Source organism: Peromyscus maniculatus, chromosome 4, assembly GCF_049852395.1.
Source record: "Peromyscus maniculatus bairdii isolate BWxNUB_F1_BW_parent chromosome 4, HU_Pman_BW_mat_3.1, whole genome shotgun sequence".
NCBI classification, from domain to species: domain Eukaryota; kingdom Metazoa; phylum Chordata; class Mammalia; order Rodentia; family Cricetidae; genus Peromyscus; species Peromyscus maniculatus.
The window spans coordinates 36,102,688-36,246,866 of NC_134855.1; the positions used below are offsets into that span (position 1 = coordinate 36,102,688).

Below are 144,179 nucleotides of genomic sequence, written 5' to 3' on the forward strand. Positions count from 1 at the left end.
TATTTAATAAGATTATAGAAGAAAATTTCCCTAACCTAAAGAAGGACATGCCTATAAAGGTACAGGAAGCTTACTGAACACCAAATAGATTGGATCAGAAAAGAAAGTCCCCACATCACACAATAATCAAAATACTAAACATACAGGCCAAAAAAACAAATATTAAAAACTACAAGGGAAAAAGGGCAAGTGACATATAAAGAAAACTATAAGAATTACACTGAACTTCTCAATGAAGACTCTAAAAGTCAGAAGGGCCTGGACAGATGCCTTTCAGACTCTAAGAGATGATGATGCTAGTCCAGAATAATATACCCAGCAAAACTTTCAATCACCATAGGTAGAGAAAAAAAAGATAATTCATGAAGAAGTTAAATTTTAATATTTATTCACAAATCCAGCCCTACAGAATGTAATAGAAGGAAAACTCCAAATGAAGGAAGTTAACTATAGCCAGGAGAAGACAGGTAATAGATAGACAGTCTTATACAAGCAAAATTCAAAGAAGGGAACCCCCTAAACACACACACACACACACACACACACACACACACACACACACACACACACACTACCACCACTAACATCAACAATATAATAACAGGAATAAACAACCAGTGGTTATTAGTATCTCTCAATATCAATGAACTCAATTTGTCAATAAAAAGATAGTGGCTAACAGAATGGACACAAAAACAGGATCCATTCTTCTGCAGCATACAAGAAACACACCTAAATATCAAAGATAGACATTACCTCAGAGAAAGGGTTCTAAAAAGATTTTTCCATTCAAATGAAACTAACAAGCAAGCTGGTGTAGCTACCCTAATATCTAACAAAATAGACTTCAAATCAAAAGCATTCAAAAGAGATAAAGAATGACATTTTATACTCATTAAAGGAAAAAAAAATTTACCAGAATGACATCTCAATTCTGAACATCTATGCCTCAAATACAAGAATGCCAACATTTGCAAAAGAAACATTAATAAAGATTACATCATATATTGAAGCCCACATATTAATAGCGGGGGGCTTCAGATTGGCCTAACAGATCTCTGCAGAACATTTCACCCAAATACAAAAGAATATACCTTCTTCTCGGCACCTCAGGGAACCTTCTCCAAAATTGACCACATACTTATTCACAAAGCAAGTCTAAAAGGATCCAAGAAAATTCAAATAACCCCCTGTATCCTATCAGACCACCATGTATTAAAGTTGGATTTCAACAGAAATAGAAACACCAGAAAGCCTACAAACCCATGGAAACTGAATTACCACTGGATCAAGGAAGAAATAAAGAAAGAAGTGAAAGACTTCTTAGAATTCAAAGAAAATAAATGCACAGCATACCCAAACCTATGGGACACAATGAAAACAGTGCTAAGAGGAAGTTCATAGCACTAAGGGCCTGCATGGAGAAATTAGATAACTCTCATACCAGTGACTTAATAGCACATCTGAAAGCTCTACAACAAAAGAAGCAGACACATCTAAGAGGAGTGAATGACAGGAATAATCAAACTCAGGGATGAAATAAATAAATTAAAAACAAAGAGAACAATGCAAATAATCAAAGGAACAAAGAGGTGGGTCTTTGAAAAAATCAACAAGACAGACCAACCCTTATTAAACTACCTAAAAGACAAGAGAGAACATCCAAGTTAACAAAATCAGCAAAAAGAGGGGCAAAACAACAGAAACCAAGGAAACCCAAAGAATCATTAGGTCATACTTTAAAAACCTGGACTCAACAAAACTGGAAAAATCTTAAAGAAATGGACAATGTTCTCAAAGTTAAATCAAGACCAGATAAACAATTTTAATAGACCCATAACAACCGAGGAAATAGAAGTAATCATTGAAAGTCCTCCAACCAAAAAAAATCCCAGGGCCAGATGGTTTTAGAACAAAATCCTACCAGACCTTCAAAAAATGACCTAATACCAGTACTCAAATTATTTCACAAAACAGAAACAGAAGGAACATTGCCAAATTTGTTTTATGAGGTGACAGTCACCCTGATACCCAAACCACACAAAGACACAACAAAGAAAGAGAATTATAGACCAATTTCCCTTACGAACATAGATGCAAAAATACTCAATAAAATACTTGAAAGCTAAATCCAAAAACACATGCTTCATCCCAGAGATGCAGAGATGCTCAGCATACTAAAATCTGTCTATGTAATCCACAATATGAACAAACCGAAAGAAAAAAAAAACAAAACAAAACACATGATTATCTCAATAGATAATGAAAACGCCTTTGACAAAATCCAGCACTCTATCATAAAGGTCTTGGAGATATCAGGAATACAAACAACATACCTAAACATAGTAAAAGCAATATACAGTGATAGTCAACAACAAATGGAGAGAAACTCAAAGTAATTCCACTAAAATCAGTAGCCTTCTTCTATACAAATGATAAAAGGGCTAAGAAAGAGCAAGGGTCCTGAGTTCAATTTCCACAAGCACATGGTGGCTCACAACCATCTCTAGTGGTTGCTAATGCCCTACAAGAGTGACCTTTGCAAAGTCTCCTAGTAATGGGGGGAGGGAGGTAAGTAGCCTGAACTGGCCATCTTCTGTAACCAGGCAAGGCCTCCAGTGGTGAGACTGGGACATCAACCCATCCACAATACCTTCAACCTACTATGTGTCCTGCCCACAAAATGAACTGGGGAAATGGTGACTTAGAACTTGTGGGAGTGGCTTACCAATGACTGGGTCAACTCAAGGCCCATGCCACAAGAGGTAGCCCACACATGACACTACCTGGATGATCAGGAACCAGAGGCCACACAGTCCAGAGACCCAGGATAGAACCAAACAAGACTGGCAAAAAAAAAAGAAAAGAAAAGTCAATGAAATGATTATTAATGGTATTCTGCTATACTCAGAGATCAGAGCCTAGCCCAGTCATCATCAGAGAGACTTCACCCAGCAATCCATGGGAACAGATGCAGATACCCATAGCCAAATATTAGGCAGAGCTTGGTAACCCCTCAGAAGACGGGGAGGAAGGATTAAAGGAGCCAGAGGGATTTTGTACACCACAAGAGAACACAGCCCATAGAATCAACTCCTGGTGTTCTAGGGGTTGGCTGGGGGTGTCTCTGACGCTTCTGCCTACCCTTGGGACACTTTCCCTTATACTGGGTTGCCTTGTCCAGTCTTGATATAAGGGTTTGTGCCTAAGCTTATTGGTGCTTGTTACGCTGTCTTCAGTTGATATCCCTGCAAGGCCTGCTCTTTGCTGAAGGGAAACGGAGGAGGATTGGATCTGGGAGAGAGGAAAGGTATGTGGGAGAAACAGAGGAGTAGAGGGATAGGAAACTGTGGTCTGGATGTAATGTATGAAAGAAGAATAATTTTTTTTTAAAAAAAAAAAAAGGAGAGAAAAAAACACTGTGGAAACCCAGTAGTTTGTAAAATAATTTTAAAATATAACCAAAGAATGGAGATATCTTACATGAGTGAACACCAATGTCTTCCCCAAAGGACATGAGTTGCTAAACTGAAATCTCAGTACCAGGCATGGGATACCTCTTTATGAGTTATTAGTCAAGGAAACTCCATGAGCTCCCCACCCCATCCCACCTTCCCTCTCCCGCAAAAAACAAATCATAGGCTACTACTGTTGGTGGTGGTTTTTGTTTGTTTGCTTGCTTGCTTGCTTGCTTGCTTGTTTTATTACTATCTTTCTTTTTTCTTTTTGCTCATGGGTTGCCCACCAGAACTATATGGTAAAATCCTACTGCTGAGAACCCAATACACTGTGGTTACAAGGTGTCGGGAAATCAAGCTAGAACTAACCTGAAGATGTCCTCCCTTTTGGCTAACATTCATAGTGCTAGCCAATGTTTATTTAGGCTTCCAGGAGAGAAGAACCATGAATGGTATTACACAGCAGTGAACTTCCATGCTATTACTCTATCCAGTCAGGCATGCTGCACTCAGTGGTACAATGGTGGCATGAAAGCTATGGAGACAACCAACTGTGTTTGGTTTGGAGCCTGCTCCACAGGACGAAATACATGCCCCGTACTGTAAACCTGGTCAGAAGCCCATAGCTCTGCAGGTTATAAACCTGAGGGAAGGACCTGCTACAACAACAGTTTTGCTAAACTAACATGTTGTTAAACCATCTTCTAGATGTTTATATTTGTATCCAAAGATTAGTGCTGCCCTCAACCTTGGCCAGAAGTTTTCTCTCTGCAGTGGTCAGAAATTAATACTCCTAACTGGTCAAAGCACTAAGAAAGTGATCAGAGATCTGAGTCTTAAATGGTCATCCATGTCAATCACACCTAAGGTTTAGAGAACATTTGAAAGAAGGGTCAAGAGAAGGTGACAAGCACTGTTAAGTGATGTCATGGCCATTGCAGTCACTGTTGCCATGGCCACCTGCACAAGATCAAGCTGACAAGATCAGTAAACATTCTAACAGAAAGTAATAATCGGACATAGTGGGTTGTGGGGGGAGCATGGAAGGAAGATGGGTAAATAAAAACAAAAGTGAAAATCTGATTCTCCAGTGTCTATTGAACCTCAAAGACTGAGCACCGCCCAAAGCAAGATCAAAATAGAATGAAAAACTTGGAAACATTGTGTTGCTTCTTTTAAAGATGTATTATTAAAAGCATAATGAAGATAATGTATGAGTGACATATTTATAGATGTGCAGATATAAGAAACAGACCCCAAACCACATGACAAAGTGAACTTTAATTTTAATAAAGGTGCCAGTATTAAAACATAGGAAGATACTCTTGAAAGATGCTGCTGTGATGGGCCCTTCATACATGTATAGCCTTCCTCTCATCATGAACAGGAACTAGATTATGATGCCTGGAAGACTCCAAACTAAAATCTAAAACTCTGAACCTTCTACCACTTACAGGATAGAATTTGTTATTATTTTGGAGTAGACAGAGCACCACACATGAACAAATTAGCAAATGGGTCTTCATTAATCTTATGAATTCAAATGTCTACCATTTGGTTTTTAATAGTAATTTTGATAGCTTCAAACTAGAAACAATCTATACTCATCAGATGAAGGGGAATACAAAGTGAGGGGTGTTCATAGAGCAGGATTGTACCCAGAAATACACCCACCCCCAGAAAAAAGAGGTGCCAAAACATCCAACAGCCTAGTTGGATCTCAAAAACAATACACTAAAGAGAGAAAGTTGAAAACCAAGTGGCATCCTTTCCTCTGAAGTGATGCTGTAACATTCGAGTGACTGCATCAGGAAGCCATGCGACAGTAAAGTTATGAACTGGATTTCCTTAGTAGGGGTGGGAGTGACAGACACCTGGGTTCAGGATTCTTCAAGACTGATTGATAGGAACTTCATGACTGTGAAGAGTCGGAATGTGCCTGACTCAGAGTCGAATCATCTTTGGCTTTGTTTAGCTCCCTTGATGAATATTCATTGATGGCTTATTGAACATCCTTGTAGCGGTCACATGAAACCACTTTGGATGTGTTTGTAGACTGATAGCTTCCACTAAACTAATTTTTTTAAAAAATGAGAAATACTATCAAAAACCTGTAGCAGAGATTTATGACTTGGCTATAATCCGTCCACCTGATGGTTCTTCCATTGATATATTTTAAGTGCTTTGACATATGCTTTGTCTTGTTCTGTAACTGTGAGAACTTCAGGAAACCATTGTCACATATGAAGCCTACTATTTGGGGTAGCTGAATTGCATGTTTCTGAGCCAAGGTCACTCATTCTTGAATCTACTCTCCTTTACTGACTTTGCAGTGAGTGGTACGTTTTGCATCAACAGTTCTGGAACTTAGCAGGGAAGTCTGGAACAAATACACACGTTCAGTTCCCTGCCTTGATGAAGGCAAAGAGCAAAGGAGGTCACCAAGAAGGGATAACTTGAGAGCAAGTGTGTCAAGCAGAATCCTGGGTAAATGTTAGACATTAGAGACACAGAGTCAGTCCTTAGTGAGCATAGAGAAAGATTTCACATTAGTGAGCAAGGGTTCTATGATTCGAGAGGGTGGGGCATATGGTCGAGAGAAGTGGGAGAGAAAAATGTATCCTGCTCCCATAAAAGACTACTACAGAACAGAAAAGACACTATGTGGACATTTCCGAACATCACCTTCCTACCTAGATATAAACTTCCAGTGCCTCAAGGCAGCAGGCTTCTCAGCAGATGCTTATGATATCACCCATATATTCTGGCAAAAGAAGAGTTGAGCTATGGGCACATGCATTCCATGAACTAGCTCATGGATTTTGTAGAAGCAAAGACCTAGGCTGCCGCATAATGTTGAAATGAGTTTTTGCAAAGCCTTGCTTCCGATGTCTAGAGAACCTAGGCTGTATTTCCCCGTTCCGGTTCACTATCTTATATGATTATGTCACTCTGTGTTTCTCCATTTAAAATAAGGCAAACTCAGCAGTTCCTTTTTCTTAAACTGCTTCGGTAACCAGCACTCGGCTATATTAAAAGCTTTAGCCGAAAGACTATAAAAATCGTCTAATACTCCCTAGCAGGTAACTACATTGGAGCCAATTCTCCTTTCGGGGATGTATTGCAAGGTCACGTGAAATGACCAGGGAAGGACAGACAGGCTGTGAGAGCTAGGAGAAAGGCAGCTGACATTCAAAGGGCAACAGTGCATTGTGCTGGGAACGTTTTGTGTAAATGTTAAATAGGGCCCGTATTTAACCACCTGCTTCTTGTTTAGAAGGGTTCAAATGAACAATTTCAAGCACAATTGAGTTACACTCAAAAGAAAATCAAGTGTAATTTCCTAAGTTGCTGAAGCAAGGGCTCTTCTATGGAACAGCCATTAGTAGTTCTAAATCTGATTTGGTTATATTTGAAATTTAATGCACACAGTTCAGTGGCACCTGGAAATTTCTTCATGCAGAAAGAGAATGACAAGGTAGACCTTTTACAATGGTATGCGTGCTTGCGGGTGCTTTTTAAAAATTGCCTGGGTCATAATTATTATGCTAAGTGATTAAAGAAGAAATATTTCATTTCTTTTTCTCCCTCTTGTGATACTATGTTGCATTGCTTGTGAGACACAGCAGGCTATCTTGAAATCCTTCACCAATGTGACAACCTCAATAAACATTTACCAAGGAGGGAGATAGGATACTGAAGAGTCTTCACATTACTTTGACAAGACTCTTAAGGTAATCCTTCCATCTGCTTTTACTACATGCTAACTCGATGCAACTAGTACTGCCTTAAATGCTAAACTCCATGCAACTAGTGCTGCCTTAAAACCTTCAGAAACTCTCTTAAGGACAGCATCAACATGAAGAGTCAGTCCTTATACATTGCAACCATTCATTCTGCAGGTTACTCAGGGCCATAAGTGGCATCTCTGCCTGTTTGGAGGATTTCCTATATGTTTTTTTTTTTCCCCTCACATTTGACTCATGCAAATATTTCCTGCCCTGGAAGCTTCAGCTTGTCAACTTCCTTGATTTTCTATCTGAGTTGACACATAGGTCCTATGTCTTCATTAACATTTAATGTTTGTACCTATATCAAGCATGTTTTTGATTCTGTTTAGGATAGCTCTATTTCTACCCTCTAAAGGGAGATTGCTTTCTATGTTCCTGCCTTGTCTTCTCAAATGCATCACTGTCTTGTTTTCTTGTTTTCTTGCCATTAAATATTTATTACCACTTCAAGCTTTTAGGAGTTATTTAATTTACTCTGAAAGTTCTTGAAAACCATTCTCTTTAAACAAATGTTTGCTCAGTATTTCTTGTGGGTGTTATATCATTTTCAGATTATATAATACACAGAACAATATATACTTTTCTGGGGTGGCTTTCTAACTGGCATGTACTTAATTCATCAGTCAGAATTGAAATATCACCAACAACGAATCTTACATTGCTGTATATTTAGCAACAATATCTGATAAAGATTTTTTTGACTGGGAGATGAAAGAAAATAATAATAAAATATTTTAATTACAGAAGTGATTATAATTATAATGTTGTTAGATATAGTAGTAACTATCAACCGTGGGGTCTGTGAAAAACCTCTCAGAGGAAACTATTGGAATTAAACAGACTTTAAGAAAACTACCCAATGCAAGCTTTAATAATTTTCAGAACACTTATTGCCCCTAGAAGTCAAGAAGCCCTTTTGGAAAATCTTACTTCCTGTCTAGGTTTAGGGTTCCCCAATGGCTAGAAATATATCCTAATTGGGGGGGGGGAGCATGTATCCAATTTCAAGTTTATACTCGAGATAAACTATTTCATTAGTATGAATCTCCACAAATTTTTGTTTAAAACTTAAGACACTGAAATTGAAAAATGATGGCCTGAGGAAGCAAAAGCCACCACTGGACTTCAGAAAGCAGCTCATTTGTGTTATCTCATATTCATCACAGCTGAAAGTAACTCAAGTAAATAACTTGCCTGTCTCTCCAGCCACAGGACACAGCTGGTGCTGAAACCAGTTCAGAACTGACTTAAGAATTGTTAATCGAAGCAATTTACCTAGCATGATGGACCCTATCTATTATCCCAGCACTTGAAGGGCCAGAGGATTGCTGTTACTTTTGGGACAACACAGTGAGTTCAGGGCCAACCTAAGATATATGGTGAAACCTTGAATCAAAAGTAATGTTTTTTTTCATTTTATTTTTTTTTTATGGAGAGTAAGTATATAAAAATATATTTGATAGTGAAAATGCTGGGGGCCAGGCCTGACTAGGGCTTTCCCTGAGGGCCTGATGTACAGAGGAGAAATGAGCTTCGCGAAGCTAGTCAAGGCCAGGGGCAGCAGGCCCTTGAAGAAGCTACAGTTTGGGAGCCCCAGAACTCATCTTCCCCTCGCCTCATTAAAGGCCTGTGTTTATCAGTCTCAAGGCCATCAGGGAGCTTTCATTCTGGGGAGCACTCGAAACATCCGGTGTTCCCTTCGAGGAGCAACACTGCTTGATCAGCTTCCCACTGACTCTGTCCGGCTGTGTTATCATTTCCGCCGACTCTGCTCTGTGTCCCCCCTGCAAACTGTATATAAGATCCTGCACTTCTTAATATACTTGCTAGACATAAGACACAGCTTGGGCAGGACCTCCTGACCGCAGCATGCCTGTCTCCATCTGTTTCCCTCCTCTCCTAGTCCTCCCTCTCAGGAGCATGCTGCACAAGAGCACCCTGCTGGTCCAGGTCAGTGAAAGTGCGTGTCTTCCAAGAAGCTCCACAGCTTCAGATTGACCACTCGAACAAGACCCAAGTTCATTAAGCTACATAGACTTGGGGTCTTGTTAATTTGGGTGTGCAGTTGTTTTTTGTTTGCTCTTTGTTTTTTAATGAGCAAGTTCTTCTTAATATGTAAATAAATAAAAATAAGAGTTGTTTTAAAATAAAAATTGCTTATGAATCTGTTTAGAACTAATTTAATACAAAATCACTGGGGTGCTTATTAACAAAGCTGTTTCCCCCGAAAGAAAACTAAAACGAAGTAAAAGAATTTCAGGACTTTTACCAAAAGTAAAACCAACATAGTGTTCTGCCTCTTTTACCAAGTCCCCAAAGCATCAAAATTGTGATATTGCTCCCAAATAATCATTAGTTAGGATAACATGTTCTCCAGGTTAATTACAAACAATTGGGGATGGTAGGTCTCATGGAGCAAACAATGCACTGCTCTTACGGTTTTAGAACTGTATCTTTGCCAGGCGTGGTGGCAACCTTCTTTAATCCCGGGGCTCAGGAGGCAGAAGCAGGCAGATCTCTGTGAGTTTGAGGACAGCCCATCTACAAAGTGACTTCTAGGACAAGCAGGGCTTCACAGGGAAATCTTGTCTCGAAAACCACACACACACACACACACACACACACACACACACACACACACACACCACAACTGTATCTTCAAATACCCTAATCCAGTAGTCAGGGAATTAGACCTCGTGAATCTAGATCCATCCATAGGTTGGAAAGTAAAGCCAACTAGTGCTAAATGCAATTTTTAAAAAAATGGGAAGGAAGGCCAAGTTCGGGGTGGATGGTGAGGGAAGCACATGAAAGGTGATACCCTGCCAAACACCTGTAAGTGCATACACATCTAGGGAAAGGACATTGCAGGCAAACACCTAGGACAGGTATATGCTTGAAAGTCCAAGAAACAGCAGGAAGCCAGAGTCTGGAGAAGAAGATGGGGACACCAGCAGTGAAGACAGAGTTTACTCTGTACGTTGGAAAGGCCTGTCAATGGCTTGAGTGGTTACGATTTTGAAGTATGATAGAAGCTTCTTTAGGCTTGAGAGCAGGTCAAGCTGGTAGTCCTTCAATAAATTATGTTTAAAATGCAAAATGGGCTAGGGAGACGGACGGGGGACTCAGCAGTTTAAGAGCACTGGCTGCTTTTCCAGGGGACCTGAGTTCAATTCCCACAACCCATATGGTGACTCACAACCATCTGAAAGTCCAGTCTCAGGGGATGCAATGCCCTTTTCTGGCCTCTGTGAACACTATATGTACTTTGTGCACATGTAGGCAAAATATGCACATAAAATTAAAAACTGGGAAAAATTAATGCAAAATATTGAAAAGATAAAACCCTTAAGAACATATTGTCCTAAATGTCATTCAGAAAAAAAAATGGCTTTAAATAAGTGTGTCTCTGGCTTTGAAATTGTGGAATTCTACATAACTTGGTGGAAAAGAAGGGAGGAAGGGAGGAGGAAATTCCAGGGCAACCAGAACTCAGTACTCAATCACCAGTACCCGGCCTGCACTCAGCATACAAATATAAACACAGTTGTGAAATGAAGTATGAGCACATGGATACCAACATATGACACATTTTCTTTTATTTAAAATAGAGTTCTTTATGCCTTACAGAAACAAGTGCAAGGAGTGCTTAATTTATTGTCTTTGCCACTTTACAAAACAATATGCTTTCTGAAAATGCATACATAAAAATATAACATTTAGGCAGAGAAGTATGTACACCTGGAGGCAGCAGGAAGTTATGCAGTAATATTAAAAAGCTTTAAAATAAATACTTTTATGACTTGCTGTTGGCAAAGTTAAACATTTTGGTATGAAGGCTATCACTGAGCTCTTACTAAATTCTAAAATATCATTATTTCTAAACAATATAAGTATATATTACTATAAAATGCATATGTTCACAGATTCGAAATTCATGAAACATCTGAATGTCATCCATGACTCCGTGGAACTCTGTTCAGCCTTCAACAATGAAAACACAGCTACACACTACAATTCCCATCTGCACATTTTGGATACAATTTATCATCCACTTCTTATTTTAAAGCCCAATTTATTTTTTCACAGTCCTTATATACATTCGTTTGAGCCCGTCTCTAGAAAGCGACAGCTTTTTACATACTTAGGAATATCAGCTACATTACAAAAAAGGTCTCAACAACAGTGGCTCTGTTCACAGTAGTTCAAGAGTTCAAGGCATGTTTTTGCAATGTCAAAATGCAATGGTTTTGACATGTGTGATATGTTCTTAGGTATAAGAGGAGTCACACTACCCAAAGAAAAGTATAATTAGTATTAGTGCTTTGAAAATCAATCCAAAATCCTTTTTTTAAAAAAAAAGATCTGAATCTAATTTTCTCTTTTTAGGCCATTTTAAAACCTGAAACCCCAATCAAGTGCAAATAATTTTATCCAGCCTAGGGTCAGGAGAGTACACGACTTGACATAAGCCATTTTAGAGATGAGCTGGAGTCTAATATTTTACTCAAATTTACCCTCATTTGATAAAGAGAGAAGAAAACTGTCAGATCCTTAAAAATGCTGTTACTATTTTGCCAATGAAAAACTGAGTATATTGATAAGTCTCTGTCTATGCTTGGCTTTCTTAGAGCCTGACATACAAGCCTACCTTTACAGGAAAAGCAAATAAATAGATTCATCCATGGAATGAAAACTCAATGGATAGCTAGAAATCAAGGTCCCCGTGCCTTGCTGCAGATGATTTGGGGTAGGGAAAGAAAAATCTATCAACAGGATAAACCTTCTGCCTCATCTGCTCTTGGGAATACTGAGATGAAGAAGAGTTAAAGTATTTAGTCCTCAAAATCATGTGTTCAGTTTGCGTATGTCAAGAACCATTTTTACATTTCACTCCAATTTCTTAATGATGGATAACCCAGGCATTTTATGTTGATACAGAAATGCATTGTGTCCTTTTCTGTGAGCTATAGAATTATGTCTAGAGGGAAGAGCCCATTGCCATGTTTACCACAGCCAGTCCTCAGCTAGCCTGTGCTGTGCATTCCCTGTGGAGAATTCACATATGAGATGCTGGAAAGGAGGTAAATGTCCTACCACACTCAGGCTCTTAGTGAATGTGTTAATAATCAGATTCCTAAAGCCCAGGATGGAAGTAAGTGTTCCAGTGGAAAGTGCTGAGTCCAGGAAGATACTTCTTGTGGTATAACATAGACCAACAAGGAGAAAATGCATTTCTGGCAGTATTAAAATGAGGATGAGCTGGAACTCATTTTTTTTCCACAAATGTTATGTTCATTTACAGCTAACTGGAGAAGGATTCTGGCAGTTCTCAATAACAAATTTTAAAGTGGAGATTGTTACCTAATTCCAGTATAATCTACATTCAAAAGAGCATAGCACATGGCTTAGTCTAAAAACTTGGCGGAAGCAGGGCTGGAGAGATGGCTTAGCAGCTAAGAACACTGGTTGCTCTTCCGGAAAACCAAGGCTTGGTTTCCAGCACCCATGTGGCAGCTCACAGCTACCTATAATTCTAGTTCCAGGGGCCTGACTCTTCCTTCTGGCCTCTCCAAGCACTGGGCATGCACATGGTGCGCGCGCGCACACACACACACACACACACACACAAACACAAACACAAACACACATCAATCCACCCATAACACATGAAAATAAATAAATAATTCTAAAAGGATGGCAGAAGTAAAACGATCCAGTGGCACCAATTACCACAGAAGTAACTCGAGCCCTCACATCAGAGGGACATGCATTTCACAGTCTGTTCAAGTCACTGCTCAAGTGGAATTCAGCCTTAAAGCAGGAGCAGGCATTCTTTATGCCTTAGCTAAAAGCTAGAAGACAACCAGACAGTCTGACTAAAGTTTAAGAGAAAGTCATGTCTGCCATTAACAAAGCCCTCTTCCCAGTGCCAAGAGAATAATCAGCAGTGAATTGATGAGGCGAAACCTCTTCTACACGGTGGGGAGATTAGAGCCTTGTTAAGAAGTTCAGTGTGTAACCATCTGGACAGTGCTCAAACACACAAAAGGACAGAGCTGTGGAGTGACTTGGGTTTTAGGAAACCTGTCCCTGGAAAAAAACCAATGCCAAAGACAAAGCTAAGGAGAGAAAGAGTGGATAGATGACGGCAAACACAGCCCCCAATTCATGCACCAAATCATCTTCCACCTTTTCCAAGACGAGCGAGATGACCACTGTGCGTAGGAAGGAAGCAGGGGAAGAGTCTGGAAGCTTCTGTAGTCATTACTCACACTGAGAATATTTTTTTCTGTTCCCTCCCTCCCTCCTTCTCTTCCTTCCTGTTCTTTCTTCCTCTTTTCAGCCCTGAGGACTCAACCCAGATCCTTGCGCATGCTAAGTAAGACCTCTGCCACAGACCTGCATCTCCAGCCTGCATTGAGAACCTCCACACACTCGTCACTCTTCAGTTGTATCTTCAGACTCCAGGGCTGGTCTACCAAGCCTGATGACTATTTTAAAATCCTTGTTTCTGCCTATTTTCATTTTTCCTGCTGACTTAGACATGAGCAAATTATTTTCATGGAAATGCTCAAGGAAGTAGGGTTTGACCATCAGCACTGAATGACACGTTATGTTAATATACAATTATATGTGTACACAGCAGGTTTAGATACATGCTGATTAACTTTTTAATTTGTAAAAGTTAGCAGGGCTGCAGAAGTGGATGTCACTACCACGTTTTACAATAATTAGCAACCATCCTATGCCTGATCTTCAGTTTCTTCATCTAAAAAATACTGGAATCAAGTTATGAATCTCAGAGTCACTTTAACTTTTTTAATTCTCATTTTCATTTTGCACTGTGGCACATATGAAATAATTCAGATCACTAAGGGATTTCTTTTCCATCACAAATGTAAAATTCTATGATGGTTAAGTTAAATAATAGCTATGCTTAAAAATAATTAAGAAGTAACTATAATTTTGGAAGATGGTGAAAGAACATTAAATTTAAAAGAAGGTGAAAAATAATGAAACAAAGAAAAGTTTAAGGGCAAAAAGAAAGCCAAGCACCTCAAAGTTTGCATTAGAATTCTTTGAAAAAAAAGTGTATGTTATAAATTCTGATTAATACTCCATTTTTAATGAATGTTTTGCATTCTAGAATTTTTTTTTGGTTCAGTTTTAAAGAATCCTGTAAAAAGGGAAAAAAAACCTAAAAGCCCTTAAAGCTCTCTTCACTGTGACTGTCACTATTTTCTTAGTGACAGTCTTCACTAAGATAGTGACTCAAATCCAAGTGAGTATCAACAGCTGGAACTAGAACACAGCATTGTTAGCTGTGAAGTATTACCTTTCACAAATAAAAAGAGATAATAGCTTCGAAAACTACAGTGACATCGTTTTAGGACACTAAGCGTCAACATTTCTAAGGAGTTGGTAAATGTCAGTTTTTAAAGTCATATAAAGGAAATGACTATTGAAGACCTCAGCTACCAATTTTGATACATTTGTTATTTTCCCCTAACTGCTTGATAGGAAATCAAAATTTCCACATTTTAAATGAATGTATTTAGCTATGGAAAATTTCATGTTTACTTTCAAGAATCAATCAAAAACTATTCCCTGTCATGTAATTTTAAGTTGTCCTCTTGGTCTTTGTATGATGGCAGATGCCCGCTCCTTGCCTTCAGGCAATGCATTAAGTAGTTCCCTGGGACTTTTGCTTAGATGCCAAGATTGCCCTGAGTTGGCTCTGCCCCAGTAAGTCACACGGTGGCAAAATTCCAGGACAGTAGACTTCTCTTTTGTTTAATCATTCTGCAACACTAGAAGCATTCGAAATGATAAGTTATTGTGAAACTTCTGATCTAATGAATGTATTGTAGATTTTTCATTTTAAAATAAAAGCTGATTTTAAATTCTTCAGACATTGCAATCAGGTTACTATTTTCATACAATTATGGAAATTTAAAATGCAAAGTTAATTGAAAGTATAAAGATGAAAAGCAAGTGCTAGGCTTAAAATAGAGCACGACAGTCATGTTTCACTTAACTCTCAAGGCAGAACATAAATTAAGAATTCTAGATGTGACATGCCAAATATTTTAGACACAGAAGAATGCATACAACAGAATTGGTACTGATTACAAACTTAAACGCACGACTTATAAGGCAACGAATTCATGCTCAAATGTCGACAACAAATAATGTGCCTCATATTTCAAGAAGTGATGCTGTGTATAAGTCCCATCATTTCTGCATACAGTACTAAAATTCATAATAGCATTCCTAAGCTCTATGCTATACCCAGAGCCAAAATATCCATAAGGCGCAAAACAATGATGTCACTGTGCACCTAGCCTAAGGAGATATTTTTGCTCACAACAATATTTAAAAGGAACAATTATTACATGACATTCCATTTAAAACATGTAGTATAAAATTGAACTGCATAGGTATGTACAGTAAATCTGCCTTATTCTCTAAATGTTACTCTATTTTTAATAAGTGAGCAGTTTCTATGTCTAACTGTGTTGAGAGTTAAGGAAAAACTATGAGTTCTACTGTTTCCCTTACACATTTGCTGCTCTGTCCTTTAAGATTATTTACTTAGGAATTAGAGTTCAGCAGCAAAAGAACAAACGAAATGTCTCAGAACACACCAATGTGCAGATTTCTCCACAGTGAAATCTGAATCAATAAAATATAAGTTACATTTGCATACTCTCAAATAAATTATAAAACATAATGACAAAAAATAAAGATGCTAAAACACCCTCTCTTAAAAATCTAGTAAGTATATTCACAAAGCAGTGGTAAATAGAACAGGATGTATTAAGTTTTTATTAAAGATTTGAATACAATCATCTAAGTCAATCATTTCATTTCCTTCATGCAGAAACTGTGTGAAATAAGGTAATAAACACAAGCCAGATCACCCCTTCACACAGTTCCTTTTAATATCCATTCACATAGGTGCACCTTTTCGATACTGATAATATAATTAGACTGTAATATCTAAATAAAGATCCTTTCTAAATGTGTTGCAAATTGGAAGTGATTTTTTTTCAGACCTATTCTAGAAAGCATTGTCACACAGAACTCAAGACATCCCACTGCATATTTTATCTGTCAATTTACTTTCTTCCCTCATACTCATATGCTTTTTCCCACTCCCAAATTAGACTTTAAAATCCCTGAGGGCAGGACCTATCTATCTTTTTATTCCCTCTTGTACCCAATATTGTGGCAAGTGAGTTATGGGGTGCTCTGTGCTTATAAATGGATGAATGCATGATTGAGAATGGAAATATAGGCAAACCCCATAGTCATCAAGGCATTTTGTTTCTCTTATCTCAGCCTAGTCAAATGAAATGAATCCCATATCATATTGCCACGGTGAAATGTACACATAAAGTTGTATTCTTGTGGAAAACTTAGGTGCATCCTTCACAACGGGACACCCCATGTTATACTGTGTAGAACACCTAAAAGCCGCAAAGTAAAATTTTGCCCTACCTGTAATGAAAAGACCGCACTATGCTTGATCAAATATTTGCCCTTTAAAATGTCCAGGTAATGTGTCTTTACTGCCAGGACCCTCAAAGGATGGGATGCGCTAGTGTTCAAGATCCTGTCAGAGAACACATCTAGGCAGAAGAATGTTCTGAGTAATGGAGCTTGGGAACACTGAAGGACATGCTAAATCACCTCTACTAAAGCAGTATAGTACATTGGAATGAAATATCAGGTGTCCTGTTAAATATTTCATACCTCAAAAAAGGAGAATAGAGGCAGACCCTCCAAAACTCTCTACTCACAGTTCTCTCAAAAGGCTAAGAATGTCTTCTGATAACCAATGTTGTCCTCTCTGTACCAGTCAGAGGTTAAACTCTTCTGGGAGAGTTCTCTTAGTTTTTCTCAAAATCTTTCCTTGTTTATCTTCTTGTCATTTTATTTCTAAATATGTACCCCCAAAGTAATTACATCTTAAGATATACATCTCTAGACAATATATGTTTATACTTGGTCAGTCTTTGGCAATGTTCAGAAAACATTTTTCTCATTAAAGAATGGGATAATGATGACATTTTTTTTTATGAGGAAATGATAGTAGATTGGTTTTGAGATTCTAGCAAGCCCGTTCTGGTCTTACAAAATACTCGATATAGTGTCTCTATGACTAAATTAAAAGTATCATGACTGAAGATGCTCCCTCCCGCTTAGGGAGAAAAGAACTGTGGGACCTGAAGGGAATGTGGAGGGCCAGCCGACTTCACAGTGTTTGATGTCACAGGCGTTGTCACCATCTCTGGCATGAGCTCCGTGACTCTGAAACAGTTCACAGTGTTCAAGACGTCAGGGACTTCTTTATGATATCACAAGCAGCAGCTCAGGTGGCTTTCTAACTACTTTGGGAATGCTGTCATGGTAATGAAGAAAGTGGCCAGCAGGGAGGAGAGCGCATGCGCGGAGAGAATCACCTTGCTCTCAGAACCCACTGATGATCTCCACCATTTCAGGCTTTCGATATTAACATTCTGAGCAAACGTTACTTTTCAAGGGTCCAGATAGCTTCTAAAGTTCTTTTTTCCTATAATATGCCCTAGTTCACATTTTTCGTATATTTTCATCGCGTTTGTGTGTGCTCCTGGTTCAAGTAAAACAACAATTTGTTTTGTTTTGTTTTACTATCTTATGTAGCTTATTTTATATTCATAACATCTTCCTCCTTAAATAAAAAAAATGAGTTGTGTCACTTTTAAAAATAAAATTAATGACAACATGGAGATTGGAAAAGTCAAGACCTGCCCATGCTTAACTTTAGAGTTATCTTTTCATGCTGCCTTTGAGACACCTAAACACTGTCATGAATCATCATTGAGGTAGAACTAAAACAAAACATGGCAAAAAGAAGCAAAAACATTTACACAAAGCAGGAGACACAAAAGGATGCTGTAGCCAGTTTCCTTTTGTCTTCTGTGGTGCTAGACTTTGCAATCTTCCTTGACACATAGCTGAGAAATGGTCTTCTTCACGCGTAGGGCTGTCAGACGGGCTGCCCCATTGGCATACCAGCACTCACGCATGATTCTTCCCATGACCCGGAGTGCCTTCAGGAGAGAAAGACACCAAAGGGTTAAAGGTGTGCACACAACAGAGTGCAAAAGAAGAAGCAAAATCATGAATTGGGGGTGATTGAGGAAACTGGGCTAAACTTCTGTAAAATCTTTTTAAAAAGCACAAACATCAAGCTTGTAAAGACGAGCTTAAATGAAATCATTGATTCTGAGACATAATGATGGTAACGTCCAAACTCTTCGAAGAAGAGCAATGATCGCTAAGCACTGTGGTGCAAGCTCACAGTACAAGTACTTGGGAGGTAGAGACAGAAGCAGCAGGAATTCAAGGCCAGGCCAGCTAGATGAGGCCCTGTCTCAAACCAAACAGCTAAAAAGTGGCATGAGCCATGGAAGGGTTTGGCAATGGTATGAATTCCCAGTTACATTTCATCAGATGTGCACACACATGAAAAAAGTCATCAATCTGAAAACTAAGACTTCCACTTTTACCATTCATAATTACATGTTGCAACTGATGATCTTAGAATAAATATAAAAAGTCAGTATGAATGAACTGGCAAAGAAAGAAGGCAGATACTGTGGTGGTTTGAATAGGAATGGCCCCATGTACTCATGTGCTTGAATGCTTGGCCTATAGAGAGTGGCACTATTAGGAGGTATGGCATGTTGGAGTAGGAGTGACCTTGTTGGAGGAAGTGTGTCATTGTGGGAATGGGCTTTGAGGTCTCATATTTGCTCAAATTACCCCCAGTGTGGGATATAGTTCATTCACTTCCTGTTGCCTGAAGATCCAAGATGTAGAACTCTAAGCTCCTTCTCCAGTACCATGTCTGCCTGCACGCTGTCATGGACATTGATAATGTCCATAATAATGGACTAAACAGCTGAAACTGTAAGTCAGCCCCAGTTAAATGTTTTCCTTTATAAGAATTGCCCAGGTCGCCGGGCGGTGGTGGCGCACGCCTTTAATCCCAGCACTCGGGAGGCAGAGCCAGGCGGATCTCTGTGAGTTCGAGGCCAGCCTGGGCTACCAAGTGAGTTCCAGGAAAGGCGCAAAGCTACACAGAGAAACCCTGTCTCGAAAAACCAAAAAAAAAAAAAAAAAAAAAAAAAAAAAAAAAAAAAGAATTGCCCAGGTCATGATGTCTTTTCACAGCAATAGAAACCTTAACTAAGACAGTTTTTAGAGGAACAATCAATGTAAAAGCGTGAGACATGAAGAGACCCAGGGAGTCACTGAAGCTGGGGGAGCTCCAAATGGCATGTGCTCATCTTCTGTTCTAGAAAATCAGAGATGAGGACCATGTGTGAAAGACAGAAAAATCAGCCTAAAGTAAAGACAAGATTTAAAGATGCCAAAAAAAGGACCTGAATGTAAATATGAATCTTGAGCTGTTAAGATTGTCCAGCAGGTAAAGTCATTTGCAACTGAGCCTGGCAACCTGAGTTTGATCTTGGGACCCACATGGTGGAAAGAGAAAACTGACTCCTGCAGGTTGTCCTTTGGCCTGCAGCATGTGCCCTGGTACACACATGCATTCCCACTTACATACAAGAAAATAAAGATAATAAAAAATGTATGTTGATGAATCTTCCCCAAAAACTGAGTTTGTAAGACAAACACTTACTTTAATTTTGGGTGAAGAGAAAAATAAAATCTGCCCTAGTTTCTCAGTAAACCTTAACTCATAATAAAATTCTGCACTCAGAGATGGGGAGGGGTACCAATAAGTAGGAACTAATCAAAAGACTAACTAGCAGGATTAGATCCATAAAACATCAGTGATAAGAAACGTGCATTAAAAGAGAAATGGAAAATCTCTTAATAAAAAAAGGAGAAAAAAGAGAAATAAAACTTGAACAACTTGTAGGGGAAAAAACAATACTTTCAGAACTAGTGAAAGTTCTTGGTATGAAAATAAAGAATCCAGTGGCTAAGGTAAATGGCAGATTAGACATAACTGAGGCAGAAGTAAAGAAGTGGAAAGAAACCTAGGGGATCAAGAATACAGGTGCCAACGTAGGGAATATCCATGAAGCAAAGTAGAATCTGGAAGGTTTAAAAGCAGCCAATGAGTTTTCCAAAAATAGAAATGGAGACAAGAGAGAAGAATTATCTGAAGACATATTATTACAGAACTTTCTAGAAGAGAGAAATGTCACAAATCCTTAGAATTAAAACAGTCTTGGTTCCAAACAAGTTTAACCTCAAAGCTGAGTGTAATGGTGGCATGCTGTGTGATGCCAGTACTGAGATGCTGAGGCAGGAGGATTCCTACAAGTTCGGGCTACATAGTGAGAGCTTCCTTCAAAATTCCTATAGTACCTATGGACAAAAAGGCTGGCCATATGAAACAGAGAAACTGCAGAGCACAAAAGACAGAAGTCCTTAAAACCAATTAGAGGGGCTGGAGAGAAGCCACAGCCGTTAAGTGCATTTGTTTCTCTTGCACAGGACCTGGGTTTAATTCCAAGTGCCCATGTGGTGACCATCGATGACTCCAGTTCCAAGAATACAAAGACCTCTTCTGACTTCCCTAGCCACCAGCTATGCACATGATATGCATACATACATGCAGGACAAATATTCACTCACATAAATATAAAATAAATTTAAAGTCAGTAGAAAAAGCATTAAGAGGCAAATATTTATTAAAATCAGAGTCCATTTTTATTTAACCTAAAAAAATTGTATGGAGCAGTTATCACATCCAAGAGTGAGAAAAAAAAAAGAAGTTTTAAGGAGAAAAGGTTGCTCACCACCACTTGCAGGTAACTTAATACCAGAGATCCCAGGACCATAGTAAGAAAGAATAAGCAGATAGCCGTGCCTGTCTAAGTGGACACCACAAAAGAATAAAGAGCTGTATACCTTCCAAACTTTTTTAACATATGTATTTACATACTGTGATGAATAATTCTCTTTTTAGATTTTTTAAGTGTGTGTGTACCAGAAGAAAACATCAAATCCTCTTGAGCTGGCATTACAGACAGTTGTGAGCCACTATATGGTAGCTGAGATCCGAACTCTGGTTCTATGCGATCTGATGGATCAGATGTCAGCTCTCAGCTACTGCTCCAGCCTGTTGCCACATATCCCACCATGATGGTCAGGGACTCTAATCCTCTGGCACCATGAGACCCCAATTAAATGCTTTCTTTTTTATGCTGCCTTGGTCATGATGTCTCTTCATAGCAATAGGAAAGTAACTAAGACACCCTATGACCAGTTGCCCCATGTTCCTGCTGCCATGCCTTTTCCTTCAAACATGAGCTACAACTAACTGTTCCTCTTTAAGTTCTTTTTTCATGGATTCTGTCACAGCAACCATAAAATTCACTAATACATATAGCAACAGCACTTTTAATAATGCTAACTAAAAATCTCATATGATAAAAAATACTAGAATAGACAAAGAAATCCTATTATATCCACAAGGAAAGATGTTACACAGCAATGAAAATGGACAGATTTCTCTTATGTACACACATATGGTAAAAAAATTAAAAAGAATATTTGTAATAAGCTTTACTCATAATTTTCATAAGTACATAAATGCAAATATTTTTCAAGATATACACACATATGGCAAAATAAATAAGATCAGAGAATAATAAGAAATTATTAATATTAATATTAGCCACTCAGCAAGGCAGTAAATTCCTCAAAGATTTTGGAATGTTTTGCTTTCCAAACTGTGTATTCACGAGTTTTCATCTAACTATTATAGTTTAAACTTTAATAGTTTATATCCCCATATACTTAAAACTAATAGTAGCCGGGTGTGGGGGTACACACCCTTAACCCCAGCACTCAGGAGGCAGAGGCAAGTGGATCTTTATGAGTTTGAGGCCAGCCTGGTCTGCAGAGTGAGTTCCAGGAGAGCCAAGCCTACACAGAGAAACCCTATCTTGAAAAAAAAATAATATTAGAAAAATTAATTCTTTCACTTACATTATACAAAGCTCAAAGCCTGCTTCTCAAGTAAGCAGAGTTGAAATAACTACACAAAAGACAAAATACTAAGACTTGCCTTAAACAAAAGAGCTAAAATCATGGAAGGAAACGAATAGGGTAAAAAGGTAACTGCATAAAATGATCCTGTAACAACGAAATAAACAGCAGCAGTGTCACACAAAATGACCTTATTTTTTATATTCAAAGAAAGCAGAAAGTAAACAGCAGTGGTTGGAAGGGGAGGTTGGAGCACATCATAGGGGGAGAACGCTGCCTTTTCTCCCTCTGTCAGAGCTTACGGGAGGCAAAATGAGGACTGAGGACTGTGTGTCCACCATGTTTTGGCCACAGTCCTGCATTGCTTATGATGACAAGACAAATAACAACGGGATCTAAGGTGAGGGGCTTTTCTGATGAGAAGGGTTAAGCTTCAGGCAGCTAGAGATTAGGCATAAGTTACCGATTACAATATTCACTAGCCATTGGTTTGGCCCATGTCCCTCAGTTCCCAGCCCCTTGCAGTGTGGTGGGATGATGTGACTGGTTCTATGAGGCATGAGTGGAAACTGTGTATCCCTTGTGCCAAACACTGAAAAGCCAGTGTGTGCAGCCCTGTTTCCTCTGTTTGCCGGATACAGAGACCAGGAAACTGCATGGGGATGGCAACACCAAGGGGCAGTGAGGATGACTATTGAGCCACCTCGGTGAAGACATATGTCCCAGACTGTATCACTTAAGCTACAGAGGACTTCAGAGAAGCACTAATGCCCTGTTGACAGAAGCCACCAGGGCTTCAGGGGTTCATGCCACGGACACATACTGCTAAAATAAATATGGCTAGAAGAAAATCCCTCTAAAGACATTTAAAAGAAGGCATCCCTCCATATATGGAATAAATTACGCAACTAGGTTAAGAAAGAACAGCATATTCTCTGCAAATCCTCACTGATACTAATCTGAAGAGTAAAATGGAAAAACATACATAAGAACATAGCTTGTGTTGACCTCCGGTGGATGAACAAGAGGAAGGGAGGAAGAGGGAGGTGGAGGGGGAAGAAGAGGAGAGAGGAGGAAGAGGACGCAGGAGGGGGACATAATAGCCTTACTTCACAGCTTTGCCACTGGTTTGGGATATTTGGTCGGAACTTCTGGTCACAAACAACCTTCCTCATGTCTTCTATTGAAGGATCCGAAGGCACCATGTCATAATAAGGCAACTGGTACTCCTCAACAATTCCTACAAGAAATTTACAAAATAAATTTTCCTACATATAGAATCCATAGTGATGTGTATTTCAAATTAGTACACTTAGTTCTTCAAGGCACACGTCATATCCTGGAAAAGTAGAATCTCACTTTTGTTAAAGTAATATATCACTGTAAAGCAGGATTCAGTTCAAATTACTCAATTAAATATTTATGTAAAGTTATGACATTTTATACTATAAAACAAATTTTATAAAATGTAAAATGAATGTAGTTATTATATGTAATACCTAAAATCCTACATTAATGTATATAATTTTATAACAATACACAATAAAGTAAATATGTCTCCAATAAAATGTTGTGACTTTTATTTTCATATATTATCATTTCATGGTTCAAAAATAACCCTAATTGCCATATTTATAGCATAACATCAGTGCACTGTAAATAAAGTATATTTATCTATCAAAACAGCATTTTGGGTTTTTAGGTTGCTGGCTCAGCCCATGAGGTACTGCTTCCAAGCCTGGCAAAGTGATCCAATCTCCAGATCCCACAGGGTGGGAGGAGAAAATCCAATCTCAGAAGCTGTCCTCTAACCTCCACATGAGCTCATTACCATGGCATATGGAGGCACACACACACACACACACACACACATACACACACACAACTGCTAAACCAAGAAAGGCTTCATCCTAAGTGTGTCTCACAAGAGAATACTCGGTAAACTGCTTTATATGAGCATTTAACTTTTTCTGCACTGATGCAACAATTTCATTAGACTGCATTAGCAGGGGTTCCCTTACCAATTTCTAAGCTGCAGGGAGCAGTAGAGGGCAAGAGGTGAGCTATCACTCACTTCCCCACTCCATTTTATCCATCCCTGTGTTGTATTTACGTCACAGGAGAGAAAAGAGGAAAAGCCTGAGCAGCGGAAGGCTGCCAGGCCTGCTGCCTTGGCCTGTCACTTAGCTTCTTCGGGATAAGAGTAGGGAATAGCAGCTGCTTGCAAACTCCAATCAGATCATTTTCGAGGGACTCAAAAGAATCATTACAGGCATCAGAATGATCAGAACTGTCACCCACATCTAAGTAAAATTCAAAAGATACCCCCACACACACTCTCCACAGGACGCTTCACTTCTGTCCTGAAAAAAAAAAATTACTGAAAGGAATTCTCTTAACTATTAAGAAACAATCCAGTGTACTAATGGGAAAATACAGAAAATCACATCTTGTACTCGGTGTCAAGGGAAGGGTAACAAAAGAATATCTCCAAAATCTTACCTCCAATCGAACACCTTCGAGCTATTTCCCAGTAAACCAGCCCCACAGAATAGATGTCAGCTCGCTTGAAGGACTCAAAGATGCTCACATTCATTGTATCATCAAGCATTTCAGGAGCCATATACCTTCAAAAATGTGCACATTGAGATTCGGTCCAGTAAACCACAATTTTAATGCATCGTGATACAAAACATAAATTAAGATTGCTCATATCAATTTCAAAGGTACAGCTCAGATACCATAATAGGGTGAAATTAAAAAACACAGTTACTGACTCAACCATCATTCTTAAACATTTTAAATGAAATTAAAGGTCACACCACACGGTTTTACATTGTAGAAAGACCACCAGTAGCCTAGTACTTGGAAAGAATAAACTGGGAAGGTCAGTGAGCAAAGCATTCAAGAACAGAGATGGAGCTCAGCATCCTAAGAAACTGTCATCACAGAAAGTTCCTGTCTGACAAGCAGTGAGCTTCACTCACCACAGGGAGCTCAGTCTCCAACACAAGGAAGGCTAGATGCTCTTCCACAAATACCTTCTCAGAATGAAGAATTCTACTATACACTGTGCCAAGAATAGTATAGCCTTGTTTGAACAAAGCTTAAGGGTAGAAGTCCTGGAGTCACAGGGCCTGACTGAGCCCAACTGGCCCATACAGAGTTGGGCATTTTCCCAGAATATATACTCTGGAGTTCTTTTTCAAAGTGTTGGACTCCCCGAAAGGAAACCAGCACCCAAGTCCTGCCTGAGGGCCCCTGATGCAGAAACAGTCAGGTGGGTGTCCTTAGTGAGAAAAGATGAGGGGTCCATTAAGACTGCTCATTCTGTACATGCTTCCCTGGAATGTCTCTGTGACCTCAATCATGTCTACCAGCAGACAGCCAATGGCTTGCAGGCACTGTTCTGAAATCTCAGCTGGCTTAGAGGCCAGCTCTACCTCCTTAGAAATTCTCTATTCTCCTTAGAATTTCTCTATTCTCAAGAAACAAGTAACAAGTTCAGGAAAATATATTGATTGTTGTGACTTCAAGCTTAAGAGCCCTGGAATTATGAAAAAGCAGCATGAAGCATGGAACTCAGGTAAAGGAGAGAGAGAAGGCTAGCTAAGGAGCCACCTGCTGGTCAAAACAATGAACACACCAGGAGTTCCTGACTGATGATGAGCCTGTCGTGGCCACAGCTCTGTGGAGTGTGCTCCTTATCACTCCATGCTTTCTCCTAGCTTTATTATCTTCTGTTCCTTGAAAGTGAAAATTGTGTTCAAATGCATATTATCTCAAGTGCATCATTCTGGGAAACCAAGGATAAGTTCAGCTATGGGTAAGATATAAATTGATACACTATATCTTTGTGTGTTAAGGGAATAGACAATCACACACGTGGTTTTATTATATAGTGTCCCTAACCTATCTCCTCAAATACATTGATTTTCCATGTGTTCTTTAAAACCTGAGCCTATACATCAAGACCTGACTTGTAGCTCACTGATGAGCCATAAAAGTGCTGGAGTTCCTAAAAGGCTGAGTATCAGCTCAGGACTCCCAAGGCCAAGTTCTCAGCACAAAGGAGATTGATGTTATGGGAATTTGGCCATTATGGGCAGGGAATAAGAGACAAAGATAGAAAATAGAGGATGAGGGAGAAGTGGAAGGGAACAAGGGAGAGGGCAGGGGTTATTTGTCCTGGAGGACAACGGACTGCCTCTGGATAGAGAGGAGACAGATGTGGGTAATAGGAAAATGATGTCTTATAAAAGTAAAGGGGAAACCGCGTGTTAGGATGAGGTGTTTAATTTTAATTGGGTGTGTTTATTGGGTGAGCCAAAGGAGGCTTTTGATTGCTGGACCTCAATACTTTGATAGCTGGATCATGGTAGTCAGCTTCCGGAGGAGGAAGTAGCCAAATAAGGGGATAGAGCTTGGTGGCTGGCTTTAGGAATGTAATCTAATAGTTTGTAGCAAGGCCAGAGAATGGGGAAGGAATTCAAGGCCTGCCAGAGCCATGTTTGCCATGCTCAAGCTGGCTAGAGTCCCTTCAGTTCCTATATACAACTGAGGTGGTTTCTTTTCTGCAGGAGAGACATCCAGAAACTGTGTCACATAAACATGGCATGCCATCTTCTCTTCCACCACAACCCTGGACTAGACTCTGCACTCAATGGCTACTTCACCAGAACAAAAAAGTCAGCTCCCCCACTTTGTAGTCATTATGGCTTCTCAATGTCTCCACAAAGATTTCTTTTTTTTTTTTTAGGCCTAAAGTTCTTCACATCTGGATACACACCATAGGCACTCATGGTGTTTGATCAATCATATAAACTCTAGGAAGCTACCAGCAAAAGTCATCTTACCTCTTCGTTCCCACTTTGGGATTCTGGGGTATGTCTATAGTGTTCATGATTGAATCATGTTTCACAGCCAGCCCTAAGTCAGCTATGGCACAAGTGTCACATTTTTTCACTAAGATATTCTTTGACTTTATATCTCGATGAGCGATAGCAGGCTTACCTACAAAACATAAGAAAAGTGTATTCATATTGTCCCCTACTGAAGACGGAGTCTTCTGAATCCAGTCACTTAGAAGACTTAGCTCAAATGTCTTCCCCTCAGACACATCTTCCCTGACTGCACCCCAAGTCCAGAAGAGCAGCAGTTTGCTTCAGAGAGACATGTAGTCTTCTGGCTAAACTCCAAGCTAAGTGAGGGTAGTCTCTTGCTTTATACTCAAGCAGTTCCAATGCACAGAGCACCATGTGACAGTTGTGGTCACTAACAAGGAGGTTTTCAATAAATGAGTTCAGGTTACTATTATGTGTGTTCCACAAGAGGGCAAATGTTTTCTAATAAAACACATCTCGAAATTTTACTACTCTAGCAATTCTCAAATAAGAACAAAAGACCCACAAGGGTCCTTAAAATTACTACATATATACCTATCTGGTTCATGTCATCATTTCTCCAATTACTTCAACCAAAACCATATACTGGGACAAATGGGATAAAGAGCATGTGTGAAATAGCTAGATATTAAAACTATTTTTAAAAATGTAAAACTAAACCACTATTTCCACTACATTGCATTAGAAAAAAAAAAGTTGTAAAACATTTGGAAGCTGTTATTTACATTAATATTCAATTGGATAATTACAGTTCTTGAAATAAACAATTTTTTAATTTCTCAATGAAAAGTTTTTAATATGGAATGGATTAATAAATATAACCTACAGTTACCAGAACTTTGGGGAGCTCAATAATTTCTAAGAGTATGAAGGGGTCATGAACTGGGTGACCTGTTTGGACTAATGACTTTTGAGAGTCAGTTTCCTATAGGCTCAGTAAACTGGCAAAGCAGAGGATATTATTTGACTTTCAAGTAGGATATTCAAATATTCTCTTTTTTTTTTAATCTTTTTGAGACAGTTCCAGCCTAGTATGGAATTCACATGTAACCCAGGATGGCATCAAACTCACGGAAATCCTTCCGCCTCAGCTACCCCCACCCACCCTCAAATATTCTTTCATGGTCATGTTATCTTTCCCAGCCATATTTTAATAATCAAAAGCAAGCATTTATATCTTCAGAATGTGAATATATAGCCTTTGCCGGCAAAAGAACACCTTTTGGTGTACGGACTAATGGCATGGATGGAGCCACCAGGGATAAAACTACATCATGAATAACGTGTGGCACTGAGTATGAGAAACTTGTTTGCAGCATGACAAGAATCTCACTTTTATGAAGTACCTCCATTGTTTCTCTGTGTTTGGTGACTGTAAAGAACTAAAACAAAGTCAATCCAAGGGCCAGCTTTCTGGAAGGAAATACGTACCTTGAGTACCAACAATCTCCATATGTAGGTGAGCCAGACCACTGGCTATGGAAAGTGCCAGCTTGATCATCCCAGCCACGGTTACTATGTTTCTATTCAGATAGTCATATAAGGAGCCCTGTTCATGATACTCTGATACAAGCCAAAGTTGAGTCCAAGTTCCATTATCTAATGAGAAAACGTCACTTGTTGTAAATGTTGAGAAAGCCAGCAAGCACTTTTAACAACAACAGTATTTAAAGTTCATCTGTGCCATTTATGAAACAAAGTTAATTCTTTCAACAAGAAAGCTGAAGCTGGAGAAGTAAAAGTTCGCAAAGAGTTATTGAAGGTGTGGATATGGGGGAAGCTTCCATGAAAACACAAAGTCATGGAAGGTGGTTCTAACAAATGAGCAATTCTTTGCCTGCTTGCCCTCATCAATAGTTGTTGGTGGGAGCTATCACAGTATATGGGAAACTTTGGAAAGGTGAACTGTGGGAGCAACTTCTGAGAGGCACATTTGGCCTCAGCCTTGCCCATCACTCTTAAGCTTTTCAGAAAGATTAAACTAATAAAGACAATAAATATAACAAATTTACACAAACTACTATTTCTACCACAGGAGTGCTGATGTGCTAACAATGCCCATGATGTTTGCCTTTAAAAATAGGAAATGAATGCTCCAAACAGTTTTAAAAAGAGCTAGCTTCTATGATATGATGGCTGGATAGTCTCAGATAACACACCCATTTAAACAAAAACCTAGCATTTTATGAAGACTTTTAACAGGTGAGAAATTAGCCTGAAGTTTCTCTATGTAGCAGCACTTCAACAATTAGTTGTAGCTTTCTATACCAAGTGTCTCCGGCAGCATAGGCAGCCCTGGCCAGTTCTGGGACTCAGATGGACTCGGCAGTGAGCGTTTTGCTGAGATGTGTTCCTGGCAGGTCTGTGTGTTCAGCAGCTGTGTGTTCTCCAGCGATTTCATTTCCACAACCAGGCAGGAAGAAAGCTTCATGCCGTACAAAAGGCAGGATAGTATAAAGTTCGCTAATGATCCACCCCACACTAACCTCACCCTCAGACTCTCCCTGCTGACGCCTGCACCTGGCTGTGCTCTCTCACAAGGTCCTTGTTGTGAGACAGTCCACTGCAATGTAAACTGTAAATGTTACATGAATAAAGAATTTGTGAAGATGAATGTGATGTTAGAGACCATTTGGTATTCGTACAAAGTGGCTGACAAGGAAGGACATGACTGAGAAAAGCCAGTTAAGCAGAAGGAAACAGGAGCTGGAGAGATGGCTCAGCCATTAAGAGCTCTGGATGCTCTTCCAGAGGACCCAGGTTCAATTCCCAGCACCCACAGTGCAGCTCATATCTGTAACTCCAGCTCCAGGTAATCCAACACACTCACACAGACATGCATGCAGACAAAACACCAACGCACATAATAAAATAAAATAACATAAAAACAAAAGGAAACAAAGATGAAAGATGACCTCTTTGTGACAGATTGACAGATTTGTATGTAAGCCAGTAAGCACTGTGATTAAAATAGTTCTTCAAGATGAGTTATGTGGCTGGTCACCACTGTGCTGATACCACTGCTGGTTAACCTGACCAGGAAATAACACAGCTCAAGATTAGCAGAGGGAAGTGGCTCTGAACCTTGGAACAGTGTCTGTTTTTTCAAAACTCTGGATATGGTGTTAAAGCATATGTCCTTAAGAACTTGGAAAAAGGGGCTGGAGAGATGGCTTAGCAGTTAAGAGTACTGGCTGCTCTTCCAGAGGAACTGGGTTCAATACCCAGCATCCACATGGTGGCTCCCAATAATCTGTACCTCCAGTTCTAGGGGAGCCAACAACCTCTTGCAGCCTTGCTGGGCACTAGACACAGACATACATGCAGGAAACTACCCAAACACATGAAATAATAATAATAATAATTAGTAGTGGTAGCAGCAGTACTATCATTACTATTATCATTAGCAGCAGTAGTAGTAGTAGTAGTAATATTTGTATTAATATTATCATCTCAAATTTACTCTCTTTCCTTACAAATCATAACTAAGAAGCATAATTGTGGTCAACAAATGCTAAGCCTCTCTTTTGTCATCTAATTAATAATAAATAAAATCATGATAATGTTACTATTAGACAAAACTAATTTTTTTTAAATTTCCCAGGCAATAGTAGATGTGTAAAATTCATAGATATTTAGTTTAACCTTTTTTTGTGTGTGCTTTTTGATGAGATTGTAACTGTGGCTTCATCGAAGTTCTTCATAGATACTGATTAAAGTTCTAATTTCCAACCTGACTGGACTGAGTTTTCTCACTCCTGTCTGCATTTCCCTTTTGTTGTACAACAAATGGGCCAAAGCATTGTAGGAAGAGGAAAGAGAAGAAGATAATCCACTAACTGCATCCCTTCCTCAACACCCAACACATGTGCAGTATTTTAAGAGTACTGACCTTAAATACCAGATAGATGATCTGTTTTGTTCCAGGACACTAAAACAGCCCACAACTACTTATCTGTCAGAGTTAAACTTGAAATTCTGTCAAGTTGACAATGAAAGAAAACTCCGCTACCAATCTCCTGCCCCGTTCTCTCAGTCTGGAGGGGACGTATGCTGAAAACTGTACACACAACGCCTGTGATACAGATTCCATCCCAGCTGGTAAACAGCAGCCTCTCGAAATTCTAATAGCGTCCCACTGCAGCACACCCAAATGCCCTCCACAGTCCAAGATGCCTCTAGGTGTTTGCATGACCCAGGGAGACTGAAGACGGGATAACTAGGCCAGGAGGCTTGAGGACCTGAGGACCGACTCCAGTTGCAGATGGCTGGTCCCTGACCAGTACCAGTTATCTAATATTTTGAAACACAGGTTTCACTGCATTATCACGACTTCTCACTGACCATTTGCTGCTGCACTTCACTGCTTGGTTACGGGCATTTACTTGTTGGAAAAGAGAAGAGAATTTTCTTGATAAAGAAGATAGACTTGTGTGTGCTTTCTGGCGTCAATGTGATGGCTCCCCTCTATCTCACATGCAATCTGACATTTTTCTTGCTGACCGTGGTGAGAGCGACCTTACCTTTGTTGTCAGCTGCAATGAAGCCAAGGATGTTCTCGTGTCTCAACATCACTGTCTGATAAATTTCTGCCTCCCGAAACCAAGATCTTTCATCTCTGGAGGAGAATATTTTCACAGCCACATCTTCCCCACACCATCTTCCATGCCACACTTCCCCAAATCGACCTTTTCCTACTATTTCTTGAAGTACAATAGTTCTTGCAATTGTTCTTTGCACCAAAAGAGGCAGACCTAGTCAGAGGAGAGGCAGACCAGTCATTCCAAACAAAAGTCACAGTGATGGCAGCTATTACATAAAAAGCAAACACCTAAGCACGTTAGTAATTGTATTCAAGTTGATGAAATAAGCATCAATACAACAAACTTTAATGACAAGGCATGACATATAAAATGTCCTAAATTATTAATTTCTCTTCTCTTATTTACAAACAAAGTTTTTTGAACACAGCATGCTGCTGCAGATATCTGCTTTCTAAGAATTGTGGCAAATCCCTTGAATTTCCCATAAAGCCAGTCCAATTACTAAGGACTCAAAGGAAAAACATGCATGGCTAACACTTAAAATAAAATTCATAGCTCCTGTACTACTGTGAAAGGAAAAGAATTTTTTGTGGATTTTTTTTTCAAAACAAAATTAAAATGTGCATGTAAGGAATCAAATTCAGTTACTGAGTGAGATAAGCATGTTACAGTAAGAATATGTTATCTGTGAAATAAATAAATTCAAGGAAAACCTGTTCTGTGGATATATATAATGCTCATAATTTTTTGTTGTAGTTGTTTTGAGACAGGGTCTTACTATGTATCCCTGGCTTCCCTGGACCTCACTATATGGACCAAGCTGGCTTCATATTCATAAAGACCTGTCGGCCTTTGCCTCCCAAGTGCTGGGACTAAAGATGCCTACCGCCATGCCCAGACTGGTTGTCATTTTTAAAATAGTGACGCTACTTCTAAAATTCTATCCTATAGAATTAACTCAAAATGTAGAGAGTCCATGTAAAAATATCGAATACATCATTGTTATCAATATTAAACAAAAAGGAAAGCTTTCAAATAAGAAGACATTTGTGAAATATGGTGCAGATACACAAGCACAGATAAGTAAAGACCTAGGTTCCAATTTCAGCTACGACATCTAGTCACCATGGTCAGGTTACTTAAGTTCCATGAGCTTTAGCACCATTCTCTGGGAAATGGGACAGTCTGAGAGTTAATAAGGAGGTTAAGCAGTTAGCACTGTACCGGGCATAATGCCTGATCAATAATGGTTACCCTCAATCTTACAGAAACATCAGCATGGATCATCTAAGATTAACACTGATGCTGCTGCCAATAAAGTGCATTTCAATGACACTGGAATCTGCTCTGCTACAATGTTAAATGAGAACAGTATAGTAAATTTTATCTTTATGAGTGTGTAGTTTTTCAAACTGCATAGACAGAAGACTGAACCATTTGGTGGAATCAGAGTGAGTTATAATATTCTTCCTTCTCATTTGCTGTATTTTCAACATAAGGTCCATAAGAAGGTTTTATTATTCCTATAATTGTATTGTTAGAAAGCAAATAGTTTAAAAGGCTACAAGATGAGTGTATTCTAGAATGCCAACTGGGTTATTGTCACTGTCCTCAGGTGGCTAGAGAAAGTAATGCCATGTGGCTTCTTGGGGGCATTGTCCCCTAATCCAAGAATGAGCCAGTGTTTACACAGATGTTCTCATCTCCAGGAGAACCACCCACAATGGTAAATAGGCACAGACTATAAATTCACTGGTATGAGCCTCAACAATTAGTCACCAAGCCCCACAGTCCGAAAGTTCTTTTGGAACCATCTGGTTCAACCTCATCATTTATCGATGAGAACATTGGACCTGAAGAGAGTCTGCTGCTGCCGAAGGCTGACCCAGAATGCTTTGTCCCCCATCTGAGGACAGACCTGTATTCCTTTCTGTGGGAAGGAAGGCATCTGACAACAAATAGCCATGGTTATCTTTCTAGGCTCCCGCCAGTTTTTGGCCCAAAGTGATACGAACAATTATTAAGTCAAATCTCAGTGTCGCCCTCCCCACATCATCACTGACAAAAAAAAAAAAAAAAAAGAAAGAAAGAAACCAGTAAGACGGTGTTTTCACACTGCAGTTAATGCAACACCCAATTGGCAGACAAAGGACATCACATCATGTAAGGGGACCAGTGGGGTGAGCCGGGGGAGATACTGCTTCAGCTGACTCAGTACCTTCCAAAGCAAAGAACAAAGTGAATCTGAGTAGTTTTTGTGCTCCACAGCTTCAGGCTGCGTTTGAACAGAAACTTTGACTCTTGCCATGAGTTCATTTTAATCTTTTCTCCAGGGATTATAGAAGCCGATGTCTGGCTTGTGTCCCCATCTGTCAGAACATTCTACCGTAAGACAAAGAAGCAGGCTTTCTACTTCCGTGAAAGCTGCCTGAGACGGAGCCCACTCTCAAGCTCGGTCCAATAAAACATCATTTATTTTCACTTTGCAGGCTCTCCATCTCTTTGAAATTTGTCCCTGACCTGGTCAGGGCTAAGCTTCGTAATCAGGGTTTTTCAGTATCTGACAAAGCTGCCTCAGATTCAAGGTCACCAGCCAATTGAGAAAGGCAGGAAGAAAGCAGGCTGGTCCAACGTCCTCCCCACGGGCGAGCTATTGTGGCAGAAGCGTTGCCGAAGGTAAACCTGTTCTCTGATGATTAAAGGCATGTGCTTTGAGCTAGGGGTTACCGCCAAACAAGCTGGCTTTACAGAGACAGAAATGCCTAAAGCTTGGTCGAATGTGTCCTTAAGAAGATGTATTCAGGAGCAAAACCTGGTGATGCAGGCCTGTGTCCTCAACTATTTGGGATGCTGAGGCAGGGCTAGCCTGGACAAGTTAGTGACTTCCCCTCCCCCGACCACACGCATACAAAGCCTAGGGATGTAGCTCAGGGAAAGAACACTTTCCCAGCTTGTGATGTGTGAGACCTGAGTTTAATCTTCACAGCAAAAATAAAAAGAAATTATCTGGCCTTGGGCATGGTTTTCTTCTTCCTTCGGCAAAATGTCTTAGTACAATCTCAAAAGGAAGAATCCAGAAGCCAACAGATTCGTATTCATGCTCAAAGATACACTTTTAAAAACATTTAACATGAATTTTTCTTTAATTTTTTGTTATATGTATAATATAAATATATGCATATAACATATATAAATACAACCCAATGAGTCCATGTGGTGTTTGTCTAAGTGTGGGGTCCCATGAGATTTGAGGCTCCATGAGATTTCCCCTTCCACGTTAGCATGTTTATTGGTGTTGTCCTTGTTCAGATCTTGTTCAGGCAGCCATGTAGTTAAGTATCATATATGAAATTTCCCTGGCATTTCTAGGAGACACAATCTCATAGAAGACTTCCTGGTCCTCTGGCTCTCACAGTCTTTCCTCCTCATCTTCTGTGATGTTCCCTGAGCCTCAGGTGTAGGAGTTGTGTTAGAGATGTATGCCCTGGAGCTGAGCACCCTGGCATCAGTTATTTATGGGTTTTGAACAGTTGTAGCTCTCTGTAATGGTCTCCATCTGCTGAAAAATCTGCTTCCTTGATGCGGGATAAGAACTATACTATCTAGGTCTGTGCCACATGTCAAAATTTTGGTTTTCATGTTCAGCTCATGGTGCTTATTAAAAAATGTAATAGCATTTCTTTATTTGTGTGTGTGTGGGGGAGACCATAAGGAGTGTGTAGTCAAAGAACAAGCTATAGGGGTTGGCTCTCTCCTTCTATCATGTGGGTCCTTGGAAATGAACTCAGGTCTTCAGTCTTGGTGGCAAGGGCCTTTACCCAGTAAGCCATCTTGCCAGCTCATTACTCCTTTCTTAAATTAAATATCTAGTTTTCTGTGTATTAATTTGTATTCTTTTTACATGGAGGAGAAACCCTTGGTCAGATTCAGTAGACTTAGAGTAGGATAATATATAAACAACCTGACCAAAAGCACCATGGTGGAGGAAAGGATTTATTTGGCTTACACTTGCAGATCAGTTCAGCACTGAAGGAAGTCAGGGCAGGAAATCAAGGCAGGAAGCTGAAGGCAGGAACTGTGGAGAAACATTGCTTGCCGCAAAACTCTCTGTGTTATTCTCGTCTAGCTTTCTTGTACAGCCCAAGACCATCTGCCCATGGCTGGTACCACCTACAGTGGGATGTGCCCTCCTCCATCACTTAGCAATCAAGACAATTCCCCTATAAACATGCCCACAGGCCAACATGACCCAGGTAATCATTCAGCTGAGGCTTGTCCCTTCAGATGACTCTAGGTTGTGTCAAGTTGACAATAAAGACTAACTAGGATAGGACCTAATATCATCAAGTGAATGAAAACATTTCTGTGGGTAATAAGTAGAAGGTTGTTCGGTCCTTTGAGAATGATAAAGAAATGTGTTTCTAGAAATTAAGCATAAATCAGAGTTCTTTGTGCCTAGAATGTTGGCAGTACTCAAAATTTTGGGATATAGTAGATCTCAACATATAATATCCCAAGAAGCTGAGTTTAAATACTGAAGAATATTGCTCTTAAAATAAGCCTTTTACACAGTGACATAATTTGAATTCCAACTTTAAATGCTTGTAATTTCGGGATTTTGCTTTCATGGTTTCTTTTGTAAAAACATCTCACTTGATGTTACAGTGACAGCCTGGACCATTAGACTTTTCTGGTCAGCAAAATTGTGGTCCTTTCTGATGTATCCAGAGTGCTTCCTATTAGATATGGGTGACCATACGAATGTGATGTTGTTTCCCCACCTGCCTCTGTTACTGTGTCTGCCTGGGTGCTACTCACACCCACCAGTGGGAGAGTTCCTCAAAGCCATGTGTTTTGTTTTGTTTCCTTTCTTTTCATGTTTTTCAAGGCAAGGTTTTGCTACATAGCCCAGGGTTAGTCTCTAACGTGGGAGGCTTCTACTGTAGCATCCCTAATACTGAGAATACAGACAGAATACTGAGAATACACCATCCAACCCCGGTTGGAATAATGAATGGCACTAATGATCCCTCTAAAGCAAGAAGGGATGTAGGAGCTTCTGAAGTGGCTTGTCTGGGTGTCCTCTTGGTCATATTTTTGCAAAGCCAAGAGAAAAGAGTCTCTAGAAGTTCAGATGGGAAGAGAAGAGTCCTTGTAACTGCAGGGAAATCCTGCTCTGCCCCTACTCCCCGAAGTGTTTTGTGCTATGAAAAAGGCTCTTTTATTCCATGATGCAGTCTGGCCCTTGGAACTTCTTCATCAGTCGTCTGAATTCATTAAAGAAGAAAAGGTATTGGTTTTTGATACATTATGATAACAGTGACTAGATAACCTTGAGCCACAGGAGCCAGCTAGGAATGCCGTGAGCTTCCTTCAGATTCCCATTGCCTGGCTCCCGGAATATAATGTTGAGTTAATTCCAGGGCAGCTCCTTACTAGCTTTGAAAGCACATCTGGGGATGGGGTTGCCTCCAGATCCAGGAGGCCTCAGTGACCACAAATATCCACAAGGAACACTGTATTGTTAACTAACACATTTCCCTATATCTCATGGACTTAAACCCAACACCCCTAACTCCTCTGTTTCTATTAAACATCTGGAGAAAGCAGCAGTGACAGCTCCAACCATGGGAGGAGGTGGAGGATGACACAAAAGCCAAGAGAAGTAAACAAAGAATCAAATCCCAAGGAATAAAAAAGAAATCAGACCCCAGAAAGCTGCAGTGGACATCGGAGGAGACTCTATCATGACAATGCTTTTTTTTTTAAGTAGGATTTTTAAAGTTATTCATACAATATACCTTAATCATGCTTTCTCCTCCCCAACTCCTCCCCACCCAACTCCATGCTCCCCTGTGTGTGCGTGTGTGTGTGTGTGTGTGTGTGTGTGTGTGTGTGTGTGTGTGTGTACGTGCATGCTCGCACACATGTCTGTCTGTCTCTCTTTAAAAAGAAAAGAGGACAGGGAAATGGAATGTAGTTTTATGAAGAGATAAAGGAGAAGCTAAAACAAGATTAAAGTGGGGGAGGAGCAGGGTAAAGGAGAGAATGTGTGGAAGTACAGCTAATCCTAAAGGCCTTTTGAAAAACTATATGAAAATCTGCTACTGTAGATGATTTGCATGTAATCCTTAAAGAGATTTCTATTCATGAGTTTATTCATTATGTACCTCACTGAGCACTTTAGCTGATGAGTTCATACTGGACACTTTGAGCAAAAAGATAGTTCACTGATTTTTAGACAAGTGTTTGCTTACTAAAAACATAAACATACCAGAGCCTGAACCGGAGGCAGTGGCGTCATAAATCAAATCTTTGAGTGTTTTTCCCGCGTTTACCAGGCTGTACTCTGCCAGAGGTTCCTCCACGTTGTGTCTCTTGGTCTTTCTGTATGTGCACTGGCGGTCCTGGCATGCCCATATTGTCAGCATGGCAGCTATGGAGAGCAGGCAAACAGGCACGGTGATAACCACCGTCAGCTCCGTGGGGCCGAGTCTGGGGGCATTCGGCGATACTACAGTTTCAAAAGAAAGGAAGGGAAGAAAGAAACAGAGGGAGGGAGGGAGAGAGAAAGAAAGGAGAGAAGTCATAAATCAACTCAAGTAAAACTTTTTTTTGTTTTTGTTTTGAGACAGGGTTTCTCTGTGTAGTTTTGGAGCCTTTCCTGGATCTCACGCTGTAGACCAGGCTGGCCTTGAACTCACAGAGATCCTCCTGGCTCTGCCTTCCAAGTACTGGGATTAAAGGTTTGTGCTACCACTATCTGGCAAAACCTTTTTGACATTTTCTTTAAAAAAAAAAGTATTTTTCTGTATTGTTAGAATTTGTTTGTAGTAAATATTTGAGAGTGCTGTAGTAATTCTAAAACCAAAGATTATTTTACTTTTTTTGGAGGAGACAGGGTCTCATATAACCCAGGTTAGCCTGAAACTATGTAGCCACAGATGAGCTTGAACTGTTGATCCTCCAGCTCCCATCTCACCAGTCCTGGAAATACAAGCATGTGCCAAAGGCATAATGACATATCTGTGTGAAAATTTCACAGTCAAGGTCATTCAGTACTTTGTATGTAAGCTGAAGAAAATAGTTTAAAAGTACTAACATTAAAAATATGTATTTTGGAAATTCCAAGTGCAGTCACCAAAATTCCTCACCTACGATATGTGACCATAAAGGTATGGATTTAAGTTCATTGGCAAAGAGCACAGTGCAAGCGAAGATAAGCAAAAGAGTGAGAGGTGACTGCAGCTCTTACTATGGCAATGGGAGGCAGGGGTGGGATTGTAAAAAGCATTGGCTTGGGAGATTTTTAAAAACCCTCAAAATATTTGATACTTTCATTTTTCCTGTTTGTTCTTCTGCAGTCCTGTCCTTACAGCAAATCCATCCATCCATCCATCCATTCATTCCACAAATCATCACCAGGCTCTTGGACTGTGTTGCTATTATTCCCGGTGCTGGAAATATAATGGTGAGTGAAGAGCCCAGTCCCTGCCCTCCAACCACATGCACTCTCACAGATGCAGACAGCTGAGCAGAGGGCTGCGTAGCATGAGTGGAAGAGGGGACACATGCCACGCGGACGAATCAGCAGAGACGACATGGTGATAGCAAGATGTCACTCCTGACTGAGTGGTCCTAGAAGGCCTCTCTGATGGAGACAATGGAACAGAGCAAAACTGAATGGCAGCCAGGGACCCAGAGGTGGGCACCTGTGTGGTCAGCTCAGAAGCATGTCCTGGACAGCAAGGGAGGAGACAAGGACGTGGGATCCAGGACTTGAGGGGAAACCTCATGTGGCTAAGGAGAAGAGTAGGGGTTTCATTTTACAAGGAAGCTGTGGTGAGGTTTTGAGATATGGTCAGACTTTTATTCTGAATGGCCACTGTGTCAATAGACACTAGAGTAAGAAGGATGAAAATGGAGACCTACCAGAGGTCCAGGTCACAAGCCTGGGGTAAGGCAACGATCTCATCTAAGAGCCCTACCAAGAAGCACTTTCATGGAGCTGGGCCCCGAGCAACAAACCTGTTCTCCCAGACACAGTAGGATTGAAAACTCGAGGCCAGTCTCAGCTACATAATTTAATCATCTCAAAATTTAAAAAATTTTAAAAAAAAAGCTTGAAAGATTTTGAGAATTCCTTCCTAGTGTCCACTCACTTCCTGGAACCTTGCTATGCTTCCCTTCTGGGCAAACATCACCACATGGCTGTCAGGTCATCAGCTCATCCATCTCTTGTCTGATTCTCTCTGAGGATGAGGAGGAAGCTGCCTGCGGTACTCCGACCTGAATCCCCAGTGCTTACAACAGTGTCTGACATATAGCAGGTCCTCAGTAAGGAGGACTCAGCCAACCATCAGAGTCACAGAGCATTTGACTAGTTTATCCCTGGTAAGTAAGATCTCTCTCATAGAAACATCAATGTGATCACTGAAACCAAGTATAAGACAGATATAATTAGGACCCGTGGAGGTAACTTCATGGGCCTCACTGCCAAGTGTAAGGAACAGAGCTCAGAACTCATCTAGAAGATAAGAGGGCATGGAGGCCTGCTGGCTGGTAACCCCAGCATTAAGGGACAAAGACAGGATCCTCCTTGAAGTAGGCTGCCTAACTAGACTAGGCAAGTGACCAACGTCTGAGTTCAGTGAGAGACTCTGCCTTAATATATAAAATGGAGACTGACCAAAGAAGACACCAGATACCAACCTCTAGCCTTCACACACACACACACACACACACACACACACACACACACACACACACACACACACACACACGCACACTTCAGATTTTTCTTTTAAATTTACAAAAACAGTGACACATAAAACATTCAGGATGACAGACACTTTCTGTAGTTAAGCAGTTGACTTGCCCCACCCCCTTGAAACTGGTATGCTGTTTGCTTCCTTCTGGCTCGCTGAGGATTGCCTCTTCAATTTTATAGTCATGTCTTCGCTCCAGCAGTGCTGATTTCTGTTGCTTGTTTTGTGTTTCAAAACTTGTATTTATGTATATTTATATGTATGTGTGTGTGCCTGTATGCACCAAACGTGCACCATATGCATGCAGTTGCCTATGGAGGCCAGAAAAGGGTGGAGGAACACCTGAACTGGAGTCACAGACAGTTGTGAACTGTCCAGTGTGGGTGATGCGATCTGAACCCAGGTCCTCTGAAAAAGAGGTACACACTCTTAACCATGGAGCCATCTCTCCAGCCCTTGATTTTTGTTTTTAATAAGCCTTGATATGTACTTGACAGATTGTTGCAACAGAATTGGGGAGATGTGAGTTCTCAAACACCAATAAGATCATCCCAAACCTCTGGAGAAAGAGAAGTCCTACATGGTTGTGGGTTGCCTCCCTCTCATGCTGTACCTTGAGATAATTGCACCCCCCACACACAGAGTTGACTCTGTCCAACTAGGAAAGGTCCAGGGACCATCCACTGAGGGTATAACACCTGGCTGACAGTAGGCTTTGTGAATTATGCTGTCCCTCAGATGTCTTCCTTTTTATTGTCAAAACCAGAGAACTTAGTGCATTAATGATACTTGCATTTCATCCATGATATACCATATATATATATATATATATATATATATATATATATATATATATATGAGAAACCTTTGAAAATCATTAGTTTTGAAAGTAAAAACATCAGACTCCTCCTTAGGGTGTTCCTAGGTGTTTCTTCTTAGTCCCAGCAGCTGCCATCAGCTCTCAGTGAGTAAAAGGCTCACAAGCACAGGCCAGGCTCTTCTGCTTCCACAGTAAACTTTAACTAGCCACCACGTACCTTGTATATTCCCAAACTCCTCTGGAATCATTAGTAGTTACACGGGTAAATGGAGAAAGCTTGGCCTGGAGTGTTCTTCAATGGGTGCTAAAAGTGTTCTCTGACAACTTGGCTTCAGAACTCCTTAACCAAGTCCTTGTGACTTGAAATCTGCTGTTGTAAAAGAACATCCCCATCCATTCTATAAGGATCGCTATTTTTCTGTATACTCACAAAGAATTCTGGGTGTTCAAAAAAAGCTGCCAAGTGTATTCATCTTCTGAATTAAGTCTTTTTTTTAAATACCTGTTTCCACATGTTAACATCTTCTAACTTCAATTCTATTGCTGGAGGCATTCATATAACTACATTTAATTTTGATATCTCCTATTAGGAGCCACCAACATAAGCACTAGCCTTCAAAAACTATTGATCGTCTTTATTTTGGTAAAGCTCTATTAAGCAGAGCTCAGCTCATCACTATGGCAACTAATAGAGGTCAGCAAACCTGAAATCAGAGTCACCTACCATGGCGCCAGCAACTCCTCTCAGGGATGTTTACCGTAGATGGCCAATGTTTCTCCCTTTATGAACAGATCTACTGATACAGGTTGGTAAGGGGCAAAAAAAAAAAAAAAAATTACTCAGCTAGAAATAAGCTAGCAACACCATCCAGAAAGGACTCCTTAAACACTGAGCAATTACAAAAGCAAATGTTTGTAAAACCTTGCCTTGAGCCAAATGTTTCTTGTAATCTTATAGGAAAGAAATAAAGAAAAAAAAATGTGCCTACAGCCAATGAGTAGGGATAGAAGACAACAGTACCTAGGTAGGAAAAGCGTTTTTAATAAAAGATAGTTCTGATGTAAATACTGCTTTTGGAGCAAGTTCTGTGTTCTTGATCACAGGAGAACTTATTATTTGATGATTTCTAATGAGTGATTTTCTTTCAGTGCCTGTGGGGGTGCACTGACCATGAAAAGGGTAGCTGCAGGAGAGGACATGTGATAGCCCACAAGTGAGGTCTGGGAAGCCCTGCATCACCAATTCAAAGCATTTCCTTCCTAAGCCAATCAGATGAAAGAGAATGGGAAAGACACAGGTACTAGGCCAGCTGTGTGAGAATCCAGCTCACTCACATCTCCACAGTGCCCTGGAACCCGATGAACTGGGGAAATAAAGACAACTGTCCTTTGGTATTTATGGGGACTAATTTAAAATTCACACTCAAGTCCCTTATATAAAATGGAATAGCACTTTTACATAACCCACTCACCACTCCTCCACACGCTTTAATTTGTCTCAGATCACTTCCAAAAACTAATACAATGTAAATGCTATGTCATGGTCACATGGTGTGAGGACTCAGGATAAAGAAACAGTCTGGAGCGGTGTGTATAAACACATTTTTTTTTCCTAAATACTTTCAGTGTGCGGTGACTGACTCCGTGGAGGCAGAACTCATAGATATGAAGGGCTAGGTGTATTGACACAGTAGAGAAAAGGAAAGAAGAAGGAAGGGAAACAGAGGGAAAAGGGAGAAAGAAAGGGAGTCAAGAAAGAAGGAAGGGGAGGAGGGAGGGAAGGAGGAAGCTATTTAACTTGTGAATTCTGCAACTTTCCCTCAATGCCTAGCTGGAGCTGGCGGTGACAGTCACCACCAACCTGGACACAGAGGGAGTTCAGGTCTGTCATCCTCTCCTGGGACTGCTCTCCATGTCAGCTACCACCCCACCACTTCCCATTTCTTTCTTTGGGAAACAAATTCAACATGTTGAGAGAGAGAGAGAGAGAGAGAGAGAGAGAGAGAGAGAGAGAGAGAGAGAGAGAGAGAAAGAGAGAGAGAGAGAGAGAACATGGACATGGTCTCATGTTTTCTCAACTCCTGCTGACTCTTTCTCAAAAGGAGAAAAAGTCATTGATGTTCATTAGATCTACATGGCCTCAGGCTTAATAAACTTACACTTCCTTGGTACGTATTGATTGGTTAGTGAGTATTACTATACGAGATTGATTAGGGTTAAGTGGAATTATGGTTAAGTTAGTGTGGTTAAATGTATTTGATCAAGTATTTCAAAAAGTCCATATTGCTGTTACCTTGAAAAACTTAGTCCAATCTACATCCAATTTACTACAAACTCCTTTCTCTCCCACCTTGAAATGGTATTTGCCTAAATAAATGAAGATATACAGTGAGGCAACCTAGAGAAGCTAGAGACTAGACAAAGAGGTATGCACTGGCCAAGTGGTTATTTTCAAACTAACTCAGGCAGACAAGAGCAAACCAGGGCTTCCACAAAGGGCAGTTTTTACAAAACTTCTCAAGGTTTGTGCTCCCTTGCCAAACATCATGGTAAAAAGAGGTTACAGAAAATTAAAAGAGCCCCAAATACCCTTAGAGGAACCCATGTTAATCACCCCTTATTAAAGGCTCCTTTCATTATGTGCAGCTGCATTTGGCCTGGAATGTGGAGTGGAAGGAGCTGAGGGCCTAGTTCACAATACAGAGCTCCTCCAGCTGACCTCACTGGGACCACGTACTCTTCAGCTGCAGGCAGATAGATACCCACATCCCCACACTGCATCTCCTCATCACAACACACTACTTCTTCACAGCAATGACCATGATAAGACTCGGGAGGAATAAGTCAGGAGCAAGCTCATTTAGCCAGATCTCTCCATAATGCTTCACTATACACAGCAGCAAATGTTCTTGCTTCTGCACACACTGCGAATTGTGTTAAACAAGTGCTGTGATCAACAGACACTTCATGTACTGAACCTTGGGAGAATCTAGACATTCTCCCAAGCCTGACCAGGGACAAGATGTTGTGGAATATTAGTTTAAAATGCCTTACGTTCTTTTATGCTATGGAATATTTGTTTAATGATACAAAGATGTGTTGCATTCTGTTACGTTGCATGTGTTTAACTCTTAAAGTTGTGTTACTTTGCCTAATCTAAAACACCTGATGGTCTAACAAAGAACTGAACAGCAATAGCTAGGCAGAAGAGAGACAGACAGGGCTGGCTGGCAGAGAGAATAAATAGGAGAAATCTAGGAAGAAAGTAAGATCTAGAAATGAGAAGAGGCCAACCACCCAGCTACACAGAAAGCCATGGAGTAAGAAAAAAGGAAAGGTATATAGAATACAGAAAGATAAAAGCCCAGAAGCAAAAGGTAGATGGGATAGTTTAAGTTAAGAAAAGCTGGCTAGAAACAAGCCAAGTTAAGATCAGGCATTCATAAGGAAGAATAAGTCTCTGTGTGCTTATTAGGGTTGCGGCCCCAAAGAGCAAAGAGTAAAAAAACTAACTACAACAAGACTAACAGAAAGTATTTCTGCTTTTGAGCTGGAACTGTGAGCTATTTACACAAGTTTCATTGCTCAGTGCTCTTTCTAGAAAAGGCCCTTTGTACACACTATTGTCATCTGGCCAAATTTCATAACTTTTTGACAGGAAGGTGGCATCGCACACAAAAATATTTCCTGGACAGCTCTACCTGGTGCTTCTGGCTTTGGGGGAGTGTATACAGAGCACCAACAGGCTGCAAACTTTTGCCACTAGCATTTGAATTTAAGAATACAAATGATTTTGTGTTTATTTTTTTTAAAAAAAATAGGAGCATTGGGTTGAATAATTTTTGACCTAAGAGCATTAAAAAATAAAAACAAACAATAACAAACCCTTCACTCAGGGAACGGCAAGATTAACAGAAGGTTGGAAGAGGGAAAGAGAGATGGCTCAGTGATTCAAAGTACTTCTTGCTAGTCCAGAGAACCAGCATGCATGAGGAGGTGCAGAGATCAGGGGAGGCACAGCTCACAACACGTCTCCAGCTCCAGAGAGTGTACCCACTAGAGTACACTAGAGTGTACCCACTCACATATGGCATACACTCACACAGATACACACATCCATACACAGGAAGTTTTAATTACTAAAAATATAAAATGTTAGAAAAAAAACCCAAGTGGGCTTCACAATTCATTTTCCTTAATTTCAGACAGCAAAGGGCAATAGTCTCTTATCTCTGTCATCAAGACACATATCTCCATGGTGCATGTGTATCAGGAAATTAGATGCCAGTTATTCAAAATATAGTCTAGGCTTTCTTCCACTAAAAGGAAATCCTCTCTATGGGAAAAGTGAAAGACTCCCTCCCTCACAGCAGAGAGCCTTGCTCAGCAAAAGGTACTTAAAATATTGATGACCAGGGAAAAGCCACACGTCTTTGTCCCAAAGTCTTCACTGGTATAAGGGCTAATGTATCCCACAAAGCAGCTTGCTCACTTGGATAAGCACATTTTGACCTCGTTCAAGGTCCAATCCTAGCCACCAAAACAGATGTGAGTGAGGCATATAGGTATTTACATGCACAGAGCCTTGCATGATATAAAATGCTCGATTTGAAATTGGTTATGAATGTTACGTTCAATCTCCCATTACATCCTTATCAAGGGAATTTTCTAATTTAAATCAGGGCACTTGTTCCTGGAGACTAGAAATGCTTCTTCTAGTAAACTCTCTTTGAATGTTAGAGTTAATTGAACTTACAAAAATGTTTTAAAATATAGCACCTTTCACGTCCTGGGGTGAGGTGGGGGATCCTGTCTGGCACACCTGTCAGGTGTACACTGAGTCCTTCAGGAGAGCTGGGAAGGGAGGGATTTGCTTCTGTGAGTGAGCAGCCATCCCACAAGGGACCAGCAAGGTTTTCCAGCATGCACTTGCCACCTCCTTCCAACTGTAGCAAGGAATTTGTCTCTCAAACAGGAAGTCAAAGACAATGATGGACGTTTTAAAAGGAATGAAGAAAACGACACATCACCTCCACAAAGAATACACTCGCTAGTGGATTCTTCATTTTTCAGAAATTGTAGTATATTTTCAAATTATTGGTATTTGATCAGTTGTTCCTTTGGGCAGTTTCTCCTTCTTCCGATGAAAACTGTCCATTTGATCGGGTCTTATTTAGACATGCCCCTGAGGAGTGAGTGTCTCACACCTCACACAACTGATAAACAAGTAAATGAATCTTCCTTTTCCTCTTCACACAAGTGAGAACAAGACAGAAAAATAAGCATTGTGCAAAAGTTAGCAAAGCACCCACTTTTAATGTTGTACTTAACTTTTCATTTAAAATGACTATTTAAGTTAGTGAAAAATAAAACAGTTGTTTTAAATAATGTGTTGCAATCTAGAAGGGGAAAAAATGAGAAATTACAGTTCCACTTACCCTTATCCTGCACTGTACGTTTTGCTAGCAGAATAGAAACAAAGATTGTATAGCTTGAAGGTTGTTGTTGAATAGTCTATTTCCATATGAAGAGCTGTAATTAGTGTAAGCATGCACCGAACAGCAAGTCCTCTCATGGTTAACCCTATAAATCACCAGCTCCGCTAGCCCAAGCTTCCTTGCTTTGTGCTACATGATTTTCATGGCTTTTGATACTGCTCGATAGCATAACAACTGTTTCTCTAGGGGTGCTCTGATACCATCACTGAGAGTCACCAGAGAATATTTCTGTTAGAAACCAAAATGCAGGCTGACCACAAAAGAACAAAGTACATTTGTTCACATTGGAAAAGACTTTATTTAATATTAAAGGGGGGAAAGCGAGATATAAAATTGCATTAAGCTGAACAATTTTCAACTATATTAAACTAAAATATATTGTACTAACCTGTTGATTTGGGGAACTATGGATGGCTCATAAACAGCACAAATTATTTCTCATAGTTCAGGCAGTTAGCAAGTCCAAAGCCGAAGTGCTATGAGATCCTGTGTTTGGTGATGGCCTGTGTTCTGGCTCATGCAGGCACTGTCTTCTGATTCCATGTGGTCAGAAGAGCTACCTTACATATCTTTTATAAGGACATCAATCTACCCCTGAGCACTCCACAGAAGGCCCCATATCCTGATACCATCACCACTGGATTAGGCTCTTGAAACAAACATAACATGAGTTATGGGATATTTCCTCTGTGTCTGTGCTCTCAAGAGCCTAGGTGGGAAATGCCTGTTCTTGGAAGCGTGGCAGGATTTTCTGGTGGATCCTCTAGGGCTCTGAAGCTTTCTTTAAAGGAATGTTTTCAAATCACTGACTCAAGGTCTTTAATATCACAGGACTATTTTCATTGGTAAACTTGAATTTTATAGAAATTATCTGCTTGTTTCAGGGCATATTAATATTAATTAATAAGTAAAATTATGCTAGTTGATTGATTATTTTGAGGTATATTAATTCAAATCTACCTCTGAGATTGTGGATATATCTTTTCTTCCTTACGCTTGGTAGTGCATTTACGCACACAGATAAGATACATGAGAGGGAGATAGAGGGAGGGAGACAGAGAAAGAGGGTAAAAGAGAGAGGGGGGAGAGAAATTATGTTCTCAGGTGTATTCTTTTTCGTGTGTGTGTGTGTGTGTGTGTGTGTGTGTGTGTGTGTGTATGTGTGTGTGTGTGTGTGTGTGTATGTGTGTGTGTGTGTGTGTGTGTGTAGCATGTGCTCTTCCACAGAGCCACACCCTTTGACCAGACCATTTTTAACTCCAACCACTCTTTCGCATTAAAGTTTATTCTGTCTGCTATTAGCAAAAACAGTAAATGATCACCTTTGTTTAATGGATAGGTTATATGTTTTCCATTAGACTGATTTTAATGTTTCTACAAACATGTAGATAGATGTCTTTTTTAAAAAAATTAGGAGGCAGAAGATGGCCCAGCAGTTAAGTCACTTGGAACACGCGACAAAGTGAGTTCTCTCCCTGGAATCCACATGATGGAGGAAGAGTGTAGCAAGAATCTTAAATGGTCTTAGTAATAAAATCAAACCTGAGGCCAGCTATTGGGGTGAAAGCTGGAAGATCAGAGAAGCAGAACAAGCCACAGCTACCTCACTTTGCCAGTTCCTCAGCTGATCCTGTTTCCTCAGACTGGAAGCCTCTGAGTCCTCATCCAGAATGGGTCTCAGCTCAACTGTAGCTCAAAAGCCTAAAAGCTTAACCAGCCAAATGCTGCTAATTCCTGGTCTTCATGCCTTATGTACCTTTCTGCTATCTGCCAACACTCCCTGGGATTAAAGGCTCACTTCTTGGGATTAAAGGCGTGTGTCACCATGCCTGGCTGTTTCCAATGTGGCCTTGAACTCACAGAGATCCAGAGGGATTTCTACCTCTGGAATGCTAGGATTAAAGGTGTGAGTGCCACCATTTTCTAGCCTTTTTATCTAGTGACTGTTCTGTCTCTGACCCCAGATAAGTTTATTAGGGTGCACAATATTTTGTGGAACACAATACCACCACAGAAGAGACTCCCACAAATTGTCCTCCAACTACCACATACGCACTATAATACATGGCCAACAACTCACATGAGTATGTGCATACACATAAATTAATTAATTAATTAATTAATTAATATAAATGTCAATTTTTATTGACTAAGTTGGGCCAGATAAAATGGCTTACAGGATAAAGGAATCTATTGCCAAGTCTGATGACCTTAGTACAACCCACATGCTGGAAGGAGAGAACTGATTCCCACAAGTTGTCCTCTAGCCTCCAGAGAGTTATGGTACAAGAATGGGCACACACACACACACACACACACACACACACACACATACGTGCACACACACACACACAAACACACACACACGCACACACACACATACACACACCACACATACACAAATAAATTTTGATTAAAATTTTTACTTATTTACTATTGTTTGTATTTTTATTGTTTTTATTATTGTTTGTATGTTGGATGGTGGGGCTGAAGCGTGCACATGCCCCTGTGTCAGAGGCAGTTTTCCTGGAGTCAGCTCTCCTTCTGCCTTTATGTGGCTTCCAGAAATACCAATTCATGTCAGTAGACTCGGGTGGCAAGTGCCCTTTCATACGGGGCCGTCTCACCAGCCCCAGGATGCATATTTTTAAAGATTTAATTGAACTACATTTTCTCTGATTTGGGAATCTTTTATTCTAACTAGCATGCTTAACTTAGTCACCTTTAATTACTTGCTTTCAAAATACTGACCTACCCTTTTGCTTTCATTTGTCTACCTGTTATAGTCTTTCTTACCTTGACATCTGCCATGTTGTTTTCCACATTCCATCTTTCATTTTCACAAACTACAAAGAATATTCTCCTTCTATTTTTTTATATGTATGGGGAGGAGACAACAGTCATAGGAAAACATATTTGAGCAATGCTTACTAGTAGCTTTATGCTCGGTGTAGGTCTAACCAGTTCTTCAGAACACTAACTCTGTGCATGCTTCTCCTGACATTCATAGCATGCTACCTTTAGGTATAATGAGGGGTTTATATTATTCTTAAGGATCCATGGGCATTATTTCTTCTGATGCTCAACAGCATGTCTAGTCAGTTACCTAGCCCTCACCTGTCTTTCCTACATGTGTGTCAGAGCTGTGCTCTTTCTAGACTGGAGTGAGTCCTCTAGAATGTCCTGGGTCAGAGTTCTCTTAAGGCCCAACTCATTCTATGCCCACTGCTGTCAATCTTTCCTGCCCTTGCCCCCTGTGCTTCAAAGGTCACTTTTCTGAATACAGAGTCTGTGTGGCTGGCCATTTTCTCAGAATATTGGTGACCTAATTCAAGTCCCTGTCTCTTTACTCTTCACTATTGAGAGGTCAACAGCCATCTTTACTGTGTCTCCTCTGAGTTTAGTTTATTTTTTTTTCTTTGCCAAATTTAAGGCTTTCCCTTTGAGTTTGGTGTCCAGCAGTTATACACCATATCAGGGCTTTTTTCCCACTTGTCCTGGTGATACTTATTGAGTTTCTGAGATGTGTGGACTCATGTCCTTCATAGGTTCTGAGCGACTATGTAGACAGTATTTTATCCCGAGGTTTTTGTTTTGTTCTCTCTGCTCCTTGGTACCATCATGTAAGACCTCATGCTAATCATTTTGTTACCTCTCTTCACATTTTCCATCATTTATTCTCTGCACAACATACAGGAAACAACTCCTTTTGGCCCAGACTTCAGATTTATAATTTCTCTTGAGTTGTTGAAGCTATTCCTTCAGTTTTTTATTTCTTCTGCTACTGCTCACATCTACTAAGTCACTCTTTTATGGTTCCTTATTGTCTATGAATTTTTTCAAATTTACCTTTATTTCCTTAATCCAAGGAGAGCACGGAATCTATCATTTCTTCCTAGTAATTCCCTACATACGTGTTCCTTTAAACACATTTCTATACTTTTAAGATTTATTTGTTTTTTAATGCATATGAGTATTTTCCTGCAAGCATGTATTGTGGTGCCTGCATTCCTGGTGCTCATGAAGACCAGAAGAGGGCATAAGATCATCTGGAACTGGAGTATAGACAGTGTTGAGCCACTATATGGATGCTGAGAACTGAACCCCAGTTCTCTGCAAGAGCAGAAGGTCTCTTAACTGCTATTCACAGCCCGTGGTTCCTCCTCTTGCTCTCTTATGTGTCCTTGTGTTGGTTATTCTGTACTATATACTGATCGTGTGCTTCTCTGTCTCCTCCAGGCCTGACGTGAAAGCGTCTTCATCCTGAGCACATGTATACTCCCTTCCAGGGTCAGTTGGCCTGACTGACATTTTCTGAAATGTAAGAAAGTTTTTATCTGGAGAGTCCTATGTCACCCCACCATAGTAAGCAGATCCTGAAGTCTGCCAGTAGCCAGCTCCTGCTCATGGGGTGTCAGGAGTGTTAGAATTTCTGTTTTCTGCTCTGTGTAGGACTAAGCTAAAAGTCTTGCCTGGGGTGAGAAGGAGATGAGATTACATGGTTGGTTTAGACTTACAATAAAGAAAGAGACTTGCTGTTTCATTTGAACATACTCACTTCAATTGGATTGCCTAACTTGGCGAACTAAGCGTCTTGACATTTATGTTCTTGAAACTTGAACACGCTCATAACAAAGCACAGCATTTGCTTCATTAATGAGGGCAGATCCACATGAGTCAGAGAGGTACAGCTACAAAGATCAGAATGGTTAGTGCGAACGTCCTCACTGGCAAAGGTGCTCACAGGACAGTGATGTCATTCAGTTCCTTTACTAAGAAACCACGCACCCACATCATATCCCAATTTCTTGACATCTTTATCAATGTGCTCGTTCATCACTTAAGACACTATTATCTAATTTCCTGATGACTCTTAGTTGAAAACATCCTGACTAATCTAATGGGTGGAAAATTGTATATGGCCACAGTAATGTCTATCTCTTCAGTTATTCGTGAGGTTGAACACAATTTTGATACTCGATAACTTTGGAATTTCCCTGCCCCTCTGCTGTGAAAATGCTCGCTTTGTTGCTTGCTCCTGCCTCGGTTTTTCATTTAGAACTGTTCTCTCTTTCTCCTTTCCCCTAGTCAGTCAGTCAGTCAGACACACACACACACACACACACACACACACACACACACACACACACAAAGTATCTTCTAAATATGTCACTTTGTCTCAGTCATATAAGCTACAAATAGTTCTACCCAATATTTAATTTATATTTTAGTTTTATTTATGTTCTTTTCTCATTCATTTTTATTTTAGTTTTCATGTACTCAATTATATTTGTCTTTTCCTTTTATAGATCTGAGTTTCCTGTCTTATTTAGGAACAGTTTCCATACTATAAAGTCATACAATCTTTTTTTTTCTAAATTTGCCTCTGACATTTAAATTGTTCTATATGTCACAATTAGATATTTAATCAAGCTGTAATTTATTTTTGTATATGTTGTGACACTGTGATACAACCCTGTTTTCTTCCAGATGGATAGATATTTATGCCAGTATCATTTCAAAAATAAGACATCCTAGAGTTGCCATTTTTGCCAAGTTCCACTTTAGATGGCCACAGGCACCCTTTCTGGTACAGTACACATGGAAATGCTAAATAAAATAGAAATGATTTTCTTATGTTTTATGATTAAGGTCGGGGGGAAAAAAATAAATGAATTACTCAGCAGCCAAAATGACGGTGGCAATCCAGACCACGCAAAACATGGTTGAGAAAGAATGAGAAGTCAGCTCAGAGATGCTCATGTAAAGCAGGCAACTGTGTATACCACTGCCTTGAAAACAAAACAAACGAACATCTTCAACAGAGGAAGACAGGTGTGCAGACCTCTATCTCAACCACGGTTTTCATTAGGGCAGAAAGAAAAGGAAGGGACAGAGGGGGAAGAGAAGGAAAAGTGGAAGGGAAAGGAAAAGTGGAAGAGGAAGGGGGAGGGAAAGGAGGGAGGGAAGAAAGGAAAATCAGGCTTAGAACTCGTTCTCTATGTTTACCTAAAATATGGAATGGATTTGGGTGGACTGCACTCCCCGACCTTTGGCAAAAATTAATGTCAGTATTCTCTGGGGAATCAGATTGAGCTACGTTTCCACCGTTTCTCCAGATAAGGATCCCCCAAAACAAACTCACATTCAAAAATCACAAACAAGGCATTAAGCCAGGAAGGATGAGTCAGCAGAACTGAAAATAGCAGAAATCAACCCAAAGAAGCTGTAGACATTGAAATGGTTAAAGGTCCAAAATTAGGGGGGGGGGGGAGGAGGGGGGAGGAGTTTACAAAATACAATTTATACCAAGAGTGAAGGAGAATTCCTGGAAAATCGATGACATAGGGAAGTTTGGAATGTTTGCAGCTCTAGAATCTAAAACCAGTTTGTCTCGGACAATCTTCAGAGCCAATCTTTGCTCACCTCTGTGTTGGATCTAATTAGCATCCTGTCAATAGCAGATAAAGCTGAACTGAACACTGAACATCCTGATAAAGAGATTAAATATATATTTGGAAAGTATCCCCCACCAAGCAAAGGACCAGTTCTGCCACCACACTGCGTCTGAGGCCTACGCCCATTCCTCCACTGTGCGGTAACCCCTACTTTATGTTGCCTCCACTGTATTTGAAAAGTTCCTTGATTTATGAACTTTCTTTGTTCAATTACCAAAAAAACCTTCCTGAAACTTGTTTCATGTTGGAAAGTGGAAATGTGGAATAACTTAAAGCTGTGTTCCTGGGCCGCAGTAACTCAACTTTGACTTCAGAGTAAACTTTCTCTTACTCCCTTTGAGGTGAGAGCTGTGTTATCTCAGTAACATTTATTAAAAAAAAAAAAAAAAAAAAAAAGTGAGAAAAACTGAGGGGAATGGACTATGGGACTCACAGAGCCACTGTTGGGACAAATATACTCTAGAGTATAAAAAAATTTTACTTATTATTTGTTTGCTCCATATAGATACACGTGTGCCGCCCGCGCCCCCCCCCTCTCCCCCCCCCCCCCCCCCGCCCCCAGTGCATCCTAATACACGCAAATCAGTATATTCCCTTTGAAACAGAAATATCCTTGAAGGGCTAGGAATATTTGATTGACTTCTGAGAATGAAATATTCCAGCCAAACTATCTTCTCTCCTTATCTCAGAGGAAGCAGAGAATGGACATCAGGCAGATGTCACAACCATAGTGAGGACTGGGTCAAAGGGCACTGGACCAAAATGAGAAAGAGACCTCCCCAAAAAGGCAGCTGCTAAAAAGGCTTTCTCTTTCTGCTCTAAGAATAAGTAGGAAGAAGAGATTAGATGTAAAACATGCCTAATTCTCTTGTTTAATTCACCTGTATACTCTATATTAAATTTCAGACATGAGACCACATTTGTTTTGTGGGACTAGCATGTTTGCTGTTTGGAAAAGTTTGCTTTCCAAATTTTGAAGGAAAAAGCCTGTATGTGTGCTCACATTGAGCTTGGAAAATTATTTATTTCTTCAGTGATGTCTCAGCCATATCTTTTTTGATAATCTTCAGGGAAGAGAGAAAATTTTCTACTATTATATTTCTACCAAAACATAAGCTTACTTCTATCAAATAAAACTACCAACTCCTGAAAAGTATACTCATGTGTAAAATTAAACTAGAAGGTATGTTTTAAGGGAAAATGATTCAATTTAAATATGATCTAAATTAAATTTCAGTCTCAGTGATGTGAATTAATTTGTCTTAAATCTAATCAATTTTAGGCCATTTAAAAGGAAAATGTGTGAAATTAAAATAGTAACTAACATTTTGAATAGTTTTTATACTAGTGAATTGAAATAATAAATGCCCTTGATCCATTTACAAATTCTACCCTTTAAATATCAGTTAAAATGGTGTTTCTTAAACTGTGACTAAGCCTATCAGTGGGATCCAACCAGCACTTTTTTTTTTTTCAGAAAATAGCAACGATTGAAGCACCTTACACATTTTAAAGATATGTTTTGTAAAATTCTTGTTCTCTGTCCACGTGAGGTGAAAAAAGAAATTAGACGAAATGAGTCTCTCTCTCTGTGTCACAGTAGGAACCCATAGGAAAGCTGTTGGAAATTGGCGTCAAACATTTCAAAGCACTTAGAGGAGGGAAGAAGGAGTAAGGGCCAGCAGCTGTCCAGCTGTGCCTTACTAGGGCCACAGCTGTGACCAGATTGGGTGGAGGAGGCACAGGCTTTATTCAAGGTAGAAATTTTTTCCCAAAGAAGCAAACTAAGAGGCCATAATTACAAGATTTAAGAGCAGAAGAGGGCCACCTGAAGCAGGTAGAGACTTGGTCCTTCATCAAATCAGCTATCTACAAATGGCCTGGGGGATGATGGATGCAAGACAGGGAGAGGGGTGAGAGAAGGACTAGAGAGATGGCTCAGCAGTTAAGAGCACTGGCTGCTCTTTCAGAGATCCTGAGTTCAATTCCCAGCAACCACATGCTGACTCACAATCACCTGTAACAAGATCTAGTGCCCTCTTCTGGCCTGCAGGCATATATGCAAGCAGAACACTGTATACATATTAAATAAGTCTTTTTTTTTTTTTTTTTAAAGAAAAGGAAGGAAGGAAGGAAGGAAGGAAGGAAGGAAGGAAGGAAGGAAGGAAGGAAGGAAGGAAGGAAGGAAGGAAGGAAGGAAGGAAGGAAGGAAGAGAAAAGCAGGGAGCATGGGAGGGACAAGGGTCCTCTTAGAATCCTGAAATGAAGTTCCCCATCTACATAAGTGCTCCTGGTTAACTCTTGGCTTTCTTTCCATGGTTTGGGTCATGAACACGAAGCTCACTGTCAAGTATTGTAGAAATATCTCCCCACTCTTTAGAGCACTATTCTATATTCCAATATATGCATGATCACATTTGTAGCTGACAGATCCATACCATGCAGAGCAAGGTCACCGACCACACTCTCTGATGACATGAAAATACTGTCATTGTTGTCATGATCTGTGCTTAGCTAAGAAGTTTCAAATCTTCCTCCATATAGCTACTGTTCCATGCAAAGCTAAGAGCTATTCCTAGCCCCCCTGAAGAACAACTCTACACAAGGAGACCACATGTCCTATATGTAGCCCTATTCAATTGAGTGCCCATTTACATACAATGTCACTAAATGATACAAATTCTTAGTTTAAATAAGTATGTTTGAATTCAATGACATACATAGCATTTCTTTTTTTTTTTTTTTTTTTTTTTTGGTTTTTCGAGACAGGGTTTCTCTGTGTAGCTTTGCGCCTTTCCTGAGACTCACTTGGTAGTCCAGGCTGGCCTTGAACTCACAGAGATCCGCCTGGCTGTGCCTCCCGAGTGCTGGGATTAAAGGCGTGCACCACCAACGCCCGGCCCCAACATAGCATTTCTTATAGACATATTAGTTATTGGCTACAAAAGACATGTTTCCTCTTCTATGGATAATGTTTAGCATCTAATTAATACAACCACTGTCAGAATAATTTTAATAAAAGTCATAAAATGTTTGAAAAATGAATATCCACTTAGGACTAAGAACAAATTTCAACAATTAAAAATAAAAGACATTTCTTCCAATTAATACTGGGCACCCAGAACCTACAGCTAACGAAATAATTAATGGTAAAAAGACTGATGGTCAGGGATGGTAGACACAGTTCTATAAATCTTAGTACTTACTGGAGACAAGAAGACAGCCATGAATTTGAGAGCAGCCTGAGCTACATAGTGAATGCCAAGCAAGCTCTGTCTCAAAACAGAAACAGAAACAAAGAAATAAAAGGCAATAAGGGACCAAGCACTTTCCCTGGGACAGCAAGAGCCTTTGCTTCCACGGCCTCCAATAACCAGCAGCTCAGACATCCCCAGTTGTGCAAAAACACAAGAAAGAGAAACGAAATGAACACACATCAGAACAGAGACTTTTACAATGACTATATTCACAAATAATGGAAAAGTCCAAAGAATCTTTCAGGAAAAAAAAGCAAAGCGAAACAAAAAGAACACTAGAACCAATATATTATCTTCACTATCTTGATGTGAGATCAATTAATAAGTGAGCTTTTCAACATAGGAGAAATTAACATTTAAAAACTGAGATACTAAAAATGTCATTCACAATCACATTGAGAAGTTTAGTAAACTCAATAACTATGCCTAAGATGTGTTCCCTGACAACTACAAACATGACTAAGAGTAATTACAGAATGAAATAAATAGGGAAACATACTATGTTCATGGATCAATATTGTTAACATGACAGTTCTCTCCAGATTATTCTATACATCCAGCTCAGTTCATCAAAATCTCTGAGTGTGTTTTGCAAAAATAATCAAACTGGCTAAATTTAAATGAAAATTACTTATAATATTCAAATAAGCTCTTTTTAAAATGAGCTAGAAGGGTCACACATCCTAATTCAATATTTATTAAACACCTGTTGTTTAATCAAGACAGTTCAGTAGTAGCTTAAGGCACAGAAAAACTATACAGCACAAAGCATCCATAAATGTACCCATTTAAACATATTTACACATACACACATATATCTACCTTATTTTCAACTAAAGTAACAAAATAACTGTACACGGAAAAGCCAGGGCTTTTACCTTTTAAAGAATTATTTATATTTATTTTGTGCATAGAGATGTTTTGCCTTTGTGTATATCTGTGCACCAAGTATGTGCAGTACCCACAGAAGCCAGACGTGGGCAGAAGATCCCTTCAAACTGGAGTTACAGAGGGCTGTAGGCTGCTGTGTGGATGCTGGAAATCAAATCTGCATCTTTGGGAAGAGCAGCCAATGCTCTTAACCAGAGAGCCATACCTCCAGCCCCAAGGTCAGAGCTTTCAACAACTGATGTGGAATGTTAAAACAATTTTCTACCCACAAGGGAAAAAAATAAAATAAAATTATACCTGTGCCTTGTCGTTATGGGCTGTGTCATTTTACACAAATTGAAACTGAACATACCCTAAATATAAAAACTATAAGGACAGTGGTGGTGCACACCTTTAATCCCAGCACTGGAGAGACAGAGGCAGGAGGATCTCTGTGAGTTCGAGGCCAGTCTTGTCTACAGATCAAGTTCCAGAACAGCCAGCCAGGGTTACACAGAGAAGCCCTGTCTAGAACAACAAAACAAAACAAAACAAAACCCTAAATGTTAAAGATATAGTAACATGAAATAAGACATCTTGAAAAAAAGCAAGAGAATTAGGAAATCTAATTACATAATTCATATTATTTAATAACACTTGTTTTAGAAGTATTTAGAATTTTTGATCAAGTAAGTGAGTTACACACACTAACGAAGTTCATTGTGATTTTTCAGTACAGACCTACAACTGTAGGTTGAAGTCCAATATTGTATTTACCACTTCAATAGTCACCGGAAAATTCTCAAAATTCTTTCAAGTACCACTGTGGTACCCATTCCATTCTTCAGGGAGCCCTGTTCTAAGTATTACTTCCCATGGTTCAACCTGACAAGTTACGGTCGGCCCATTTCATGTCCTAAAGCCAACTGCAATGTTGGTTTAGATCACACTTCCTCCCTCTGTCTTCTACACAGCTCTCCTGGACTTGGTAATGATGTGAAATGCCGTGGGAGTTTCCTTCCCTGGTTTACGTGAGAACCAGAGGCATGCTAAAGCAAGGCTTTCTATTGATTGTTGGTTCCATCAGTGACAAGATACAAAAGGTGCATGGGAATGAAGGGGGAGTCCCATTGGCTGCAGCAGTGGCTTTTTTGAAAGCCATGCTCTGCCAGTGAGCGTGAGTACAGGACAGGGCTTGAACCTCTCTTCAGGACAAGATACTTAGGCAGCTGAGCAATCAAAGGATCTTGGTTGATAGAATGCAGATTCCACTCAGATCAATTATGTATTCTGTGGTACCCTCAAACTCAGCCAGGAACCAGATTTCATTTTTTAAAAATCAGTATTAGGGAGGCATGATTTTAACATGATAAAGCATACACCCTTCAGTTTGATGACGTTTGATGCACATATGACCGTTTCCATCATTCTAGAACTTTATCTTGTCCCTTCCCATCTCCTAGGGTAGGTTGATGATCTATTTCTATCACCAAAGATTAAATATCCTTCTCCTTTCTTTTCTTTTATTAAAAGAATTCATAAAAATTGACATTTTACTTGAGGTCCATTAATTAATGTCAAAAAATTGTGATTCATGTGGCCAAATTTCCTCAAGATTATGGCACTATTGTCAATGTTCTGACAGTGATATGCAATTCAAAAATTAAAACATCAACCTCAGCTAGACTCTAGAGAATTCCGCCCACCAAAAATAAGAAGATCCGTAAAACACACATTTTCATCTCAAGAAGCATTAGATGGTTTGGTTTCTGCCATGCTTATTGTCTTCCAAGAGTAAAACATAATTAGAAGTGAGTGTGGCTATGCAGCCCCTTACTTGTTGGAAGGTGCAGTGTGATGTTGTTGCAGAAGTCTGTGAAACAACATTCGGTTTTGGTCACGTTGTTGGAACTGTGGCAGAAGACTTGAGCATTTAATTCCGGGAGGGACACACAGGATTTGATCACCTGCTCTTTCCCATTGGTCAACATGACAGAGGCCCAACATGCTCCTTCAGTTTGGCAGGTAAAGTTGGAAGAGTCACACAAAAGACACACACACTTCAGTCCTGGAAAAAGTAAGGCAAGAAGCTTTAAAATGTAGAAGATGTCATGCAGTTACTTTGTGGTACTTGAGAACAGAAATTCAATCTTAACATAACTCGAAGACAGGTTTTAAAATGTGATGAAGACGCCCTCTCCATCCTGTGCTTCATTAAACAGGCTACTCAATCAGTTATCCTCTGTATGGTTATTATAATTTAAACAGTGGTTCCTATAGTTACTATGTTTTCCTACTCCCCACTCTAAATGCTTCTCAAGCTCCATCGGTTTACTCCCAAATCGATAGTGCCTATGAAATGCTAGGAAACAGTAGCTCAGCAACAAGAAGCTGGCTGGCACAGCTTCCAGAACAATGATTCGAGGCAGGGGCAACTGCAACCCAACAAGCCAGCATGCTATATTCATTTACATTTCTCCAACCCTTTAAATGCATGTGCGGAACACAAAACGAATTATAGAAACACATAGGTCTAAAACTAGTGATGTTTATATTCTTTACACCTAAAGGTTGCTATTGTTGTAGGCACCTTGAAGGCACTGATAAAACATTCTATTCCCCTTCCACTAAGGAATATATCTTAGAATGACAGCCATTTGAATGTAGATTTTAACCTTCAGATGTAGATTTTTAATGGGCACCCCTATTCCACAACATAAAGCAGATTGATAATAGAGTTTATCATAATGATGACAATAAAACTTTTAAAACTTTGATGTTGATAAATTAATGTTTATTAATATATCATCTTAAACATTCCCATTACCACTCACACTCACACCCTCACAAATGTGTCCAAAAGTATAGAGTCCAGAAGTTGTAATTTATTCATACTTATATTTCAACATATCATTTCTAAATATTGCAATTCTAAATATTTCTATTGTGACTTTAAATGTTTCAAAAAATGAATATTTGTTAAATGATAGCTACCCCCAATTATCTTAATATCCAAAACTTTGCTATATTATCAGTTAATAAAATTAGTCTTTAAATTTCTAATTGCTAAAACTAGACCTAATTTTATACTAACAAAATATTCAATTTATAAATGAGTAATCATGGATAAATACTCTTTTTATCAATAGTAATAAGCTGTAGGAAAATCACATATTCTAAGTTGGCTGAGATTCCAGACAGCCAGGTGTACAAAACCTAGTGATTAAGAAATGTGTTAAGGAGGCTGGAGAGACGGCACAGCCATGAAAGGCTAAGGCTTACAACCAAAGAGACTAAAACACGTAAGGTGGAGCACACCTTTAATCCCAGCACTCAGGAGGCAGAGGCAGATGGACCTCTGCAAGTTCCAGGCCAGCCAGGGCTACCTAGTGAGACTCTGTCAAAAACTTCAACACCCACAAAAGCATATTAAGTCAGTTTCCTTACATAAAAGAGAGATCCTACAAAGAGCAGTCATTAACCCGGGTGTCTCTGACTGTGGAATCATAGCATTTCCCAACCTGTCAAGTGTCTTCAACACCTGATTGCACAAGCTTTGTCATCTTGGACATTACTTAGTCCCTCTGGGCCTCATCTGGAAGGTGATAACTACAATGACAACATACTGCCTCATCGTGTTGCTGTGGAGAGTAAATTAATCATATCAATCTTTTGTGCTTCTTTCTGACACATAGGAAGTATGACACAAGTGTTAGTAACCACCGCTCCTAACATTCAAGAGAGTAAAACTAGTTTTCTTACAGAAACCATCAACAGTACTCCATAAGCCCTGCAAGAATTAGCTGCAGGAAGCAGGAGGCAACAGTCATTTAAAGGGCCTGACAAATGTGTCTCTCTGCTCTGCCAGTGGGACTGGGTATCCTCATGCTTTTCAAGGTCCAGGCTAGGCTTTTCTCTCATCCCACTAGTTTTTAAGCAACTGGGAATAGACTACAAATCTAACATAACAGAAAAAAGTTTGTAGTGAAGGAATAACAACTCAGGTTGATCTGTACAGTTTGATAAGCGTTGATGCATTTCTTAATTTTTACCACAGCCAGTAGACACAGGAAAGGAGGACCTCTGGCTTGGCTTTGTCCCTCACTTTCTGGCTGACATTGGGGAGGCACAGTGTCCTCTACAAATGAACCAAAGTAAGGGTGCTAAGCCCAGAAATCTTGACATCCCTGTAGAGCACTATCTGCATTTTACAGATATGATGACTCTAACAGATCATGGAAAACTAATATTATAAAGCATGAAAAACACTTGCCACTCTATGACTGGTCCATACGCTTATATGCATGGGGCTGAAAGTGGGTAGACTAGCTCTTTGACATACTGTCTCAAACCCTTTGTCACTAAGGTCATCAGAATCTTAAACGCTCTAGGCTGGAGAGCCGTCTCAGCAGCTAAGAACACTTGACTCTTGCACAGGACCTGGATTTGCTTCCCACCACCCAAATGATTATGTGTAGCTCCAGTTCCAATGTATCCATCACTCTTTTCTGGCCTCCCCAGGCACTGCATGCACATGGTGCCCAGACATATATGCAAGAAAAAGAACCATACATATAAAATAAAGATAGATTTTTTATCTTAATTTTTTGTTTCCAGAAGGAGCTAAGCCAGGAAGTCAAGGAAATGAACTAAGGTATGTATGGACCCACTGAATGAAAACAGCCATCAACCACTCAACATTTAAGCACATGCTGATCTCACAAGCATTTATCATGGTGTCCAATTCCCAGGAGGACTTGATTGTTAGTTACCTGCATTTTACAGATATGAAATGAGGCACAAAAAATCAAGTAATTGACTGAATGTACCAGTCTCTAGACTACACAAGTGATTTTATTTTTATCCCACCGAAGCTGCCATGGTGTTAAGAACTATTCTGGTCACCCCACTAGTTTCTAGAGGCTAAATAAAATACAATGTTAATATAACAGAAATAAGTTAGTCATTATTACTGATATCTGAAATTTTGATCTGTATTATTTCAATGAAATTTAAGGCAGGGTGGATATTTTTAGGCAAATTCTATCTACCAGCTTACTGACAGGACAGGTGGTCAAACAAAACACAGCACCATGTGCCTTGCAGCTAGAACAAATAATCTGCCTTTGCAGTATATCTAAATTCTACAGTAAGTAACCCTCTGAGGACCTCCCACTCACATCCCCCTATATTTCTCTTCAAAGCACTGACTGGATCTTCATAAAAAATGGTTAGATAGTATTTATCACAGAGTAATTTGCCATTTCCACTGATTTCTTAACAAATTATAGAATTTCCTTCAGTTTAAAGTAAAAGGCACAAACCAGGATAAGCTAGGCTTTAGTAAGACATAGGAAACACCACTTCACCTTAAACCTTGCAGAATAGAAAACACAGACAAAATTGAGGATCTGTTAATGGTGATGGGCTCAAACATCTGTTCAATGGCTCCACTTACTCCGGGTCAATGAGCGGACTACTGAACAGACAAGGAGCATCCAGCAAACTAAACGAGACCTAAAAAGTAAAAGTAGCACATGCCATATTCTATCTCTCATCTTTTGCTTCTCACCCGTCCACTCAGTGGTTGCATTTGTATAATCAGAGAATATTTACACCAACCATCCTCAGCACAGATTCATAAACTGCCAATTAAAATGGAAGTTGCCATTATTGATTTGATTTATGCTTTCCTACTTTGTTTTTTAAAACCTGATGTTAAATGAGTCAGTTGTTTCAGAATACTCCATGGCAAGATAAAGCTGGTTGTTAGCAGATAGCAGTCCTTTCTTGTGGTTCTTTATCTTATACTTCCCCTTAAGTCATATGGTATAAGACAGTAAATGAGGTTGAAGAGAGAGGCAATTACCCATACTAAGGAGGTCTATTAGATCTTTCCCCAACACGAAGACTGCACTTTTCTCCTGTCTCTTCCCACCCCTTTAATTATCTCCCTTTTTCTCCCTCTTTGCCAATTAGTCTGTAAAAGCCAAGACATCTGTTACCCAAAAGACATCTGTTACCCACATCTACCAAAGGATGTGCACATTCCTAATCAGATAGTACATTTTTATCCATATTTACACATGATGACTAGCACACCCTGTTGACAGAAGTATAAAAACTATCAGGCTACAAAGTGTGTGTGTGTGTGTGTGTGTGTGTGTGTGTGTGTGTGTGTGTGTGTGTATGTGTGTGTGTGTGTGTGTTTAGGTCCTATGTCATTAAAAAGATAAATATTTTTGGCAAATAATTTGGGATAGTACTTTCAATATATTGGCTTTATCTTACCTGTTACTGACATCTTGAGGCCATGTGCTTAACTATTTAGTGGCCAAATCAAACATCTGACTCCACACTCGGTCCTCTTCCCAAGTATGAGTTTGTTTTGTCCACCAGCTCTACTTTTAGACTAGACTATCAGGTCCAATTTTTTTTTAATTTGGAAAGTGTTTTAGGTGTGTCCTGCCTAATGTGTGATCTTTTCATCATCTGTAGGCTTCTGAATTAACAAAGAGAACAATCCGAGCTCATCAAAGAGCTGAAAGTGAACCGGAAAGACACAATGACAAATGGCGCCAGAGAATCTGAAGGGATTCCAGAGCCTCAAAGCATTGCCCTGCTGCCCTGCTGCCCTGCCTGCCTCACTTTCAGACTGGTCTTATTCCCATGTTACTATGCTGCCCAGGCTGGTCCTGGACTTAGGGAATCCTCCTGCCTCAGCCTCCCAAGTGCTTGGGCTACAGGTTGATACTACCAAATCACACACTAATATTTCAGGTAGTGGGAGAATCCTACTGCTTCACCATCCACCAAAACTTCTAGTGAACGTTAAAGACCATCTACACAGTAAAATAGTAACATGATATGAGAAGATACTGTTCTTTCCAATATTGGGAAATTTTAAGGAAGTGAAGAGGGGTGATGGAAACCTGAAGGTATCACAGGCTCTGTAAATGATATTAGATGTTCAATGACAGTTGATTAATTCTCTAATCATAGTATGTATACCCACTATGATAAAATAAGTACACAGGACCAAAGGCAACTCTAGAGTTCCATGCTCAGCAATCTGAAGACCCCACAATCTTTCCTGAAGAAATAAAAATATTTCCAAATAATATGTTTAAGGCCCCAGACTTTTTGGTCTGTAGGGGTCACAATCAACCAGGAGCCTAGTTGCCAGGTGATCAGGAACCATCATATCAAGTACTACCTGAGGTCTCTGGGCACAGGCACAGAACAGAGGAAAGGCAACAGCTCTGTGGCATGTCTTATGGCTGGGGCAGGCAATGGTAAGCCAAGGGCACTGGGCAGTTGGGCACCATTCTGGTGAGAGAGTACAGAGTGGGAAAATGGAAAAGAGGGAGAGGTGGGATGGGTCATGGGCTGGAGAGAGGAGGATCTGGAGAGGTGAGGGTGGTAAGGAATTGGCTGAAGTGAATGGACAGCTGGCTAACTAAGTCCAGAGAGATGTCTAGGTATGGGCTATGACCAGGGACCGGGTCTTGATCTGGAACACTGGAGCAGTTGAGAGGGACTGTGTTGACATCTGTGGCACCAGTCACTACTAGTTGTTGTGGTCTGGGCCACCATCTGGGGCCATGTTAGTATCTGAGTGCCACACTACTGTGGGGGGCCATGTTCACCCAGGTTGCCTATGTTGCCACCTGGGACCATGGTGACATCTGGGCTGGCCTGCTGCCTTGGACCATGTCTGGGTCCATGGTCCTACCACAGCCAGGGTCTGTATGAATGTCTGTGGCCACATGCAGGTGGAGTTTTTTTTCCTACCTGCCAGTTCCCAAACAATTGACATGGAGACTTAATATGAATTATAAATGCTGGGCTGATAGCTCAGGCTTGTTACCAGATAACTCTTACATTTCAAAAAAACCCATATTTCTTATCTACCCTCTGCCACAAGGTGGTACTTTCTTTCAACACAGCACATTCATCTTGCTTCTTTCTGCATCTCTGAAGACTCCCAAGACTCCGCCCTTCTTCCCAGTGTCCTCTGTGTCTTGCTATCCTGCCTGTACCTCCTGCTTAGCTACTGGCCAGTTAGCTCTTTTATTAAACCAATCAAATGCACCTTGGCAAAGACACATCTTCATAGTGTATAAAAAGATTATTTTATAACATGTCCTTCCTTTTGTCTAAGATGGAGGAAAGAAAGAGAGAGAAGGTCACTGGTTGCTTCTCTGCAGCTTCTCTGATCAATAAGGCTTTTACCCTGATAGACTCCCAAATTTCTATTAATAAAAGAGTAATTAGATAAATGCTTCATCTGACATCCAATGTGTGGCATTAGATCACATGGTGGTAAAGCTGCCAGCTCTCATCCACTGCCACAGACATTGCTCAGGAAGCTTTTCCCACCCTCCACCAAAACCCCTGTGAGTTGCAGGTTTTGTGACCCAAGCCCCAAATGCCACAGTCACAACTACCCACTACCAATGACACCCTCTCACACCTACTTTGGCTTCTACTGCTGCTGCCACCACTACACTCCCTATATCCCCAGCTACACACTAGCCACTGCTGGAGCCATGCCCTCAGCCTGCACAGTAGCAGCCCATGTGACTCTGCTGCCTGGCTAGCCTGGCTGCCTCGGCAACCCCTCCAATCTGAGCACCAAGACTGGACAACAGCTAACTCTCACAGGACTTGATCATTATCTTATTCTTTTCAGGTTCCTTAAAGATGCCACCTCCCCAGATAAGAGGAAGTAACTTTAAGAACATAGCATCCACGTTCCTAAGAGGTAGGGTGGGTAGGTTTGGGTTGTTTTATGGATTACAGATGTTTATCATCTTCTAGGGGTGTTAGTTGCAAGTTGTTATTGGTCACAGCCAGGGAGGAAATGAAGCAAAGGAGATTAGATTCAGGGATCTCATTCTGAAAAGAAAAAGGGGGGGATATAGGAATGATAGTATAAAAAGATAGATTATTGAATTTACTTTTAAACTAAAAAAGCAGCTACTAGTCTTAATTTTACATTGGTATGGATTTTTGTATATTGATACAAATTTAAGGTTATTTTTGTTATATTGTATATATGTTTTTACTCTTTTTTTTTTTTTTTTTTTTTTTAGGTTTTTCGAGACAGGGTTTCTCTGTGTAGCTTTGCGCCTTTCCTGGAACTCACTTGGTAGCCCAGGCTGGCCTCGAACTCACAGAGATCCGCCTGCCTCTGCCTCCCGAGTGCTGGGATTAAAGGCGTGCGCCACCACCGCCCGGCTGTTTTTACTCTTACTTAAGGTATTTTTATATATTGATACAAATTTGAGGTTATTTTTGTTATGCTGTATATGTGTTTCTACTTTTGTTTATGGTATTATACCTATACAGCTCATTTAACAAAGTAATATAAATTTCTAATCCTTGAAAGTTATTATTACAAACTATTTAGCATAGTAAAGAGATGAGGTTAGTATTTAGTCTCCTATAACAATCAAACTTGTAGCCATGTTAGGTATGTTTTCATGGTCAAACAGACATAGTTTAGATAGATGGGTAGTCTTCAAAGACTTAAGAGATGTACAAAATATGGCATTTAAAATGTTTTAATAACATAAGACTTTTCTTGACAATGAGACACATCTGCTCCTGGCAGCACCAATTTACTTCAAAAGAAGATGATGGGCATCAAAGAACTTTCATATAGAGTTTGCCTTCTTTAATGCAGAAGCCAGCCATTTGAGCAAAGAAACTGCCCTTGTCTCAATTACTGACAGTATACTGTCCAAACTGGACCAGCAGGATAAAAAAAAAAAAAAAGTAACTTTACCAAGACAAGGTAAGACAGTCCTTCAAAATCCCCTGCTTTCAGAAAAGTCTGTCAGATATTCCTATAAAGTTGGATGCCCCAATGTTACAGAAGAGTTTAGGTAGGGTGACTGTCCAAGCAGACAAATATCCTTGCGGTTAGGTAACATTTCACCTTTCTGAGGTCTTGGATGAAGTTAAAGTTTTCCTTAGTTATGATAAAAAGTAAATTAAGTATAAAACTTTAGAGACACAAAGATAAAATAGATAATAGAATATCTTCTCTAATTTTGCCAAATACAAGTGGGCTAGATATTGTAACTGTAATTCTTACTTGATAACTGTTTTTGTTGTATATAATTTTGCTGTTAAATTTAAAGCCTTCCTTTTTAATTAGCCAAAAAGAGGAAAATGTGGAATAGCCCTTTATACTGTCTGAATATATGTCACTGTGATTGGTTTGATAAAGAAGCTGATTGGCCGATAGCTGAACAGAATAAGGTTAAGCAAGAGAGCCAAACTGAGAATGCCGGAGGAAAGAAGGGCAGACAGAGAGAGGCAAGATGGGCATGCCATACTGAGAACAGGTACCAAGCTATGTGGTAAAGCATAGATAAGAAATGCAAGTTAATGGAAATGAAAGAGTTAGCTAGTACCAAGCCAGAGCTATAGACTGAACATTTATAATTAATATTAAGCCTCTTAGTGGTTATTTGGGAGACACAGGTAGGACAGAAACTTCCACCAACAGCCACATAGATAGATACCTAAGGTCTGGGCCTCAACCTGTGGCCATGATGGTATTTGAGGGCCATGCTGCCACCAGAGACATCCTGACATGAGTGGCCTATGCTGTCACCCAGGGCCATGGTATCACCCAGGCCAGAGCTGCTGCAAAGGTCCATGTCTGGGTCTGTGGGCCTACAGCAGAAAGGATCTGAGTTGATGTCCATGGCTCCTGTTGTCACCAAGGGTCATGTGGATGACCAGTAACTGGTCAGCCTCCTTGGATCATGTAGGTTTCCAAGGACTGTGGTTCATCCAGGACCTTGCTGATCTGGGTGGCCAGTGCTGTCACCTGGAGCCATGGTGACATCCGGGCACAGGATGCTGCCTAGGGCCATGGCTGGGTCCACAGTCCTATGGAGGCCAGGGTCTGGGTGGTGTCTGTGACTCAGGTTGCCATTGAGGTCTTTTCAGATGCCCAGGGTCTAGCCAGCCACCTGGGACCATGTTGGTGCCCAGGGCCCATGCTGCATCCAGACCTTAGCTGCTGCCGAGGGCCATGTCTGAGTCCATAGTCCTCCTACACCAGGGTCTGTGGTGATGTCTATGGCCCATGTTAACACGGAGGTCATTGGAACCATGCTGTGCTGAGTTAGTCCCACCTTTCACTAGCCCTGGGATAGCTGGTCTTGCACCTCACTGGATAATAGAGCAGGCAAACCTGGCCCTACCCCTCAAGGGAGAGCTCATCCTTGCACTTGGGAAAGATGGCCCCACCCCTCATCATAGGCATGTACCTCACCTAGGAAGCACACATGAGCTGACCTTGTGCTCGGGGACACGGTCGAGCCAACTCTGAAGGCATGAGAGCAGAAGAGCTGACCCCAATCCCCCTCATCTGCCATGTAGTGGCATGTGTGAGGGAAAGATGCCCTTCCCTCCTCACCCATTCCCACCTGCAGCAGGTGACAGAGCTGGCCCTGGGATGACAAGAGTGGGAGAGCTAGCCCTGCTCCCCACCAGCTGCAGCACACAGGGAAGCAGGCCCTGCATCCAGCCTGAGCAGCACACTACAGCTGACCCTGTTGTCCAGGGTGCACATGAACCAGCCTGGAGTGAGTGAAAGCAGGAAAGCTGATCCCCACCTCACAGTCCCCCTATAGCAATCAGGAGAGAGGACCTTGCACCTTACCTTGGCAAAACAGAAGAGCTGGCCCTGGCAATGTGAGTGAGGGGGACCCAGATCTCAGGGCCAGGGAGCAGAAGAACTGGTCCCCATGGAGCTGTAGGCTACATTGGGTGAGAGCCAAGGAAGTGCTGGAGAGTTTGCCCAAGTAATGATGGTGAGGGAAAGCTAGCAAGCTGACCAACCCGACTAGCACCCAGGCCCAGAACCAGGGCTATGAGTTGGTCCACCCAACATCCGCCTCATCTATGAACTGTTGGAGCATGTGAAGGGCACAAACCTACAGGTCCAAGATGGCAAGAACTCCATGACACAGGACAACAGGATATCTGAGAGGAGCCCCAGTGAGGGCCCATTATCAGTGGTGGAGCAGAAGCCGGAGGCTTCATGAGCTGTGGCAATGAACACTTCCAAGTAAAAATAAATGGACTAAAGGGTAAACTGTGTGAGTTGATGGGCCACACTACAGCTTCCACAACAAAATTCTTCTTCTATTTTTCTTTTTTAAATTTTGTTTTTGTTTTTGGTCTTTTTTCATTTCTTAGTTTTGTTTGGTTTTTGGTTTTTTCTTTTAAGTTTAGTTTTGATTGGGGGGATTTCAAGGGCAGAGGGCAGATGTGAGGAGACTAGGAGATAAGTGGGAACAGAATGCATGATGTGAAATCCACAAAGACTCAATAAAAGTAAAAATAAAATAAAAAATTGTAAATGCTTAAATATGGCTAAAAATCTGGGTTTTTTTTTTGTTTTTGTTTTTGGTTTTGGTTTTGGTTTTGGTTTTTTTTTTTTGCTTATAGCCTCAAAGTTGTTATAAAGCACAGGAAGGATGATTATGGTGACATGAGGTCATAAAGCTCTTAGTACAATTTAAAAACTACTTATCAGTTGTCATTCGGATATTTTTTGCTTATCATCATAGTTCACTTTTCACAGATCTTTCCCAAAAATGCTGCAGTATTAGCCTCATAGGTCCTACAACAAACCACATACAAAAATCAACAGTTAAGGGGTATTGCCTAATTAGCTGATCTGTGACAAAATTTTTTGTGTAGATTCTGTTAAAATATTCCTTTGAATGAGTGAGAAAACAGGAGAGATGTTAGTGGGAAACGGTAGCCCACTCCTTTAGATCATTGCAAGTTAGGCACCAATGGACATCAGGCTTAGCAGCAAGAGTAGGACCCATATGGTGACTGATTTGGGGCACAGTGCAGAGTAAGTTAAATTTTTTTCTTCTTAGCAGGAGCTTAACCTCTCCTGAGTCTCCTGACCAAATCTTGATTTTGTAGTCTTGCATTTCAGGAAATGACCCAGTCTGGAGTATCTCACCTGAAAGCAAAGCCATCCCTCCTCACGGCCCACAGTTCCTCATACACGCTCTTAGGAAGTTCTGCCTCTTCCTCCATCCTTTAAAATGTATTGTCCTCTGTTCAGAAGACTGGCAATGCCTGGTAGACTAGTTATGTTTACAATAAAGCAAGTCAACAGTTGCTAGAGGCTCACAGGCTAAAAGTCTGACCTCTTCCGGTTTTTTGAAGGTCATCTTTAAATTCAGGCCACTGGTGGTCTTTCCATGACTCCTAAATGACTCTTTCCCAACCACGTCTGGGTTCAGTCTGCCTGAAGCACTCTCATCCTTTTTGAAAATCTTCAGGCATCCACTCAGAGGTCTCCACCTCAGTGAAATCACCAAAGCATCATCCTGATCAGCAATCTCCTCATCTCTCTTGGTTCTTTGCACAGATCTGTAATTAGTTTATTTATCATATTTATCCCGATACAATGAAAATGTTACAAAATGAGAGGCCGTCCCCATTTCCATCCAAGCGCATGCCCAACACCTGCAGCAGGGCCTCTCAATGTGATACAAGTAGAATGAAGTTGGATTTGACTTTAAATTATAGAGAACTGCTAACTACCGAAGAATTCAAAGCTAAAAGACGTACAATCTATGTGGTGTGTTTTCTTCCCATCTTACATATGAGTTGTTCATACCTGAGTCCATAAACACAACATAGGTGCTGCTTTCGCATTGATTCCTTCAGGAGAATATCAATGAGCACCATATTGCCTTTGTTATGTTTAATGGAATGCACAGGGCTTTCCTCGGTGAAAATGGACAGTAGACAGCATTTTCTTATTTTTAGGCGTTTTGATTGTTTTCTTTTTCCTTTTCTTTTCTTTTCTTTTCTTTTTTTTTCTTGCAAATAAATAACATTGCACCAAGCCTTTCCTAGGCAAGAGTCCCAGACTGGAATTACAACATCAGACATTCTTGATAGCTATTGTGAAAGAACTTTCCAGAGCTGTTGCAGTTAAGATTTCCACTGGTGGTGTACAAAAGCACCACAGGACACATGTCACTGTGTCTCTGCAATCTAAATAAGATGACATTTGAAAGTTGTAGCTTATATTAATTTTCATTTCCTAGCTAAAAGCTTTAAAAAAAAAAACTTTTTGCTCTTTTAAAATATTTCATTTGGTTTTCCTCTTGGGTGAGATTCTGGTCTACTGTGTTCATCTCCTGTGTGAATCTTAATTTCTTTTCTAACTTGCAAGAGCTTTTTGTAAAGATGGAAACCCTTTATCACATCCCCACTTACATACTTATTGCTTTCTCTCAGCCGTTGTCTGCCTTGTGCTGTTTGTTTGGCTGCCTCTTGCTGTGCTGAGGGTGGAAAAGCCACATCATCATGAATTCCAGGCAAATGCATGAGTTTTGGGTGTTTTTAGTGATATTTTCTCCTTGTCAAAAAGAAGTCAAGTAATATAGACACTATTGAAATGAAAGTAAATCACCCATAGCCCATACATTTCCCAAATGACTACTGTTATTGGCTTCCCCAAATCTATATAGAGTTCATATCTGAATATGTGTAATGGTCTCTTTAAAATTTTAGCATTATAAATATAAACTCATGTTTTCTTTGAAATTAAACCTTGGCAAATCGTCCAGATAGATACGCTCTAAATATTCAGTATTTTCTTCCCAATTTACTAATAGTCAGGGACAGTTCAATTTTACATACATGTGGAATATGCATGTGTATTGAATGTATTGCTGATACACATTTCTCCTTAGCAGATTCTGAGTGAACTGCTTTAAATCTTTAAGCGTTAAACTGTTTCTAAAATTATTGTTCGTCATAGGCCAAGCCCTGGGTTAAGGAAGAGCGTGGGGGAGGTAGGAGGTTAATGGCTTGTCCTAAAGGACTTTTGCCCAGTAGGTATAAGGGTCGGCTTGTTACACCAAGCATACTTGAATACAGGATGTTGGGACACTGAGGTGGGGCATTGCTTCACCAACTAGGGCTGGGGACAGAGATTCCAGCCCTGCCGCTGTCAGACAGGCAAACCACAGCAGCCGGGGAAACCGCGGCAGCCCTCGCCCACCAGACGGGCATGGAGTGTCTCGCCTGCCCCCTTCCCTGTCAGCGGCTTCTGTCACTCCCACTCTCCAGCTGGAAGAGACTCCCAGCCTGCCGCCCACCCTATCGCCACCTCCGGTGTCCCAGCCCCCGCGGGAGCCCCAGGCGTGTGCCACCGGGAATGTTCAGTCCTTTCCCCTGGCCCGCAAGAGGGCTTCTGAACCTCCTGCACCCAGGCCGCCTCCACCTCCTCTAAGGTCACCGGCCCTGCAGGGCGTTGGAGAAAGCTTCTTAGCCCTACCTCGCCAGATCCTGCAGTTGTCACCTACTGAGGAGACCAGCCCAAAGGGACGCACTCCTGGGATGGGATGGTTTGGGGGCATCTGGATACCACCTAGTGGCTGCAGAGACAGTACGCAGGCCACTGGGCCACTTTTTACAGTGACCTCTACTCAGATCAGTCTTGATCAAGCTTGATTTCCTCGTTTGCTTTAAGTTTGCCCTGCGTTACTGAGACACGAACCCTAGGGAAGTGTGCTGTCACTGAGACGACCCTAATCCCTGGGTCTTTTAACAAAGGTCTTAAAAACCCATGTTTCCTTAATAGGAACTTTAAATAAAATCTGACACCCACCCCTAGCCTTCTCTTGATTGAAACTCTAGAATTCTACCACTGCAGGATATGCCCCACGTGATTTTTTTTTTTTTTTTTTTTTGAGACAGGGTTTCCCTGTGTAGCTTTACGTCTTTCCTGGAACTCACTTGGTAGCCCAGGCTGACCTCCAACTCACAGAGATCCGCCTCCCGAGTGCTGGGACTAAAGGCATGATATCCTCCCTCCTCTCTTATGTCCCCACCAGAAAGGCTGGACATGCATCTCAGGACTAAGGATGGTCTCTTCCAAGACCAAGGACTATCTGAAGATTTTTTCAAATGCCCAAAATTACATTTTAGAATATTAGATTCATTTCAATTGTCTTTTTCTTATACAAGTTGATGTTAGACACTTCTATCAGAATCTTGTTTTTGATCAGCCTACACATATAGGTCACTTTACCAGGACTTGGAGGATGGCATACATTGTTAAAGATGATTGCAGACTAGTAATAATTTAATCACATCTGTTTTAATTGATGGTAAATTGCTGATTAGGAATATACCAATATACAATTTTAGTATTGCCTCATGGAAAATAATCATCAATAAGTCAACTCCAGCAGATTGCAATTTTGAGCAACACCAAGTGATATTACATGGCAAAGTGTAAAGACAATAGCATTTCAGGAGTCCTGAGCTAGTCAAGGCAGTTAAAAGTCAAGTTAGGAAATCTAAGGTTCTAACCCTGGTTTAGTCACGTGGTCTTTGAGGATTATATCTCAACCAATCACTCTGAGAAAGTATTCTGCTAGATAATCATTAGTGTACCCTTCAGATTTAAGATTCTGTGACTCTAAGAGATGGCTGCCTCAGAGGCCACTGTATAACTAGAGCTGCATGTGTGAGGGAGGGTATAACCAGAGAATCAAGGATTTTCTACCTTGGAATCATGGGGTAGGAAGAAATGAGTGCCCGAGAGTTTATCCTAATAAGGCTGAAGCCAATCATCAGAATTCATCATTCTGAGGTCTCTAAAGTTGTGGAGGTCTCGGCCTGATGCTTTCTCCCTCTCCACTGAACTAGAGAACCCGAGACCCAAATGGGAGAGGATCAAAAGGATGTGGTGCTGAAATGGGAACTGGAGCATGAGGCACAAATGCAGTGGGTTTGGGGAAGCGGACGTCAAACACCGTCAATGATCAAGACAGTGAGAAACTAACGAATCTCTGCCTCGCTCCAAAGAAGCAATTAAAATTGTAAAGAGGAGGCAAGTGATCAGCTGGTAATTAATACTTAAACTCCAGGGCTGGGGGAAGGAAAGTCCTCAAAAGTTCTCAGGAGCTCACTTATCAAAAAAATTTTCCATCATAATCCACATGTACACCTCTATAATGATCAGATATGGTGAAGAATAGATGATTCTAGAAATAAAAGGGAGCTATCTCAAGTAAGAAGTTGATCTAGCTAAAAATAGCGACAAGGGAGGAGTTGAAAGGGGAAGAGGAGGGCAAGAGATTAGGAAGGAAAATGTGTGTGTGTGTGTGTGTGTGTGTGTGTGTGTGTGTGTGTGTGTGTGTGTGTGGTGTGCTGATCCTGTCTCTCTTTCCAATGTTAACCCCAACATTCAAAGACCTAGCCTGGATACTCACAAGAATTCGCACTGTTGAAGACAAAAGGGGAGTAGCACCTGACCCTATCTCCAAGGAAGATGGGTAGGAGCGGGAGCTGATGAGTAGGAGGTGAACTTCTTAAATCCATAATTTAAAAAATATTTCTAAAAATGTAATTCTCAGACTTCTAGGGATGATCACAGTCACTTTAGGAGATGAGGTTACATGGCTTCTCCTGGTTCCTCTGTCTACCAAAGTAACATTCAACATGATTGTCCTCGCCTAGAGAGGCACAAATAAGTGAGAACAGAGAGAGAAAATGGAACTCTGTGAATCCTCAAACTTTGTCTTAGCCAGAGAAAATGGAAAGACTAAGGCGGCTTGTCCTGCATTGTTCAACTCCTTTGGTGTAAATCTATGTAAAACAAAAGTGATCAGAAATGAAAAAGCTGTAACAAAGAAACGAACAACAACACCCCTCTCCCTGCTGTGCTGAGTTCAGTTTCGTCAGAATTTCGCCAGGTTTATGATGAAAAAGACCATATGCTTCGAAAAACTCTCCGCCTATAATTGACCAGTCCTGTGACTTGAGAGGCTACTGTTCCTCTCTAAACAGGTCTTCACACAGCTGATAAAGGGGTCATTTATCTCATCGTGTTGTTCGAAAGATTAAAAGATGCAGGCAACACATTTAATGTGTCTGAGATAATTAAAAGTATAAGTACTTTTATAGAGTTATACTAAGTATAACTCTAGCTCCAGCAATTACAGATTATGGATTATGGATTTCCAGCTCTGCACTCAAGGCCTTAGCCTCATGCCTTGAAATATAACTGGCAGAATTCTGGCAGATCTTTCTCATTTTGACTAACTCTGGCTTTCAGTACCACACAACCATAAATACAATAAAACAACATCCACACTGCAAAACAGTAACACCTGAGTGCAATTGTAGAGTAGAAATATCTGGAACACTAACCCTCTTACTCACTACTATACTAAAAATCTTCCTTTTCAATTAATTAGTGGTTTTTTGGGGTTTTTTTTTTAAAGATTTTACAAAGATTTACACAGAATAATAAACAAAGTATATGAACAAAAAAAACTGTCAATAATATGGAAAGGATTCATCCCATTAATATTCAAGAAAGAAAATAAATACAAAGAGGTAATCCTAATGTCAAATTAAAAATGATTTTATAAATTATAGTAACAATAAATAGGTGGGAACTTAAGACTCAGGGATCTTTGAAAAAAACGGAGGCAGAAAGACTGAAGAAGACAAATTACAGGGGGTTTTCTGTGAAACTGTGGTTCCTGGACATGTCAGAGTAGCTGCACCCATGAAGTCCCACCAACATGGCTGCCAAAACCAGACCTGAGCAACAACAACACCGACAGACAAGCTGATGTGGGAACTGCAGGAAACAAGAAATGCTGAGAACAGAAGAAACCGTCTTCCCCAGGCAAGGGCACACCAACTGGTTATCCAGTACCAAATGATCATCCCTGAAAACATGCCGGCAAGTAACATTTTGCAGACTAAGAGAGCTGTATTTACATATTTGCACGCGCGCGTGCGTGTGTGTGTGTGTGTGTGTGTGTGTGTGTGTGTGTGTGGTGTATAACAACAACTAAATAAAAGAGGCCATGAATTTGAAAGAGTCCAAGGTGGAGGATACATGGGAGAGACTGGAAAGAGGAAAGAGAAGGGGAGTTGATATAATTATATTATAACCTTAAAAAATAAATACACATATATAATTTTTTTAATGTGAACAGGGTGATGAATAAAATTTCATCCTCATATCCAGCTCAGATCAGGAAACTGCAGAGCCCTAAAACATTTGCTAATTCTGATATTGTCTTTAGATCTCCTCTTTTAGATGAAATAATCACAAAGTTTATTCAAAATTTATTGTTATTTATGAGACTAAAACATGGAAATAGGTGAAATATTCCCAAGTTACAATATTTGAAAAGATTTTGAAGTGTAAATATTGCTATATATCGTGCTTCTTAGTAGTACTTTATTATCATAGAACTTGCTGACTATAAATGTTTTAAGAGTAGAATCATAAAATATATGAAACACTGAAACAGAGACTGAGAAAATTCACCAAAACAGTGAAGCTGGCTGAGATGGAAAGCTGAAGGTGACTTTTACATCTTTCAACACATTCTTCTAATTTTCCTCGTTGGACTCATATCTATACTATAATCAGAAATGAATATTATTTTGTTAAAGTCAACCCGTGATCTGCCAAAGCGTTTAGTCCACATGGAGTAGCTAAAGATGTCATGGGGATGTCTTCACTCAGCTGTTTTGAACGTCCTTTAAAATAGCACTGGTGGCAGTCTGGGTGCACACCCACAGGCCCTGCTGCCATGGTGCACCACCCTACAATGATTGCAACTCTGTTTTCAAGTCCAAAAACTGGAATTGTACTCCAAAATTAGACTAGCATATTGAATTCAGGGCTGTCCATGAAATACCCACATAGATGATCATTGCCAACTACTCCCTTTCTCTATGGAAACGTCTCTAATAACGCAGGCGCAAATCAACAGCCAACGTAACCTGAGAGGTCATCCTCTTGTCATTTAGTTGTCTTGCGGAAGGTTAGGACAGACCTGGTCACTTTCCTGACTACAGAGGATAATAAAGAAAATGCTGATTGCCTACTGTATGCATGGTAATGTACTAAACAAGAGGCCCAGTAACCTGACTCAGCAAAATGGGGTCTGTTAAATGCAGTCATGAGACTGCAAATGCAAGCAAAATTCTCTGTAAGTAAGTCTAATGGTAAAGTTAACTGAGCAAGGGAACCCACGAGCTCATAAGTGCCCCCTGGTAAGTGACAAATGACTTCTCCTGTTAAAACAAATACTTTCATTTTTAAAGGAACACATGAGCAACAATACAGTCACGAGGAGCTTTGCCTGTGTAGCAAAAGGTCCCTGTATTGCAATACCCTCTCCTAAGGGAACACACTATTCAACACCAACAAATTAAATGTAATGTAATATATCCAAATTGGATTTCGTTTTTTCCTACTTTATGTCATTTTACAGAGTGAAGATGGTACATGCAAAAAGTAATATATACAGAAATTATTTACCTACAAGGGAACTTATATGGCAAAATTATATCAATTATTTATGATTTTTAAAAAATATTTTACTTGTTTAATGTCATAAATGAATATGGCAACAATAATATAGGAAGAATTAAAATGAAAATTACATCTTTCCCAGAGGCATCATTTGGACCGATGGGCTGTTGTTCTTTCTGATATTAGCTCAGGACCTTAACATTAAGAACACACTGCTGTTTCTGCTTAAACAATTTGAAATATCCTCCACCAGCTCCTGATTTGTATATATTTTAAGTTTATATGCACCCCTCATTTGGGTAGGAAAGTCGGGTATAATGAGATGGAACTCACATTTGGAACACTCGTCCCTTCCTGTTTACATGGTTTGACAGAGGCACTTTGGTCATCTTGCCCCCCTCCACCCCCACCAAACCAGAGCTCCTCAGTTTCTTACTATAATTGCTCTTCCCACCCGGCTTCTGGCAAGCAGGGATGTGTTCTGGTCCAGTGTGTCTGCCTTCTCCACAATGTCAAGTAAATGCAACCTTCTAAGACTGTTTCACTTTGCCTAAAGTGTTCTCCATCACTGAAGGCCTTGCTTGCTTTGTAAAAGGATGTACAAGTCTGTTTATCCACTCAATCGTTACAGGCTATCTGCTTTTCCTCCTGGTTTTTATGGATTAAGAAAAAAATTACAAACATAAACATAAAGATCTTCATGTGAAACAAGTTTTATTTCTCTCTGCCAAATGTAAGAGTGGAATTAGTATGTTGTATAGAAAGTGAGTGTTTATATAAATTTCCAAAATGCTTCTCAAAATAGTTACAACACTTTACATTCTAATCAGTAATATATGGAAATTCAAGCTGTTTATATCTTTTGAATAGTTTACTGGACTATAAACTATTGAATTGTGAACATTATTTATATATACTAAGTACAAGTTCTTTACCAAGTAGCTACACTTTTAGTTTGGATGACATCTAAGTTATAATTTTTTAATGGATGGCACTTTTAGAACTCTCACTAAGAAATATTGCCTATGCCAAGAACAGAAGACTTCAATGTTTTCTTTTAGAGTCTGGTTGTAGTGTAGATTTGGTTGTTAGGTCCATGGTGCTTTGTGACACTTCAGACATGAAGTTATGTTTGAGGATTCAGTTTGGTTTGGTTTACTGATGACCAGGTAGTCCAGAATCATTTGTTTTTTAAAAAAAAAATCATTTTTTCATTAAATTATCTTCCTTAGAAACATTTTATTACATTCACATATCCAGTGTGTGTGTGTGTGTGTGTGTGTGTGTGTGTGTGTGTGTGTGTGTGTGTGTGTGTGTGTGTTATGTATGAATATGCACACCATGGTGTATGAAATCAGAGGACAATTTGCCAGAGTCTGCTCTTCCCTTTGTCCATGTGGGTGCCAAGAATCAAATCAGGTATTATAAGCTTAACATAGGTGCTTCTATCTATTGAGGCATCCAAGCTGGTCCTCCATTAAATTATCTGTCTACTTTTATCATAGAACAGTTGACATATATGTGAGGATCTACCCCTTCTCTAGTCAATCACACATTCGAAAATACTGGACTTTGCCGTTGTTTGTTGTTACAATGCTGGGGTCATACCCAGGGTCACATATAGGCAGGTGGCCTACTACTGAGCAGTAACTTCAGTCATTATTGTAGATTTTGAAGCCTTGAAATTGGGTATCATAAATGTTGCAACTTAGTTCTTTCCTTAAAATTTAGATATCCATGCTTGTGGTGGTTTGAATGAAAATGGCTCCCATAGACTCATGTATCTGAAAGCTTAGTTCCCATTTGGTGGAATTGTTTGGGAAGGATTAGGATGTATGGCCTTCTTGGAGGAGGGGAGTGGGGAGCTGGCCGCTTTTAGATTTCAAAAATGTGATTTTGTTAGTTCTCTGTGTCCCATGCGTGTAGATCGGATGTAAGCTCTCATCTACTGCTCTATAGGAGAAAATACAGGCATGACCTGGCAGCCAGCCTACCTGGCACACTCCACTTCTAAATAAGAAGCATGGCACACCATGCTCCTGAAATCAGAACACTGAATTCTCAAGTAGTGTGAGCAGCCAGTAGCTGGCCTATAGACGAGACTGCACTCTCTACGGTTCCTTATGTGCTTCTTCCGCATACAGCCCCTGGTGGTATGAGCACTGACTATCCAATCCAAGGTAGTGTGCTAACCAGTCATAGACAATGGCTTCCACTGTGTAAGTGGTTGTTCATTTGCAAGAAAGCAGATGCTGTTCCCTGAAACCGGCTCCTGAGTGGTTCATCTCTGCACCTTTTACTGACCGACCCTCAGGCTTGTCTGTTAGGGGACACCCCAGAAGATGACAACACTACTCTAGAGTCATTCCTGCCTGGTGCCATGCTCACTGATGATGGACATACACTCATCCTCTTTCTTCTATAAGTTGCTTTGGTCATGGTGTCTTACCAAAGCAATAGAAAAGTCACTAAGATTAGGCTCCTTTACTTTTCTATACAAATTTAAAATAAATCTGGCAAATTCTGTAAAAATTTCTGCTAGGATTTTGTTTAGGATATGACAGTCTAGGGTTAACTAACATATTAGCAATGTTTACAGCCAGGCACCATGGTTCACATCTAAAATTCCGACACCTAGAAGGCTGAAACAGACAGTGACTAGTTTGGCTACATACAGAGAACCTCTCTCAACAAAGCAAAAACAAATCAAAACATTTTCTTAAACCAACCTCTCATTATGTGAATACAACATATAACCTCATTTATTTAGCTCTTTAAATTCCCTCAATAGTGTTTAGTAGCTGACATTATCATCTGGGTTTTAAATATTTATTGATCTCACATAGTTTTCTTCTATAGACTGCTGAAATGTGATTTACAATTATTATGTTTTTAAATGTAGCATCAGACATGTCATTCCCAGGGTAAACCTCACTTGATTATAACTTATTACCCTATTATTATATTGTCATTAACTTAGCCTTGATAGCATCTTTTTTAACATCCTGCATTTTTATGAGAAATATTTGTCTGACATTTTCTTTTGTTTTGGCTTCTGAGTCTTACTGGCTGGTTTCGTGTGTCAACTTGACACAAGCTAGAGTCATCAGAGAGGAAGAAGCCTCAGTTGAGGTAATACCTCCATGAGATTCAACTGTAAGACATTTTCAAGTAGTGACCAATGGAGGAGGGCCCAGCCCATTGTAGGTGGTGCTATCCCTGGGCTGGTGGTCCTAGGTTCTATAAGAAAGGAGGCTGAGCAAGCCATGGGGAGCAAGCCAATAAGCAGCTCCCCTTTCATGGCCTCTACATCAGCTTCTGCCTCTGCTTGAATTACTTTCTCCAATGTTCTGACTTCCTCCAATGATGGGCTATGATCTGGAAGTGTAAGCCAAATTAACCCTTTCCTCCCCAACTTGCTTTTTGGAAGTGGTGTTTCCTCATAGCAATAGAAACCCTGACTAAAACACAAGTGATTTTGGTTCCATGAATAGAAAGGGCTCTCACCAGTTCTCTACTGGAAGGATTTATAGAGAACAAATGTCTTCCTAAAATTTGGGGAGTTGGAATCTCCTTTGGCAAAAGGTTTTGAGCATCTTGGGTTTGCTTGCATCCCCTTTTAATTCTATCAATCCTTTATCCTGCTATTGAATCTCCTTAGCTGGGTGCACACACATTCAAGATTATTACATATTCTTGGCAAAGATATCCCTTTATTATTATGGAATTAGCCCCTGTAACATCCCAATTAATGAACTGTACAGTCAGTATTTGTTACTAATATAACTACTTCAACTTTCTTATAATTAATGTTTAAGGGAAATGAGTTTTTTCTACTTTAACCTATTTGTTCTTTATATTTAAAGTGTATTTCTTATATTCAAAGTGGATTTTTATAGAAAATAAACAACTGAGTATTGCATTTTACATACTCTGATGCTCTCAGTTTTTAAATTGTTTTATTTAAACCATTTACACTTAGTGATTGTTGATATGACTGAATTAAGAGCTAAATATCTTGCTAATTGCTTTCTGTGTTTATATCTGGTTTGATGTCTTTGTTGTTTATTTATGATTATATAATTTTATTATCAGCTAATAATTAATTCAAAAAGTAAGAAAAGTTTACTGGTGTTTAAAATCTATTAGTCTGATTGTTGTACATTGGCTACTTGACCTTAAAAAAATTCTAAAGTCAGAATTAAGTATAATGATTATATCAGGGATTTATGAGTCATAATATATTCTTAATTAATAGTTTGTCAAAATACCTTTAGTTGCTTCATTTGATCTCAAGCATTTAATTACTTCTGCATTTTTGGTTTTTTATTTATTTTCATTACTGTTTTTTATTTATATTTCCTTTAAAATACTTTAAGTTGCTCTGAGTAAACAATACACCTTTTAAATCATAGTATTCTATACTTAGCATATCTTCAAATAATATTACAACATTTCACATGTGGTTTAGGGAATTTACATTTGTAAACTCCAAGTTCCCCTTTCTCTCTGTTCTAAGGCTCTCATACATTTTCCTATTTACATGCTATAAAGTCACAGAAAGTTGTTGCTGTTTTTGCATTAAAGACTCAATGACCCTTTTGAATGTTTATACACAAGGAAAAATGTATTTATATTATTCTTCATTTTTACCATCCTTGTAGATCTTTACTTGTTGGTACATAACCAATATTCTGTCTAATATAATATTTATGCTGTCTTTAATATACTTACAAAAATGTCTTAAAGAGCAGGTCTGTGGACAACAAATCTAGTTTTATTTGTTTAAGGTTTTTAATTTCTTCTCTGTTTTAGAAGATAAAATTGTGTGTTATATAATGCTGAGCTTTGCTTAGTTGGGTGTTTTAGTCATGCTGACATTTGGAGCATCCTTGGTCTTTGTGTTTCTCCCTTTCAATTCCATTGCTGTTGCTTCATGCATTTGAAGCTCCACCGTTGGGTGTATATGCATTTGAGATTATCATATCTTCCTGGTGAGTGTCAGCTTTTGTTATTGTAGAATTTGCCCTTGCAACATCCCAATTTCAGACATGTACTTTGATTACTAATAATATAACCCACTTAAGTAAGGAACAATTTACTTTGTCTCATTATTTCAGAGGTTTTTGTTCATGGTCATCTGGATTCATTGTTTAGGTCTGTTGCAAGGTAAAAACATGGCAAGAGGGCAGGCAGGGCCCTTCCTGGCATCCAGGAGGAGAGAATGAACAAAACCAGGAGAAACATAAGCCTTTCAACGACACACTCCCAGTGATCCACTTCATCCACTCATAATCTCCCTTCAGTTTCAACAGATCCTGACAACCCATTCAATTGTGAACCCATCAAGGCTCTAATGCATTCACTAGGTCAGTATCTTCATCATCCAATCACCTTCCAGTAGCACCACCACCTGCGAACAAAGTTTGGAGGGTACACTTCAGATGTAAGCCACCAGAGGTTGAAAGATTTTTGCTTGCTATAATTATATGTGACTTGTTTTCTGTTTTTCGTAAGTTTTCTGCACATGTAATTGAAGATGCCGGTAAGCCACAAGCCACGTGGCAAGGTATAGATTTATGGAAATGGATTAATTTAAGCTATAAGAACAGTTAGCAAGAAGCCTGCCATGGCCATACAATTTGCAAGCAATATAAGTCTCTGTGTTTACTTGGTTGGGTCTGAGCGGCTGTGGGACTGGTGAGTGACAAAAATTTGTCCTGACTGTGGGCAAGGCAGGAAAACTCTAGTTACATGTAATGCATCTATTTTTCTGGATTTTTCTGAATCTCACCATTTAAAATATGAGGTATCTACTAATGTACATTAAAGGAGGAGAGATAGTTGTCATTCTGTTTGGTTTTCTGAGTTTCTGTGATTGTAATTTGAAGTTTTTCATTACATCTGAAAAATCATTAGCTGATATTCCTTCTATCCTACTTACACATGTATGACAGTACTGCCTGGCACATTGAGTGTCCTGTTTTGCTTCTTGGTACCTTTTCTTCTCTATCCTCTGATACTTTTTGTTTTAGTATAATAACTTTAAAATAGTATAATTGTATTCATTTAGGGTAATTTCTGTCTTCAAATTTATGATACTTTCTTTAGCTGTGTTAAATCTGCTGATGAGCACATCAAAGATACTTTTTATCTCCTGTTCTTTATATCTAATATTTGCTTCTGCTGAATTATCACATCAGTTCATTCATTTTTCCATCGTAGACTCTCATCACAGTTATCTTCATATATCAACACATATCTATATGCTATTTCCAACATCAGCATCATATCTAAACCTCTTTCATAAACATATTGTAGTTGATGTATATAGACTGTTTATAAATTTACCCATGCTATCATAAGGTATTTGCATTTAAAATGGAGTATGTTAGGGTAAAGAGGGACGTGTAATGTGAGAAGATGGGAGTGTGAGCATGAAAAGTAAGTAGAATCATCATATTGACTGAAAATGAACATTAAGTTAAGAAATAATAAATTCAAAGCAATCATTTAAAAATAACTAAAAGGTAGAATTAAGAAATCAGAGGCCAGGCAGTGGTGGTGCACGCCTTTAATCCCAGCACTCAGGAGGCAGAGGCAGGCGGATCTCTGTGAGTTCGAGGCCAGCCTGGTCTCCAAAGCGAGTTCCAGGAAAAGTGCAAAGCTACACAGAGAAACCCTGTCTCGAAAAACCAAAAAAAAAAAAAAAAAAAGAAATCAGTAAAGTAAATAAAAATGAAACACTAAAAATAGCACCACCTCTATAAAAAAGAAAAAAAGAACAACAAAGAAAGACAAATAGAAAGATAGAATGTTAATACCTATATCAATTATTATGGGCTAACCACTCTAATTAAAGTCAGATAATGTCATTTGCCAAAGGATTAAATATCAAGAACCAAGTACATATGCTAAAGAACACTACAGTCCTATCTCACAGATTTCACAGCTATGATAAAAAACATAGATAAGTTGTGAGTAAAAAGATGGTAAAAATAATATGCACAAGCATTATACATCATGACATTATTGTATGTCATATAGACATACAATATGTATATAGACATATGTATATAGACACCAAGATAATATTATTGAGAGACTCTTTCACTGAGCTACATCAAAGGGAGTTATCTTACAAAAATAAAATAGTCAGTTCATCAGGAAGAAATCAGTTATGAATGCATGTATGTCCAATTAAAAGAATTTCAAAATACATGAAGTAAAATTTGAGAAAACTAAAGACAGGCAGGCAAGATGGCTGAATGATCAAAGGTGTTAACTGTCAAGCCTGACAACCTGAGTTCTATCAGGAACTATACAGTAGTAGGAGAGAACCAACTCCCGCAAGTTGCCCTCTGACTGCCACAAACAATCCATGGTGTGCAAGCACATGCGCATACACATACACACACGCACATGCACACGCACACACATACACACCATAATATAATTAATAATAATAATAATAATAACCCCAACTCCCCTGAGGAAGCCCCCTGCTCTACCAGAGGCCATGCCTACAGCCAGAACACCAGGTAAGCCCCCTGCCCATGGGCCATCAACACTCCCTCAGTGCCCACCCAGCCTACCACCAATCACTCCTTCTCTCCTTGTCACCATATCCTGGACCACAACTCCAGTTGAAGCCCTCTGCCCCACCAGAGGCCAGAACCCCAGGAAAGCTGCTCACCAATGGACCGCCCATACTTTCTCAGTTCCCACCTACCTTATCCCCAGTCCCTCCCCTGTCCTTGTCACAGTATCCTGTCCTCCAACTCTGGAGAAGACCTCCTGGTTAGCCAGAGGCCATACTGATCACCGGAACTGCAGGTAGTCTGCCTGTTGCCACTCCGTGCCCTCCCCAGCCTAGCTCCAATTGCCTCACCCTCCCCATCACCATATTTTGGCCCCAATTGCTGCTGAGGACCCTGGCTAGACCACAGGCCACACTGGCTGCCAGAACTCCAGCCCCCAACTCAGGCAGAAAACCCCTGCTATGTCTTAGCTAAACCAGAGGACAACCCAGCCATGCGAAGTCCAGTTCCCAACTAGGTTGAAGCCTGATGCTCAATCACAAGCCCCTCTAGCCAGAAGACCAGAGAAAGGACAGAAATCAAGGAATAAAACATACAACAAAGACAAACTTAGAAACTGGCACCTAGACCTACAATCACCTCAAACCCAGATGTCTAGATGCCAATAGAACACAATCAACAATGGGCAAGGTGGTATGTCACACCAGAGCCCACCTGTCCTACTACAAGTCCTGAATATTCCAGTGCAGCTGGAGCAGAAGGAAATGACAGTAAAACCTACTTTATGAAGATGATAGCAGGAAATGGATAAATCTCTTAAGGAAATCAAGAAAAGATAAGAATTGGAAGAAATTAATAAATCCCCTCAAGAAAGCCAAGAAAAAAACAGTTGAAGGAAATGAATGAAACTATTCAAGACCTGAAAATGGAAATATAAACAATAAAGAAAACACAAAATTAGGGAATTCTGGAAATGGAAAAACTAGTAAGCAAACAGTAACTATAGATGGTAGCATCAGCAACAGAATATAAGAGATGGAAGAGAGAATCTCGGGTATTGAAGATACTATAGAAAAATAGGTACATAGGTCAAAGAAATGTTAAGTCCAAAAATTTCCGACACAAAACATCCAGGAAACTGAGGATATTAGAAAAGAGAAAACTTAAGAATAATAGGAATAGAAGAAGGAGAAGAAATCTAGCTCAAAGGCCCAAAAAGTCTCCCAACTAAAAAAGGTCCAGGGCCAGATGGTTTTACCATATAATTCTACCAGATGTTCAAAGAGCTAATGCCAATACTCCTCAAATTAGTCCACAAAAATAGAAGCAGAAGAAATATTGCCAATTTATTTTATAAGGCCACAGTCACCCTGATACCCAACCCACACAAAGACTCAACAAAGAAAGAGAATTACAGACCAATTTTCCTCATGAATATAGACGCAAAAATGGTCAATAAAATACTTGCAAACAAAATCCAAAAACACTTCAAAAAGATCATCCACCATAATGAAGTAGGCATCATCCCAGAGATTCAGGGATCCTTTCAACATATGAAAATTAGGCAATGTAATCCACCATATAAATAAACTGAAAGGGAAAAACCACATTGGTGGGAGAGTGTATTTGGAGAGACTAATGGAACTGGGGGGATTTAGGAAGCGATGTGGAAACCTACTGCTGTAGAAACTCCCTGGAAACTGTGAGAGTAACTATAACAGAGACTCATGGTAATGGGGGATACAGAGCCTGAATTGGCCATCTTCTGCAAACAGGAAAGTCTTCCAGTGGTGGCACTAGGACACCAACCCAGTCACAAACTTTCAAACTACAATTTATTTTCCTGCAAAATAAGCTGGGGAAATGATGATGCAGAACTTGTAGGAGTGGTCAACCATTGACTGGTCCAACTTGAAGCCCATGCCATGAGAGAGAGCCCACACCTGACACTACTTGCATGGCTAGTAACCAGATAACCAGAAGCTGCACAGCCCAGAGACCCAGGGTAGAACCTAACAAGACTGGCAAAAATAAACAATAAGATGATTCCTAACGATAGACATAGATCAGTGCCTAACCCAACTATCATCTGTGGTGGTAATCTAATTATACTGAAATGTGATTTTGATTGTATGTTAATAAATAAAGTTGCCCGGGGGTCAGAGCTATTAGAGCCATTGCAAGAGTGTGGCGGTGGTGGCACACGCCTTTAATCCCATAGATATCTGTGTGTTCAGGGATATAGCCAGCATTGGAGACATATGCCTTTAAGACCTAGGGGGCTGTGCCTTCAGACAGTGACGAGGCAGTCACGTGTTTTGGTTTACAACCAATGAGAAGGCAGAACAAAATACTTTAAATAGACGAACAGACAGGAAAGAGGACCCTCATTCGGGAAGCTGAGACACCGCAGGCGGAAGGGTGAGATTTTAGCTCTGAGCTCTGACCTCTCGGCTTTCTCTTTTACATTGTTTCTGTGTTTCTTATTTAATAAGACGGTTGGTTACATCTATAATCATCAGAGAGGCATCATCCAGCAACTGATGGGAGCAGATACAGAGACCCACAGCCAAACTCTAGACAGAGCCAGGGGAACCTTGGAGAAGAGGGGGGAGGAAGGATTGTAGGAGCCAGAGGGATTGGGACACTAGGAGAACCCGGCCTCCAGAATCAACTAAGCAGGGCTTACAGGGGCTCACAGAGACTAAATAGACAATTAGGGAGGCTTCATGGGTCCGACCTAGGTCCTCTGCATATGTTATGGTTGCGTAGCTTGGTGTTCTTATGGGACTCCTGACAGTGGGAGTGGGGGTTGTCTCTGACTCTTTGCCTGAGCCCGGGACCCTTTTCCTCCCACTGGGTTGCCTCATCCGTGCCACCTTGATATGAGGATCTGTGTCTAGTCTTACTTTAATTTGTTATGTTGTGTTCAGTGGATATTCATGGGAGGCCTGCTTTTTTTTCTAAGCAAAATGGAGGAGAAGTGGATCTAAGGGAAAAGTGAGGTAGGGAAGAGGAGAGGACGAAGGGGAGGCCTTGGTCAAGATGTAATGTATAAGAGAACATTTTAAAAAATCAAAGCAACAACAGAAAAACTAAATAATAAATAAATAAATGAAAAATAATAGTAATGTTCAAGAAAGAACTAAAGAAAAAATTAGACAATTACTGAATATAATGGAAAAATTTCAACACAATTCTCTCAGTTAAAATATCCACAATTTGAACAAAACTACCAACAAACTAACCTGACAGTTACAAAGCAGCATTCAAATAACCAAAACTTATCTACAAAAAAAAAATAAAATGGCAGATGTCTTTGGGAGTGGGGCATTGAGGAATGCTTGGAGAAGGACACGAGGCAGTCAGTGTCCTTCACCATAGTGAAGTTAATCATTAATATCTCTTAAAGACTAGGTGGCTGCAGTTCTCAAAATGAATACACAAGAATATCATACATAAATATTTGGTCAAAGGAGAAAAATTTGAACAAATATTGAACTCTGTATAATATGCATGCTGAAGTATTTAGAAGGAAGCATGCTGCTGTCTATAAGTTACTTAGAAACACATCAAATCTATGAGTATTAACAGAAAGGCAAGAACAAGTGGGCCAGCATGCGGCAAAAACAATGAAACAACAAGTAATAAAAATGGAGGTAGAAAGTGGGTGACCAGTCAGCACAAAGCTATTTAATTTTGATATTTTAAGATTGAAAAGTTAGGTAATAAGTGAGAGGATGATGGGAAAGTAAAATAAAAACGTTATAAAAAATAAAAGCAAACTATGATTAATTTCTATCAAAGTGCACTACCAAACAATGGGATAGAAAATTGTTCAGATTAAAGCAAAGTGATCCAATTGATTGATAAAATATAATAAATAGACAGGTAAATGGAAAAGTACTGCTCACTTGTTAATTTTTTTAAACACAATCAAATTCTTAAAGCTATAATAATCAAATGTATTTGATGATTTATACGATATTTCAAAGGAAAATGGATGCCATTAATGGCACAAAAACAAAGAGAGATGAAGTGCATGATGGAGTTCTTAAACTATGATCATTTAAAGATGGATGTAAGAATTTTGAGGCAACAACCAAAACAAAGAGATGTGTTTTACAAACTATAGTGGAAATGATATATAATACCTGTACTTGGTCCAATATGCCAGTTGAAGGCAAGGGGGAAAGGAGATTAACAGTTAAAAAAAAAAGGGACAGTTTTAAACCCAACCATACTAATAAATACATTTGATGTATATGTTCTACACATCCTGGTTAAAAGGCAAGTATGCAAGAGTTGATGAGGAAGACTCACCTATTTGCTTGCTACAAAAAAGTCAACTTAAATACAAAGCCATATGTAAATTCATAAGAAAATGGAAGAATCTGGAAAATGTAGACCCTTCCCTTGACCCTAGAAAGCTATAGTAGCTACCTTAATAATTAAAAAAAAAAACAGATAAAAAATTCTTGACCATGACAATCATAGAAGGACTACTTTGACAGGAGATTTCAAAGCCAACAATATTATTACCAATGATGAAGAGCAATGTGTCCTTTTAAAAAAACGCCAGAAATAAAGCAGATTTCCCAATGTGTGTCAGAAAGACACAATATGGGCTAGAGAGATGGTTCAGGGGTTAAGAACACTGGCTGTTCTTCCAGACAACCTAAGTTTAATTGCCAGCACCCACACTGTGGATCACAACCATTCATAACTCCAGTGCCAAATGATCTGATGCCCTCTTCTGGCTTCCATGGGCACCAGGCACACACATGTTACAGGGACACAAATGCAGGCAAAACACTCATATGCATAAAACTATTTTTAAAAACTCTTTGGAAAGAAGACATAATAATCCTATATGTGCATGGATCCAATAACAGAATCTGAAATCCAGAAAACAAAGTCTGGGAAAGACAGAAATATAAATAGACAGATCCACAGGTAAATTAGAAATTTCAATCGACACTCCTGTAGCTGAAAGAGCATGAGACAGAAATTCAGTAAGATGCACAAGATTTCAATAGCACTGTCAAGCAGATATTCAGAGGAAGTTAAACCCATGAATCCTCACCTGCATATCCACTAGATCAGATGCGTGCTGAGCTATAAAACAAATATGAATTCAAAATAATTGAAATCATACAAGTTGTAAATTTTTTAACCAACATTGGAGTTAAACTAGAGTTTAATTTAAAAAATTCTTAAAACATTTGTAAATTAAACAACAGACATCTATATTCCATATTGGCCCCACAAAACTACCAAGAAAATATTTTGAATTCAATCAAAATGGAAGCACAACAGATCACACTGCATGGCTGAGCTGAAGTAGTTGTGGAACTGAAAACTTAGAACTTTAAATACTTGCGTTAGAAAAGATCAAACGTCCTAGCTGAATGATTGAAGAAAGCATCAGCAAACTACAACCCTATAGTCTGGGCAATTTATAAATAAAGTTGAACTGCAGCATCACCTGCCCACATATATTGTCTCTGGGTGCTTTTATTACTGCAAAGTGTGAACTAGAGAGTTGCAACAGAAACTTTATGACCTCCATCTCAAAGACAGAAGTATGTACTACTAGATCCCTTAAGGAAAAGTGGCCAACCCTTGATCTAAGGTACCATTTCAAGAAACTAAGATCAAAATAAATACATCAAACCCAATGTAAGTATCAGGAGGAAATCATGAAGATAAACTTGGGAGAAAGTGCCAAACAAATCAATAAAACCAACAGCTATATATTTTGAAATAAATCAATAAAGTTGATAAACTTCTAGTCAGATTTGCCAAGGTAAGAAGGAATGGAGTTCAAGTTCCACGTGTCAGAAATACGAATGGGAGCACCCTGACAAAGTGTGACAGATGATGAGTTATTACAAAAACAAAAACAAAACTCTACACCAATGACAAAACCCCAAACATCTTGAGCTGATTCACAGCTCTCAGCTCTTTTAAAGGGTTCCAATTGTTTTACTGAAGTCAACTTTCTTCAAATGAAAAAAGCAGTGCTTTATAGTCAAATATAGCTAGAGACCGGTCCTAGCAATGAGGTTTTTTTTCAATATTTTCATTCAAGTACACATTTATTATCCTATAAGGAATCTTCTAATTCTACAACTATCCTTTCAGTCTTCCGGGGTGAGTGCATTGTCTATTTCCTGGAAATACAGACTGCAGACTGTAAGTGGAGTTTAAGTGAAAACAGTGTCTTACTATAACTCCGAGAGCAGGCAAATGTTCAGAGTCGAATTTTTACTCTTGAAGAGTGATAATGGGGGTGGTAGAAAAGAAGAAAAAAATACACATCTAGCAGAGCAGGCCAGGAAAGTGTCATCAGATAGAACTGTGAGCTGTGATGAGTTAATACTTTTTAATATATTCTGGCTCTGTTTTAAAACAGCCTGTTTCTTAAAAACCATTCTAATCTGGATTAGCACTCTCTCAATTACCATCTCTTGGATAAGCATGCATGTATGAAACATTTTGCAGTGGAATTACCATTTTCCAGGTCCTGATGGACTAGATTTTGTCTTGTCCTATTTTTGACCACCAAAAAAAAAAAAAAAAACTATTTAAATCAATCATGAAGTTATTCAAAACTTTTAATCATCACAAAGGTATGTGGCCCCTGTCACTGTCCCTGTGCCTTACCATGGGATTAAGATGACAAAGCAGACTGGAGTGGAAGTGAGGAATGTCTGTTTCACTTTCAAAATTTGAGCATCCTAGTGGTATTTTCTATGTGAAAAGTTTAATGAAAAAGTAGATTGCTCTAATTTGGGACATATAAGTCATTGCAAATTTAAATTGTTTTAAAAAATAATAAGCAAGCCCTTGAGTCATACAGAATGATTCACCCATGAATTCTTGAGAGGATTAATTTAAAACAGCTCCAAAGAGACAATATCTTGGCATGCCTACTCCCCGGAAGACAGAAGAGAATAATAGAAAAGGTGAGTGATTTTAGTGGGGAAAAAGTGACGAATGAGAATAAGTAGAACCTCTCTAGCCAATCAGAGCAGGGAAGTGAGGTGCAAGATGGGAAGTAACCGTTGGGCTTGAGGGGAAATCATCTTTCTGCCTGTTTCACATTCCCACCTATCTCCTTCTTCCATTTCCTTCTTACTGGATCCTTAAGGGAAAGTAGACACTTGTATTGTTCACATTCTAGGAACCAGGTAGCCCTCAGAGTTTGTGACTCAACTCTCAAAAACAAGAAATATACAGAATTCAGAGTCATGGCTTTATCTTCTATCTCTTTTTCCAAAGGAGCACAGAAAAAGTAAGCTCAGCTTCAGTGTAGAAGATACTCTACCATATCTATTCCTCACATCACATCATTGCCTGGATCCCTCACAGGTCGCCGTGAGAGCTACACTAGTGTGTAGGGTGTTGGGGAGCCCATGACCTGCCTCTTATTTGATGGCCTTTCAAAGATATAGTGTCTGGATCTAGGATTCTGACTTATCAGTGCTCCCACAGGTCTCCTTCATTGATTCCTTGACTATTGAGTTACTAAGGTAGAGTATATTGGACATTTGCCATGAAGTTGGGGGTCAAGGTACCAAGTAACAAAAACTTATTTTCTTTTGCTCTGCCAAATGCAGCCTCTTTCTAGGTCTCCACATTTAACCAAGGGAAGGTGTGTGAGCCAAGATGATATCTAAGCATCCCTTGTACATTGCTTGTAAACATATCACACTATTTTAAAATAAAGTTAAACTCTGAAGTGTTGGCAACTGGCTGAAAAAAAATATTAATATGTAGCAAGCCATATCAGCAGAAAGATCCAGAAGATACCTCAAAGATGAAGCCATAAGATGTGGCATGCCTTGCACTTTGTTCTTAGAAATTTTGCTTTGTCCTTTGAGCTTATCATTGATATTTGAAAATTCACTTTGTTACATATTACAATAAGTTATTTCTATATGTGGGAGAATATCTAGAACTTAAGAGTCCATGAGTTCAAGTATCCACTCAGGAAGACAATGCCAATCAGCTGGAGAGAGCAGTGGCAGGTGGGACCTAAGCCAGTGCAGAAACTAAATAGCCTCTGGCTTCTGTTTTCATATTCTGGCTCCTTTCCCAAAAGACTTGCAATCATGCTCTTAAATCACGTCCCCAAACCACAAATTGTATTAGACAGAGCAGGTCCTACAGGGCTCAACAGCCTCCATAATCATGACCTTGTCCGGTCTCTGATTTGCAACAGCTGATTTGCAGTAAGTGGTACAGGTACCACTGAGAAAAGCGACTCAGGTCAGTCTTTACTGCCTGGAAGAATTTCCCGGAAAAGAGCAAACAAACAAAAGATTATTCAAAAGGAAAATAATGGCATTTATAAATAACAGTCATTTTTAAAAGGCTGCAAACTGGGGTGAAACCAACTGTCTTGATACAACAGTCACTTCTGAGGACCACCGAGAATTATGTTTGTCTCTTTTGCATCGGTTTTTATGTTGAGATATTCAAAATCACATAGAAAAAGGCTAGAATTGCCTCTAGGCCATACAAAAGTAGGGGGACTCCCTGTTCAAAGAGCTCACAGTGACCTGTCCTGAGAATCAACCTGGGACAGAGGCAGAGCCAGAACATAAGTTTTAAGAGACCTGACATGAAAAAGAGGCCCACACTGTTCTTTCAATAAAAAGCCATGGATATGTGCAGCAAGGATTCATATTATCACAGTATTTCCTTCACATTGGGCTTCCAACTATAGTCAGAGAGTTCCCAATGAACTTAGATTTACACAGAAACTAATTGGTGTGTGGGTGGGTGTGTGGTTTTTGTTTTGGCTTTGGTTTGGTTTTAGTTTTTTGTTTGTTTGTTTGTTTGTTTTTTGAGATATGGTTTCTTTGTATAATAGTCCCCATTGTTCTGGAAGTCACTCTGTAGACTAGGCTGGCCTCAAACACACAGAGATCTGCCTGGGAGTGCTGGGATTGAAGGCATGTGCCACTGCCACCCAGCTAGTTTTTAATATATGTATGTCCAGTGTTATATCAGTGACACATGAAGACTAAAACTGTATTCATTATTACCTGAAACTCAATTTAACTGGGTCTGTGTTTTGGTTACTAAAACTGAGAATCTGACATATCTTTCAAAATTATCTTCAAATGGCCTTGGTTCGTTTTTTGTTTGTTTGTTTGTTTGTTTTTGTTTTTGTTTTACCATCAGCCCAGACATATCCTCTGAACTCCAGACCCCTAAAATCAATTTCTAACTCAAGATCTTCACTTTAGTGTCTAAGGGACATTTAAAGCTCAACTGAATTAATCAACTGCTGCTCTCTGACAACAGTCTGCTCCTTCCCCTGGACTGGTTTCCCCTGCATTCTATCTTGCCCCTGAAATGTCCATTGCTTGAGTCAAATAATGTCCACCTCAGCTTCCTGTGCTCTGCCACTTCAAAGTCTTTGTATTTTTGTAATTCTCAAATGAATTGGGGGAGCTCATGATCTTGCTTCCCTGTAAGTGTGAGGCTAGATAAAAGCCTTGAATAGTTTAGAGGATGGTGAAATAACCCCCAAGGGTGCCCACACAGTTTCTTCTAGGCCAGGGATATCTCTTCCTTGGAACCAGAAAGGCTCTTGCTCCATTTGTGCCCATCAACCAATAAATGACTGGGCCTAAAGAGGGCAAAGGTGGCACCAGCCTTTGCCTTTTTACGCTCACCTCCAGGTTTTCACTTTCTCTTCCAGACATGCCTCTGAGTTTTCTAAACTGCTAACTGCTGCTTGGGGAAGCACATCTCACTACCTGATACCCTCAGCCCCATACCTGTATTAAAGGAAACATTTAGCTCTGTACTTATAAAGGGAGGCCATGGAACTTTCTGGGCTCTCAGTAAATCTTTACTGACCAACGAACAAAGAAATGGCATGACATCAGAAGAGAATGCACAAGGTGTATGTCCTGCATGTATCCTAGGACATTTTTTGCCCGTTCTTTGTTTGGTATGAACAAGGCATGTTGTAAATGCTCAGAGGCCTCATCTTATCAACAACAGGCTATCTAAGAGTCACATAACCAGAGAAGCCCTTTTAAGCAATTGTGTACAGACCAGTGAGTAGTTTTTTCTAAGATTCCACCAGCTGTTGTGACTCTGGAATGCTCAAAAAAGAAATGATCATCTCTTCTGTGACTCCAGGCCACCTCAAAGGTGACAGGGATGCTGGAGAAGATCAGCTGAAGCAGAAAGGGTCAACTGCTTTAGCACACTTTCAGATACTCAGGGTCCTACACTTGGCATACAGCACAACCAGCGTGGAAGCTGGTGCTTTCTGTCACACAGTTTCACTATGCCATCATGCCAAGAACAACTTCCCATATAACGTGCCAAGAATGTCAAGTACACGTTTGTAAGTGGTCAGTAGGATTCACAACCTAACTTACAAAAAGGGACTAGAAACCATTTGAGAAACACAATTTAATTTGGGGAGAAACCTACCTGTAATTCTGTTATCAAAACACCAAAGAGGGCCCTAGAGCCATGGTTCAGTGGTTAAAAGCACAGGTTGCTCTTGCAAAGGACCCAGGTTCATTCCCAGCACCCATATGGTGGATTGCAACAATCTATTACTCCAGTTCCAGAGGATCCAACACCCTCTTCTGGCTTCCTCAGGCACCAGGCAACCATATGGTATACACACACATGCACGTGAAAATATACACATGTAGACATATGTTCATACACATAAAATAAAAATAAGTAAGTCTAAAAAGTCATCAAAGAATTATATAAGTCCTGGAACAAATAATGTTTTGTTCCATTATTAATAGAAAACAATTTGTACTGCTTATGTGGGACACAAAAAGGCTTCAAGTTTCCTTTTAAAAAAATCTGAAAATGATTGCATTGGATAGAAAAGTTGCTTAGAAAAGTTCAACTTTAACAAGTTCACCACTATTTTGACACATTAGTTCCATATTATGCATTTCTCTGGTATCTCAGCTTTTAAGGAAACAATCAAGTTTAAGTGGAATATATATATATATATATATATATATGTAATTTTATACACGCGTGCACACACATATATATTATATATAGTGTCAAAAGTTCCCATGCTTTGTCAAGAACATAATAGAACATATATTATTATGTTGGTGTGCCTTGGTTTTTCAAACTTTCTAAAAATTGTGTTATAGAGCAAAACATATCTTCCAAGTATACATAAAAAAGTATAATTGGCTCTGTGTCCTTAAAAAAAATATTCTCCCAAATAAAAATAATAACTTGGTTAGCCTAGAGAAATAGGTTCACAGGTAGCCAATCAAAATCGTGATGCTTTGAAGGCAGCCTTTTGGGTTTGTTTTGTCGTTTGGGCTGGCAAATTCTATTCAATTGTCAAGAATGTCCTGAGTTAATGGAGTGCTCACTTATTTTCTAGGAAGACTTTGCTGCAGTCAGCTCTGTCCCCATCGATGAATTTTCTGAACTCTAACTTTCCCGAATTGTCTTCCTGGCTGCATTAGAGTAACTGCTTTCCCAAAGATGGGTAGAATGTTTTCATCCTCCAATTTTATCGCTTAATTCTTTCCAATTATCGCTTTTTAACTTGAATGTTGTACTTGGTAGTTCTCTCAGGCCGTCTGAAATCTGTACATGACAGCAATCATACTGTTCAAAACAGTCTCTTGCACATGTCACTACGAGGAAAACTACCCGCCCTGAATATAGCTATTAATGTCAAACAGATTGTCGTCTGAGAAAAAAAAAAAAAAAAAAAAGCATCAAAATCAGCTTCGGACAAAGTACCGCTCTGTGGAAAAACACCAGTTTTTTATTTGCAAATGTCTTCAATTCCTGATTGAAATTTTTAAAGACTGAGTTGGGGAAGAATCTGTCCCTGTTCTCTGTAATTCAGGGCAATGTACAGATAGTTTCAGAGCTAAAGATTTCTAGTCAGAGCAGACTATGATTGTTGTTGTTGGGTTTTTTTTTTTTTTTTTTTAAACCAAAGATGCATTTGCCCCAGTTTCTAGTAAGCACTGTAAAAGAAACGTTTGGATTCTAGCTCGGGTCGAGGGCTCTATTTAGCCTATCGAAGCACAGACCTGTTATAAACGCTGGGACGCTTGCCATAACCCCCTCCCCCTTCCGGAAACTGAGTAAAAACCATACCTCGAAAGCAACGTGCATTGCAAGCCACGCAGACTTAAGCCCCCTTTCCTGCCTCCCAAGATTGGGCACCAACGGCCTTGGGCAGGTATTTCACCTCCTAAAACTCAAGTAAGTTGCCACCTCCTCCCCCACCATGCGCCCATCCTTGTGCGTCTCTCTGGGGCTCCACTCGGAGCCACCCCCAGAGCGCACCTGCACTCCTCCAAGTCCCTGCAGCGTGAAGTAGTGCCGCCCAGCTCCCAGCCAAGCACGCACCTACAAATGCTTCCCTACTCCCTCTGCTGCAAACTGCCCTCAAATTAATCATCCACCTCAGCCCCTCTCTCCAAACCCCACGTCCTTGCCTTTTTTTTTTCCCTCCCCTGATGATTCCGTCCCCGCAAACACCTGTACACCCACCCCTTCAACTGCCAGACATCAGGTGCCCACGCTGCTCCTTGCCCTGCGCCCCCTCTCAGCTCGGCTGCCGTTTCCCCCTTGGTTTACAGGACGGCCACCTGGCTCAGAGTAGCTTCTGTCACCCGTGCTCACCCGCAGACGGCCCCCACTCCCACCCCCACCAGCACCAAGAAGAGACACCCACCGTACCTGCGGCGAGCTCGGCGCCCAGGGCTACCAGCAGGAGGGCCAGGCTCAGTGCGGAGCCGCGCGCTGGGGTCATGGCCACCAGGCGGCCGTACGGGGCTGCGGGGGGCCCCAGAGCGCAGCGGGGCGACCGACCGGGCGGCGCGGGCCGCTTTGAAGTTCCCGGGGCGCGGGAGGGGAGCGCAGCCGCGACACCCTTCGGAAGTGCGCGGTTGGCTCTAGTGGCAGCGGGCGCTCCCCTCCGCCGCCTCCCCCATCCCACGCCCCCCGCGGCTGGCGGCGCGCCGCTCCTGCCACTGGCCCCGCGGGCTGCCTCGAGGGACAGGGCCCGCCCCTGCCGCGCCTCCGCGGGCACCGCTGCCAGCCACCCGCCCGAGGGCGGGGCAGGAGACCGAGGGCGGAGGGGTGGCGGGGAGGTGACACCTCTTGTGGGCGAAGAGGAGCGGGCCGCACCAGGTCCCCGAGATTAGCTTTCTCCTTGTGGGGGTGGGAGTGGGGGGATAGGAGAGCAAAGCCCGACTGAGACTTTAGAGACACGTAGGACGGCAGCAGCTGCTTTCTCTACATTCTCCTACAGAAGATCCACCTTTCCAGATCTCTCCACATTCGTTTATTCGTCCTGTGTCCCTAAATGTAACTAGACTGAGCCCTGGCAATACCCTTAGCTATTCCTACCGGCTTGTCCCACCAATGCATCCTAATCTGTGAGAGCGCACCCTCTCTGTGGATCCCTGGAAATGACCTCCTGCACCATTGCCTTCGGACCTACAGCTCTGCTTTACCAAACAAACTCTATTTCATGTGTTCATCTGAAGACTTCCTGTGCCCTAAAAATGACGGCACAAAGCTGAGTCGACTGTGCCAAGTGGATATGGCCATCTATAATGAGTAATGGAAGTGAAGGACCAGCCTTTGTAGAAGGTTATCTCTGCTGGTAAAGCTTTAGCAACCGGGGGTGGGGGGGTGGGGGGTGTAGGAGGTGGTTAAACACACAGGAGGAAGAAAAGAATTGCTCAAATGGTAGAAAGTTGGTTGAGCATTTCTTAACACCCCCACCCCAACCCCGAAAAGGCACCCTCCTGAGAGGGCGTATTGTCAAATGGCTGCACTTCCCATCTAGATCAGGATCCAAAATACAAGAGTAACCATTACCAATTAAGTAGAAACAAAGCTAAACTCAGTTTACCCATGCAGCCTGAACATAAACGTGAATTTTTTTTTCATCTGAATAACACACAGAACCAAGACTACAAGTCAGGTGCTATCACTGATGTTAGAAGGCTCTTTGAGTGATTGAGTCATATAAATTAATTTGCTTTAGAGTAAGAGATCCTTCTTCACCTATCTTAGCACTAAATAACCAGTGTTCTTTTGGAAGCCTAGGGAAACCCTGGCATAAGATGGCTTCCCTGTTAAAGGATGATGGCACTGTTGGAGGCGGGATGCGTGATGGACTTGGAAGCACGAGAGTGGCAGTGCTGGGGGACTTTTGTACCACCACGGAGGATGAATCAAAACATCCCTGAGTATAAAAAAGACTTCGTCCTCATTTCATCCTGGATCCAAACAAACAAAAAAACAAAACAAAAAAGATGGGAGATGTGGTTCACATCTGAGCCCTTCCAGACACCCACAGAAGACACTTTTTAAAGTAGGCAAGAAAATGCCAGGGCACGATATATTTTGGTTTTGTCTTGGCCCACAGCTGGATTCTCAGTTGGCACTTGAGCAGAACTGAGCACTCTCCGGGTCTGCTTTAGAACAGACCAGATCAAAAAAGACAGTGTGAGGGTGTTGCCGAAGCCCAGACATGGAACAGAAGCCAGGTGTTTATTCCCAAATATTTGCCTTTAATACAGAAAACCTCTCTGCAAGTTGGAATGCTCTTGTTTTCTAAGAACGCAAGGTTTTCATGCCAAGAAGTCTGATGTTGAATAACGTTAACATTCCAAAGGTTTTCTCTCAGTCTGATGGTGCACTGTCAATACGGTCTCTACAAACAGTGGGTGGGCATTGAGTGCTTGCAAAGTGTCCAGAGCAAATCGACATGTGCCATAAGTATAAAATCCATGCCATGTTGGGAAGATATAGTGCAAAAGTGACAATATAAGATACATTATAAACAAATAAATTTACCTTGTTTTACAAGTCAAAACTATAATATTTTGGGCAATTGGAATAAGTACATCAGAATTTATGTGGCAACAGTCTCATAAGATTACAAGAGAAATTTTTTTTAAAAATCCTGTTTCCAAGTGACATTAATCCATCAGAAAATTGTAGCATAGCACGGAACATACTTTAAAGAATGTTTTGTTATATCCTTTTATTTACATTTACTGGGGATAGTGGTGTGTGTGTGTGTGTGTGTGTGTGTGTGTGTGTGTGTGTGTGTGTGTGTGTGTAATCCAGAGCATGCCTGTGGAGGTCAGAAGACAACTTGAAGGTTCCAATTTTCTCCCCCCACCAAGTCGGTCCCAAGAATTTAACACAGGCCTTCTATCAGGCTTAGCAGGGTAAATGCAGAGCTGTCTCCCCAGCCCCAAGACTTACTTTTGATGGGATACTAGTGTGAAATATAAAACCTACTGTGCTGAGAGTCACACACAGTTGTGCACAGCACATACATAATACTTGATAACAGTAAATGATTGTGCCTGGTTTATATATTTACTATATTATACTTTTATTTTCAAAGTGCATTCCTTCCACTTAAATATATTTATAGCCATATGTAAGTTGGCTGCCTCTGACAGGCTCTTCAAGAAGGATCCAGAAGAAGGCTTTATTAAAACAGAAGATTGCAGCGTTATGAATGTGTTGACAGTGAAGACCATCCCCAGGGACTGACTATATATACTAAAGATAGTAATTAACAGTGATAATAAGATATAGAGCAGCGCATCTAGGCTCTGTATCTTAGTTTTAACAACAACAATTAAAAGTGGAAGTGGGCCAGTGTGGTGTTTCTGCAGGTAAAGGCGCTTGCTGCTAAACCTAATGATCTGAATTTGATCCCCAAAACCCGCATGGTGAAAGTAGATAACCAACTACAACATTTGTCCTGTGACCTCCACATACACTTCCTTGTCCTCCATGGATCGACGGATGGATAGACAGACAGACAGACAGAGGTAATAAAATATTTTAAGAAAAATAAAATTTTAAATAGATTAAAGCTTACATTATAGAGATATAAAGAAAGACTATAACATTTGTGTTTTAAGCTGACATTACAAAAAAGTCAAGAAGTTTCCAAAAAAAAAATTAAGGATATTCTAAACAGAGCTAAATTTATTATTGAAGGAAGAACAATATTTTTAATTTTTTACAAGCAAGATAGTACACAGTGAGATTTGATGTCTTCTAGTTCACTCGCTGCTCACTTGTAAGTAGCTTGGAGCAACCCCTAGTCCTTTACCTGGAGCAAGTTTTCTTCTGGGTGGCTCCCCATGCACTTTATCACACTGTATTTCACAGTGGCTTTCCTGTATTTGGATATAGTTAGACTCAAAAGCATTTAGCATTCTGACATAGTTGTCGAGAGATTCAGTTCAGAAACACGCTGTGCAATTTGTAGCTTGGGAGCAAAGGTTGTACCATATAATATAGGTGTGTAAGAGGCCACACTATCTCAGTTCAGGTAAATACACTCTATGATGGTTCCACAACAAAGAAATTGCCCAATGACTCATTTCTCAGAACATATTCCTTCACATGGCGATCTATTACTATACATTATAAAGATTGTTGCCACAGAAATCTTTCTACTTTTTAATCTGTGCTATGTTTTGCATAAGTGTTCCCTACAGGTTGATAGGGTAAAGCTCTCTTATCTGTGCTCCTATTGGCATGTGGGAGTGACTCTAAAAGGTGGAGCTTTTAAAGGAACATAAAGGTCTTTAGGCCGTGGGGACATATCCCCGAGAATAAAGTGAGAGCCATGACCTTCCTCTTCCTCTCTTTCACCTCCCATTCACGAGGTAAGCAGTTTCCCGCTGCTACTTCTTCCCATCTTAGTGTGCTGCCACAGGTCCAAAGTTACAGGGTCACCAGAGGGGACAGCTCCATCCTTACATTGTCTGTCATGTAATAACGGGGACCTGTTTCAGATCCCAAGCACCCACATAAAGCACATATCTATAACCCCAGCACTTTGAAAGTAGACATGGGTGTAGTGGGTAGCCATTCCAGCTTGGATCTGGAAGTTCCAACCCCCATTGAGACTCTGGCAACTGTCACACCTACGAGGCTGGGCAAGGGGAGGTGCCTGGGGACCTGAGAGCTAGATGGGCCAGTGCTCTCTCTGTGCACTCTCTCGGTGCCGGGACGCTGAACGGTGAAAGGTGGACTGTGCAGAGCTCCGGAGAACACCGCTGGATTGCAATACACCTTCCCCAGACCCTGCGACCTACCCATTACTTAATTTGTGAGTTACGCCATTAAATAAATATCCTTTTAACTACGTGGAGTGGCCAAAATAATTTCTCCAATACATGGGTAGATCACAGACCCTCACTGGCCAGCAAATATAACTGAATTGTTGAGCTCTGGGTTCAATGAGAGGCTGTGACTGTGTCTTTAAAAAAAAATAAGGTGACAAGCAATAAGCAAAGACACTCAGTGTTGACCTCTGACTTCCATGCCTGCACACAAGAACATGTGCACACAACACACACACACACCACAACACACCACACACACACACACACACACACACACACACACACACACACACGAGGCTTCTCTTTAGAATTTGATTATCTCAGGTTTTGCTGTATTTGATAGAAAAGTGACTCTATACATGTGTACACGCAAGCATTTGTGTGTGTGTGTGTGTGTGTGTGTGTGTGTGTGTATGCATGTGCCTATACCTTATGTGTGATTTTGCAGAGGCCAGGAGAAGGCACTGGATGTCATTCCCTATCACTTTACACAGTATTCTCTTGATACAATAGTTTGCCTTCCCACCACCCACCACTCCCTCACCCCCATTAGACTGGCTATCCAGCAAATTCAGAAATTTTCCTGTCTCTTCTGCTGTGGAATATTACTTTAACTAGGCAAAGATGTGTTACATTTGTTTATGTTGCAGAATGTTACTTTAACTATGTAAATGTGTGTTACTTTTTTATGCTTCATTTGTTTAATGATGTACAGTTCTATTGCTTTGCCTGCCTAAGGCACCTGATTGGTCTAATAAAAAGTTAAATGGCCATTAGGTAGGCAGTAGAGGAGTAGGCAGAATTGGCAAAAAAGAGAGAATAAGAAGGAGGGGAAATCTAGGCTCAAGAAAGAAAGAAGAGAGAACGAGGGAGAAAAGAGAGAGAGATGCCCAGGGCCAGCCAGCTAGGCAGCCACCAGACAGACAGACACGGAGTAGGACATACAGAATGAAAGAAAGGTAAAAAGCCCTAAGGCAAAACATAAATGAAGAGAAACAGGTTAAATTAAGTTATAAGAGCTAGTGGGACAAGCATAAGCTAAGACCAATCATTCCTAACTAATAGTAAGTCTCCCTGTCTTTATTTGGTAGCTGGTTGGTGGCCCAAAAGAAAACTAGTTACACTCTTCCTATACTCAGTGATGGAGTTACAGTCATATGTAGCCATGACCTGATTTTTTAACTAGGTGCTGGAGACATGAGTTCAAGCCCTCATGGCAGTAAAACTAAGCATTGCTACCCACTGAGCCAACTCCTCAGCCCTTAAAGTGACTTGACAGAGTGTGCTGATCAGATGTCTCCCCTTACATATGAGGCTCACACGCTCTCTATTTTGGACAGTATTGACTTAAAGAATTCTCATGACATGGTGGAGCTGCTTACTTTGGCTTAAGCTAAAAGAATAGGAAATATCTTTCCAGTCAACATATTATGGTCAGCCAATGAAGAATCATGAACTTTAGAATTTTGTGTGCAAAGTTTCAAGACACAATCTATGATGAATGTGTCAAGAATTTAAGTTCTTGAGCTGGAGGCATAGCTTAGCAGTCGAGAACACATAGTGATCTTTCAGAGGGCCTAAGTTTGGCTCCCAGCACCTACATTGGACATCTCACAACCACCTGTAACTCCAAGCCCCAAGGGATCTGACACTCTTTTTTGGACTCCGTAGGCATCTGTAATCATATGGGCATGCCCACACACATACACATACATATTCACATATTTTTTTAAAAGTTAATCTTTAAAAAATTAAGGCTTAATTTTTAGACATATTATAAACTGGGTTTTCAAAGATGGTATTTCCTATCTTTTATGAGTATCCAATGTTAATACCATAAAAACTCTGAAGTGAAGAATTAACCACTGTAAATGGATTGTATCCCTGAAGCTGACAAATTATAAATTTGACAATAACAAATGTTCTTAGTATGTTAGAGCCCTTAATATATCTTCATAGAAACCCAGAGAAGATCTTGTGACATTTCCCAACTTATATGTGGTCTGCACACACACACACACACACACACACACACACACACACACACACACACACACACATGTCTTTATGAAAAATATCAGTCTTAATCTTTTAAAATTAACTTTGTTTTGAGGGTTTTTTGTTTTTTTGGTTTTTTTTTTTTTTTGAGATAGGGACTCACTGTTTGGCTAAGGCTAGCCTTGAGTTGATTCTCCTACCTCCATTTCCTAGGTACTGGAATCATAGGCATATGCCACTGCACCCAGCTTAGATGATATTAGTAATAAAATCAAATCATCTTCATAGCATATGAGCTGCTCCTATAATTTAATACAAGCAATGGAAATCCATAATTCATGTGATAAACATGTCTTTCATATTTTTGTACATAACAGAAAATATTTCACATGCGACACTTTTAAATTCCACTAGAGAGAAATTTACATGCAAATATGTTTCTCGAGATTTAACACCTCCCCTCCTTTAATCATCTCGTTGTCCATATCCATTGCCATAGCAACTCGCTACTATAACTCCCAAATTCTCATAACCAAAAGAAAACAAATAATTAAGGGGTTCATAACCCCTCATTCAACAGACTTTGAGTAAATCTTATGTAAGCAAGAGAAGCAAGCATCAGGATGTTAAAACACAGAAATACAACACGTATTATTCCGCATGAGTGAGGCAGGCAAACAGGTGTAATGCCTGAATGTGAAGACTGTTTACTTGGGTGTTGTTTCGGGGTTTTTATCCTACACACTTATTATTCTCCACTCCAGGAACTCCGACGCTGTGTCTTTATTTTTCATCTCTTCTTGTGTCATTATCTTCACATGAAGAGAGGGGATGAGGAGTGAACACTTTGCTGTAACCTGCTAGGCACTGTCAAGTCCTAATCTTTTGTTTTACTACAATTTTCCTTCACAAAAGCCCTATGACCCTGACAGAAATGTATGGCATGGTCATCTCCATTTATCTCATATTTGAATCGCAGAAATCTCTGACCTGAGAAAACTTGGATTTCCACCTATAGTTTTTTTAAATTATTCATTTACCGTCTATAAAAATTCTCAACATCCACCTTCAAAGAGTGAACCACACAAGACGGCTTGGATTTTGTCAAAACCTTCTGTGGACACAGGGGATGAAGAGCTACCAGACAATCTCTTAGCTCAACTGCTGCTCAGAGCTTTAAGTCTGTGCTCAATGCTGCCCTTTTCTGTTTGTCCTGCCGTCTACAGGCCACACTCCCTCACTGATTTCCATCCCTCCTATTCCATCAGCTGTGCTCTTTTCCGATCAGCCTTGAACTTCCACGGACCAAATCTGGGTACTGTGCTGACTAGGTCCACCTAGCACGAGCCCTGTGAGCAGCAGCAGGCTGGAGTCTCAGTTCTCGGAAGCAAGCCCCCAGCACTTAGATCGTTTCCCTAGAGTGAATCTGTAATGACACCCTACACAAGCCAGGTCACCGAGAGGTAAGAGAAGTTGATGACTCAGTACAAACCTACCACTTTCTGGGAAATGAGCTCAAAAAGAACAAAGTTATTAAAATCCCAGGCAAAAAACAACATTAGGATTCTGATTATCTTGACTCAAGTCAAGAAGTGGTTAAAGGCCTTGCTGGAAAAGTGGCAGCCACCAGTCACTCGTGTCTATTGAGAACTTGACCTGTGATGTCTGATTGATATGCACCGTACAGGTTAAATACATACCCGACTTCAAAGACCTAACACAGAAGAAACTTTTAGGAATTTATTAATAATTTTACATTAATTGCATGTTGGACAGAGGATATTTTATATACTGGGTTAAATTAAATATTAAAATTAATTTCATCTATTTTAATGCAGTTAACTAGAAATTCAGATTACATTTATGAGTCTCATTTTATTTCCATGGAAAAATGTAAGTCTAATAAATCTCTATTGGATACCAAGGATTGCTTTTCCTACAGCTGATACATGGAACCAGCCAGACGGTTTCCTCTGGGCACACTGATCCAGCTTCGGCTGTCTTCGACTCCTCTGCCTCCTCCATACGGACACACATGCAGTCAACAATCCAGTCGTGGTTACATTCCTTTTGTGTTCTCGCTGACATTCCTGCTGTTGTTTCCACATCCTGATCTCGAGTAATTTCATACCTGAGTTGTCATAATTAGCTATTAAATCATGTCTGTCACTTCGTATTATCCCCATCCTAATGCATCCTCAGGACTACAACCAAAACAGTATGGTAGGATTATGTCCCCATGGCCCTGGACACTTCAATCACCATCACTGTCTACAGACTCAAGGCTAACTGCTCTAGCACACCAGCTCTCAGCTTTCTGATATCATGATCCCTATATGATCTCCATAAGGGCCCTAAAGCGCCTGTGTTTAACGGGGCTGTCCCTTAGCATTTCCTATACTGAAAATTAAAATAGAAAAATTCCTCAAACACAACTGTACGGGAGAAACCATCCTACTAGCCTTCAGACCAAAAACATCATTGTACATCTCGAAGCCTCTGGTAACACCCAGCATGCACTTGTGGGTAACTAAAAGTGAGAAAGGCAAGGGTCTTGTTTGTGTTACTTGCAGAAGTCCTTCCCACCTGGGGACACTGGGAAGTTCTAGAGCCCCCCTCGGGGGTTCTTTGGCCATTCCTTGGGGACTGCTACTCCAGCAATCCCTGAGTAAGCTCATCCACTCCCCTCACTGGTAGACATTGTGTGTCCCAGCCTCCAAATCAGCCTCCAGGCCTATCCTGCATCTAAGCTCCAAATCTACATGTCTTACTAAGACCTCTACCTAAAGGGGCCAAATGCAACCCAAACCATGAGGTATAAGCAGACTGCTGCCTCCTCCCACAGTTAGATCATTCTCCTTGATCTTTGACCTCAGTCACTGTTACCACACAAGGCAGATACTCTGAATTTGCCTTTGATCTCTTCCCTCAGCCTCATCCTTCATATCTAATTAACAGCACTTAGTAGTCACTTAATAAGTATGTGCTGAGTGAATGAGTACATGACATTTAGGTTTGTTATCCATATTACCCCATGCCGACTTTTCCTAATGTATGTCTGCCTGCCTTTCCTTCTGCTCCTCATACATGAGTGCAGTATGTGTTGAATCAAGGAGTTAATTCAACAGCAGTGACACTTTATAAAGATTAACTCCTTTGTCCCCGATTGCCAAGCCTAAGGCATTTATATAAAAATGTACAGAGAGTGTGAGGGAATGGTAAAGTTGAGAAGGCGTAAACTCACGGGAACAACATCAGAGCATCCTCTGGTTCGCACCTAAGGTATCCTAGTAAAATAAACTGTAGCTCACATCAGTCAAGGCTTGTAGTTGTGTACAGATGAAACAGAATTTTATAAGTAAAAGCCGAAATTCAATTTATTAAACAATCTGATTCTGTCACATCTCCAAAATGACCAAGAGTAAGATACATGAGCAAAAACAATGTAACATTCTTCCATATAATTGTCCCTGCAGGGGCTGGAGACATGGCTCAGTGGTTAAGAGCACTTACTGCTCTTGCAGAGTGCACAGGTTCAGTAGCCAGCACCCAAATGGCAGTTCACATCCTGTAACTCCAGTTCGAAGGATTTCGATATGCTTTTCTGGTCTCTGTGAGCACCAAGTGCATACATGGTACACATACATACACACAGATGAACGACCATACCCATGAAATAGAAGTAAATGTATCATTAGAAAAATGTAATGTCCTTGGGAGGGCTACTGCCCTGGTCCTTTACTGGTGCAAATAACACATCTTATCCTATCAAGGACATGAGCCTGGATGAATGTTCATGCTAGGACCTTTCCAATGACTGCATATGGCTTTGTTCATCCTCACTACAATTTAAGGGAAGCTGAGAGATTGAAGTGTCTGTCTTTTACAGAGATATTCAGAAGGGAATAGGCAGGGAATTTTCTTAGAATGAATATTTGAAGGGGTTAATCCAAAAGATCAGATGGAATTCATAATCCCAGGAGTCTAGTCTCAAATCTCTAGAACTGAAATTAGTTATTGAATCCTTCCGAGTCACAGCCAGAATCTGAGGGTTCAGAGCTCTTATAACTGTTACTTAACCATAATTTTGCCACATTTTGTATTCAATGAGAAAATGTACCTTGTTTTTTAATGGAATGCTTTCAGACTATTAAGCAATTATAATTAGTTACTATTAAAATTATCACAAATGGGGATAATAATATTTTCCCATACACAAAAACTTTGATAATTAGGTAAGATTATGGAAGTCTTAGTTTATTAATTTTTTTCTGGTAGCATACAAAGTAATGGTTTTCATTATGACATTTTTTACACATGTGTCACGCTTACTTAGCTCCTATTCACTCTCTCATAGAGAAGTCTTTTTAAACTGAAAAGAAAAAGACATTGAACAAACACACGGAACAGATTCTTGATAATTAATATGAGCGAAGAGCAGACTACTAAGCATAATTAAACTTGACAAATATTTGGATATGCTGTTATAACTGGAGCTTTCCTTTTCTGTTAGGGTGACATCTTGGCCCATTTTCTAGGACTATGACTTCATAACACAGTTAGAAGCTGAGTCCTGCTGCCTGCTACTGTGATAAAATGCTGTGACACAAGCAACCCAGTGGAAGAAAGATGGATTTGGCTCACTAGTCCAGGTTATAGTTCATAATGGGGTGATGGGCGTGGGGGAGTAGAGTCACTAGGAACTTGAAGCAGCTAGTCACCATACAACCTCAGTCAGGGACAGAAAGCCATAATTCATGCAACATGCTATTGCCCCCTTCATTTTCTCTGCACTTTCCAGAATCCCCTGACTAAGGAATGGTATCATCCAAAGGGGGCAAGTCTTCCTAGCTCAAGTCACAAACAAGTAAATACTTTCCCATGCTATTAACATTTGAGCACACACATATGCACATACATTTTAAATAAATAAATAAATATTTTTACATGCTATTAAGTTTGATTGGGGAGGTAAATTTACTACACATAAAGTTTCTGGGACACGTCGTTTCAACCACAACAGTTAGTAACTTTATGTGCAAATACATATCGCCATGAGTGGCCTATTCTTAAATCACATAATTGTGTTTATTCTCTTCTGTATTACTGACACCTTTTTGCACAGGAGTCTTACAGAGCTTTAGTGCTTTCAATATTTTAACATCCTCCCACAGAAAATACATGTATTCTAAAAGAATTCTCAACAACTATTACTTTCTGGCCTCTCCAAGAAAACTAATTTGTTCTTACACTCAGAATTTCAGAAAACAGCCATCTCATTAGGGAGAATTTGAAGACTGTGGGGAAAAAAAAATCCCTGTCAAAAATATCTAAAAGCTACCTGTAAGAAGATGAAAATCTGCTTTAATCAAGTCAAATATCATCTGAAGAATAGTGGACAGACTATTTTCCAACAGGGTAGAAGTTGAGGACAGCACCCTTAGGAATCAAATCTCCTGTCTTCACATGGGCCCAGAGAGTAGGGACACAAGGGAACACGGGTGGAACAGGGTGTTTACCTCCAATTCCAGAGAGCAAGCACGGAACACAACTGTTCTAAAATTCCCGGTACTTGCACCCACGCGGTGGTTGGGCATTTAAACTGCCATCCGTTAAAGCTCGGAGATAATAAAAAGCGACTCAACAAAATGGGAGCATGCATCCAGGCAATCCAGTTCATAAAATGTAATTTACTGGTACTTTATCTTGTGTTCTTCTAGAAGCACTTACATGTTCCAAGCCCGTTTTTCTATGAACCTTGTGGCAGAGACCACTTTAGCCAGAGGGACAAGCTGATTCCCAAGAGCAGCAGGCCCTCACTCTTGTCTTCCCAAAATCCACCTTCTAACTAGTCACTGGTTTCCACTAATCATCCTCTTATACTAGTGACTGACTCTGGGAACAGCTAACTCTCTGGGGAGACCCCTCACTCTGAGACCAGCCACAGGACTCTGGGAACAGCTAACTCTCTGGGGAGACCCCTCACTCTGAGACCAGCCACACGAGTATGACTCTAACATTTCTCCAAAGAACCCTGTCATGGTGCCGCAAGGAGAAAACAGCACCAAAGAAGTACAGACTCCCACTGTATGCACAGCCATCTCCAATCCCATACATGACATTGATCTCATGGGGGATGATAGTCAAGTCTGCAGTGAAAACCACCAAAAATGAGTTTCTCCCGATGGGGATAGTTCTACCATTATCGTGCTGCAGCTGTCTCTGAAGCCCAGAAAACAAAGTCAAGGCCGTGGAAATGTACAATCAGTTGTCATCTGCTTCTCCAAGGTCTTAGAGTGTAACCTAGCCAGAAATTTCTGGCCAGATCCTATCACCCTTTAAAAAAAGATAATGAGGTTGGGGAGAGTTCTTCACAAGCTCTCAAACCCCTCAGACCCCCGTGGCATAGAAGTAGACAGGAAACGTATCACTATTTGCTACCTCAGTTTGATTAAGGCTGGTCCAAAAATCCCCAAAGGCTTCCATGGAAGTCTAAGTCACTTTTATTTTATATTTGACACTGTCCCCAGGGCCTTGCACTGAGCTGGTATACATTGTTTCACTGAGCTATCCCAAGGCAAGGTCTCCTTAGTCAACAAAACTTTAAGAAGGATGAATTCCTCCCACAGCGACAGGGGAATCATACCTCCTTGCTCTTTATGGCCCCTCGTTCTCTCTTGCAAGAGAGAGCAGCTGTTTGGCTAAGCTGTCACACCCCCGCCACCCACCTCACCACGTGACAACTATTCACGTGGTCAAGTTGCTCCTCCAGCCTCTTCCCCGCCCGTTAATTCTCACCGGGTAATTGTGGTGAGCGCGTTATAATTAGCTTTAGTTTTAAATGGAGGATTTAAGAACCTTGCACTTATCCGTTGTCTTCTTTCCTACTTTGTACTAATAGTTGTACCTAGAATTAATTTTCTCAACATTAAATAGGAGTTGTTAGTGAAAAAAAATTTTTAATAATTTCCCCAGGTAAAATTCAGTAGCTACTTAGGGTAGGACTTTCTAACCAATTCAGATGGTTTAACCACACCTATTATTTATGAATTGTTTCTAATTAATTACTATTTATAATTATTAATTCAATATGTAATATGTGCAAAGCACTTGTGGCAGACACTGATTATATAGTATAAAAAAAAAAAAAGATGCCATGGGACAGTGATGGTGCACACCTTTAATCCCAGCACTTGCGTGGCAGAGGTAGGTGGATCTCTGTGAGTTTGGGGCCAGCCTGGTCAACAGATTAAGATCCAGGATAGCCAGGGCTATACAGAGAAATCCTGTCTCAAAAAGAAAGAAAGAAAGAAAGAAAGAAAGAAAGAAAGAAAGAAAGAAAGAAAGAAAGAAAGAAAGGAAGGAAGGAAGGAAGGAAGGAAGGAAGGAAGGAAGGAAGGAAGGAAGAAGTCATTGTTTATGAACTTTATGTCAGAGAAAAAAATTCTTACTCAAGTGGTTACACAATAATTTTAATTTAATTTAATTGTTTTATTTAATTAAATCATAATAAATACTAGAAAGGATCAACACAAAATATAGATAAACCATACTGGAGTTAATGTTTCAGCCTTGACAAGGAAGTTTCGGGTTTTTTTATTATTATTTTTAGCACACTCAGTGTTGAAGAGAGCTCCAAACTGAAATTAATTGTCTTAGGTGTGTGATGTTGTGTGTGTGAAGGACTCAGTGACAGAGACACTTGAGTGTAGAAGAACCAGAATGACTTTAGTGTGGCAGGATATGGAAAACACTAGAGATGAATCCAAAGAAATATTCAGTCAGGCAGGTTAGGTTGGGGATATAGTTCAAGGATAGACCACTGCCTTAAAAGTAGAAAGCCGTGAATCTAATCTCTAGCACAGCAATAAATAAATAAATATAAATAAATAAACAAATAAATAAATGGAGAGATAGCTCAGTCAATAAGGTACTTTCTTGCAAACACAAGGACCCGAATTCAAATTCAAAACCTGCTTAAAAACAAAAAGGACCCAGGTGAGGTAGTGCATGCTTGTAATCCCATCACTGAGGAGGTAGAGATGGGTGAATTCCCAAAGCTGTTGGCCAGCTATTCTAGCCTACTCGGCAAGTTCTAGGCCAGTGAGAGAACCTGTGGAAGAAAGGAAGGAAGGGAGGGAGGGAGGGAGGGAGGGAGGGAGGGAGGGAGGGAGGGAGGAAGGGAGAGAGAGAGAAAGAAGGGAAGAAAGGAAGATAGAAAGGAAGAGAAGGTAGACTGCTGCAGGGGAACACAACACAGTGGTTGCCTGGCCTCCACACACTGTGCTCACACATTCTGCACACTCATGTACATATATATATATATATATATATATATATATATATATATATATATAGAGAGAGAGAGAGAGAGAGAGAGAGAGAGACCACATTAGTCAAGGATTTGAGTTTAATGGGTTCTACTTGTTAATGTAATGAGACTCCATTGAATTCCAAGCAAGAAGATGATAGAATTGTATAGAAATGTTAAAATGACTCTCTAGCTTGAAGAACGGAGAATGTCTAGGCAGGAGTGAAAACTGGGCTGGTAGCTGGGAGAAGTCTGCAGTCTATAGGGGTAAAAGGATGTTAGCAGACACCAATTTGGGTGAGGGATATGGGCTGGAAGTAGTTGTGGAGAGGTTGGTTGTGTTAATAGAGGTGAAGAAAGGCAAGGGATGGACAAGTTCAAGGAATTCCCCAGTTTCTGATGTCTGCACTGGGTGAACAAAGACGCAGTTCACACAGGGGAGCGCTGAAAAGGGGCAGGTTAGGTGTGTGTGAGTTCCACTTCAGCCCTTGACTTTGAGACGGTGAGAAGCCAGTACAGTCAGGTGGAAGCCTAGGCTTCCATGGTTAGTATTGGTTTATGATAGATACTTGAAAGTCTCAAGCAGGGCTGGAGGAGCAAAATGAAGCTAAAACCAAGGGCAGTTCCTGGAAAGAAGCTGTGTCTGCAATGGCTGATTTATTAGAATTCCAATGATAGGGAGCATTTGAATGTTGCAAGCCCAGAGCCCAGTTTTTCTTGGGCTATTTCTAGTCCCATTCCTTGTCCACCTTTGTGTTGGACCTAACATCCTGGAATCAGCAGGTGAAGCTGAACTGAACATCCTGATAAATACTTTGGAAAGTCCTGGCTATTCTCTACCACTCAAAAGGCTGAGAATACCATTAGATGAATGAGATTTCCCCACTGTGCTGTATCTCCTAATTACTGTATTTGAAAAGTGCCTTGATTTATGGTGTTTCTTTGTTCTGTTACTGTAAAAACTTTGTGAAACTTCTTCCACATTGGATCATGCAATTTGGGGTAACCTAGGCCGTATGCAGTCAAATCTAGCTCCCAGCATAAATTATCTTTTATGCCCTTTGAGGTAAGAGCTGTGTTTTTGCCTGAACAGATTTCTGATATATGTTCAAATGAGACATTCAGTTAAGCAGCTTTGGGGAGCCTCTTGATTTTTTTTAATAATCTCTCAGCAATGTTCTTGATTGGTTTGATCATATTTTCAAGGCTCATACTATATAGCACCAGGATCTAGACTCCCAACTCAATAGTGTAATTGCTTAAGAAAAGCCAAGACTCAGCCCACTACATATGGTGGAACACCTTACACAGCCGTGGTGCAGGGGGAGGGGCTTGTACCTGCCTCACCTGAATGTACCAGGCTCTGCTGACTCCCCATGGGAGGCTTTACCTTGTGGGAGGAGGGAATGGGGTGGGTTGGGGGGAAAGCTAAAGAGTGGGAGTAGGAAAGAGAGGAGGGTCTGGGGTTGGTATGTAAAATGAATAAAAAAATTCTTAATTCAAAAACAAAAAAAAGAAAAGCCAAGCCTCTTCCCAGGAAACAATGGTGACTGTGTAGACAGTACTCTGAGGCTGAGCTGCTCTACTGATTTTTTGACTAGGGTAGATTTCAAATTCACATATTTAACTGTACATAGCTTAAAAAGAACTTTGTTCATTAAAATTGTGATTTAAACATTGGTGGAGGAAGAGGCAGGTGGATCTCTGAGTTTGAAGCTAGCCTGATCTACATAGCAAGTTCCAGGCCAGCCAAGGCTGGAGTTCTTGTTTCAAAAAAAAAAATGCAAAACACCAACAAAAACAAAACAACAACTAAGCAAAAACCTGGAGTTTAAATATGAGTCTCATTCTATTCAAAACCATTGCAACACAGCTGCTTCATAGAGAATCCAATGGGAATGAAAGAAATCCACTCTGCCTGAGATACGTCTTTATGGGGGTTGGAAAGATCATGGTATCCTTCCCTACTAAGTTAAATAATTAGGAAAAAAGAAGTGCTGGCCATTGATGGTTGTTTATTATTTTTCCATAACTGGTGTTCATTTCATTGTATCCTGAAGGTTAAGATACTAAAGAACTGATTTCTGCCAGTTTTCAAAGCTATGTTTTTTTGTAGCATGAGTTGAGAAAACAAAAAGAGAGAACAAGTTAAATTTTAATTTATATTTTTTTTTGTTTCACAAAGAATTTGAAATATTTTACAAGAATCCATTTGGTGCAATATGTGGCTACATATTCAGACCAAAGAAAAAATGCAAATTGTAACAGGTATCTCTGACTGAGGGGGAGGTGCAAATGTAAGTATGAAGGTCAAGATTCCTCCATAGGGACTAAAGTTGGGTTCCAGGTTGGAGTCTGAAATTCTGACTTCTGGGGGTTTTTTGTTCGTTTGTTTGTTTGTTTTTTGGCTTTTTTTTTCTTGGTTTTTCAAGACAGGATTTCTCTGCATAGCCTTGGTTGTCCTGGAACTTACTATGTAGACCAGGCTGGCCCCATACTCACAGAGATCTACCTGCCTTTGCCTTCCAAGTGCTGGGATTAAAGGTGTGCACCACCACTGCCCAGCTGAAATTCTGACTTTCAAGTAAAAGGAAACATCACTATATTTTTTCTAAATACTAGAAAAATGTTCTATTTTGTCTAAAAGCAATTAGTTACTTGAAATCTTGTTTAGAAGACATTGAAAATATACTAAAACTACCCCTAAAGTAAATACTATCATAGATTTTGTTGTATTTCTAGTACTGTTCCTTAACTCAAGATTTAAACTTAATTCTGAAAACAACATAATAACAGCAAGTCTCTGAGGTAGGAGCAGTAGAAGGAAATGGTCAGTGTGACCCAGGATGTGGCTCTGTGACAGCAGACCTTAATGCGGAGCTAAGACATGAAATAGATAGATGACTGATTAGTGTCAGCCTGGCTCAGATGGGAAACGGAAAAGGCCAGACCAAAAAAAGAAAAAGATTACACACACACACACACACACACACACACACACACACACACACACTGCAAAAAATAAATGCTGATGGTTCACAAATCCTTTTTAGCCCAGGTTGGAATAGAAGACCGTGAATGTCTACAAAGAATTAAAGATAATGTAATGGGGTGCCTCAGAGTATATGCTCCATCAGCAAAGAGACCTCAGTTTGATTTCTTCTCATTTGATAACTACAGAACTGTGAATCACCTACTTAGCTTCACTAAACCCAATCTTCACATCTATAAAAATGAGAACAGCTACATTGTTTACCTCATAGGGTAGAAATGATAACAATATAATAATTCAAATGAAGGGCATGTCTGTAACCTAGTAAGGACTTAATCAGTAGTAATAGCCAACAGTTATTAGCTTAATTAATTCGTAATTAATTGAAAGTACTCCTGTTACCAGGAAAACTGGGATTCCCTTTTGGATTCTCAGTCTTGCTAACAAAAGAATTTGAAAACAGACTCAGAAAAAAGCTCAAAGACAATTTAATTAGAGTTTAAGAGAAAAAACAACAGGACGGGCAAGCTGTAAATGTTGGCAGCTCCAAGAAGGAGGTTGATGGAGAGATGAAGAGAGAAAGGCATGCCTTCTTTAGTCAGGGTCCAAGAAAGCTGGCATGCTCATTAGTGGAAGTTGGCAAATAGCTACAAAGCAGAAGGGGAAAGTGAGAGTCCAGAGTTATCAGGGAAAGCATGTTTAGGCTTTTGGCCAGTCTCTGAAAAAGAGACAGAAAAGGGAAAGGAAAAGTTATACTTTTTGTGTTAGAACTCAGAAGGATGGACAAGCTCAGCAGCCCATGTAGCTGACTATCTGTAAGCAGCTACCTTTGGAGAGAGACTTCTAGGAATACAGTGCATTACCTCATTGAGGGGATGATTATTCCTCCCATCTTCTTAGCATATACCTAGGTGAATCAGCTTTCCTATGGAGTGGTCTTCTTGACAAATGGTTGACAGGCCCAGCTGGATTAAATCTTAAGGGAAGAGACACCAATAGTAGGTACTGTTATCATTCCTCTACCCAGGCCTAGAGGTAGACTGAGATTATTATTTTGACCAGGAGAAAGTAGTTTTCCCTTAACCAGCCTCAACAAAACAAAGATATATCTACTTTTTCATATGTATTTTAAATCCCAAATAAGGACAATTGTGATGTTTCTCTTCTAGCATAGCCAGGAAACAGAAGGTGAATCCAAAGTGAATCATGAGGGAGGGATCCATCTTCAGTGGCATCAGAAACCACTAATCCCTGCCACACTCCTCCCTCAAGAGCTGAGACCATAAGATAATTTAGGAATCAATTTTGATTTATGGTTTCTCCTTAATTTTTTGTTTTATTTTCTAAAGCTGTTCTATCATCTAAAGCAGTGTGTTTTTGTTTTGTTTTGTTTTGTTTTGTTTTGTTTTGTTTTACAATAGGCATTAGGTTCTTTAATTGCTCTGAGGAGGAGTTTCTTCCACAATTACACAAAGAATTTGATATGGGGTTCTGCAGGAAGCCCCTCAGGGAGTTTCCTGACAGCAAAGGTAAGGGATTACTTTATCTGTCCCTTGTTGATCTACATTTGTTAGTCCAATGTCTGTCTTTATCATACCTTCTGCATACCTTCTGCATAATCCAGGAGGGAGGGACATTCTGTTTGGATTATTTATTGAATAAACTTTGTTTCTAGGAGAGCCCTGTTTACCATTCCTTCTTATGTGATCTTGTGTACTGCAATTGGAACATTTGACATTACAATTTTTCTTCAAACTTCTGGAAATTACCTCTCCTATCATGAACATAATCATGTTCATGAGATTCAATATTAATTATGTCTTGGATCCATTCCTCCAAGGGTGCTGATCTTTCCTTTAATGGCCTAATTACTCTTTTGTATTGTGCTTTAGCATTTTCAAAAGCCAGAGATTCAATATTAATTGTCTAGCTTCTGAACGTGGTATCATTCTATTTACTGCTGAAGTCAGTCTTTGCAAGCAATCAGTGAAGGTTTCTTTTGGGCCCTGTATAAATTTTGTAAATGACTCAATTTTTCTTTGCTACTTCTTCAATTCTGTCCCAAGTATTCAAATTGCTATGCAGCATAAAGCCAGGGTGTGTTCATCATATAAAGATTGTCTTTGTATATCGGCATAATTTCTGTCTCCAAGAAGTTGATCTTGGCAAATTTCAAGACCTTTAGCCCTACATCATTGTTCAATGGTCTTAGCCTCATCCTTCCACCAGGTCCTCCATTGTAATTGGGGACCAGCCTCTAAAACTGTTGTAACCAACCCTCTCCAGTCTTGAGGAATAATTCTACTACAAGTTGACCGTGAGTTTAACATTTGCTCCACAAACAGTGAGTGTATGCCATATGAGACTATGGCTTTTTTTGAATCTCCTCAAATCTAACATTTGCATAGGAGTCCAATCAGCTTGTATACAGTCTTGAGGATATCTATCATTTGGCAATTCCTGTAAGGTTACTGGATAGATTAAGGTTGGCTGTTTGGAAGCCTTAGGCTGTTTCTTTGTAACATTATAATACAATGTTGAGATTGGTTCTCCTTTAAATTCTTCTGTCTGGGTCTGAATATCTCTGTGATGTGTTTTAACAGGTTTTTCTAAAACTTTTATCTTGGCATTCATATTAGCCAACTTTTTAATGATAAAACAGAAATGATCTAACAAATAATATTTATAATTGTCATTACATCTGCATTTATTTTCCTCTCATTTAATCGTTCCATCTTTAAACTGTCTATTGTATTATCAAACAGAGACCAAATTCCCTCCATTGTAGAGATGTTTCACTTTTTTATGTGGGAGAAAACTTTCTTTTAACTAATTCCCTCCTTTAAGAAATCCCAATTGACTCATCAAATCTGCTGACACTGATGATTCAGATGATGGTGTGGCAGCAGGCCAAGTAGGGGGCCCAGAGAAAGCCAAAACCCACCAGGAGAGGAAAGAAGTGAAAGATCCAGCTGTCTGCACAGGGGAAGTTTGCAAAAGTGGCTAATTCCTGAAGCTTTGGAGCCCAAAGACCTAAGGAGTTTGCTGCAGAGAGGCTGCAACAAAAACTTAGCCAGCATGGGTAGGGACTCTGGCCATGTGCAGCTCTAGCCTGAGAGCAGCTTTTGTGTGTGTGTGTGAATTTGTGCCCCACAAAATGAACACCAGATGTAACTCAAAATCTAATAGGTCTTTTAATAAAAAAAAAAAAAAACCTGGAGCCAGATATTGGGGTAAATGCTAAGAGATCAGAGAGACAAAGGACAAGCCACTGTGGCAGTATTTATTACCTCTAGGACTCCTCAGCCTGAAAAAGCTTCAGTTCCTGTCTCCTCCTCATGCCTTATATAGCTTCTCCATCCAGCCATCACTTCCTTCCAAGTGCTGGGATTAAAGGTATGTGTGCTTCCCAAATACTGGGATTAAAGGTGTGAGACATCAAGTGCTGGGATTAAAGGCGTGTAACTCGCAAGTACTGGAACTAAAGGTGTGTGCCACCACTGCCTGGCTCTGTTTCTCTCCTAGAACGAGTCAATCTCATGTAGTCCAGAGTGGCTTTGAACTCACAGAGATCCAGAAGGATCTCTGCTTTCCGAGTACTAGGATTAAAGGTGTGTGCCACCACTGCCTAGCTTGTATGTTTAATCTAGTGGCTTGTTCTGTCCTCTGATCTTCAGACAAATTTTATTAGGGTACACAATATATCACCACAGGAGATGGGCTGTAATTGGAGCAAAATAAGGTTTAGGGTCAATCAAGGGCACTCAGAGAGATGAAATTAGATCATGGGAGAATCATTTTGGGTATAGATCAACTATAAACAAGGAGATAGTTTAAGACAGAAGTGAGTACACAAGATCCAATGATTAGCATCACTACCAAGATTATGCTAAGTATAACACATTTCCACCATGAAAACTTAGAGCTCATGATCCAAAGCTTTTTCCCAATGAGGATGGGTGTCTTGTCTAGAGTTTGGGTTACACCTTCAAATATAGTTTCCAGGTTGTATTTAAAAAAGAAAAAAAGAAAGAAAGATAACAGAGAAACCATACCAGAAACTAGGGTCCCCAAACACCTCTCATATTTCTGACCTGTCTAGTATAGTATTAAAGACATTTCTGACTACTGGTCATGGACAAAAATGGAATTGCTGTTTTCAAGATCCCTGTCCTCAATTGCCTGAGCAGTTTTTAATCTTCTGTTCTCATTATGTGTGCTACACTGTTAGTTTCCCTATACTGCCATTTAAAAGTGAATCCACAAAACACTGTGCTTGTATGTAAATGATGATCATTTCCACGATCTTTTTTAAAGGTATGAATCACTGGCCAGGGACAGATGAGAGTCAGAGCTGCACTAACTAACTCACAGGCAATGATCACCATTCTTTGATTTTGACAGAACTTTCATGGGCTCAGCACTCAATGTTTATTTTGAGTGTTGCTCCTGTAAGAAACAGCTGTGGCCTCAGAGATGGTTAAATGTCACTGAGCTTTCATTGACCTGATGCTTTATCTGGACCTGCATTCCAGACACTAATGCTCCTGACTCATACTAGAAGTCATTGGGTCACTGGGTCATTGGCTTAATCAAAGACATGTTAACATTAGAAATGACAGAAAATCTCACCGAGGGGCAGCTTCTCCTGGTCTATCCATGTCTCTTCTCTAATTCCTGAGTAGTTTCACCCAATCATTTGCTATCTTTCTTTTGTGTAACTGCTACATCCCACATTTGTCCTTCAAACACTGGAATTGGAAGCAAGCATTGGGTTGTAGTTGGAGAAGCAGCAGAGATCTGAATTCACTTCCTCATCTCACCTCTCACTAACAGGGTGAGCTAGTGACAGGTTTGGGTGGGTGGGGTGGCCTCAAGCTAGACTGTAGGAAGAAGAGCCCACCTCATAGAGCTGTGGAGAGCTGAATAAGGACAAGTCCTAAAAGCATCCAGTATAGGAGAAGGTATAGGCAAACAGCAGGCACCAATACTAAAAGTGAAAATTTTCTTAAAAGCTCCAGTATATGATAGGATATCTTTTTGTGGCCCAAACAGAGTAAATCCTCAAACTCTTACTCTTCCCCAGATTGTCTATTACATTGTCTTCAAAGGATGGGGTGATGCTGTTGTTTTAATGTCACTAGATAAAACAGCATGTTGCTGTTGCTGTTATTTCCCATTCTTTTCCCTCTTCAGAACAATTGGGTCTCTTGAAAGAATCCTTTTCCAAAGTACCAGGAACCTACAGTATTGGCAGGAAAATGTTAAAGCTTTAGGAGTTGGCACCCTCCAAAAGCCTTACAAAATTCAGGGCCACGATGAGCATGAGACAGGGGACCTAAAGAGCTTCATTTTGCTAATGTGTTTGCATCCTGTGTGGCTCAAACAAATGTGTCTGCACCTCATGCCATTGCTGTTTCCTCTTTCTTTTTGCGTCAGAATTTCTGTTTTTAACAAGCAACGTAAATATTATGGCCATGAACTTCTTAGTCCAAGTAATCATTTCCTATTTGAACAGAATTCTCACGGCAAATAAATCAGCCTCTTGTGCATGCCTACAATGAAGTTAAATATTTATAGTGCAGGCTGTATGCAGGGACATGTTCTCATGCAGTTGTGTACAATTTCCATTGTTTTTACTCTGCTCTTGTGGGGACAGTTACTCTCCTCAGGTTACCGGTGACATAAAGTAAGACTCAGAAGGTTGAAGCAGTTTGATGATGCCCAATGAGTATGCAATTTTGATTTTTAGCTCAAGTTCATCTTTCTCTAAACCTTTTGCTTCACTCACCAGTCAGGAAGGATCTAATTAATTTTATCAGAAACAATGAAGGGCCTTCATAAAACTATGTGTTTTTTTGAGGCCCTGATGCTCACAGCAAGTACATCTCAGTGGCGCCTAGAAGACTGGAAAGGACTCAGTTAATGATGTCTATCGTTAGTTATTAGTTATGCTACTTTAGTTCTTCTAATAGGGCCAAGAACATTAGAGTGGAGGTTATTAATATTCAAAACATTGTGTGGCTATGCAAATGTGCTTCTCTGGGAAGCATTCCACAACTTGGTTCAGATTCTCAATGAGGCCCTTAAACCCAGAAGGTTAAAAATCACTGGATAGAAGCAAACAAAAGTTAGTTAGCTCCATTCTTTTTTAAACTCAACATCTCTTCTTCCATTTGACCACATCTCACTCATCTCTTAAGAGCACCATTGTGCTTCGAGCAGGCATGTTGGTTTTGCAAATCTAAGCTCTATAGGTTGTAAAATGTCTCTGAGCTTTTTACAAACACCATGGGTCATTCCACTCTTCACATTAATACTATTCATCTATCCCAAAGCCTCTTAGAATTTCTAAAGCCCCGTGATTCGGATTCACAGCCAGTTTGAGCAAAGTCAGAACTTACTGGATATGCTGGCATAATGCTCAACCTGTTTTATTAACTAAAATGTCTTTATTAGCAATTGCCCACTACTGGTTTGAAATAATAAAAGTTTTCCAAAATATGTTTCATTTGTGCACAGATATTAGTGTTTGTAGCAAATATATCTTACCTTTACAACCAAATTAAAGGCATCATTTTGGCACACTTTCTAGCCTCCAAGTAGCTAGGAAACATGAATCACAGATCCTCAGGATCCTTCTCCTTGCTAGGAGATGATTCTCATTATCCTGGCACTAGAATGAGCTCTCTGGACTGTTGTCTAGATAAAAGTCATGACACTGTTCTTTACCCGCTGCCACTCCTTACCCACTTCTGTCTGATCTCCTGCTTACAATGTGGCCGGCCCACAGAATGAGTCACCGTTAGTTTGGCTCATCTGCCTTTACCAATGATGGGTCTAGTGAGGGATTTAAGACACAATTTTGTTTGGTGCTATAAAAGGGAGAGGGTAACTGGGTCTTCAGAAAGTCTTTTCTTCCCAACATGAGAGCAGTGCTCACGGAGAAAGGTCCCCTTTGCCCTCTTGTGGAAGGAATGTGTGAAGCCAGCAGCTAGTCTCACACTACAAAGACAAACAATGCTTATTCAGTGAATCAGGTGGAACAAAAGAAAGGGAAAACCTTGATTCCTGGAGACTGCTCACTTGAAGTTTACTGATACTAGAAATACATGGTCATATAGTTTTAATTGCTGGCTTTCAACCTAAACCATCTAAGCTGATTAAAGTAACAATAAGCTATTTTCAAGTATACACACAGATATCTCACTTCTCAAAATTATGACTAACAAGAGAGCCAAAGGACAGTATTCAGATAACTGGTGGGTAGGTCAGAAGAAACAGGACATCTTCTGAATAAACCTGCTACCCAGGGGAACTGTGCTATGCTTATTAGACTTAATTAGACTAATGTCCAGTAAATGAAGGTGGAAGTTCATCCATCTCCAAACTCTTTCTGGAAATCCAAGTTCAGGAACCTAGAAGTAATAGCTGTGAGCCTTGACTCAAAATCAGTAGTTGTTCTCTCTCTCTCTCTCTCTCTCTCTCTCTCTCTCTCTCTCTCTCTCTCTCTCTCTCTCTCTCTCTCTCTCCCTCTCCCTCTCCCTCTCCCTCTCCCTCTCCCTCTCCCTCTCCCTCTCCCTCTCCCTTTCTTTCTCCCACCCCCTCCCCTCCTCTTTTCCTCTCCCCCTTCATGTTCTCCGCCCCCCCATCTCTCCTCCTCTTTTCCAACACACAAACATAGGGAAGAAGAAAGGGCCACATCATGAAGAGATTTAAAATATTTTTAAAGCAAAAATCCTATACTATGAGTCCTGGTCATGTACCATCTCTCTCCACTGGCCTATGCCCAAGGTATACATCATTAAAAGATCACCAGTCTTTCCCCACAGACCTGGTCACAGTCTGTCAGTTCTCCTCAAGTCAGTGTTCCAGACAACCGCCATTAATGGATTAGAATTTGCATTTAAGATAGATCCCATCTGCCATTCCAATTATAGCTGATTGGCAGCTAGCCAGGAGCTCTTGTTGAACTAACTATATGCAGTCAATGGGGGAGCGTGTAAAAAATATAGCTTCCAATGCATGTGAGTAGGACCTGATAGCCTCATTATTGAGAACTTCTGCAGAGAGTCCTTACACACTGCTAGGTTTGGGAATCTGTGACACCGAGTGTTTGACACTCACCCCCACACACACACCCTGAAAAAAGTCACAAATGTAATGTTGCAAAGTGGTGCATATGCAAATGCCAAACTTGGTTGTGGTAAGTTTTGTAGGGTTGACTAAGTGATGATAGGACTTTGTATTACTTTTATTTTATATATGTATTTCCAGCTATTTGGAAGCTTACAGTAAAAGCAAATAAAACCAGAACCTCTTGCTTCTCTTTGCAAATTAGAAAATTTACAATTCAAGGCCTCCATTCCAACATGGAAGAAAACCAACTGTTTCTGCTTCCGTTGGGTGGTGTGTGGTTAGTCCAGCGTTGGGTGGTGTGTGGTTAGTCCAGCGTGTGTCCCCAGCCTTCCTCGCTCCCAGCGGCCTCTGCGGCAGCTCATGATGCCCACCTTTGCATTCTCGGTGTTGCTAAGCTTATACAGGTCTCTGTCAAAAGCAGAAAACAAATTGCAGACCCAAAAGGCCAGTCTTGGAGGCAGAAAATTCAATGATATTAGGGCATCAATCTATTTCCCATGAAATTTCAAGAGGGAAGATTAATGATGGCCTTGTGTGACAGCCTTGCCAAACAACTGCAAGTCGGTTTCACAATTAATGGTAGCAGGAGGCTTCGTTCTGCCACGGTTTTTCTTGTATGGTAAAGAGCAAAGGTTCAGGAGGGTTGCAGCAGAGAAAGACGGTCTACCCCAGAATGTGACAGTATTTGCTGCGGCGCAGGATGGAGTGTGATGGAGCAAGGTGCAGTTTGTCAGCAAAATCACCTCATTATCCCCCAGCTCCCACTCTAATGAGGATTTAGGCAGCATCTTAAAACATGTGTTGCTGCAGGGCCGGTCCTGCGTGTTGTGGTTGTGAAGAAGTCGACACTCTGAGTAACTGTGATCTCATAATTGGCTCTCCAATTGTATTCTGTAAAAGTAAATTATCCTGGGCAAGATTTTAGAAGTGATGATTCCATTATACTTCGCAGCAAGTAGGATTGTGTAATAATAACCATGTCGTTGTGGGGGTTTTTAAGTTTTGGGTACAGAGGTACACATGAATACATTCTAGTTATAAACGTTTGAACAACAAAGAGGTACAGGGAACGAAAAGGAAGCAAACCCCATAGTTTCTTTACCACCCACCCGCCATTCCCCTGCCCTGTGGATCCCACACTCCCTATCAGAAACACTGAGACCTCATTTAGGTGTGCATTTTCCTAGACCTCTTTCTACATGGTTGTACATGCGTGCGTGCATGCGGGCGTGCGTGCGTGCGTGCGTGCGTGCGTGCGTGTTTTTGTCTGGAGGCTTTCTCTTCACTGATGGAATCTGCTTCCTCATATAATAATGTCCCTAGGAAATCTCCATGTCAGAATTAGCCGTGTGATTAGTAATCATTATATACCACTCCATATCAAGCATCCGTGTACTTGTGGAGACTCAGATTGTTTCCACTTCTCTATAATGTCATAGCTAATTTCCTTATCATATAGCTTAGTGCACACACATTGATATGTAGCAGGAATATCTACTTGTGGCATTTCCTTACCCAAAGTGTATGTAGAGTCTAAATTTTTAGATATTCTCACACTGAATTCTACCTACAAAGTGTGAATAACAAGTTCCCCAGATCCTGGCTATTATAAATATTTTTAATGTTTTAATTTGCATTTGAATATTTCTCATATTTTTGCTTCCTATGGATTACCTTTTTCTTCTTAATTTTTATAAACTCTTTGGTGCAGTTATGAAATTAAATTTTTGTATATGAGCAGGTGACTGGTGGGTTTTTTTTTCACTTTGCTTTGTGATGTATGTGGTACAGAAATTCTAAATTGTGAAATATCTCTTGATGTCTTCCTTTATAACCTTTAAATGTTATGAATTACCAAGAAGGTTTTCCTCCTTATTCTTTGTTTCATATACCAGTCATCCACCAGGGCTGCTGGTCCAGGTTCAAACTCCAGAATTAGATGAAAGGGTATTTTCATGTTTCTCAAAAAGCTTTATGATTGTAGCATAAACAGGGTAAAGGGACATCATTGGGGGGAATAAGCCCTACCCCTATTTTATCTTATGCAGCACTAAAGTGCTGTGGGATATCTTTCTGTATGCTGTGAATATATGTTGCTCTAATTGGTTCATAAATAAAGCCGTCTGGCCTATGGCAGGGCAGGATGGAGCCAGGTGGAAAATCCAAGAGAGAAAGTGAAAGGAGAAAGGACAGGCAGGGAGATGCTGTCCCACTGTCCCAGGAGCAGCATGTAATGGCACACAGGTAAAGCCACAGAACACATAGTAACATATAAATTAATAGAAATGGGCTAAGTTTAAGTGTAAGAGCTATTCAGTAATAAGCCTGAGCTAATGGCCGAGTAGTTATAAGTAGTTATAAGCCTCTGTGTGTTTACTTGGGGGACGAAAGTGCGAGAGAGTCCTGATCACTGGCAGGGCGGGACACAGGAAAACTTTCAGCTACACTGAAATGCCTGGCTTTGGGAGCATAGCCTGCCTCAAGGCAGCTCCTGAGATGCTGACACACCATAAACTTCACTCGGACCCTCTCCAGAGCAGCAGCAGAAGCCATCTCAATAAAACTCTACCAGATTAAATGGCAATAATACCCTTGAAAATAGTGGCAATACTGACAATATCCAACATGACCCAGGACTTACCATGTCAGGCCCCCATGTGTGTTTTTTTCATTGAACCTTATATCCAGCCTCTACAGAGGCACTAACATAGCTATGGCCATTAGAACCCACCAATACTTTCTCAGGGTGTTGCAGGTGGTAAATAGCTGAGTCAGGACCTAAATACCATGTCTGTCTGACCCCACAAGCAACAATTATAATCAGGAAATGACTTAGCTCACACTCATATGGGTCATGAAAAAATGCTGGAAACATGCAAAAGGAGGACTCATGGAATGGTCAATATCTTCAAATATCTCAAGTGAGTGCTAAAATACATAAGTAGACTAGAACCTTGATACAGAAAAATGAAATAAAGTTCAGATATATGCAATCCAAATGTGAAAAATAAGGTACAGAAATTATTAGTAAGATTTTTAAAAACAACTTAGAGAAGAAAATGAACTTCATACAACAATCACGCAAAATTCATGATAAATTCTACTACTGCATGATAAACTGAGCTCACTGCAAAATGACCCAAAATCCAAGTGATAAATGACAAACGTTGTCAGGGAGTAGATTTGTAATCTATACTACTAATAAATAATCAATAGCTTTAAATGTGAAGAGTTCACTCAACTCAGTAAGAAAAAAATCCAAGAATCAAATTGGGAAGAAGTGGAAGATGCATTATTAATAGGAAAGATAATATAAACAGTTATTAAACACATGAATTATTGTTCAGCCTCACTGATAATCTTAAAATACAGAAAACAAAATCATAATGAAGTGCTATATTCATCTACCTGCTCAACCCTAATGAGAGAGAAAGAGGGAGAGACACTGAGAGTCTGCCACACAAACGGAAGGGGAGTACCCTTTCACAAATTGCTAGTAGAATATAGTTTTCACAAGCACCGTATACAAAAGCTCTGAAATTTGAAATTTTCCAAAGTAAAATCACACACATTTTTTTTTATCTAGAAATTCCATAGGTAAGAATGATGCTTCACAATAGCTAAGAAATGTAGTCAGCCTAATTGTCCATCAACTCAGGGATGGATAACAAAAATGAGGTGCATATCCATGATGGAATTCAATTCTTCTATAATCAAAAATAAAATCTGCAAGAAAGAAGATGGAGCTGGAAAGTATCATATCAAGTAAGGTAACCCGGGTTCAGAAAGACAAACACAGCATGTTCCCCCTCATACGTGGAGCCTTGCTTTGCTTTTTTCAGATATGGGTGTTTAATTTGGACTGTCTGTAGAGGTCAAAAGAAAAAAAACAGCAAAGGACACAGGAGAGGCTGAGGAGGGCCTTAAGGAATGAATTGAGAGTAGAACACATGGGATATGAAAGTAAGAGGGGGGACTATTGGGGTTCAAAGGTCTAAGTACATAAGGGAACAGAGGAGGATGAGAAAGAGGAGAGAGTGGGAGGGAGTTAAACCAAAATTAAGGATGTGTAAATGACCCCATAGGAACCCACTACTTTGTAAGCTAGTTAAAAAGTATAATCTAGCCAAGTGAGTTCCAGGAAAGGCGCAAAGCTACACAGAGAAACCCTGTCTCGAAAAACCAAAGAGAGAGAGAGAGAGAGAGAGAGAGAGAGAGAGAGAGAGAGAGAGAGAGAGAGAGAGAGAGAGAGTGTGTTTGAACACAGCTATCTCACATGGAAGGCAATGCTTCCCCTCAGAAGACAATGGCAATTAAATGAAAATCTCAGTATCAGGCATGGAATACCTCCTTACAAGTTTATTGGTCACAGAGGCTCCAGGGCCCCACCCCCAGACAAACTAGGTTATTGGCATTACTCTCTGTTGCCCATCATAACTAGTAGAGAAGACCCTGTCGCTAAAGACTCAACGAGTCTCAATGTCACTTGCAAGAGTGAGAGAAGTCAAGCTGGAGCTGTCTTGAAAACTTCCCTACTTCTCATAGTGTTAGAAGTGCCAGGCCACTAGGGGAGGAAAGTCATCAATGATGTTTGTTACCCAGTAGTGAACAAGGTAAGACATGCACCCTGGCACAATAGTGGTATAAAGGTTATGTGGGTAACCAACCACTTTCTGGTTGGACCGGAGGCCGGTTTCATGGGAGGGAATTCATGTCTGACATGATAACCTAGTCCAAAGGCAATCTACCACTTGAGAGGTTATAGGCCCTACTGGGAAACCCACTACAGCTGTGCCACTAAATGGGTATGTTGTCAAACTGTATTTATGCCCATGCATTAGTGCCATTCTCAACCTTAGCCAGAGAAGCTTTTCTCTGCCATCGTCAGCAGCTAATGCAGAGACTCATAATTGGTCAAAGCGCTGAAAGATGGTTGAGTTCTTAGCCCTAAATGTGACTCCGATAGCACCCCCACCTCAAGTCCCAACGAACATGGCAGAAATAGGGACAGAAAAAATGTAAGCTCTAGAGGATGGAGAGGAGTGCCATAATGCTGTCTTCTGAATATCTAAAGGCCCCTGCATTTTGATCTCACAGCAGCTTTGGGGTGGCCACACAGGACTATGGGAGGCTGGCTCCCACTTTTTCCCAGGGTACTCTTAAGGAGAGAGGGATAAGAAATATTTAAATAGAAAGATAGTGTGGAGAAGACAGACAGAAACACATTATAGCTTTGGGAGAACCTGGATCAATATCCACTGGCCCCTTCTGTCTCTTCAAAAGGGCTTTTTATAGGATGCCAAGGAGCGGGGCAAAAGACCTCCCCCTAGAACAGTCAAATGCAGACCCTTCCAAACACCTGGTATCCATGCACGTGGTCAAGCCATTTCCTAATGTAGTCCTGCTGGGTAAAGCAAACTCAAATGTAGCTAGAGTTTTCCTGCCTTGCCCACAGTCAGGACAAATCTTTGTCACCCACCAGTCCCACAGCCGCTCAGACCCAACCAAGTAAACACAGAGATTTATATTGCTTACAAACTGTATGGCCATGGCAGGCTTCTTGCTAACTGTTCTTATAGCTTAAATTAATCCATTTCCACAAATCTATACCTTGCCATGTGGCTCGTGGCTTACCGGCATCTTTTCATGCTGCTTGTCCTAACGGCGGCTGGCAGTGACTCCTTCTGCCTTCCTGTTCTTTTATTTCCCCTCTCTGTTAGTCCTGCCTATACTTCCTGCCTAGCCACAGGTCAATCAGTGTTTTATTTATTGACCAATCAGAGCAACTTGACATACAGACCATCCCACAGCACAGCCAAGTGCAGACCATCTCAGACACCTACACTCAGGCCCATGGTCCTAATCATCCTCTATGCGGACCTGCTGGGTAAAGCCACAAGGAACCCAAGAACGGGCTCCCACAGGACATACAGAACATCCCACAGCACTCAGATCTCACTAGGAAACCTCTGTGGGCCCCAACACAGGACCAAGCATTTCAGCAGTCAGCATTAACTGGAACAGACAAAGAGGCAGAAGGGTGGGAAGAGCAACATGATGAGGTTGTCCAGGGGGAATGTTAGAGGTAGATGTGACCAATGTATATATGTATAAAGTATTCAAAGAATCAATAAAATACAAAAAAAGGATGATCCTGTACATACTGGATCATTTTCAAAAATGATATATGAATAAATGCTCAAGAGCTTTGTAAGACTTAAAATAAGTAAATTTCACTGGGGGCTAAAGAATATAGCTCAGTGGTAGAGCACTCATCCAAACATGCCCTAGGTTTGATTCCCAGCACCAAACACACCCCACAGAAAATTTTAACTATTCCCATGTAAGAGAATTCCTCATAGTCAAGAAAAAGAAATACAAGGCTTAAGTGGACTAACACATTGTTATACTAAAGAGCCAGGTACATATTTATATACAGAAAACACACACTACACATAGAAAATCTCTGAACTTTTTTCATAGAAAGTTCCTTGGCTCTGGAATTACAGGTGACCATGAGTGCCTGGGGACTGTCCTGAGAACTCAACTCACAGCAAATACCATTGACTGCTGAGCCAGGAAGCACATATTCTTTTTCTTTTCTTAATTAACATTTTTTCCTTTATTTTACATACCGACCACAGTTTCCCCTCCCTCCTCTCCTGCCATCCTCTTCCCCCTCCCCTCCACCGGCCTTCCATCTACCTGCTTCCCCATCCACTCCTCCTCCATCTCCATTCAGAAAGGGACAGGCCTCCCATGGGCTTGAGCATAGCATAACACATCAAGTTGAGGTAGGATTGAGCTCTTCCCCCTGTACAAAGGCTGGACAAGGTAATCCAGCATGGGGAACAGGTTCCCAAAAGCCAGCTAAGCTCCAGGGACAGGTCCTGATCTCACTGCTAGGAGCCTTACAAACAGACCAAGCTGCAAAACTGTCACACACAATCACAGGGCCTAGACTGGTCCCATGCAGGCTCCCTAACTGTTGGTCCAGAGTTCATGTGCTCTCACGAGCTCAGATCAGCTGTCTCAGTGGGTTCCTCCATCATGATCTTGACCCTCCCAGGTTCATCCAATCCCTCCTCCCTCTCTTCAACAGGACTCCCAGAGCTCGGTCCAGTGCTTGGCTGTGAATCTCTGCATCTGCTTCCATCAGTTACTGTGATGACAGTTAGGATAGTCACCAATCTGATAACAGTAGAGGGTCAGTTCAGGCACCCCCTCCACTATTACTAGGAGTCTTAGCTGGGGTCATGATTGTGGGTTCCTGGAAGTTTCCCTGGCACCAGGTTTATCCCTACCCCTCTGTTCCACTCCCAAACTGCCTCCTGCACCCAGTCTGCCCAACCTGCTCCTGTAGCTGGAAGTTTTCAAGTGTCCTGCCTGGCCCCTCACAGTCCAGACAAATCTCTCTCACCCGTGGTCCTGCAGCCACTTATAAAATTATCATTCAGAGGCTTAGTATTATTTATAACTGCGTGACCATTTGCTCAGGCTTATTACTGACTAGCTCTTACACTGAAATTAACCCATAATTCTTATCTATGTTTAGCCATGTGGCTTGGTACCTTTTTTCAGTTTCTGCTTTTACATCTTGCTTCCTCTGTGTCTGGCTGGTGACTCCTGACTCTGCTCTTCCTCTTCCCAGCATTTCTTTAGTCTGTTCACCCTGCCTATACTTTCTGCCTGGATACTGGCCAATCAGTGATTTATTAAACTGGTGTACAACAGCATTATCCCACAGCATGGTCCTTCAAGTTCCCATCTCCCCATTCCCCCACTAACCCACCCCCAGTTTATCCAGGAGATCTCTTCTATTACCCCTTCCCAAGGAAATCTATGCATCCCTCTTTGGGACATCTTTGTTATCTAGTCTCTATGGAGCTGTGGATTGTAGGTTGGTTATCCTGTACTTTACTCCTGATATCCACTTATGAGTGTGTACATACCTTGTTTGTCTTTCTGGGTCTGAGTTACCTCATTAAGGATGATTTTTTCTAGTTTCATCCATTTGCTGCAAATTTCATGAGGTTGTTGTTTTTTACAGATAAGTAATACTCCATTGTGTAAATGTACCACATTTTTCTATCCATTCTTCAGTTGAGGGGCATCTAGATTGTTTCTAGGTTCTTGCTATTATGAATAATGCTGCTATGAATATAGTTAAGCAAGTGTCCTTATGGTATGATTGAGCATCCTTTGGTTATATGCTCAAGAGTGGTATCGCTGGATCTTGAGGTAAATTGATTCCCATTTTTCTGAGAAACTGCTATACTAATTTCCAAAGGGGCTATATACAAGTTTACATTCCCACCAACAGTGGAGGAGTGTTCCTCTTGCTCCATATCCTCTTCAACAAAAGCTGTCATCAGTGTTTTTGATCTTAGCCATTCTGACAGGTGTAAGATGGTATCTCAGAGTTATTTTATCTTGCATTTCCCTGATGACTAAGGATATTGAACAATTCTTTAAGTATATTTCAGCCATTTGAGATTCTTCCATTGATAATTTTCTGTTTAGATTCATACACCATTTTTTTTTTTTTTTTTTTTTTGGTTTTTTCGAGACAGGGTTTCTCTGTGTAGCTTTGCGCCTTTCCTGGAGCTCACTTGGTAGCCCAGGCTGGCCTCGAACTCACAAAGATTCGCCTGCCTCTGCCTCCCGAGTGCTGGGATTAAAGGCGTGCGCCACCACGCCCGGCTCATACACCATTTTAAAATTGGATTATTTGGTATTTTGATGTCTTTTTTTTTTTTTTTTTTTTTTTTTTTTTTAGTTCTTTATGTATTTTGGAGATCAGCCCTCTGTCAGATGTGGGGTTTGTGAAGATCTTTTCCCATTCTGTAGGCTGTTGTTTTGTCTTATTTACAGTGTCCTTAGCCTTACAGAAGCTTTTCAGTTTCAGAAAAAGCCATTTATTAATTGTTGATCTCAGTGTCTCTGCTACTGGTGTTATATTTAGGAAGTAGTCTCCAATACATTCAAGGCTACTTCCCACTTTCTCTTCTATCAGGTTCAGTGTAACTGGATTTATGTTGAGGTCGTTGATCCACTTGGGTTTTAATTTTGTGCAGGGCGATAGATATGGATCTATTTGCATTCTTCTATATGCCCACCTCCAGTTATGGAAGCACCATTTGTTGAAGATGTTTTCTTTTTTTCCATTGTATAACTTTGGCTTCTTTGTCAAAAATCATGTATTCATAGGTGTGTGGATTTATATCAGGGTCTTCAATTCGATTCCATTGATCCATATGTCTGTTTTATGCCAATACCAAGCTGTTTTTATTACTGTAGCTCTACAGTAGAGCTTGAAGTCTGGGACAGTGATGCCTCTGGAAGTTCCTTTTTTGCACAGAATTGTTATAGCTATCTTGGGTTTTTTGTTTTTCCATATGAAGTTGAGTATTGTTCTTTCCAGGTCTGTGAAGAGTTGTGTTGAGATTTTGATGGGGATTGCATTGAATCTGTAGATTGCTTTTGGTAAGATTACCATTTTTACTATGTTAATCCTACCTATCCATGAACATGGGAGATCTTTCCATTTTCTGATATCTTCTTCAATTTCTTTCTTCAAAGACTTAAAATTCTTGTCATACAAGTCTTTCACTTATTTGGTTAGAGTTACCTCAAGATATTTTATATTATTTGTAGCTATTGTAAAGGGTGTTGTTTTTCTTGTTTCTTTTTTAACCCGTGTATCATTTGTATATAGGAGAGCTACTGATTTTTTTTTAGTTAATCTTGTATCCTGACACATTACTCAAGGTGTTTATTAGCTGTAAGAGTCAGGAAGTACATTTTCATATGAAAAAAAAAATGTTGTAGATAGCTTCAACATAAATCAACAAAGAAATTATTCTTGAGGTGACACTTGGAATAATTAATGACTACTAAATATTATTTAGTCTTTCTATATGGATATGCACAGGCAAGACTAAGAAAACTAGCTACTATATAGTACACATACTTTGATCTCAATGGTTCCAAAACAAAAGGTACATGTATGTGTATATATGTACATAAGTAGGTAGATTTGTGAAAGAGGTACTGGAATACATTATGGATGAGACATAAATGGTGAAGTGTGCACTCTTTTTAAATCCACTTCTGTATCAATTAAATTTTATAAGATTATATGCCATACTCATAATTAAAGATACACAATGTTCATATTTTAAGTCATTGAGGCCATCACGGAGAAGTTAGAGACTTTGGGTTACATAACATTGTTTTACTATTTTTGTCTCAGCTTCCCAGAGATGCATGCTATCTACTTAAAATAATATAGGCAAATATTCCAAGACACATACAAAATAACAGAAATATTTACTTGTCTACCATATGTTCAAATTAATATGCTGAAATTAATGTACAATCAGAGTTTAGACCTCCATTGAAAAGAAATAGTTGGTCAGAAGCTTAAAATAAAAGACACTTGATTGACTCTAAAAACAGCACAGATTTCAACTTAAGAAAACCACATTCTAACTTGGGATTTTTTTTCTATGCATTTATTCTTTTGAAGCCGTGTGTCAGGCCAGTTTACAGCTGGTCTAGTGAACCACGGGAAAATAAGCATTTGTAGCTCATGAATCATAAACAGTTACTCTAAATAGTTATTAACGAAACTTCTCAAGACATCTGCCTTAACCCAAGGGAATGTTTTACCCATAAGTTTGAATCTTGCTCAAAAGCAAAATAGGTAGATTGATGCCCTGCTTACAAGCAAAACTGCCTCATAATGAATTCCTTTGGGTACTTCATAATCTAAATTCCTCACCACAGAGAAAGATTAAAATTAATTCATTCTAACTAAATTCTGTTTAGTAATTAAGAGAGCTTATAGAAAGGACCATGTTCTACAGTTTCACAACTGAATATCATTGGGAAGTCTAAAATGTTAGAATATTTCACTTCCTTCTTTACTGGAATGCTAGCTATTTTGAGCCCATTAAAGACATGTATCCATGTGTTCTCAAATGTACACAAATAAAAGTTGTATTTAGCAGATGCTCTCTAACAGAGCATTTTAAATATTCAAAAAGAGCCACTTACTTATCAGATATATGTCTAAGAAACTAGTCAAGAATGACAATGGAATCCCCCCCCCCCAGGATGGATGAAAACAAATCAAGTCTTATGCAAAGTGAATGTACTTAATGAAGTACTGCCCAACACTGATGTTAAATAGTATGAGTCCATACTGTTTGCAATGGAGCTCAGCAAGTCTCTTTTCAAAATGATGTTAGGATAATAGGTATAAGAATAACCTAAGGGGCCTGAAAAGATGTCTCAGAGGTTAAGAGCATTGACTGCTCTTCCAAATGTCCTGAGTTCAATTCCCAGCAACCACATGGTGGCTCACAACCATCTGTAATGAGATCTGATGTCCTCTTCTGGCATGCAGACATATATGCAGGCAGAACACTGTATAGATAATAAATAAAATAAATGTTTAAAAAAAAAGAAGAACCTAAGGACTTACAAGATGGTGGACAACTGTCACATGCCACTTATACAATAATCTAGCTGACAGAGTCTCATGAGTTGCAATAAATATAAAATATTATAATTTTTACATTTGACTTAAAATCAAGAAATATGTCTATCTTTAATCAACATTTTATTTCTAGTAGTGAAAACCTTCCATTTCTACTGTTTTTTCATTTTGAGGTAGACATTCTGGAGAAGAGTATGTTGCTGAGGAAGGGATAATGTATTAGAAAGTTCACTGGTCTGGAAGTCACAAAATATGAACTCCTATCAAAGCTCTTTCAGGAAATTCTTTTTTTTTTTTTTTCAAAATTAAAACTACCCTGAGACCTCACCAAACCTAAGACAGCACTCTCCAAGAGTATTTAAGAGACTATTCTCAGTGACATCCTGACCTACAGATGGGTGATTCTCAGTCATTTGTTCATAAAGTGCTAATTTTTGGATAGGGGCCCACTCATTCAGATGAGTTACAAAAATACAAGACAGAACATGGGAAAGCAAGTCAAGAGATCTGCATTAGACTGAGGGTGTAGAAGATGCTTGCTAGCATGTAGCTGGGTCTAGATTCAATTCCTTGAAACCCAGAGGAAGAGAGATTTACATCGTACATCCAGCTTCCTATACTGTGCCCAATTCTATTGCCCTTGTACATTTTCTGTATTTCTCTGTGTCTGGATTCCCTTACTCTCTCCCTCTTCCTCCTCCTCTTCTCAGTGCTGGTAATCAAATCCAAGGCCTTACACAGCTAGGCAAGTATTCTATCACTGTGCCCCAGCCTTAGCTTTCAACAAGAAACTTGGAAAAGTGACTAGAACACTACACACCCCTTTCCTAAGTGGTTCAAAGAAAAGCAAAGATACATAATAGACAGCTCTACTCTAGATTTGAAAATCCACTTTTTAAAATAAAGAACATATCATAATTATTTTCAATGTCCAAGTGTCAAAATGAAGTCCTTCAGGTAGTTGCTCTACTCAGACCCCCAACCACTGCCTGCTGAAGAACAGAGCTAGTATTTCACAAATCCTCTCTGAAGAAGACTTAGTCACATCTTCCTGTAATAAAAGGCCATTCTCTGGTCTATGAACTGCCTGACATCAGTCACCTGGAAGTGGTTCTCCATCAGCCCCAGTGGCCCATAGTTCCATGCCTGGGTTCAGTGTGTATACAGGTTTTCCTTCCAGTTCAGACGGCCTGCTTTCCACTGAGTATAGCTGTTTTCAAACATACACAATCCAGTGACTAAGGACACTAGCACCTTAGGCAGGCATCCAGGAAGAGTGAGCTTGCTGAAAAATGGAGAGCCTCCAGCTAGGGACTTGACACCGCTAGTCTGCATCTTCATGAAACTGAAGGAACACAAGATTAAAAGCCATTCTCTTGATTATAGGAACTCTGTAGTTGGTAGTTGATGGGACCCACCCATTATCAGTACACTATAGATTGTCGGAGCTCAGATTAATGGGATTGAAAGAGAAGAGAACAAAGGCTGAGGGACATGGTGGTATTCAGTAAAAAACAAATAGCGATTTTTGAGAAAAGACTATTAAGCTTAATCATGCTCCTCAATAACAAACCAAATCAAGTACTTTAAAAAATATTCCTTGTGCTTCTAAATGTTCCCTATCCCACTTCCCAGTTCAGATACTTTTCTACTAATATGGTTTTATGGGAAACCGAATCTCTTCCTTTGGGCAGTGCCCAAGGAACAGACAGGTCCTTTTTTAAATGTGTTGTGAGTTTCCAGCAGATATCCAAGAGCACTAGACTCCTGTGTGAGCTAGGAGCGCATTGGCTCAGACACAGGGCTGCAATGGTTTCCTACAGGAAAGCACCGAGCCTCAGGCCTTCTCTTCAGTCACTATTTGGAGTCTTCAGAGGCTCATTTTTACTTATTGGATTGATGTTATTTTCCAGATTTTGAAATTCTTGAATGAGTGGGTTGTTGGAGTTAATGAGCACATTTGTCATCACCCATCTGGTTATTTAGTCATCTCCGTAGGTCTATTATGTCTGTCAAGAAGTGTAAACATGCAAAGAGCAAAGGCTCTGCCTGAGCTAACTTCATGTAGGGCCTAGTTGGCACAGGCCGTATAACAAGTACACTCTTAAGGCCAAGTGGAAGCATTGGGGGAAAGAAACAATTCAAATTCATAACAAAAGCAAAATCTGTTTCTTCCTCTTTGGCAGAGTCCCACGAGAACAGACACAGTGACTCATTTACCTCTGTATCCTCAACACTGAATGCCGTGTGTGGTTCATTACGTATTCATTGTCTTAATGCTTGCTTGATGACAATGGGTAGATAAATGAGACCTTCATAGCTCCCTCATAAAAACAATGCAGCAGGGTGCAGTGATGAGACAGAACATGAACCTGTCACTTGTCAAGTCTCCTCATCTGTATGGGCAGTACAATTATGCTAACCCTGTAGGTGATAAGCAGAAACCGAATCAAGTGACAATGTGGCACATGGCCCTCAGAAGGTGTGCTGGAACTCTCGCTGGCCAAGAATCCCTCATTCTTTAGACAGAGCAAGTTGGCAAGCAAGGAGGATGCATTTCTCAATTCACAGAACTTATTTAGATCAGTACAGCCCACCACAGCAGGGGAAGGGGAATTCATTCTCCATCTGGAGAGCAGTTACTCATAGTCTTCATTCTCCACACATGTCAAAGCATCACTAATACAAGGAATTGGGTAAGAACATCCTCCAGCACCTGGAAGTCTAAGTGTGCTTGCCTGTTCCCTCCATCCTCTACTCCTAAGTTGTGAGATACACAACCATTTGGAGGTTACCGGGGAGGGAGAGAAACGTAGGTCTACAAACTACATTGGGCCTGCATCTCGAATCCTGCCCAACTGAGAGACTACCCCCGACCTCCCTCTCTCTTTCCCTCCCTTCCTCCCTCCATCCTTCTCTCTTCTTTTAATGTTTATAGTAACTGATTCATCTGAGCATGTATCACGGAATGGAAAAAGGAGATAAATTATATCAATCAAAGTTATTATTTGTTCTCTATAGACATAGTCCTGAGACCAAGGTCAGTGAGAAAGCAACAGCAACACAAGAGACAAGCAAACCAGCTTCCTGTGTCTTCTCTGCCCTAATAGGTTACGGTGATGAGGCCAGCAGCAAGATTTATTCGATTTTCCAGGTTGCCACAGCAAGAAAGCAGTCTATAGCCTTGACTCCAGGCTTTATTGTGGATTGTTTTGGAAGGATAAATACATCTGCTGTTCTGAAGAGACACATCCTGTGCTGTTAGAGACTTTCTCCACTTCTTGGCCTGAATGATTTACAGAGAATTCCACAGACCATAGTTGTATTTACGTGCAAGCTATGACACCAATTAACTTATTTCTTGTGTTCAAACTCTCATAATATCTACCTCTTAGTATGATTCTTACAGGATTCCAGGAACCATCTCCAGGATGATGTTTCAAAAGCAAAAAAAAAAAAAAAGTAGCCTTGTTTTGGGTGGCTTTTTTATTTTATAGCACCCCAAACAAAACAAGAGATGGCAAGTGACTGTTTCTGAAAAATTGATCTCATCTCCCCTCCTCGAAGCTGTTAACACCATCTGTAGCTTTTGGAGATAAGAACTCAGAAACAAGGAGGTAAACGAAGAAAGAGCGACAGTTCTGCCCCTGCAACAAAACGGACCACTGAGACATGTCAGAAGGCAGCAGTTGCTTCTCTGTTGCCTTACTGAGTCTCCTGGATCCATTCTCAAGCTCACAAAAAGAAAAAAAAAGAGCTCAAGGTCGGTTGCATTCATAAAGTGTATGCCTCCCAAACATGGTGATTTGAGCAGTACTTAGAGTCTGTGCCCCCAAATATTCACCCCATCAATTCCCATAACTCTATGAATCTTCATTAGGCTGGGTTCTGGAGTAAAAGTATGCCATTATTATAATTTTATTCACTGGGATGTAGACACATGGCTTGTTAGCACAACCAATACTCCTGAAACTCATGCATCTAAAGTTCTTGTGTACTCAGAGTGAGTCTGAGTGGGGCTCTTCCTCAACCTCTACAGCAGTGGTCCTCAACCTCCCTGACCTGCGGCCCTTTAATACAGTCCTTCATGTTGTGGTGACCCCAACCATAAAATTATTTAGTTGCTACTTCATAACTGTAATTTTGCTACTGTTATGAATCACAATGTAAATATCTAATATGCAGAATATCCAATATGCGATCTCTAAGGGGTTTGCGACTCACAGGTTGAGAACCACTGGTTTAGAGCTATCTAGATCAGGGTTTCTTCAACTTTAATACACATGAGTCACCTAGGGATCTTATCAGAAGACGTATTCTAAATCAGAGGCTCTAGGCTAGACTCAAGATTCCTATATCCATACCAGATGCCTTAATGCTGATGCTGTTGGTTCACTGACCACATTTGGAGCTGCAAGCTTCTAAATTCCTCCCAATGTCTTATACATTGGTACTAAGGACTAAATGGTAAGCAAATTTTACTGTGAAGGGCCAGATTATAAATAGTTTAGGTTTTGTGAGCCACCGAGTCTTTATTACAACTACTCAAAAAAAAGCAAGAAGGTATCCATAGACACCATGTCAATGAATGGACATAGCTGTGTTCCAATAAACTTTTATTTACAAAGTCAATAATAGGTCACATTTTATCTGCAGGTCTTAGTGTGCAAATCTCTGAACTATCCATGTGTGCTAGCTAATTTTATGTCAATCTCACACAAGCTACACATTTGGGAAGAGGGAACCTCATTTGAGAACATACCCCCCCTCCGTATTAGCCTATAGATATTTTTTGCATGATTTATGTGGGAGTGGCCAGTTCACTATGGGCAGTACCATTCTTGGGCTGGTGGTCCAGAGTACTACAGGAAGGCAGGCTGTGGAAGTCATGAGAAACAAGCCTGTAAGCAGCATTCCTCCATGGTCTCTGCATCAGTTCTTGCCTGCAGGCTCCTGACTTCCCTCAGTGAGGGACTGTGATGTGGAAATAGAAGCTGAAATAAGGCCTTTCCCCCTCCAAGTCACTTTTGTTCGTGGCATTATATCACAGCAACAGAGACTCTAAGACACCCTGCCATGTATTGAAAAATATATCCAGCAAACAAACGCGTGGCTTGACTGTCTGTGAAAAATTTGAAATCACATAGAGAAGTTCAGCTCATGCTCTAGACTGAGAGAACATAAGAGACAGAGGTGCAAGGGCATCCACCACAGAGGTGTGGGGACACCAGCCACAGAGATACCAGAGCACCAGCCAGAGAAGTGCAAAGGCACCAGTCACGTACCCCACTTTACAACTGCACATAGAACTTCTGTTACACTCATCTTAAGTTTTCTCTAGAATTATAAGGAACACAGGAATTGGGCTTTTGGTTTTATGCTTGTTTGATGGACAAGCAGGAATTCCTAGGGAAAATGTGAACAAGAAATAGTTTCCAGAGCGTCAAAAGATGACTCAAAGGTTAAGAGCACTTGCTACTATTGCAGAGGACCTGGGTTCTATTCCTAGCATCTACTTAGTAACTCACCACCATCTGTAACTCCAGTTTCAGGGGATCTGATGCCGCCTTCTAGCCTCCACAGGCTCCCAGTACACACATGGCACACAGACATACATTCAGGTAAACACCCATACATACATACATAAAAATTAATAACTCTTTAAAAATATTAAAAGCATAGCTCCCTCGGAGTTTATGGTATTGTGGTGACATTTAAGTATTGATATGTACCAATGTCCCAAGTAATGGTAAAACAGAGATACAATAGAACAAAGCATTGACTTGAAAAGAGACTAGCCATTGTCCAGAGTTGAAAGAAGATAAATGGTGACCTAGGGGGAGAAAATGGTGTGAACAACAGTGTTGTGGGATATTTGTACACTATATGAAATGCATTGCTGTGATTGGTGTAATGAAAAGCTGAGGGGCCAATAGCTAGGTGGGAGGTATAGAAAAGACTTCCAGGCAGAGAAAGAACTCTGGAAAGAAGAAGGCAGAGTCACCAGCCAGATGCCAGGAAGCAGGATGGGTAGTACAGAGAGATGAGATAACAAGACATGTGACAGAATGTAGATTAAAATAAATGGGTTAATTTAATATGTAAGAGCTAGTGAGACAAGCCTAAGCTAAGACTGAGCTTTTATAATTAATAATAAATCTTATTATTTGGGAGCTGCCTGGTGGGTCAGAGAAATGCTTGTTACATATAGCATCCAATGTGGTGACTTGAATATCCAAACACAGGGACTGGTTGAAAAAAAAACCTAAGAAAATTTCTGGACAGGGAGCCAGATGTGAGTTCCTAGTCCTGCAGTCTCTCAGGCAGGCTGATGCTCAGCATACAGAGTCAGCCAGTGCCATGTGCCAGCACTATACACTAAGCTGAGCCACACCATAGCTGACATGACAGTTTAAGATTTGTGGCAAGGGCAGAGAATGCTGCAGGCACTTAGTAAAGCCAGGTCCAGACACAGAAAACCTCTAAAAAGGTACAGTATGTTTAAAAATGTGCTTTGAGCCGGGCGGTGGTGGCGCACGCCTTTGGTCCCAGCACTCGGGAGGCAGAGGCAGGTGGATCTCTGTGAGTTTGAGGCCAGCCTGGTCTACCAAGTGAGTTCCAGGAAAGGCACCAAGCTACACAAAGAAACCCTGTCTCGAAAAAAAAATAAAAATAAAAAAAAATAAAAATAAAAATGTGCTTAGATGCTGAAAGAAAAGAAATTGAGTATAGACAGTCATAGAAAAAAAAAGTAATTTAAAAATAATAATGGAAAGTCTTTAAAGAAAGAGTAAAGTAATATAAAAAATTAGCCACATAAAGATAGGAAATATGCAGCATGTCTGGATCCTGTGTGGTGCTTTGTTGACTTTGAATTTTCTAAATGCCAATGTACAAAAAACAATAGCTTTTGAGAGCCATTGGATTATGGAAACTGCTAAACTAACCAACCTATATATTTTAAGAATGTCTTAAGTTGAAAATGGAAGTCAGAAAATATATTGTGTTGAGGGAGAGGTTATACCTTTGTTTCCACAGAAAGCAAAAGCTATGGTTCTCTTCAAAATTGATAAGGATCAGATTTGCTTGAGGGAGGCCTCCTGAAAATCTTGGCTTACATACATAAAAAAAGAAACCAAGAAAGACTACAGGACAGGTGATATATATGCTGATTCTTCTACATGGGAACAGCTCTGAGACTGGATGAGACATGATAAATCTTGTTGTCTATAGAGTCCTCATGACATTATTACATGCCATCCTTTCATATAACATGGATGGAGACATATTACAGTTTGGTTATACAGTCCAAACAAACTTATAAAGTTGACATACGTCTTTTACCTGCTCAAACATAAAACAAAAAGCAAAAATCATCTTTAGCTGACTTACACACACCACACATTCCATGCTTATGTTAATGCAGATATGTATATTATCTTTAAAAGTTTGTGTGTTTTCAGAAAAAAGGACCAGACATCAATGAAAGAGAAGTAGCCCAGGTGATCTAACCTCTCAAAATGCCCCTGTTTTGCAGTTTTCTCAATATTCTACATCCAGAACAATTTCAAAGCTGCTTTCTGAGATGGTTCAGCCTCACAGATTACTCCAGCCAGGACTTCATGCAAGCCCTGCACTTCCCCATTACACAGAGACTGGACAATAAATAATACAGCTAGATCTCCCATGACTTTACCATTATCTCAATTTTCTCAGGGTCCCCTAGAGATGCTGTTGCCCCCAGCAGTGTAGAAAACATGACACCCACATTCCCAAGAAGTGGGGTGGGTGGTTTTTGGTCATTCGGTGGGTTATGGATATTTGTCATCATTTAGTGAGGGTTGGTTACAAGTTGTTATTGGTCATGGTCAGAAAAAAAGATGAACAAGGGATATTAGATTCAAGGATCTCTTTCTGAAGGGAAGAAGAGGGTATATAGTATAGAAATGATGTGATAAAAGGGTGGGTTGTTGATTCTACTTTTGAACAACCACAGTCTCAAATATTTTACATTGGTATGAATTTTTATATATTGATACAATTCTAAGGTTATGTTTGCTATATTGTATGTATGTTTCTACTCTTGTTTAAGATATTGTACCTATAAATCTCATTTAAAACTGTGATCTAAAGTTCTAGTCCTTGGAATCTATTATTATAAATTGTTTAGGATACTTAAGAAACACAGGTTAGTAGTTAGTCATCTATAACAATCAAACTTATAGTCATGTTGGGTATGTTGTATTTTAAATAGTTAGATGGTCTTCAAACACTTCAAAGACCTAGAGAACATGGCATTTAAAATGTTTTAATAACCTAAGGCTTTTCATGACATGCCTGCTTCTAGAAGTACCAATTTACTTAAAAAAAAAAAAAAAAAAAGGATGATGGGCATCAAAGAACCTCCGTATGGAGTTTTCTTTCAATGTTGCAAAGCTAGCCACTGGGCAAGAAACTGCCCTTGCCTCGACTGCTGACAGTATGCTGTCCAAACTGGAGGAACAGGACACAAAAAAAGGTGACTGCTGAACTTTACCAAGACAAGGTAGGGCAGTCCTTCAAAATTTCTGCTTCACAGAAAAAGTCTGTTAGATATTCTAGGCCTGTAGGCCAAAGATGGATGCCCCAATGTTGCAGAGCAACCTTGGGTCCTGGATCCAGTCCCTCACAGATACAGGGGAATGACTCCACCTCTATATACCCAATCAGCAAGCTCATCCTAAAGAGTCTTTGAGAGCTAGTAGCT

The 144,179-nt window shown here is 40.2% G+C and overlaps 1 protein-coding gene across 1 annotated transcript; it reads right to left on the reverse strand.

Moving 5' to 3' along the window:
- Window positions 1-10,810: 10,810 nt before the first annotated feature.
- Window positions 10,811-98,295, reverse strand: Acvr1c (activin A receptor type 1C). The gene is made up of 9 exons (XM_006984650.4): window positions 98,046-98,295; window positions 59,233-59,463; window positions 37,999-38,238; window positions 31,704-31,934; window positions 28,612-28,779; window positions 27,133-27,289; window positions 24,779-24,903; window positions 23,386-23,516; window positions 10,811-18,351 (listed from the first exon to the last, which is right to left on the reverse strand). The coding sequence occupies exons 1-9, from the start codon at window positions 98,116-98,118 to the stop codon at window positions 18,226-18,228; spliced, it is 1,482 nt and encodes a 493-aa protein (XP_006984712.2). The 5' UTR covers window positions 98,119-98,295; the 3' UTR covers window positions 10,811-18,225.
- Between the last annotated feature and the right edge of the window lie 45,884 nt (window positions 98,296-144,179).

Bases quoted from the DNA above. Each gene is read 5' to 3' on its own strand.
- Acvr1c (XM_006984650.4), bottom strand. From the start codon at position 98,118: ATGACCCCAGCGCGCGGCTCCGCACTGAGCCTGGCCCTCCTGCTGGTA. The intron at 38,239-59,232 runs GTAAGGGGCTGC...TTGAAACTGTAG, and splicing joins CACACTGCACCTTCCAACAA to TATCGCCGAATGCCCCCAGA. The intron at 31,935-37,998 runs GTATGTTTATGT...TCCTCTGACTAG, and splicing joins TGCCTCCGGTTCAGGCTCTG to GTCTGCCTCTTTTGGTGCAA.